Genomic DNA, 144179 nt, shown 5'->3' with positions numbered 1-144179 from the left:
GAGCCTAAGAGAGAGGAGGGGTGGCAAATTATTTCAATAAAGTCTTTGGGGCCTGGCTTTATTTCCAGCTTTGGCGTATTGTTCAGTACCGTGGAAAAGCTGCTTAGTGTATGTGTCTGAAGCCTGAACGAGATCAGCATGTTAATGTGGAAAAATGAGAACAGTGACAATGATGCTCATGATTATCATCACCATCAACAGTGTTGAATGAGTGCTTACTGCATGCAAAGCTCAGAATTTAGGCACCTGGGAAACACAGAAGAAGTAAACTAATAACAGTATTTTTAAGCACTTACTGTGTGTCAAGCACCGTAATAGACACAAGATAATCAGGGAAGACACAATCCCTGTCCCTACATGGGGTCACAGTTGTCTGCTGTGTGATCTTGGGCAAGTCACAACTTCTCTGTGCCTCAGTTCCCTCATCTGTAAGCCCTATGTGGGACAGTGACTGTATCCAACCCGATTAGCTTGTATCTACCCCAGTACTTAAAACAGTGCTTGGCATATAATAAGCACTTAACAAATATCATGATTAATTAATATTATTAAAGAGGAGGGAGAACAGGTATTTAATCCCCGCTTCACAAGTGAGGAAACTGAGGCACAGAGAAGTTAAGGTCATATGGCAAGCAAGCTGTGAAGCCAGGATGAGAACCAGATCTTCTATATCTCAGGCCTGGGCTCTTTCCATTAGGCCACGCTGCTTCTCAATGCATGATATGGTCCTTGTCCTTGAGAAACATATAACTTAATGGGGAAGACCAATGCACATAAATTGACAAACACTGAACAGTTGAAAAAAAAGTAATAATAATAATGGTATTTGTTAAGCACTACTATTTGTCGAACACTGTTCTAATAATAATAATAATAATGTTGGTATTTGTTAAGTGCTTACTATGTGCAAAGCACTGTTCTAAGCGCTGGGGTAGATACAAGGCAATCAGGTTGTCCCATGAGGGGCTCACAGTCTTCATCCCCATTTTACAGATGAGGGAACTGAGGCCCAGAGAAGTGAAGTGACTTGCCCAAAGTCACACAGGTGACAAGTGGCGGAGCTGGGATTTGAACCCAAGGCCTCTGACTCCAAAACCCGTGCTCTTTCCACTGAGCCATGCTGCTTCCCCTATTCCAGCACTGTTCTAAGTGCTGGAGTAGATGCAAGGTAATCAGATTGTCCCACGTGGGGCTCACCGTCTTAATCTCCATTTTACAGATGAGGTAACTGAGGCATAGAGAAGTTAAGTGGCTTGCCCGAAGTCACACAGCAGACAAGTAGAAGAGCCAGGATTAGCACCCATGTCTTCTGACTCTCAAGCCCGTGCTCTTTCCACAGAGCCACACTTCTTCTCTAGACAGAGTGAGCCAATGAAAAATGGGATAAAATAAATCAACACATGAATGAATAGATAACTATGAGCATGCTCATCTAGCTGAAAGGGCAGCAGGACTAGGCAGGATTAAGGGGGACACTATGAATCAAGGAAAATGCCCCATGGGCTCCTCCCTAAGGAGAGCAAGAAGTGGGCCACATCCGATCACCTTAAGCCTCCTTAGATGCTCCTTAAGAGAATTAGGTGATTCTAATCACAGAATTAGGGTCTGAACCTTCAGGAAAACCTGTTCCTTTATATACTTGCCCACAGTGAAGCAGGGTTTGAGATGCTGGGGCAATGGGGATGATTAGATTGCTAAAGAAAAGAGAGTCAAAAGACAGGAAGGTAGAAAAAGTTTAAAGAAAAGTATTCTGAAAGAAGACCATCCTCACTTCCAATACCCCTGGAACCAATGAAATGAAAATGTAAATGAACACAATTGTTAGGAAGACTTAAAATGTCAAAATCATTTTCAGAAACAATGGAGGAAAAGAGCATGCATTCTGTTTCTCTTCAACTGAAGCTCTTCTTAAAAGATATAGGAAAAATGAAGTAAAAAATCAATCTTATTTGAAAACCACATCACAATTTTTCCATTAAAAAGGGTGCTATTTACCAAAGTCACCAAATTGGCATGACTATTTCTGTTTTTGCTGTTGATGTTAATTTTCATCTCTCCCCTCAATTTCACAATATATCTCTTTTTTATCCTATAATTTTCCAGATGTGTCCTGGCCTGCCCTTTAAATAGGCCTGCTCTGCTTACCCTAGTTAAGGCATATGCCCCAATACTGATGTGTACTGTCAAAGAAAAAGGCAAGGTCTCCAAGGATCTGGCAGATTTATTTCGGCTGTCCGTCAGGCAAGCTGATGGACACAGGGGATTTCACTGTGGCAGAGGTAACAATATCAAAATGTGGGAAAAAATTAATAGACAGTAAGCTTCTTGTAGGCAGGGATCACACCTACCAACTCTATTGTATAGAAATGATAATATTGCATTATTATTAATAATAACTATGGTACTCATTATATGCTAACTACATGCAAGCTCTGGAGTAAATACAAAGTCATCAGGTTGGACACAGTCTGTACGACATGGGGTCCGCAGGCTTCATAGAAGGGAGTAGGATTTAATTCCCCTTTTACAGATGAGGTAACTGAGGCACAGAGAAATTAAGTGACTTGCCCAAGGTCACACAGCAGACACGTGGCACTGCCAGGATTATAACCCAGATCCTCTGACTCCTTAGGCCTGTGCTCTTTCCTCTAGGCCACGCTACTTCTCTAGCACTTTCCCAAGTGCTTAGTTCAGAGCACACAGTAAGTGCTCAATAAATACCGCTGATTGATTGATTAGACCTTTGGCTTGTGCCTGCTCAGTGAGGGAGAAAATATCAGATCATGGCTACCATTGCCATTTTCTACTTCCCAAGTACGAGGATATCTCTGAAAACCTTACTGAGAACTGCATGTTTAGAGGTGAGGTGATTAGGAGTGTTTGGAGGAACAGAAATTCCCCGAAACTTCCAACTCTCGGGAGAAGCAACGTGGCTCAGTGGAAATAGCCCGGGCTTTGGAGTCAGAGGTCATGGGTTCAAATCCCGGCTCTGCCAATTGTCAGCTGTGTGACTTTGGGCAAGTCACTTCACTTCTCTGTGCCTCAGTTACCTCATCTGGAAAATGGGGGTTAAGACTGTGAACCCCATGTGGGACAACTTGATCACTTTGTAACCTCCCTAGCGCTTTGAACAGTGCTTTGCACATAGTAAGCACTTAATAAATGCCATTATTAAATTAAATTAACTCTCACTATCCCTATCATTATTTAATTATCCACGAGTGAGGTCTGAAGACTGTAAGAATCACTGCAGCTCTGTGCATTGCCAAATGCTGGACTATCCAGCATCTAATATCAATCAGTGGCATTTACTGAGTGCTTATTGTATGCAGAGCACTGTACTAAGCACTTGGGCTCTTGGGAGGGTACAATACAATAGAGTTGGTAGACACGTTCCCTGGCCAAAATGAGCTTACAGTCCAAAGGCTATTCCAAACTCATTCTAATACAAGGAGAGGAAAGTGACCTTTCCAGTTGGATAGTTCTATGTTGAGTACTCAAAATAAAATAAAGATTTCAGGAGGGAGTACCTGCCAACATCCCAGCGATATTAATGTAGCAAAGAATTGCAGCTGCAAGAATCAACATGAACAGCGAATGAGCCCATTTCCTCCAAACTGCCAAGGAAGCAGCCATCAAGACCGCAGGGAGCATGGTGAAGGTCCCAAGAATGTAAGCTACTTGTGGGCAGGGAACATGCCTATCTACTTTGCTATAGTGTACCCTCTCAAGTACACAGGAGACACGCAGTAAATATGATTCACTGATAAGACTGGCTTAATAAAAATGACTACTAATTGGCATGTATCTTGCTACAAAGAAATAAGGAATCACTTACAATCTGCAGCTCCTCACCAACAAGAAATGAGTGGCAAGGACGGCATCCAGGTCAGAAAAAACAGCTTGACGAGAAGCAGCTTGGTATAGTTGACAGAATATGGGCCTGGAAATCAATAGGACCTGGGATACTTCTGTTGTGTGATCTCAGGCACGTCACAACTTATCTTTGCCTCAGTTACCTCATCTGTAAAATGGGGCTTGAGACTGTGAGCCCCATGTGGGACATGGACTGTGTCCAAAGTGATTAGCTTGTATCTACCCCAGTTCTTAGTACACTGCCTGGTACAGAGTAAGTCCTTAACCAATACCATTAAAATAAAAAAAGGAGTCTGCATGTGGAGATTTGGGGTGCCAAGACGGATATGGTTCTGCTGACCATCACCAACTAAATCAAAGAATTAGCTTTAATGGCAGTAGCATGACTAGCCCCTTCATGGCTTGCCCTGTTCAGCCTCAGAGGGTCCTGTTAGCTCCTGTGGGCAGGAATCGAATCTATGAACTCTAATACACTTTCTTAAGGGCTTAGTACAGTGCTCTGCACACAGTAAGCACTCGATAAGTACTACTGATTGATTCTGCCTTTCAACATTTCAACTTAAGTTACAGTTTTCAGGAACCAATTGGGCTGGTAATCAGAGGACAGCCTCTACAATTAGAATCATTAAAATATTAAACAACTTAGAAATCAATTGTTGATTTCAAGCATCAGACTTTCTGTTATCTCTGAGACATAGTATCATAGCGGGTCAGGGTTCATTTTTTTGCTCTGACATCAGACCCCGAAGAATTGGGGGTGTGGAATCAGGCCAAAAGAAGCAGTGTGGCTCAGTGGATGGAGCACAGGCCTAGGATTCAGAGGTTGTTCGTTCTAATCCCAACTCCGCCATTTGTCAGCTGTGTGACTTTGGACAAGTCCCTTCACTTCTCTGTGCTTCAGTTCCCTCATCTGTAAAATGGGGACTAAGACTGTGAACCCCACATGGGACAACTTGATCACTTTGTATTCTCCCCCCCCCCCCTCCCCAGCACTTAGACCGCTGCTTTGCTCATAGTAAGCACTTCACAAATACCATCATTAGTGTTATTATTAGGAGTCAAAAGATCTGGGTTCTAATCTCTGCTCTGACAATTGCTTGCTGTGTGACCTCAGACAAGTCACTTAACTTGTCTGTGCTTCAGTTTCCTCAGCTGTAAAATGGGGATTAAATACCTCTTCTCCTTCTCCTCTGGACCATGAACCCCATGCAGGACGGGAACTGTGTCCAACCTAATTAACGTGTACCTACTCCAGTGTTTGACACATAGTAAGTGCTTAACAAATAACATAAAAAGAAGAACCTGCATGGATTATAGTGCTAGTGGTTTTTCAGAGTGCCACTGACACTCTTGTCCTGGACAGTTATATCCCCATTTAGGCATTGACCGCAAAAAGTGAGCAGGCAGGAAAAAGTGGGGTACTGTATCATCTGCAAGTGGACCCATTCATTCATTCAATTCTATTTATTGAGCACTTACTGTGTGCAAAGCACTGTCCTAAGTGCTTGAGAGAGTACAATATAACAGTAAATGGACACATTCCAACCCAGAAGTCAGTTGCCTTTGTAGTCACTGCCATCATGACTCTCCACATTGGCCAGTTACTCTACAGCTGCTGAGCTTGACTACATTCCAAATGACCTAAATGGTGACTCAGTCAGAAAGCATCACCACTGATGGTATCTCCCCACGAGGCAACACTGGGAATAGAGCCTGCCATTATTATGATTATGGTACTTTGAAGTGCTTCCTATGAGTCAAGCACTGTTCTAAGTGCAGACGTAGACAAGAGATAATCAGGCCAAATACAGTCCCTGTCCCACATGGTGCTCACAGTCTAAAAGGCCCCCTGATTCCCACAGCAATGGTCTCTCCAACGGACCTATAGCAAGTCTACCAGAATGAAGAATCAAATGAACAAAAAAGGGCTTGAGTGATTTGGGATACATTTCACCAAGTGTCCTATAATTCTGCGGAAACCTTTCCAGGTGAAACGTTGGCCAGAATCAATCAACACCAAGTGCCAGGCATTGTAAGTATCTGTATCAGAGACACAAAGACTCACAGCGAAATAAAGTATGAAAAGAGTAATCCCCTCAGAAGTAGATCACTGCCTCACAAATTACCAGTTTGGAGATTCAGATAGGCTCTGAATTTGTTCATTTGTATTTATTCTTCCCTAAATGAGGACATTTGACAATGAGGATGGATTCCACAATAAAATGGGCATATGGATTGTTTACTTACTACACCACTTCATAAAAATCAGTCAATCATATTGAGAGCTTATTGTGTCCCCTAGACTGTTAGCTCACTGTGGGAAGGGAACCTGTCTTCCAACTCTTATATTGTACTCACCCAAGAGCTTAGTACAATGGACTACAGACAGTAAAAGCTCAATAAATATGATTGATTGATTGGTTAGCATCATACTAAATCCTTGGAAGAGTACAATATAACAGAGTTGGTAGATACATTCCCTGCCCACCAAAACTTACTATCTAGAGGAGTAGATAGATGTTAATATAAATAAATTATGGAGATATAAAGTGCTAGGGGCTGAGGGGAGAGGTGAATAAAGGGTGCAATTATAAGTGCAAGGGCTATGCAGAAAGAAGTGGAAGACAAGGAAATGAGGACCTAGTCTGCGAAGGCCTCTTGGAGGAAATGTGCCTTCAGTAAGGTTTTGAAGGTGAGGAGAACAGTTGTCTGTCAGACATGAAGGAAGGTGGTCCATTCATTCATTCATTCAATCGTATTTATTGAGCGCTTACTGTGTGCAGAGCACTGTACTAAGCGCTTGGGAAGTACAAGTTGGCAATATCTAGAGATGGTCCCTACCCAACAGTGGGCTCACAGTCTAGAAGGGGGAGACAGACAACAAAACGTATTGACAAAATAAAACAGAATAAATATGTACAAATAAAATAAATAGAGTAATAAATACGTACAAACATATATTCATTCATTCAATCGTATTTATTGAGCACTTACTGTGTGCAGAGCACTGGACTAAGCGCTTGGGAAGTACAAGTTGGCAACATCTAGAGACGGTTCCTACCCAACAATAGGCTCACAGTCTAGAAGGGGGAGACAGAGAACAAAACCAAACATATTAACAAAATAAAATAAATAGAATAAATATGCACAAATAAAATAGAGTAATAAAAATGTACATATGTTCATTCATTCAATCGTATTTATTGAGCGCTTACTGTGTGCAGGGCACTGTACCAAGCGCTTGGGAAATACAAGTTGGCAACATAGAGAGATGGTCCCTACCCACCAGTGGGCTCACAGTCTAGAATACATATATACAGGTGCTGTGGGGAGGGGAAGGAGGTAAGGATATGTACATATGTTTGTACGTATATATTACTCTATTTTATTTGTACATATTTATTCTATTTATTCTATTTTGTTAATATGTTTTGTTGTCCATCTCCCCCTTCTAGACTGTGAGTGCGCTGTTGGGTAGGGACCGTCTCTAGATGTTGCCAGCTTGGACCTCCCAAGCGCCCAGCACAGTGCTCTGCACACAGTAAGTGCTCGATAAATACGACTGAATGAATGAATTCATCATCATCAATCGTATTTATTGAGCGCTTACTGTGTGCAGAGCACTGTACTAAGCGCTTAGCACTGTACTAATGAATGAATTGTAACCTCCCCAGCGCTTAGAACAGTGCTTCACACATAGTAAGCGCTTGACACACACCACCGCCATTATCGCTATTCTACTAGGCCCCCAGGCCAGAAGCAGGTCATGGGTAAGAGGGTTGTGGTGAGATAGATGTCATCAGGGGACATTGAGGAGGTTGTTGTTAGAGGCATGAAGCATGAGGGCAAGGTTAAATAAATAAATAAATAAATAATGGCAATTATTAAGCGCTTACTATGTGCAAAGCACTGTTCTAAGTGCTGGGAAGGTCACAAGGTGATCAGGTTGTCCCACAGGGCGCTTACAGTCTAGGTTGTAGTAGGAAAGCAGTGAGATAAGACGAGGTGCGGGGGCGGGGGGCAAGGTGATTGAGTGCTTTAAAGTGCTATAAAAGAGAAGCAGCGTGGCCTAATGAAATAAGCATAGGTCTGGGAATCAGAGGACCTGGATTCTAGTCCCAGCTCCACCGCTTGTCTCCTGTGTGACCTGGGCAAGTCACTTATCTTTTCTGTACCTCAGATATCTCATTTGTAAAATGGGGGCTAAAACTCTGAGCCCCAGCTGGGACATGGATTGTGTCCAATCCGATTCACTGTATCTACCCCAGAGCCTACATACAGTTCATGTACACGAAAGCGCTTAACGTATATTTTAATAGGACTCTAGAAAAGGCTTGTAATTGGGAATCTCTGAGGCAGACATTCCAGGTATCATCAATGGGGTGAGGTTTTGAAGGGACAGAAAGGAAAAAAGGGAAATAGGGGAAAAGGGGAGGGAAAAGAGGAGAGAGAGAAGGAGGAAGAGATGGGAAGGGAGTGAGGGCGAGAGAAAGAACAGGAAAGGGAGAGGACAGCTAGGTACTCCCTGTTGCTTCATGCATATTTTGTCTTGTCTTATGCTGTCAATCAATCAATCAATCAATCGTATTTATTGAGCGCATACTATGTGCAGAGCACTGTACTAAGCGCTTGGGAAGTACAAATTGGCAGCATATAGAGACAGTCCCTACCCAACAGTGGGCTCACAGTCTAAAAGGGGGAGACAGAGAACAGAACCAAACATACCAACAAAATAAAATAAATAGGATAGAAATGTACAAGTAAAATAAATAAATAAATAAATGAATAGAGTAATAAATATGTACAACCATATATACATATATACAGGTGCTGTGGGGAAGGGAAGGAGGTAAGATGGGGGGATGGAGAGGGGGACGAGGGGGAGAGGAAGGAAGGGGCTCAGTCTGGGAAGGTCTCCTGGAGGAGGTGAGCTCTCAGCAGGGCCTTGAAGGGAGGAAGAGAGCTAGCTTGGCGGAGGGGCAGAGGGAGGGCATTCCAGGCCCGGGGGATGACGTGGGCCGGGGGTCGACGGCGGGACAGGCGAGAACGAGGTACAGTGAGGAGATTAGCGGTGGAGGAGCGGAGGGTGTGGGCTGGGCAGTAGAAGGAGAGAAGGGAGGTGAGGTAGGAGGGGGCGAGGTGATGGACAGCCTTGAAGCCCAGGGTGAGGAGTTTCTGCCTGATGCGCAGATTGATTGGTAGCCACTGGAGATTTTTGAGGAGGGGAGTAATATGCTCAGAGCGTTTCTGGACAAAGATAATCCGGGCAGCAGCATGAAGTATGGATTGAAGTGGAGAGAGACACGAGGATGGGAGATCAGAGAGAAGGCTGGTGCAGTAGTCCAGACGGGATAGGATGAGAGCTTGAATGAGCAGGGTAGCAGTTTGGATGGAGAGGAAAGGGCGGATCTTGGCAATGTTGCGGAGCTGAAACCGGCAGGTTTTGGTGACGGCTTGGATGTGAGGGGTGAATGAGAGAGCGGAGTCGAGGATGACACCAAGGTTGCGGGCTTGTGAGACGGGAAGGATGGTAGTGCCGTCAACAGAGATGGGAAAGTCAGGGAGAGGACAAGGTTTGGGAGGGAAGACAAGGAGTTCAGTCTTCGACATGTTGAGCTTTAGGTGGCGGGCAGACATCCAGATGGAGATGTCCTGAAGGCAGGAGGAGATACGAGCCTGGAGGGAGGGGGAGAGAGCAGGGGCAGAGATGTAGATCTGGGTGTCATCGGCGTAGAGATGATAGTTGAAGCCGTGGGAGCGGATGAGGTCACGAAGGGAGTGAGTGTAGATTGAGAACAGAAGGGGACCAAGCACTGAACCTTGGGGAACCCCCACAGTAAGGGGATGGGAGGGGGAGGAGGAGCCTGCAAAAGAGACTGAGAAAGAACGACCGGAGAGATAAGAGGAGAACCAGGAGAGGACGGAGTCTGTGAAGCCAAGGTCAGATAGCGTGTTGAGGAGAAGGGGGTGGTCCACAGTGTCAAAGGCAGCTGAGAGGTCGAGGAGGATTAGGACAGAATATGAGCCGTTGGATTTGGCAAGCAGGAGGTCATTGGTGACCTTTGAGAGGGCAGTTTCCGTGGAATGAAGGGGACGGAAGCCAGACTGGAGGGGGTCGAGGAGAGAGTTGTTGTTGAGGAATTCTAGGCAGCGCGTGTAGACAACTCGTTCAAGGAGTTTGGAAAGGGATGGTAGGAGGGATATGGGACGATAACTAGAAGATGAGGTGGGGTCAAGAGAGGGTTTTTTTTAGGATGGGAGAGACATGGGCATGTTTGAAGGCAGAGGGGAAGGAACCAGTGGAGAGTGAGCGGTTGAAGATGGAAGTTAAGGAGGGGAGAAGGGATGGAGCGAGAGATTTCATAAGATGAGAGGGAATGGGGTCAGAAGCACAGGTGGCCGGAGTAGCACTTGAGAGGAGGGAGGAGAGTTCCCTGTCGAGTCGTCTCCAACCCATAGCGACTCCATGCACACATCTCTCCCAGAACACCCCATTCTCCATCTGCAATCATTCTGGTAGTGTATCCATAGAGTTTTCTTGGTATAAATACAGAAGTGGTTTACCACTGCCTCCTTCCACATGGTAAACTTGAATCTCTGCCCTCAGCTCTCTTCCATGCTATGGCTGTCCAGCAGAGGTGAGTTTTGACTTGTGGCAGATTGCCTTCCACTTGCTAGCCACTGCCCAAGTTAGGAATGGAATGGGTATGCCTCTGCTTGATTCTCCTTCCCTCAGCCAAAGCTGGTAGAGTACTGGAAACACTTCAGGTACTATTCTAAGAAGGGCACATCTTTTAGACTGTGAGCCCACTGTTGGGTAGGGACTATCTCTATGTGTTGCCAATTTGTACTTCCCAAGCGCTTAGTACAGTGCTCTGCACATAGTAAGCGCTCAATAAATACGATTGATGATGATGATGATATACTTACTTATGCCTACATCCTTGTTCTACTACTTCCTTGAGTTGTAAATTATTTTAATGTCTGTCTCTCCCTCTACACTGTAAGGTCCTGGTGGGAAAGGATCATGTCTACCCACTCTATAATCCCGGCTCAGCCACGTATCTGCTGTGTGACCTTGAGCACTTCACTTCTCTGTGCCTCAGTTCCCTAATCTATGAAATGTGGATTGAGACTTTGAGCCCCACATGGGAACAGGGACTGTGTCCAACCCAATTTGCTTGTATCCACCCCTTCGCCTAGTACAGTGGCTGCCGCATAGTAAGTGCTTAAGAAATATCACAATTATTATCATTATTATTACCACTATTATTACTATTATTATTACTACCAGAGAAGCAGCGTGGCTCAGCGGAAAGAGCCCGGGATTTGGAGTCAGAGGCCATGGGTTCAAATTCTGGCTCCACCAATTGTCAGCTGTGTGACTTTGGGCAAGTCACTTAACTTCTCTGGGCCTCAATTACCTCATCTGTAAAATGGGGATTAAGACTGTGAGCCCCCCCCCCCCCGCCCCCGGGACAACCTGATCACCTTGTAACCTCCCCAGTGCTTAGAACAGTGCTTTGCACATAGTAAGTGCTTAATAAATACCATCATTATTATTATTATGGGCTTTGAAGTCAGAGGTCATGGGTTCCAATCCTGGCTCCACCGCTTGTCAGCTGTGTGACTTTGGGCAAGTCACTTAACTTCTCTGTGCCTCAGTTCCCTCATCTGGAAAATGGAGATTAAGACTGTTAGGCCCACATGGGACAACCTGATCACCTTGTATACCCCCAGCGCTTAGAACAGTACTTTGCACATAGTAAGCGCTTAACATATACCATCATCATTATTATTATTATTACTACTACTTTGCCAAGGACTGAGTCCAGTGTTCTGCACACCAGTTAAGTGCTCAATAAATAGGGCAGGGAACATGTATAATAATAATAATAATAATAATAATGGCATTTATTAAGCGCTTACTATGTGCATTTTCCTGGCCCAGCATCCTCGGCTGCTGCAGCTGCTGCTGTTTCTGCTGCTGTTTAGGAGGCCTTCCCAGACTGAGCCCCCTTTTTCCTCTCCTCCTCCCCATACCCCCACCCTACCTCCTTTCCCTCCCCACAGCACCTGTATATACATTTGTACAGATTTATTACTCTATTTATTTTACTTGTACATATTTACAATTCCATTTATTTTGTTAATGATGTGCATATAGCTATAATTCTATTTGTTCTGACGACTTTGACACCTGTCTACATGTTTTGTTTTGTTGTCTGTCTAGACTGTGAGCCCATTGCTGGGTAGGGACCATCTCTATACATTGCCAACATGTACTTCCCAAGTGCTTAGTACAGTGCTCTGCACACAGTAAATGCTCAATAAATACGATTGAATGAACGAATGAATGTGCAAAGCACTGTTCTAAGTGCTGGGGAGGTTACAAGGTGATCAGGCTGTCCCACGGGTGCTCACAATCTTAATGCCCATTTTACAGATGAGGTCCCTGAGGCACAGAGAAGTTAAGTGACTTGCCCAAAGTCACACAGCTGACAATTAGCTGAGCCGGGATTTGAACCTATGACCTCCGACTCCAAAGCCCGTGCTCTTTCCACTGAGCCGTGCCGCTTCTAACTCTATTGTACTCTCCCAAGCACTTAGCAGAGTACTCTTTTAGACTGTGAGCCCACTGTTGGGTAGGGACTGTCTCTATATGTTGCCAACTTGTACTTCCCAAGCGCTTAGTACAGTGCTCTGCACACAGTAAACGCTCAATAAATACGATTGATTGATTGATACTCTGTGTGACTTAGGGCAAGTCACTTAGCTTCTCTGAGTCTCACTTCCCTCATCTGTAAAATGGGAATTAAGACTGTGAGCCCCACGTGGGACAACCTGATCACCTTGTATCCCCCCAGCGCTTAGAACAGTGCTTTGCACATAGTAGGCGCTTAACAAATGCCATCATTGTCATTATTACTCTGAACACAGTAAGCACTCAATAAATAGCAGTGATTGATTGATCGCTTCCCGCAGCGTGCAGTCCAAAGGCTGTAGCCACAAGAGGGCAGCAGAGCAGCTTGGGTGGCAGCAGCAGAAACAGCAGCATTCATTCATTCATTCAATCGTATTTATTGAGCGCTTACTGTGTGCAGAGCACTGTACTAAGCGCTTGGGAAGTACAAGTCGGCAACATATAGAGACGGTCCCTACCCATCAATGGGTTCACCGTCTAGAAGGGGGAGACAGACAACGAAACAAAACATGTAGACAGGTGTCAAAGTCGTCAGAACAAATAGAATTATAGCTATAGGCACATCATTAACAAAATAAATGGAATAGTAAATATGTACAAGTACAATAGAGTAATAAATCTGTACAAATGTATATACAGGTGCTGTGGGGAGGGAAAGGAGGTAGGGCGGGGGGGATGGGGAGGAGGAGAGGAAAAAGGGGGCTCAGTCTGGGAAGGCCTCCTAAACAGTAGGAGAAACAGCAGCAGCTGCAGCAGGATGCAGGGCCAAGAAAAAGCGCAGAGGCTGGTGGGGCTACAGGATTTCACACCCGCCCCCTGACAAGGCAGCATCTCCTCCCACAACCGGTCTCTGGAGGACTAGCCAGGATGACTTTTCAGACTGTAAACTCGATGTGGGCAGGGAACTGTCTGTTTATTAATAATAATTATTATTACAGTACTTCCACAGAGAAGCAGCGTGGCTCAGTGGAAAGAGCCCAGGCTTGGGGGTCAGAGGTCATGGGTTCTAATCCCAGCTCCGCCATTTGTCAGCTGTGTGACTTTGGGCAAGTCACTTCACTTCTCTGTGCCTCATCTGGAAAATGGGGATTAAGACTGTGAGCCCCATATGGGACAACCTGATTACCTTGTATTCCCCACCTCCAGCGCTTAAAGCAGTGCTTGGCACATAGTAAGTGCTTAACAAATGCCATCATTATTATTATTACTTGTTAAGCGCTTCCTCTGTGCAAAGCACTGTTCGAAGCACTGGCGTAGATGCAAATTAATCCAGTTGGATGCAGTCCTTGTCCCAAGTGGGGTTCACAGTCTTGATCCCCATTATACAGATGAGGATACTGAGGCCCAGAGAAGTGAAATGACTTGCCCAAATTCACACGTAGACATGTGGCAGAGCAGGATTAGAACCTAGGTCCTTCGGACTCCCAGGCCTGTGCTCTATCTGCTAAGCCTCGCTGCTCTTGTTGCACTCTCCCAAGTGCTTAGTATAGTGCTCTGCACACAGTAAGTGCTCAGTAAATACGATTGGCTGACTGACTGACTGACTGACTAAGGGGGTGGAGGGTGGGGAGTCTTCACCCTCCCTACAGGGCTCTGGGACTAGGGGGTCAATGGGGCTGGCTAGCTACTGGTGCCCATCCTGCCCAAAAAGCTTTATGCCCTCTATGCCAACCCAATTGGAGCTATATTCAGCACCTATGCTCTGCTCACTATGCCTTATCACGAAAAAGGGAAGACAATCCAAAGCCCTCTTTCACTCCCTTTCATCTCAACCCTGCTCATCTAGGACATGATTCTTTTAATTTCATCAACCAGGAGACTACAGAATTATCGATGATGACACCCAAATCTACATCTCTGCTCCTGCTCTCTCTCCCTCCCTTCAGGCTCTGGTCTCCTCCTGCCTTCAGAACATCTCCACCTGGATGTCTGCCTGCCATTTAAAACTCAATATGTCCAAGACTGAACTCCTTATAATGATAATGGTGGTATTTGTTAAGCACTTACTATGTGCAATGCACTGTTCTAAGCTCTGGGGAGATACAACTCCTTATCTTCCTTCCCAAACCCTGCCCTCTCCCTGACTTTCCCGTCACTGTAGATGGCACTACCATCCTTCCCGCCTCACAAGCCTGCAACCTTGGTGTCATCCTCGACTCTGCTCTCTCGTTCACCCCACACACCCAATCTGTCACCAAAACCTGCTGGTCTCACCTCCACAAAGTCGCCAAGATCCGCCCTTTCCTCTCCATCCAAACCGCTACCTTGTTGGTTCAATCTCTCATTCTATCCCGATTGGATTACTGCATCAGCCTCCTCTCTGATCTCCCATCCTCCTGCCTCTCCCCACTTCAGTCTATACTTCACTCTGCTGCCCGGATCATCTCTGTGCAGAAACGCTCTGGACATGTTACTCCCCTCCTCAAAAATCTCCAGTGGCTGCCTGTTAACCTACGAATCAAGGAAAAACTCCTCACTCTCGGCTTCAAGGCTGTCCATCACCTTGCCCCCACCTACCTCACTTCCCTTCTCTCCTTCTACAGCCCAGCCCGCACCCTCCGCTCTTCTGCCTTTAACCTCCTCACTGTACCTCATTCTCACCGGTCCTGCCATTGACCCCCAGCCCACGACCTTCCCCTGGCCTGGAATGCCCTCCCTCCACACAGTCGCCAAGCTAGCTCTCTTCCTCCCTTCAAAGCCCTACTGAGAGCTCACCTTCTCCAGGAGGCCTTCCCAGACTGAGCCCCCTTTTTCGTCTCCTCCTCCCCATCCCCACCGCCCTACCTCCTTCCCCTCCCCACAGCACTTGCATACATATATTTGTACAGATTGATTACTCTATTTTACTTGTACGCATTTACTATTCTATTTATTTTGTTAATGACGTGCATAGAGCTTTAATTCTATTTGTTCTGACCTCTTTGACACCTGTCTGCATGTTTTGTTTTGTTGTCTGTCTCCCACTTCTAGACTGTGAACTCGTTGTTGGGTAGGGACCATCTCAATATGTTGCCGACTCATACTTCCCAAGCGCTTAGTACAGTGCTCTGCACACAGTAAGTGCTCAATAAATACGATTGAATGAATAAACAGGCAGACTGAAAATGACTAGATGTTAGTAAAGTAATAAGTGAAAGAAGAAATGCAGAGTGAATTAAATTTTGAATAAACGTATTTAACACAATCTAATTATGATGACTCCAACTGAATGGAACAGCAGTTAGAAGTCTAAAGAAGACCTCATGCTGTAACTCTCATTAGCTGGGAGGACGGCCACGTTGTTCTAAATTACCGTGCATAAGGTCAGTGAGAAAATCAGCTTTTTAGTTCCTGCTGGAATGAAAGGATGTCAAATTCCTGCTGCCTCCTAGAGACATCGCCCACATCCTGCCTCTGGCCTGGAACGCCCTCCCTCCTCATAGCTGACAGACAATGGCTCTCCCCTGCTTCAAAGCCATAATGAAAGCACATCTCCTCCAAGAGGCCTTCCCTAAGCCCCTCTTTCCTCTTTCCCCACTCCTTTCTGCATCACCCTTATTTACTCCCTTCATTCATCCCCCTCTTCCAGCCCCACGGCACCTGTGTACATATCTGTAATTTATTTATTTATATTAATATATGTCTCCCACTCTAGACTTTAAGCTCAATGTGGGCAGGGAATGTGTCTGTTCATTGTTATATTGTACTCTCCCAAGTGTTTAGTAGAGTGCTCTGCACACAGTAAGCACTCAAATATGATTGAATGAATGAAAGGACAGAGAAACAACATGGCCTGATGGAAAGAGCACAGGGCTGGGAGTCAGAGGACGTGGGTTCTAATCCTGATTTCACCATTTGCCTGCTGTGTGTACTGTGTGACCTTAGGCAAGTCACTTCACTTCTGTGGGCCTCAATTCCCTCAACTGTAAAATGGGTGATTGAGACTGTGAGTCCCATGTGGGACAGGGACTATGTCCAGCCTGATTTACTTGTATCCACCCCAGCACTTAGTACAGTGCCTGGGGCATAGTAAGTGCTTAGCAGACGCCACAATTATTTTCAGAGAAGCAGCATAGCTTAGTGGAAAGAGCACGGGCTTAGGAGTCAGAGGTTGTGGGTTCAAATTCTGCTCCGCCTGTAGTCTCCAAGCAATTAGGACAGTGCTCTTCACACGCTCAGCACTCAATACCATTGGTAAATGGATTTCCTCACCTGCAATCTATGGATTAAATACCCATTCCTCTTTCTCCTTGAAGAGTGAGCTCCTTGTAGGATAGGGACTGTGTCTGATTTGATTGTCTTTCATCTACCCCAGGGCTTAGTACAGTGCTGGGCACATAGTAAGAGCTTAACACATACCACAATTATTCACATTATTACTATGGAAGTCTCCCTTCCCATCGACTTCATATTCTTCGAGATCACCCAAGACCTCCCCCTTGCCAAAGCTAATGGGCTTTATTCTATTCTGATCCTCCTTGACTTCTTGACCATCTTCAGATGGCAGATGGCTTAGTGGAAAGAGCACAGGCTTAGGAGTCAGAGGTTGTGGATTCTAATCCTGCCTCTGCCACTTATCTGCTGTGTGACCCTGGGCAAGTCACTTAACTTCTCTGGGCCTCAGTTACCTCATCTGTAAAATGGAGATTAAGACTGTGAGCCCCCTGTGGGACAACCTGATTACCTTGTATCTACCCCAGTGCTTAGAATAATGCTTGGCACATAGTAAGTGCTTAACAAATACAAATATCATAATTAATTAGTAACTATTGAACAGTCAATTCTACAGCCTTGAGGAAATACTCACAGCAGCAAAACTCTTCTCCCAGTACCCCCCAGCTTGCCCTCTTCATTCTTCCTAGCTCACCTCTTCACTGTACTTTGTTTGCCACTCTCCCACTCCCAGTCTCTCCTCCCTGCCAGCAAATCTCTCCCACTTAAAAAAAATCCCAGACGTTACCTTCTCCAATCATTGTGAGCCCATTGTTGGGCAGGGATTTGCTCTGTTTGTTGCTGAATTGTACTTTCCAAGAACTTAGTGCAGTGTTCTGTACACAGTAAGTGCTCAAAAAATAGGATTGAATAAATACAATTCATTCCATTTATTCAATCGTATTTATTGAGTGCTTACTGTGTGCAGAGCACCCTCTGGAAATCCCATATCCTCCACAGGCCCCCAGTTAACCTCCCCTCTCCTGATAACAATAAATAATAATGATAATAATCATAACAGTAGTATTCATTAAGCACCTTACCAAGTGCTGGGGTAGATACAAGATAATCAGGTTGGATACAATCCCTATCCTACATGGGGCTCACAATCTAAGTAGAAGGGAGAACAGGTGTTGAATTCCCATTTCACAGATGAAGAAACTGAGGTACAGAGAAGTTAAGTGACTTGCCATGGGTCACACAGCAGTCAATTGGTGGAGCCGGAATTAGAATCCAGGTCCTCCAATTCCCAGGCCCATGCATTTTCCACTTGGCTACACTGATGTTGCACTCCGAGTGGCATCTACGCACCAGCTGCCCTCAGCACTGAAATATTTCATATTTATTCTTAGCATTTATGCACTTTCATTTATATAAACTTGCTTGATTCAATCTAGCCAGCGTAACCTATTAAGCTTTGCTTTTATCTTTTTGTTATCCTAGTGTTTTCTTTCATCTCTCCTTATGTATTTTTTTACTAGGTTGCGCTCCCCTCATACTTTTATACTGTGGATCCCTGAAGGATAAGGACTATATCTCATTCCTACCATTTTTTTAATGGTATCTATTAAGTGCTTACTATGTGCCAGCACTGCACTAAACTCTATGGTAGATATAAAATAATCAGGTTGAACCCAGTCCTAGACCCACATAGGGTTCACAGTCTTAATTGCCATTTTACAGATGAGGTAACTGAGAAACTGGGAAATTAAGTGACTTGCCCAAGGTCATACAACACACAAGTGGAGGAGTCAAGATTAGAACCTAGCTAATGCCAGTCTCGTCTACCCATTTCATTCCTAGCTTGGCCAGTGGCTAGTGAGTGGAAGGCAATCTGCCACAAGTCAAAACTCCCCTGTGCTGGGCAGCAGCAGCATGGAAGAGAGTCCAGGGTGGAGACTCAAGTTTCCTGCATGGAGGAGGCAACCATTTCTGTATTTTTTAACCAAGAAAACTCTATGGATACACTACCAGAATAATTACAGATGGAGAGCGGGATGTTCTGGGAGAAATGTATCCATGGTGTCGCTATGGGTCGGAAATGACTTGACGGCATAAAAAAGACAAGGCAAAACAGATTAGCCTGCAGATTAAGCCATGGACAAGAACACCTATTAGACCCCTGCTCTTTCCATTAAGCCAAGCTGATTCCCTGTGCATTCTTCCCCAGGGCTTAGTGCAGCACTCTGCACACAGTAAGCACTGAAGGAAAAAAAAAGTCATCACTAAGAAGTTCTTGAAGAAAAGAAAACCCTCTAAAAAACTAATTTGTGAAAAAAAAATGTGGGAAAATGCGAAGGAGGAAATATTTACCCAGAAATTTTTTGAGTAGAAGAAAAAAATTGTGGGGTGAGAAGGAGGAAATACTACTTACCTGTATTGATGTTTGTCTCTTCCCTTCTAGACCATGAGCCCACTGTGGGCACGGATTGTCTCTCTCTATTGCTGTATTGTACTTTCCAAATGCTTAGTACAGTGCTCTGCACACAGTAAGCAATCAATAAATTCAATTGAATGAATAAATACTATAATGACTGCTCCATTTATCCTTCCACACTGTTGCTGTCAACAACCTTTATCCTCATCTATTTGTGAATTGCTTGTAGACTATAGTCCTCCCATAAGTTTGTAGCTCCATAAGGCCAGGGATCACCTCTCTTAATTGAACTCTCCCGAGCTCTTTGTATGGCTCTTTGCCCACAATAGGCACTTGGTTGATTGACTGAGTGACAAGGGAAAATTTCCAAAAAGCCTTGAGTGATTGTGACAACTGCAGCAGTGGTATTGTTTCTAACTGAATTATTCCTTAGGAATTTGGGTTTTATTCACCTTTCTGTTCAAAATGAGGCTCATAATCAGCTGGAACTCGTGCTCCCAGGATTTGGACTGTTGAGGAAAAAACAAAATTGATTTTGGTATACCTATCGAGCTTGGTGTAAGCGCCTTTGAGACCAGGTACTGCATCTTCTATTTTATTGTACAGCTACAAGGTGGGCGTGCAATAAATAATGGTGATGGTGACAGGAAAGGGTAATAGAATATGTGCAAATTCTTCATTTGGGAAGAATTCTACTCTTGAAGCCATCCTTTCCCAGCAGCCAAAGATCCAGTTTACCTACAGTTGTGAAACCTGCCTGGCTGGTGCCGAAGAAAAGAGTCTAGAAGATTCCTCAGGGTCTCTGACCCTCCAGGGGGGTTGTGCTGCTTATGGGGAAGGGCAGGGCCAGAAATGGGGGTCCGGGGGGGGCTGCCAATTGGTTGCCCCAGGTAACCCCTCTTTTCTCCCTCCCCCCAAAATTGATTAATTGGGCTAGATTAAGAAAGAGAAGCAGCGTAGCTCAGTGGAAAGATCGTGGGCTTGGGAGCCAGAGGTCATGGGTTCTAATCCCGGCTCCCCCACATGTCTGCCGTGTGACTTTGGGCAAGTCACTTAACTTCTCTGGACCTCAGTTCCCTCATCTGTAAAATGGGGATTAAGACTGTGAGCCTCACTTGGGACCTGATCACCTTGTATCCCCCCAGCACTTAGAACAGTGCTTGCACATAGTAAGCGCTTAACAAATGCCATCATTATTATTATTATTACAATCAGAAATATACAAGTCCCCAATCTCCATTCTATTGAATTGAAAACCATCAGGGAATTTTCAGGCTGTTCCTCAGCAGACAATATTCCTGAGGACAGAGTTACTCTGAAGACGTTCCAAGATTGCAAAAGCAACAGGATTATGCCTCATAAAGGGGATGAAACTCAGCCACTTGGGGCCTTTGGTCTCTCCCCACTTCAGTCTATAATTCACTCTGCTGTCTGGATTATCCTTCTACAGAAACGCTCTGGGCATGTCACTGCCCATCTCAAAAATTTCCAGTGGTTACCTATCAACCTTCGCATGAAGAAAAAACTCCTCACTATTGGCTTCAGAGCTCTCCATCACCTTGCCCCCTCCTACCTCACCTCCCTTCTCTCCTTCTACAGCCCAGTCTACACCCTCTACTCCTCTGCCTCTAGCCTCCTCACTGTGCCTCATTCTTGCCTGTCCCACCATCGACCCCTGGCCCACGTCCTTCCCCTGGCCTGGAATGCCCTCCCTCCGCACATCTGCCAAACTAGCTCTGTTCCTCCCTTCAGAGCCCTACTGAGAGCTCACCTCCTTCAGGAAGCCTTTCCAGACTGAGCCCACCCTTTTCCTCTCCTCCTCCTCCCCTCCCCATCACCCCCCCGACCCTACCCGCTTCACCTCCCCATAGCAATTGTGTATATTTGTACATATATATTACTCTATTTTATTAATGATGTGTATATAGCTATAATTCTTTTTATTTTGATGGTATTGACACCTGTCTACTTGTTTTGTTTTCTGTCTCTCCCTTCTAGACTGTGAGCCTGTTGTTGGGTAGGGACTGTATATGTTGCCAATTTGTACTTTCCAAGCATTTAGTACAGTGCCCTGCAAGCAGTAAGTTCTCAATAAATACAATCAATCAAACAATCGTATTTATTGAGTGCTTACTATGTGCAGAGCACTGAATGAATGCTTATAGCTCACAAATCATGATAATACTTGTGGTATTTGTTAAGCACTTACTCCATGAAAAGTATTGTGGTAGAGTACATGCAGATTGCACACAGTACTTGTCCCACACTGGGCTCACAGCACAAGTGAGAGGGAAAGCAACTATTTAATCCTCATAAGCGCTTAGTATAGTGTTTTACCCACAGTAAGTGCTCAATTAATATGATTGAATTTTACATATGAGAAATCTGAGGCACAGAGAACCTAAGTGACTTGGCCCAGGTCATACAGCAGGAAAGTGGCAGATTAAAACTCATTCACTTCCATAGCTTCAACTACCACCCCTATGCCGATGATTCCCAAATCTACATCTCCAGACCTCATCTTTCTCTTTCTCTGCAGTCTTGTAATTCCTCTTGCCTTCAGGACTCCTCTTCTTTCCTGTCCTGCCAACAACTCCCACTGAACATGTTCAAAAACAGAACTCCTCATCTTCCCACCTAAACCCTGTCCACCTCCTGATTTTCCCATCATTGTAGACAGCACCACCACCCCATTGATAACCTTGATGTTATCCTAGACTCATCTTTTTCATTCAACCCACATATTCAATCTGTCACCAAATCCTGTCAGTTTAAACTTCACCAAATCCCTAAAATCTTCCCTTTCATTTCCATCCAAACAGATACCATGTTAATCCAAACACTCACTCTATTTTGCCTCTATTACTGCTACCACATTAATAGAGTCACTTATCCTATCCTGCCTTTTCATTCATTCAATCGTATTTATTGAGCACTTACTGTGTACAGAGCACTGTACTAAGTGCTTGGAAAGTACAAGTTGGCAACATATAGAGACAGTCCCTACCCAACAGTGGGCTCACAGTCTAGAAGGGGGGGGACAGACAACAAAACAAAGCATATTAACAAAATAAAATAAATAGAATAGCTATGTACAAGTTAAAGAAGTTGGAGGTGGGGCTGGGGGGGGCAGTAGATGACAACTACAAGAATCTGGAAGGGGTGGTAGAGGCAAATAATGTGGGCTTCAAAGGAAGGTAAGGAAAGGGAAGGGGGAGGAGGAATAGTGCGAAAGCGACATTGGGGGGCGAGAAGGAAACCGACACCTCCTCCTTTTCCGGTGAGTCTGGGGGAATGGGAGAAGAAGAGGCCTGCACTGCAGAGAGCAGCAGAAGAGACCGTGTCATCTGGAGACAGCCAAGTTTCAGTTAGGGCGAGAAGGAGTAGAGAGCTGGAAAGGAATAGGTCCAGAATGAAGGGGATCTTACTTAAAACGGAGCGGGGGTTCCAGAGGCCACACTTGGCAGCAGCTGTGGAGGGAGGGGAGGGAGGGGGAAGGGTGCGAGGGGTGGGGAGGGTTTGGATTGGGATGAGTTGGCCCCTGCCTGGGTGGGGAGAGTGGAAAGAGGGGTGATGATGAGAGAGGAGAACTGGGATGGGGTGGGGGTGGGGAGGAGGGGAGGGAGGGGGCTGGGAGGGAGGAGTTGAGGGTGATAACTGTATCAGCTTCCTTGCTGACTTCCCTGCCTCTTGTCTCTCCCCACTCCAGTCCACATTTCACCCTACTGTCTCGATCATTTTTCGACAAAGCTGCTCAGTCCCTATTTCCTCACTCCTCAAGAACCTCCAGCAGCTGTCCATCCTCCTCATTATCAAACAGAAACCCCTTACTATCAGTTTTAAAGCTCTCAATCGCCTTGCCCTTTCCAATCGTTCCTCTCTGATTACCTCCCTCAACCAAACCTACACACTTCTCTCCTCTAACTCCAACCTACCTCGATCTCATCTACTTCACTACTGACCCCTGTCCACATCCTGCCTCTGGCCTGGAATTCCCTCCTTCCCCCGCATATTCGACAAAGACTTCAAAGACTTAATAGCAGCACTTGATTACTCTCTATCTACCCCAGAGCTTGGTGCAGTGCTTGGCATATAGTAAGCACTTTAAAACCTATTATTATTGTTATTAACATCATTACTAGTATCAGCTTTAAATACTATTGCTTGATAGTAACCTCTAAGCACATATGAGAAGCAGTGTGGCTCAGTAGAAAGAGCTTGGGCTTTGGAGTCAGAGGTCATGGGTTCAAATCCCGATTTTGCCACTTGTCAGCTATGTGACTTTGGGCAAGTCACTTCACTTCTCTGTGCCTCAGTTCCCTCATCTGCAAAATGGGGATGAAGACTGTGAGCCCCCCGTGGGACAACCCAATCACTTTGTAACCTCCCCAGCGCTTAGAACAGTGCTTTGCACATAGGAAGTGCTTAATAAATGCCATTATTATTATTATTATCTCTGCTCAAAATATATTCATATTCCCCTTTCAGTTGTATACTCATTGTATCTTGTAGGCTCCCTGCTTTAAGTTATTTATGATAATAAACATTAATATGGTCTTATCTCTCACTAGATTGAAAAATCAAGACAAGGAATCGGTTTTTGTTCTTCCAAACATCAGGAGGCAGTGTGGCTTAGTGGAAGAGTGGCTTAGTGGAAGAGTGGTTGCCTTGGAAGGTCTTGGGTTCTAGTCCAACTCGACTCTGTGGCCTTAGGCAATTCAATTGGTCTCCCCATGCCTCAGTTTCCCCATCTGTAAAAGACCAGGAATTGTTTTTTGTTCTTCCAAACATGGGGAGGCAGTGTGGCTTAGTGGAAGAGCTGTGGCCCTGGAAGGTCTTGGGTTCTAGTCCCACCTCTACTGTGTGGACTTATGCAATTCAATTGGTCTCCCCATGCCTCAGTTTCCCCATTTGTAAAATGGGTTGGTAATACTGAACCCCACCTTGCAGGGATTTTTTGAGGGGTAAATTAAAATAGCTAATATAAGGTGCTTATAAGGGGACTACACTCTCCGGAGTGCTTAGTACAGAGCTCTGCACATGGTAAGCACTCAAATACCATTTATGATGATAATCTCCTCCATAGGCCTTCCCAATTAAGCCCTCATTTCCTCTTCTCCCACTCCCTTTGGCATCACCCTTGTACTAGTATTTGCACACTTTATGCACCCCACCCTCAGCCCCACAGAACTTTGTACATATCTGTAATTTATTTATATTAATATCTGTCTCCCCAACTAGACTGTAAACTACTCATGAACAGGGAACACATCTAATCAACTCTGCTATATTATACTCTCCCAAACTTAATGAAGTGCTCTGCTTACAGCAAGTGTTCAATAAATACAATTGATTTATTGATTGATTAGAACACAAGTTCTCTAACCCTCAGGCCCATGTTCTTTCCACTAGGCCACATTGCTTCTTCTGATTCTATCACTACCCCTATAAACTAGAAGAAGATATCATTGAGAGAAAGATCTACATATAAAAATGTATTGGAGTCATCATTCTTTATTGCCCTGTAGTTATTTCTATCTTTGGAACTGCAGCAGTATATGCTAACTAAAAGCTATTGAGGAAAGTGCACTATGATCCAGTGTTAAATACATGTATTAATCTTCTAAGTTTTATACATTCAGCCAGCACAATTCTGTTCTCTCCATAAGAATACAAAGGCTTTTCCCAGTTGTTTTAAATTCACAAAAATCTCCAAAAAGAATAGATTCTATTGAGACAAAGAAGGAGAGGACTGCATTGACAATTTTTACAATGGACAGAATTGTATTCACTTTTCTTCTCTTATTAAAGTCCTGTAAATTTCAAACCCTATTTATTGGAGATATAAGTGAATTAAATCATTTTGAAATGTGTTTATAGATTTTTAAAGTGGCACAAACATAATCTCTTATGTTACATATTGTAGTGTGGCAGCTAAGAAATCAGGAAAATTTAATTAGGCTGTAAAATTTCTCATAACACATATACAAGTCCACTGTCCTAGGGGAGCCTAACTCACATTTAGCTTGAGCCCTCCCCCAGACCTAATAACATCAATAATACTGTGTGCCAAGCACGGTACAAGCCCTGGGGTGAATATAAGACAGCCAGATGAGGCCAGTACCCAGCCAATGGCTCACAGTCTACAGGAGAGGGAAAACAGATTTAATTTCAACTTGACAGAGGAGAAAATCGAGGCCCAGAGAAGTGACTTGCACAAGGAAGCCCAGAGAAGCAGCGTGGCTCAGTGGAAAGAGCACAGGCTTTGGACTCAGAGGTCATGGGTTCAAATCCTGACTCAACCAATTGTCAGCCATGTGACTTTGGGCAAGTCACTTAACTTCTCTGTGCCTCAGTTACCTCATCTGTAAAATGGGGATTAAGACTGTGAGCCCCCCATGGGACAACCTGATCACCTTGTAACCTCCCCAGTGCTTAGAACAGTGCTTTGCGCATAGTAAGCGCTTAATAAATGCTATTAAAAAAAGCTTGCATAACAGACAGCCAAGTGGCCAAGCCTTGACTCATTCATTCATTCAATCGTATTCATTGAGTGCTTACTGTGTACAGAGCACTGTATGAAGCGCTTGGGAAATACAAGTTGGTAACATATAGAGATGGTCCCTACCAAATGGCGGGCTCACAATCTAGAAGGGGGAGACAGACAACAAAACAACACATATTAACAAAATAAAATAAATAGAATACTAAATATGTACAAGTAAAATAGAGTAACAAATCTGTACATTCATTCATTCATTCATATTTATTCAGCACTTACTGCGTGCAGAGCACTGTACTAGGCACTTGGGAAGTACAAGTTGGCAACATATAAAGACGGTCCCTACCCAATAGCAGGCTCACAGTCTAGAAGGGGGAGACAGACAACAAAACAACACATTTTAACAAAATAAATAGAATAGTAAATATGTACAAGTAAAATAAATAGAGTAATAAATCTGTACAGACATATACAGGTGCTGTGGGGAGGGGAAGGAGGTAGGGTGGGGGGATGGGGAGGAGGAGAGGAAAAAGGGGGCTCAGTCTAGGAAAAAGGGGGCTCAATCTGGGAACCCAGACTCAAACCCAGATCCCCAGACTCACAGTTTCATGCTCTTTCCACTACGCCTGGGCTACTGGCATAGGCAGAAATCCTCTGCGGCCTCACTCCCTTACAACCTGCAGTATGATGAGTCTTATTAGAATGGCTCAGGTGGCCATTCTCTGAATCCTGAATCCAGAACTGAATTGTTAGGGAATGATTTCCATTAACTGGCTATTCATCTCAGCTGGGAACCTTCCAATGACAGTTTAAACTGCCATAGGCTGGATGATTCTTCTTCAGTATCTGTTTTATTTTCCTGAGATCCATATTGATGATTTAATTATGGTATTTATTGAGTGTTTATTATGGGTGAACATACTCCTCCCAAGAAAGGAGGAGTACCTGGTGCTTTTGAGCAACAGATAGAGAAAAAGAACAAAAAATTGTGGTGGGAAAATAGAAAATATTGCCAGTCACTGCAAGCATCAGACAGGACAGCGAAACAAAGCTTAGAGCATAGTGCACAGTCCTGGGAGTCAGAAGGACCAGGGTTCTAATCTTGGCTCCACCTTGGGTGGGTTACTTCACTTCTCTGAGCCTCAGTTACCTCATCTGTAAGATGGGGATTAAGAGCGTGAGCCTCATGTGGGACAGGAACTGTGTCCAACCTGATTAGCTTGTATCTACCCCAGTGCCTAGACTAGTGCTCAGCACATAGTAAGCACTTAAGAAGTAACTTAATTATTGTTAACAAAGGACAGGGGCTGAGGATCCTACATTGGCTTTTCAGTCACACATGTACCCATAAGTGAATTTCACATTCAGTGGTGTAGCCTTGAATATAAATAATAAGAATAATAATAATAATAATAATAATAATAATAATAATTGGCATTTGTTAAGCACTTACTATGTGCAAAACACTGTTCTAAATGCTGGGGAGGTTACAAGGCGATCAGGTTGTCCCACGTGGGGCTCCCAGTCTTAATCCCCATTTTACAGATGAGGTAACTGAGGCCAAGAGAAGCTAAGTGACTTGCCCAAGATCACACAGCAGACATGTAGCGGAGTTGGGATTCGAACCCATGACCTCTGACTCCAAAGCCCAGGCTCTTTCCACTGAGCCATGCTGCTTCTCTAAAGACACACACACACACACACACACACACACACACTCCCTCGCTCTCTCTTTCTCTCCTCTCCATCTCTCTCTTTCTATGTGCCAAACACCCTGCAATGTACTGGATTAGGTACAAGATAATCAGATAAGACAGTTGATGTCTTCATGTTATCATTTGAAATTTCAAAACTCTAAAAGTGTTATGAACAAGAGCTAACAAGTTGCATTACTGGATAGAATTATCAATTATTTTCTCATATTACTACGCAATTGATCCTGCTCGCCCATTGTCCAGTTTGGGCACTGCTGCTGAATGAGTTGCTCACATCTGCTGCATCATTCATTCATTCATTCAATCATATTTATTGAGCACTTACTGTGTGCAGAGCCCTGTACTAAGCGCTTGGGAAGTACAAGTCAGCATCATATAGAGATGGTCCCTACCCAACAAAGGGCTCACAGTCTAGAAGTGGGAAATCAGCCACTGAGCTCTGCCCTTGGGAACCAGGTGGCATCTAATAATGTTATGGAACAGAGTATCTCTCTCAGCAGCAGACCCTGTTTTCAAGCAAGGAACTTGCACAATTAGAGGAGGTTTGATCTCAGGTGTAGGTTATGAAAGGAGAACTCTGTGTAATATTGTACTCTTCTGGGAGCTTAGTATAGTGCTCTGCAGACAGTAAGTGTTTAATAAATATGATTGATTGACTGAGAAATTAAAAAGGAAAATGAAAAAGTAAATAGCCCCCTCTGTCCCCTGATTATTGACAGTAATTAGCCTCTACTGTTCAGGATCAAGCCAAAGGAGGGGCATGGAGGTTGATGAAAAGTAAATGCTTGCTTGCATTTACAAGATATTAAATTAGTGGACCAACTCTCACACCATTTTATTAATATTGCCCAAGAGTTTTAGGGGTTATGTCCATGTTGGAAATGTTCCATTTGATCTCAGGGTCATTTTGGTGTGCCTCAAAAATCCTCAACTGAAGACTCTTTTATGAAACAATTTACCATTTGTTCTAGAGTACTCACAGATGGCCTTAAATTTATCCGTTTAATTTTTTTATCCTGTGACTGTTGATGCTCCGAAATATTTTCTAATCTTCTATGAGGTGGTCATGAAGTAAACGACATTGAAAGGCATACTATTCACATGCACAGATGGCTAATTTAGAAAGAGCAAGGTGTACAGAAGTAATCTCTACAAATAATTAATCAGAAGATGCCAGAAAAAGAAACCGAGCCTTCGGATTCATGTTTATGTTTTCTGAGTTTAATTTGAGTCTACTTTAACCAACTGCCTAATGTGCAATAGCACCTAAATTATATGAATCAATCATTTTCACATTGAACACTCAACAAAATGCATTTTCTAAAAGTAAGCAAAAGTACCTTCATCCATCACAATTAACTTCTGAAAATGATTAATCTCAATTAAAAATGGATTAAGAAACACTTTAATGTTCTCTCAAAAATTCCAGAATCTTCACTGCCCAGGAAAAGTGTGTTTTTAATCTCTCTCACTTTTTCTCTCTCTGTCTCTGTCTCTCTGTCTCTCTCTCTCGGACCCTCATTTCATAAAAAAAACACACAAATGTAGAAACATTAAAATTCAAGGACATATATTTTTCTCCCAAATAGCAGAGTGTTAAGTCTGGGCAAAGGTGCTAGAAAAGCTGCCTTTTTGTCAGTTCCTGAGAAGACCATTGGAGTAATCCTGTTTGCACCAAATTGTGTTCACACGCTGTACAAAACTCTGTGTCACTGGGCAGTGGACTCTGAAAAGCCTCAGAAGCCAGTTGTGATGCTCTGGTAATCATAATGGTAATAGCTACAAAGTAGTGTTTTGTCATAGTGCCATCCTTTTGAGAAATGCTCTACTGTATTTGGGAAAGGATAAATGAGATGATCACATCGACATTCAGAGACTCCTCTACGAAAACAAAATGCCCAAAAGGCATTAATAATAAATTAGTACTAATTATGGACAGATAAAAAGCATAATTCATTCCCTCCTAGTTAAGAGGGGAATGTGGCTTAAGAGCTGAAGTGGCTTCTTATGTTAAAAAGATGTTGGAATTTGCTTTATACTGTTCGTAAATCAAAATAGATCACATATACAGAGCTTTTCCTACTGGTCTATTTTATGAAATGCAGAAAAAATAGTTTAATTTCCTTCAAGTTTTAGAAATAAAAAATAATTAGCCTTTAGTTAGCTTCAGACATTTTGATATTCCAGTAATTCTTAAATGGCTTTTTTTTTAGAAGTGAACACTAAAAGGCCATTAATCCTTGACATGGGGTTCACGCTCTTGAGTAGTTGAAACAATGATATCTAAAATGAATTGAAATTTCTTATTTAGAGTTATTTCATTCTTTGTGTTATCAGAGATATAGCCTAAAGGCCTTAACTCAGATTTGTATAAATGAGCAAAAGCCATATTAACAAAACATATCCTTATGCCTCTAAATATAACAGTCATCACTGGGTGTTTGCTAGCTACCTTTTCTAACTGCCACAATCATTTTTATAATGATTTGTGCTCTCAGAATGTTGAATTTTGTAGTTTTCATCATTATGAAGGAATTTGTTTGTATTTAATGGAACATTCAGAGCTCCGCCTTCTTTTTTTATGTTCTTTTTCTATCTCGGTTTGTAGCTATTAAAGAGTTGAGCATAAGACCATTAGTGGTAGTAATAGCAGTATAATAATAATAATGGTATTTGTTAAGCACTTACTATGTGCCAAGCACTACTCTAAGCACTGGTGTAGATATAAGGTAATCAAGTTGTCCCACGGGTGGCTCACAGTCTTAATCCCCATTTTACAGATGAGGTAACTGAGACACAGAGAAGTTAAGTGACTTGCCCAAAGTCACACAGCTGAAAAGTGGCAGAGCTGGGATTAGAACCCATGACTTCTGACTCCCAAGCCCGTGCTCTTTCCACTAAGCCACACTGCTTCTCATGCATAGTATATATATACTATATATATACTCAAGTTAACTGCGCAGAAGGAGGCAATGGTAAACAACTTCCATATTTTTACCAAGAAAACTCAATGGATATACTACCAGAACGATTGCAGGTGGAGGTGGGGCATTCTGGGAGAGCTGTGTCTGTGGTGTTGCTTACGGTCAGAAATGACTCGACGGCATAAAACAAGACAAAACATGTCATAGTAGTAGTAATAGTGGTAATGTCCATCAGACAATTACTCTCCCCATTTCAAAATCTTATTGAAGACACACCTCCTCCAAGAGGCCTTCCCTGACTAAGCCTCCATTCCTCTTCTCCCACTCTCTTCTGTATCTCCCAGACTTGTTCCCTTTATTCATCATCCCCTCACCCAGCCTCACAACGCTAATGTACATATCTGTAATCAATTCATTTATATAAATGTCTGCCTCCCCGTCTAGACTGTAAGTTCACTGTGGGCAGGGAATGTCTCTTGTTTATTGTTATATGGTAATCTCCCAAGCGCTTAGTACAGTGTTCTGCACATAGTAAGTGCTCGATAAATGTGATTGACTGGCTAACTAGTAGTAGTAGTAGTAGAAATAGGTAATAATAATAATTATGGTATTTGTTAAGTGCTTACTATGTGTCAAGCACTGTTCTAAACACTGGAGTAGATACAAGGTAATCAGGGTGTCCCATGTGGGGCTCTCATCATAATCCCCATTTTAGAGAGGAGGTAACTGAGGCTCAGAGAAGTTAAGTGGCCTGCCCAAGGTGACACAGCAGACAAGTTGCAAAGCTGGGATTAGAACCCATATCCTCTGACTCCCAAGACTGGGCTCTTTCCACTAAGTCACGCTGCTTCTCTATAACAGTAATAGTAGTAGTAGTAGTAATAGTAGTGAGAAGCAACGTGGCTCAATGGAAAGAGCACGGGCTTTGGAGTCAGAGGTCATGGTTTCAAATCTCAACTCTGCCAATTGTCAGCTGTGTGACTTTGGGCAAGTCACTTAACTTCTCTGTGCCTCAGTTACCTCATCAGTAAAATGGGTATTATGACTGTGAACCCCCTGTGGGACAACCTAATCACCTCGTAACCTCTCCAGCACTTAGAACAGTGCTTTGCACATAGTAAGAACTTAATAAATGTGATTATTATTATTATTATTAATAGAAGCAGCAATAGAAGTAGTACTGACTGCAGGATTACTGAGTTCAGTGCACTTTAGTGTTTTGGCACAGTACCAAAGGAACATAAGGCATGTTCCCTGCCCACAAGAACTTATATGCTAATAGGGGAAGGCAAGCATAAAAATATTTACAAATAGTGAATTTGCAATAAATAGCCAAATGTGAAACTGAATACACATATATGTACTTGTTCTGTGGAGGGCTACAAATATATATATATGATCCTGGAGGTGGCTATTGGATTGATATATTTTAGAGTGTTGTGAACTAATTGAGAGGATTTGCTGAAAGACCTGGGATTTTAGGAGGACTTCAAAGTGGGGCAGGGCTGAGGTCTCGCAGATTTATAGAGGGAGGAGAATAGCTAGGCAAATAGAAGCTAGGTCACAAGTGGACGGGGCCAGTACAGTAAGGATGTGAACTTGGGAGGAGCAAAGCAAAACCGGCATTTTATTTTTGACCAAAGTATAAGGTGTGAAGTGTGAAATATTAAATTTGATGGCTTATTGTCACTCCTCAGTATTAAATAGGATATTAGCAATAGAGCTATTTCTATAAAATTGTCTAAGAACAGAAACTTTAGGAATGTTATGACACCAAGAGGAAGAAAAGAAAGTAGCACCAGGCAGTATGGGTAACAAAGACAATAAAAGCAGTGAGCGGTGATCTTTATCTGTGCATATTATGGAAAGGAGTAGCTTATCATTCACAATCACACCCACCGATTTAAAACCTTACAGTCAGCAAGGTCATCTTTGAAACCGAAGGACTACAATAAACATACATATTTATAGATTGTAGCGGTAGTATGTATAGATTACATATGCCATAAATATTAGTATTGTGTGCTATAAGTAATAGCATATTTGTTCTATGACTACTACTGATACAAACTTTTCCAACTCAAAACAGGCCACAAGTATCAAAGAAAAGAGAATGGACCTGTGAGACAGAGGACATGGGTTGTATTGTACTCTCCCAAGTGCTTAGATCCATGTTCTGCACAATACATACTACCGATTGACTGATGAGATTTACTGTCAGTAGCAACAAAACAACATCCTGGAAAACAAAGGACAGATATGTGTGGATATTCTCCTACAATGCACATACTACTTTCTAAGCCCTTTAAAACAGTTCTTCAGTTTACCAGCATTCTAAAGTGAAAGAAATGTGAAATTAAAGGAATTCACTTACCAAATCTATTATCTATTGTTATCCATTCACTGACTAAAGGCATTTTACTTACTAAATCCATTATCCATTTTTAAGGGCTATTACAGACTTTGCTGGTCTTAGAGTTAGATTTTTCCCATAAATACTGTCTAGCTCAGCTTTATATTGTGAATTCCATGAGATGGGGGGTGGGGGGAGGGCACACCTGTTTAATCTCACTGTATTTTTCCAAGTGCTTTGTTCAGTGCATTGCACTTTAGAGCACTTCATAAATCTTTGTGTTGCTTATGATGATGTAAGGCATGAAAAACAATTATTTTACGAATCTACCAGGGGATAGCCCAGAAAATATTCCTGCTAAAAATGCAGGCAAATGGATGTGAACTTAGACGGAGTCAGCACAGGGCTGCTGACTGAAGTTATGTGATAGCCTGCAAGGGGAACCTCTTTCAACTTCAAAAACGTTTGTCAGCAACATAAAGTTGAAGGCTGTCACTGAATTTTGCCACTTTGGCAGGATAAGTCAAATGATGCACTAGTTGACTGACAAGTAAAAATTCAGATACAAGAGGACAGTGTGCCATTTGAGCAGTGGGTCGACAGAATGTAGCCGAAATATGACAAATTCTAGACTGAATTCAGGATTTGTAGAAGAAATGTTTTAAGGTCACAATAAGCCACTACTTCAAACAATGTAGTCAGGGTCAGCTTCAGATGGAAAACACAGTAAGTCCCACCTTTACAACATCGCTAAAATGTGCCCTTTCCTCTCTATCCAAACTGCCACTACTTTAATACAATCACTCATCCTATCCCACTTAGATTACTGCATCAGCTTCCTTGCTGACTTCCACCTCCTATCTCTTCCCACTCCAGTCTATACCTCACTCCACTACCCGGATCAACTTTCTACAAGAACGTTCCAGACATGTCACCCTTCTCCTCAAAAATCTCCAGTCGTTGCCTACCATCTCCATATCAAACAAAAATTCCTCACCATTGGTTTTAAAGCATTCCATCACTTTGCCTCCTCCTGCCTCACCTCATTTCTTTCCTACAACGCAGCATGCATACTTTGCTCCTCTAGTGCTAACCTTCTCACTGTTCCCTGATCTCGCCTGTCTTGCCACCGACCCCTGGCCCATGTCTTGACTCTGGCCTGGAACACCCTGCCTCCTCAAAACCAACAGACAATTACTCTCCCCCACTTCAATAAGATGTGTCTTATTGAAGGCACATCTCCTCCAAGAGGCCTTCGCAGACTAAGTCCCACTTTTCCTCATCTCCCACTCCCTTCTGTATCACCTTGACTTGCTCCCTTTGCTCTTCCCTCCTTCCCAGCCTCACAGAAGTTACATATATATCTATAATTTTATTTATTTGCATTGATGTCTGTCTCCCCCACTCTAGACTGTGAGCTCACTGTGGGCAGGGAATGTCATTGTTTATTGTTGTACTGTACTTTCCAAAGCATTTAATAAAGTGCTCTACACACAGTAAGCATCAGTAAATACCATTCATGAAGATGATGGGTCCAGAAGAGAAGCTCTCAGATCTCCACAGCAGCAGGCACCACTGTGCCGTCCCCCATTTTTAAAGACAACTCTGATTGGAATACTGAGAATGTCTTAGTGGGGCTCAGGGAGGGCTCTTCCATGTTTTTGGCATAAACCGAGTTGGAATTCATCAGGAGCCTCAAAGCAGTATGTATTCTCCCTGTGCCAAAGAGCCCGTACAGATTTATGCTATTGATGCCTGTCTACTTGTTTTGTTTTGTTGTCTGTCTCCCCGCTTCTAGACTGTGAGCCCATTGCTGGGTAGGGATTGTCTCTATCCGTTGCCAAATTGTAATAATAATAATAATAATAATAATAATAATGGCATTTGTTAAGCACTTACTATGGGCAAAGCAATGTTCTAAGCGCCGGGGAGGATACAAGGTGATCAGGTTATCCCACGTGGGGCTCACAGTCTTAATCCCATTGTACTTTCCAAGTGCTTAGTAAGTGCTCTGAACACAGTAAGTGCTCAATAAATATGATTGAATGAATGAATGAATGAAAAGCCTGTCCCCAGCCATTGCCTGACAGCTGCTACTCCAGTAAGAAAAAAAGCTATCCAAAATAAGATGCATCTAGCATCTGTCCCCACGAGCTGGGCTTTACTGGGGCATAGAGCCCTGGCCAGGGCTGAGATATAGACACTACATGGGTTGGCTGTTCACACAGTTTTACACCCGACGGTCCAGTTTGGGGTGGTCTGTCCCCAGTTTCAGATGGTAAGCGAGGTAAGTGGTCGCCTCACAGCGGCACACAGTAGGGATGGTCGCACACCTCTTGACTTCCTCAAGATTGTTGCTGCTGCTTGGGACATCTCTGAATTGGCCCCCAGACCAGACCTTCTTGTCATGGCTACTGCACAGATGCAATATCAGAGGGGGCAGAGTCCCCCCGCTCTTCCTCCCAACCGCTGGCTCCTTTCCCCAAGGATTCTCCACTCCCCACTCCCTCCTCTAACATTCCTTCACTACCCTGAAAAATGAAAACATTTCTGCAATACTAAGTTTACTGAAGTGCTGAGAGTTTTTTTAATGGTATTTGTTAATCAATCAATCAATCAATCAATTGTATTTATTGAGCGCTTACTGTGTGCAGAGCACTGTACTAAGTGCTTGGGAAGTACAAGTTGGCAACATATAGAGGCAGTCCCTACCCAACAATGGGCTCACAGTCTAGAAGGGGGAGACAGAGAACAAAACCAAACATATTAACAAAATAAATAGAATAGATATGTACAAGTGAAATAAATAAATAAATAGAGTAATAAATATGTACAAACATATATACATATATACAGGTGCTGTGGGAAAGGGAAGGAGGTAAGACGGGGGGGATGGAGAGGGGGACGAGGGGGAGAGGAAGGAAGGGGCTCAGTCTGGGAAGGCCTCCTGGAGGAGCTGAGCTCTCAGTAGGGCCTTGAAGGGAGGAAGAGAGCTAGCTTGACGGATGGGCAGAGGGAGGGCATTCCAGGCCAGGGGGATGACTCTAAGCGCTTACTACGTGCTAGGCACTGTACTGAGCGCTGGAGGAGATACAAGATAATCAGGTTGGACACAGTCCATGTCCCACATGGGACTTACATTAATACATTTTACAGATGAGGTAACTGAGGCACAGAGAAGTGAAGTGACTGGCCCAAGGTCACACAGCAGACAAGTGGTGAAGTCAGGATTAGAACCCAGGTCCTCCTGACTCCCATGCCTGTGCTCTATCCACTAGGCTCTACTGGGATTGTCGATTTCCCCCCACCTTTGACCCTCCCCTTTATCCCCTGTCTTTACCCACCTCCCTGGGCCTCGGAGGCTGTATGCAATGTCATGAGGTCCAGAGGAGGGCAGGGGCAGCTTACAGCCAGGCAGACAGCCTCAGCGAAGCTGGGAAAGGGCAGGGAAGGGGCCCACACTTCTCCAGAAGCCTGCTTTTCCAGAACAGGATAGGGGAAGGACACTTTAAAACCAGAAATAAATAATCCAGCTTCCTGCAGACCTCTTGTTCTCCCTACTGCTATTCAAAATATTGACAATTTGGGAGAGATCAGCAATGGATCTATTGTTAACAGACAGTGAAAAGAGGGTGAAAGAAAAAGTAAAATATGTGGAATTAGCACATTCCAGAGCTCTGTTCAACATAATCTCCCAAGTGCTTAGTACAGTGCTGTGCACACAGAATGCTCTCAATATGCTCTCTGACTGACTGACTGACACTGTCAGGAAGCAAGGGACAGGGGAGTCAGGCTTCCCTGTTTTCCTGGGATAATCCAGTGAGAAAACATGGAGTTTGAAGAAAAAAGTAAACATCAAGAGAAAGGTGGCTTCTACTGCTCCCTCCCTCCTGTCATCTGGCCCTGGGGTTTAAAGAACAACAGAGTTATTTTTTTTAATAGTATTTGTTAATAAGAATAATAATTACGGTATTTGTTAAGTGCTTACTATGCTCCAAGCACTATTCTAAGTTGTTAAGCACTTACTACATACCAGGCGCTGTATTAAATGCTTGGGTAGATACAAGTTAATTAGGTTGGACACAGTCAGTGTCCCATATAGAGCTCAGTCTTAATCCCCATTTTACAGATGAGGTAACTGAAGCACAGAGAAGTTGTGATTTACCTACTGTCACACAGCAGATATTTTGTGGTGCCATGATTAGAACCCAGGTCCTTGTGACCCCCAGACCTGGGCTCTAGTCACTAGACCATGATGCTTCTCAATATCTGCAGTACTTCTTCCAAAGATCACAGGCATGAAGTGAGAAGTAAATCACCTAGCCCTAACGTGATTAATTACATTCTCTCTACTAAAATGCCCTCTATTTTTATGTCTCATTTCCCATTCAAATCAATGAAGATCTTCGATAATCACCATATTCTAGGCTCAAGTTATTTATATTTAGTGATGTTATGGCTAAAAGGCCTCCTTAGTGATACACAGATGCACTCAGAACAAAATAGTCTCCTTCCAAGGCTGCTGGTGAAATGTAACCATGGGTAGATAAGCCTGAGACTGATAGGAATGAAACTTTCCTTAAGTGGTTATTAGTGTAATATATGATTCTCCTCTGGTTGGCACATGAAATTAAGAGAAGCCTTAATATTGCTGCACTTTAACATTGATTCTTTTATAAACCAGTGAAGTATCATTTATTTACCCTAGGTCATAAGTTCTTTCTCCTCTGCTTTATGTGTGATTGACTTTGCAGCCAGTCACTGTGGTCTGAAACAAATGTGCAACTGAGTGTCACCATTCCTTTCCCCGACTTCATGACTCTCCATGGATCCCAGCATCCAAGATCAACACTTGGCCCAGTAAGACTAGTATAGTGCTCGGGTCTTCTGAGATTAGAAATGCTATATAAGTACAAAGCAAGAGTATTGTTTTATAACAAATGTTGGTAATTAATGTATAGAAAATAAATGAAAGGAAATGAAACAGAGAAGATCTTATGACTGATTCCTGAGTTACCCGGCCTACACATTTTTTTCATTAAGATTTAATGTGCTACGCTTTACTTATATCCGAACCAATTTAAAATCTAATATTGGAGACTGCAACTAACTTTTCTGCTGAAAATACTTGGGGGTCATTCCAGACAGTAACTGTAAATATTAAATACAGGTTAATGTTTTCAATGAAGAAACTAGTAAGAGGTCTTCTGCAAAGTTGATGATGCTCTAAAGATAACAACTAATATTTTACTAGACTCAAAGTGCAATGTTGTGAGATTCTTCTGCTAGCATCCGGTCACAAAAGTAAACAAATGATCATTGTCTCATAGTTACAGTCTAATCATTTCTTCATTAGGAAGCAACCGCTTAAAAAACTTGAAGAGAAAAATAAAGATAGCTTTACATTAATTGCTCTCTTTCTGCTAGGTTCATATTAAAGCCATAAAAAGACTAAATGAATCTCAAAGGAGACAGTAAAATCCAGTGCAACGTACCCTGGAGTCACAAATGGTGTGCCTTAACCTAGTTCAAATACTAACTTGCAGTCTAATATTAGGCAGTCATATATCCTTTCTGGGCCTCCATTTCCCAATTAAAAATGAGGTTATTTGTTGTGATGTATAAAACAGAATCTAGGCTATGCCCTGGCAGAAGGAACATGATATGATAATCAGGAGACCTTTGTCTTACTGCCAACTCTGTTCCTAGTCTGTTTGTGACCTTAGGCAACTCACTTTACCTCTTTGCATCTCAGTCATCTCATTGCAAAATGTGGTTAAGGTGGCTACTCTCCTTTCCTCATTGAATGTGAGCCTCCTGTAGAATCTCTCATGCTTGTCTGTTGTGTGACCTTAGGCAAGTCACTTAACTTCTCTATGCCTCAGTTACCTCATCAGTAAGATAGGGATTAAGACTGTGAGCCTCATATGGAACACGGTTTGTAGCTTGTATTTACTGCAGCATTTAGTACAGTGTCTGACACAGAGTAAATGCTTAACAAATACCACTAAAAAAGGAAGCCTTTCCCAGATTCGACACTCATCTTTGATCCTCCCTAAGGGTCCCTTTGAAACATTCCCAAATTCCCTGAGATGACATCCCTTTTCTTCTTTTATTAAATGCTCAGGGTTCCACTTTTCCCATTATCATGACCTGCTGTGCAGACCCTACTCTTTTCTGCCTCCCACCAGTGAACTCTGGTACTCTACCGCGGATACCACACAAACCCATAGAAGGATTTGAGAGCCGTATCACATATGAAATCCAGAGAGGACTCAGAACAGTCCTTAGGTGTCAGCAACAGCCACTTAGCAAAACTCCTGTGGCAGCAACAACCCCTGGGTTGCATAAATGATAACGGAGTTGCCTAGTCTAAAATGATAGGTGAGTTTCACTCTTATTCAGGGGTGACTTGCCTAGTATGAACCACACTCTCTCTGCTAAGGAGTAAGCAAGAATATAATCCTCCTTTTTTGTATGTGTTTGTTAAGTGCTTACTATGTGCCAAACACTGTCCTAAACACTTATGGGTTAGCTATAAGCTAATTAGGTTGGATACAGTCCCTGCCCCACATGGGGCTTACAGCCTTAATCCCCATTTTACAGATAAAGTAATTCAGGCATAGAGAAGTGAAGTGACTTCTGTGGGAGCAGAAGGGAGAGGGTATTTTTCATAATGCACAAAAGCTCCTCATATTCAATTATCAGAGCTATGAAGAATGTTAAGGCTCAAGAATCTGATGGCACATCAGCACTTAAAACAGTGCTTTGCACATAGTAAGCACTTAATAAATGCCATTAAAAAAATCACATGCCTATATGCAGAGCATTGTACTAAGCACTTGGGAGAGTACAATACAACAGAGTTGGTAGACACATTCGCTCTCCAAAATGAGCATATGGTCTAGAGGGAGAGACAGACATTAATGTAAATGAGTAAATTACAGATATGTACATAAGTGCTATGGGGCTGAGGGAGCAGTTAAAAAAGAGAGCAAATCAAGGTGATGCAGAAGGGAGTGGGAAAAGAGGAAAAATGAGGGCTTAATCAGGAATGGAGATGTGCCTTTAATAAGGTTTTGAAGATGGGGAGAATAATAATGATGGCATTTGTTAAGCACGTACCATGTGCCAAGCACTGTTCTAAACACAGGGAGAATAATTGTCTGCCGGATGTGAAAAGGGAGGCATTCCAGGCCAGAGGCTCAGTGTGGGTGAAGGGATACAAGAATCAATGAGTTGCATTTGTTGAGGACTTACTGTGTGCAGAATATTGTAATAAGCATTGGAGACGACAACAGAAGTGAGGTAAGGTGGAGAGAGAGAATGAGTAAGTGCCTTAAAGCCAGTGGAAAGGAGGTTCTGTTTGATAGGGAGATAGATTGTCAATCATTGGAGTCTTTAAAGGAGTGGGAAGACATGCACATATTTATTTTGTATAAGTGATCTGGGCAGCAGAGTGAAGTTTGGATTGAAGGGGGTTGAGACTGAAGGCAGGAAGGTCAACAAGGAGGCTGATGTAGTTATCACACAGGATATAAGTATTTTAACCAGTATGAATGGAGAGGAAGGGGCAGATTCTGAAGATTCTGTGAATGTTGAAACAACGGGACTCAGTAACAGATGGAATATGAATACTGAGTGAGAGAGATGAGTCAAGGATAATGCCCAGATTATGGATTCATGAGATAGAGAGGATGGTGGTGTGGTACACAATACTGTACTCTCCCAAATGCTTAGTATTGTGCTTTGCAAACAGTAAGCGTTCAATAAATGTGATTGAATGAATGAATGAATGGGAAAATTGCAAGGAGGACAGGGTTTGGAAGGGAAGATGAAGAGTCCTGTTTTGGGTATGTTAAATTGGAGGTGTTGGTGGAACATTCATTCATTCATTCATTCAATCGTATTTATTGAGTGCTTATTGTATGCAGAGCATTGTACTAAGCACTTGGGAAGTACAAGTCAGCAACATATAGAGATGGTCCCTACCCAACAACGCGCTCACAGTCTAGAAGGGGGAGACAGACAACAAAAGAAAATGTGTGGACAGGTGTCAAGTCATCAGAATAAATAGAAATCAAGTGAGATGCACATCATTAACAAAATAAATAGAATAGTAAATATGTACAAGTAAAATAAATAGAGTAATAAATCTTTACAAACATATATACTGGTGCTTTGGGAGAGGAAGGAGGTAAGGCGGGAGGGATGGGGAGAAGGAGAGGAAAAAGGGGGCTTAGTCTGGGAAGGCCTCCTGGAGGAGGTGAGCTCTCAGTAGGGCTTTGAAGGGCGGAAGAGAGCTAGCTTGGCCGATGTGTGGAGGGAGGGCATTCCAGGTTAGGGGGAGGACGTGGGCTGGGGAACATCCCAGACTGAGCCCCCCTTCTCAGACTGAGCCCCCTTCCCAGACTGAGCCCCCCTTTTCCCCTGCTCCTCCTCTCCTCCCCATTGCCCCGACTCCCTCCCCCTGCTCTACCCCACTCCCCACCCCACAGCACTTGTGTATATATGTACATATTTATTATTCTATTTATTTTATTAATGATGTGTCTATATCTATAATTCTATTTACTTATATCGATGCAATTGACTCCTGTCTACTTGTTTTGTTGTCTGTCTCCCCCCTTCTAGACTGTGAGACCTTTGTTGTGTAGGGATTATCTCTGTTGGTTGCCGAATTGTACTTTCCAAGTGCTTAGTAGAGTGCCCGGCACACAGTGAGCGCTCAATAAATGCGATTGAATGAATGAATGAACATCCAAGTACAGATATCCTGAAGCCAGGAGGAAATGGGAGACTGCAAAGAAGGGAAGAGATTGGGGCTGGAGATGTAGATTTGGGAATCATCTATGTAGAGATGATAGTTCAAGCCACGGGAGTGGTGATTTCTCCAAGGGAGTGAGGATACAAAGGGAACCAGCACTTAGCATTAAGGGATTCCCACTGAGATCTACAAGTAGAAAGTGGACATGCTGCTTTGAGAAGCAGTTAGACTATTCTTCAGCTTATTAAAGAACGATCAAAGGCCACAGTATTTCAAAGGTGATGCCATAGGGTCATCACCATCTTTAGCCCTGAATCCACGCTTCCCTCAGCCCAGCTGTGCTGAGTGGGGATGTTTAAGGGGACTGGATGACAATAGAATACCTAAAAAGGTGCTATAGGGAGCACGGAAGTGGGAAAACTGAAGGCCAAAAAGTCAGCAGAAACATTTTAAGGATAAAGGAAAATAAAACCTTCGATCATGCTGCATCTCTACTGAAAACTAGGGGTCAACTTTCATCGAAAAATCAGCATGGTAATTCATGTCCAATACTGGACATGATAAATACAGTACACTGTAGACTCTAAGCATCTTGTAGGTAGGGATGGCATCTTTCCCAATTGTTTAGGTTAAGGTTGTGCATATACAGTAAGCACTCAGTAAATACCATTGATTGACAAAGGAACACAATCTGTTCCTTCCCCTGTGTCCTTCACACTGAATCTAAAGAGGATCTTATTGTCAGAAGAAATTACTCAAATTCCTTAACAGGATTCAAACCAAACTGCTTAGTGAAAACATTCATTATGACAAAATGGAAAAGCAGCTTTGCCTAGTGGGTAGAGTATGGTCCTGGGAGTCTAAAGGAATTGGGTTCTAATACCTGCTCTGCCACTTGTCTTCTGGGTAACCTTGGGCAAGTCACTTAACTTCCCTGTGCCTCAGTTCCTTCATCTGTAAAATGGGGATTAAAACTGTGAACTCCATGTGGGCCATGGACTGAGTCTAACCTAACTTGTATCTAGCCCAATGCTTAATACAGTGCCTAGAGCATTGTAAGCACTTAACAAATACCATTAGAAAAATTGAATGAGTGGACATAGGATTATGTGTGGCGTATGTCTATACAGCATTTTCAAGAACAAAAGCTTTTTAAAAAACTGTTCCAGGAATTTCTTGTCGTTGTAGACAAGATGTTAGCCAGGGCTTTTTCAGACCAACTAGTGAATACCCTTACCAACACACAGCTAGAATCACAGTGATGCTTTAGGCTGAAAGGCAACACAGTATAACATGACCTTTGAAACAAATTAATTTCAGAAAAATAATGGGGACCAAATTAAAATCCTTAAACTGCATTCTAAGACTTTCCAAAGCAATTTGTCACCACAGGTAAATCCGGGTTCTTGGAGTTAGTAAACAAATATGGATCCCTTGAAAAGTTTATCAATATTCTAGCCACACAGAATGTTGTGTCAAAAAAGAAGGTATCCTGGTTGACCTATTCCTATGAACAATGGTGTTGAGTTGGCTCGTTCCAGGGCTACTCAACCTATTTCACACAACTGTGCTTGAGCATATAATTTGGAACACTCATTAACAACAATAATAATAATGGCATTTGTTAAGCACTTACTATGTGCAAAGCACTGTTCTAAGTGCTGGGGAGGTTACAAGGTGATCAGATTGTCCCATGTGGGGCTCACAGTCTTCATCCCCATTTTACAGGTGAGGTAACTGAGACACAGAGGAGTTAAGTGACTTGCCCAAAGTCACACAGCTGACAATTGGCAGAGCTGGGATTTGAACCCATGACCTCTGACTCCCAAGCCCGTGCTCTTTCCACTAAGCCACGCTGCTTCTCATGTAGGTCTATGTAGACGGGTCAATGAATTGTGTTTATTGGGTGCTCACTGTGTGCAGGACACTGTACTAAGCACTTGGGAGAGGACAACAAAATATAACAGGCACATTCCCTGCCCACAAGTTTACAGTCTAATAATAATAATTATAATATTTGTTAAGCACTTACTACGTACTCAACGGACAATTAACAGACTAACTCTCCTCCCCTTCAAAGCCTTATTAAAAGCCCATCTCCTCCAAGAAGCCTTCCCAGATTAAGCCCCCCGTTTCCTCATCTCCCCCTCCCTTCTGTGTTGCCCTGACTTGCTCCCCTTTCTTCATGCCCCCTCCCAACCCCACTTAAGTCCACACCTCTCATTTATTTATTTCTATTAATGTCCGTCCCCCTACTAGACTGTCAGTTCATTGTGGGCAGAGACTGTATCTACTTATTGTGGTATTGTCCTCTCCCAAGTGCTTAGCACAGTGCTCTGCACATAGTAGGCGTTCAATAAATATGATTGAATGAATGAATGAATTCAGGTACTGTACTAAGCGCTGGGGTAGATACAGGGTAATCGGGTGGGACCCTGTTCATGTCCTACATGGGGCTCATGGTCTTCATCCCCATTTTGCAGATGAGGGTACTGAGGCACGAAGAAGTGAAGAGACTCACCGAAGGTCATCCGGCAGGGGCTCAGTCTTCATTCCCATTTTCCAAATGAGGGAACTGAGGCACAGAGAAGAGAAGTGACTCACCCAAGATCATCCAGCAGACAAGTGGAGGAGTCAGGATTAGAATCCAGGTCCTCTGACACCCAGGCCTGGGCTCTACCCACTAGGCCCCACTGCTTCTCTGGTCTAGAGGGGGAGACTCTGGGCTAAGGGCTAGCAGGTGGGGTGGCCAAAGCAGTCCCCCTCCTTGGATTTAAGGAACATCCACAGGTCACCCATTCCCATGCAGGAATTCCCTGTTTACTGTTGTCCCTAAACATGATTGAAGAAATAATAATAACTGTGGTATTTGTTAAGCGCTTACTGGGTGCCAGGCACTGTACTAAGCGCTGGGGTGGACACAAGGAAATCCGGCTGTCCCATGTGGGGCTCACAGTCTTAATCCCCATTTTACAGATGAGGGAACCGAGGCCCAAAGAAGTGGCTTGCCCACAGTCACCCAGCAGACAAGTGGCAGGGCCGGGATTAGAACTCAGGACCTGTGCTTTATCCTCTAGGCCATGCTGATTATCGGGGTCACTGGCCACCTCCCTGGCTATTCCCCAGTGTCCCCTTCCCACTGCATCCCGCCACCAAAATCCCTTTCCAAACTCATGAATTGTCCCAGATTGTGAACCCCTAATTCCTACCTGGAAATTCTCTCCCAGCGTTTAGAAAAGTGTTCTGCACAGCATTTAGAAAAGTGTTCTGCACACAGAATGCACTGTGAGCCCCACGTGGGACAAAATGATGACCTTGTATCTACCCCAGCGCTTAGAACAGTGCTTGGCACATAATAAGCGGGACCGTCTCTATATGCTGCAAACTTGTACTTCCCAAGTGCTTAGTACAGTGCTCTGCACACAGTAAGCGCTCAATAAATACGATTGAATGAATGAATGAATGAACAAATACCAATATTATGGAGAAGCAGCGTGGCTCCGTGGAAAGAGCCCGGGCTTGGGAGTCAGAGGTCATGGGTTCGAATCCTGGCTCTGCCGCTCATCAGCTGTGTGACTTTGGGCAAGTCACTTCACTTCTCTGGGCCTCAGTTCCCTCATCTGGAAAATGGGGATGAAGACCATGAGCCCCCCATCGGACAACCTGATCACCTTGTATCTACCCCAGCACTTAGAACAGTGCTTCGCACATAGTAAGCGCTTAAAACAGTGCTTTGCACTTAGTAAGTGCTTAACAAATACCATCATTATTTTATTATTATTATCACTCAATTCTACGATAATCACGATGGTGATGATGGTACTCATTAAACGCTATGTGCCAAGCATTGTTCTAAACGTTGGGTTGGATACAAGTTCATCGGGGGGACACAGTCTAAGTAGGAGGGAGAAGGATTTAATCCTCATTCTACAGAGTGAACATGGGCCAGGCATTCATTCAAATGTATTTATTGATCACTTACTGTGTGCACAGCGCTGTGCTAAGCGCTTGGGAAAGCACAATACAGCAATGAGGAGAGACAATCCCTGCCCCCAGTGAGGTCAGGGCCTATTGGAAAGAGCCCGGGCTGGTGTGTCAGAGGATGTGGGTTCTAATCCCAGCTCTGCCACCTGTCTGCTGGGTGACCTTGGGTGAGTCACTTCACTTCTCTGGGTCTCACTTCCCTCCTCTGGAACATGGGGATTGTGAGCCCCATGTGGGACAAGGGACTGCGTCCAACCCAGTTTGCTTGTCCCCACCTCAGCGCTCAGCACAGCACTTAAGCTCTTAACAAGAACCATAATTACTGTTATAATTATTATTACGAGAAATTAGCAGACACATTCCCTTACCTTGACCCTACTTCAATACACAAACACTCGGCAGCTGTGTGACTTTGGGCAAGTCACTTCACTTCTCTGTGCCTCAGTTCCCTCATCTGTAAAATGGGGATGAAGACTGTGAGCCCCACGTGGGACAACCCGACTACCTTGTATCCACCCCGGCACCTAGAACAGTGCCTGGCACATAGTAAGCGCTTAACAAATACCAACATTAGTATTATTATTCTCTGGGCCTCAGTTCCCTCATCTGGAAAATAGGGAAGCTTGTGAGCCCCACATGGGACAACCTGATGAGCAAGTGCTTGACAAATCCCATTATTATTACCACTATTGTTGCCCATAATAAGCACTTAACAGATTCCGTTATTATCATTTTCAGTTGGGCCCAGTCCTTGTCCCACGTGGGGCTCATGGTCAGGAGGAAGGGAAATGACTCGACCAAGGTGACCCAGCCAAGAGCTGACTAGCCCCTGGGGCCACCAGGCCAAGGGATCCAGGGCTCCTTACCTCCAGAGGGGCAAACCAGGCTGAAGGGGCAGGCCGGGGGTCCAGGAGGAGGAGGGCCCAAGTAGAGGCCCAGGTGGCCAGGCAGGAGGCCCAGCAAGTAGCCCAAGGGCCAGGAGTTGGACAGGGGAGGTAGCCCCATCAGAGGGACCGGGGGCTCGGGCACCTGGGGCCTGGGCTGGGCCAGAATGGAGTCACTGTGGAAGGAGTTCTAACACTCGAGGGAGTGTTGGAACACACTTCTGATTGTCTGGGAAGCTCTTCGTACTCATATACAGTTGCTCTTCATACTCATAGAAGGCACACTGGTGGTGAAATTCACCTGTGGGTGCATGTGTGCATGTGTAACTTGTACTTCCCAAGCGCTTAGTACAGTGCTCTGCACACAGTAAGTGCTCAATAAATACGATTGATTGATTGATGTGTGACAAATGGCAAATGTGAGACCACCTGGTTCCCGACGTGTTGTGCACCCACAAAAGTGTGTTGTTGTGTTTGTTATTTACAGTGCCTAGTGAAGTTTTTGCTTTCACCTCCCTGTATCTTGATCTGTGAGAAACTTCTGCTTGAAGAGAGTGGCTCCTTTCTTGATCTCTGTGTGCCTTGCGATGTCTAGATGTAACAGTTGATTCCTAGTTTTCATTTGGGCTGCAGTATCATTTGAGGCTTCCTTTTATGGTACCCTTAAAATGGTTCCTCTGACCTCTTTGCCTTTGTTTTTCCAGTCTCAATTTATCACACAACAGTTGTTTGCATACCCTGAAGCAGTAGCCATTCACCTCCCAAACCCTACCCATCACAGGTGTGTTAAGGTGAGTGAAGGAGATTTTCTTCTTGCACTTCATTGGTAGTGATGGTGCCCTGCCACTCGATGTTTTCTATAGCTGTAAGTGAAGCTGATGAAACCGTCCAAGGAGTTGAATATGGAGCTTGTGTGGAGTCCAGGCCTCAAAGCCTTAGAGAAGATTGTGCTACTTTTCGCTTAGCCTATACCCCAATATCTGTTGCCGAATTGTACTTTCCAAGCGCTTAGTACAGTGCTGTGCACATGGTAAGTGCTCAATACATATGATTGAATGAATGAATGAATCCTGCTGTTGCTGCACTCTGTTAACAGTCTCACCAAAGAAGTGCTGGCCCCCTTAATTCAGTTTTCTATTTCTTTGTTTATGATTCTGTGATTGGTGACTGTGCTGCTGCAGAAACTGAAATCTGTGACAATAACTATGGTATTTGGTAAGCATCTACTATGTGTCAAGCACTGTTCCAAGGACTGGAGAAGATATGAGTTAATCAGGTCAGATTCATTCATTCATTCGTATTTATTGAGCACTTACTGTGTGCAGAGCACTGTACTAAGCGCTTGGGAAGTACACATTGGCAACATATAGAGACGGTCAGATGGAGGCACAGGAGGAACACAGTCAAAGTAGGAAGAAGAACAACTACTGGACCCCCATTTTGTAGGGGGGAAACTGAGGCACAGAGAAAAATAATAGTACTAATAATTATCATGGTATTTGTTAAGCACTTACTATGTGCCAGGCACAGTACTAAGTGCTAGGGTAGATACAAGCAAATTGGGTTGGCCTAGTCCCTGGCCCACGTGGGGCTCACAGTCTCAATCCCCATTTTGCAGATGAGGTAACTGTGGCACAGAGAAGTTAAATGACTTTCCCAGGGTCACACAGAGGGGACATGGCAGAGGTGAGAACCCAGGTCCTCTGATTCCCATGCTCTTCCATTAGGTTACACTTCTTCTCATAATAATGATAATAATAATTATCATAGTATTTGTAAAGCACTTAATATGTGCCAGGCACTGTACTAAGCACTGGGATGGATACAAGTAAATTGGGTTGGAAACCCTCCCTATCCCAGGTGGGGCTCACAATCTCAAATTCCCATTTTACAGATGAGGTAACTAAGGCCCAGAGACGTGAAATGACTTCCCAAGGTCATATAGTGGACAAGTGGCAGAGCCGGGATTAGAACCCATGTCCTTCTGACTCCAAGGCCTGTGCTCTATCCACTAGGCCATGCTGCTTCTCATGCAGCTCGGTTGACTATATGGATTTTTGGTTGAGTGAATGACTTCTCTGGCTCAATCTGATACACCATCTTGGTGTGTGTTAGACTTATCACCAATCCATAACGTTTGATTGATTCAGAAAAGTGGTTTACAGTCATTTGCATGTCTTCTTCAATGTGCGCCTTTTAGGTGCAGTCATCTGAATCAAGCAATTCTTGAATGACTCTCTCAAAGATTTTGGATGATTCACAGAGACTTTTGAGTTGGAAGATTTCCCAGGGGTGCAAAAGCATATTCTAACAACGAATAATAACTGTAGTATCCGTTAAGTGCTTCTGTGTGCCAAGCACTTAACTAAGCAGTGGGATAGATATAAGACAATCAAGTTGGTTGCAGTTCCTGTCCCATAAGGGGCTCCCAGTTTAAGCAAAAGGGAGAACAGGTATTGAATCCACCTTTGACAGATTAGGGAACAGAAGCACAAAGAAGTTAAATGACTTGCTTAAGGTCACATAGCAGGCAAGTGGTGGAACCGGGATTAGAACTCAGGTCTTCTGACCCCCAGCCCATGCTCTTTCCACTAGGTCATGCTGATTCTCAGCCCCTACATCTACATTTCCTGTTTGAACTTTCAGCATAGCTGTATAGAATAAATTGAACAGGAATGCTATGCATTCCTGAAATAGGGAAAGGATCAGAAAGGGAACATTTCAGGGCAGCTAAACTTGCTAATTCATTTCCAGAGTCCAGATCTACTGATGGCATCAAATCAAATTAAGGTCTATGAAAATCATGTAGACCTCGAACTTTTTCCTGGTCTGACGCTCCCTAGCTCAAGCCTGCCATGACGTTCTCAGATACAAGCCACATTGTAATTTATTTGCTGACATCCTCATTTATGTCAACCCAATAGCAACAGTAATAATAATAATTGCCATTATTATTAATAATAATAGTCATTAATAATAATAGTAATGGTCATTATTATTAATAATAATTGCCATTATTATGCATTCATTTGTACCCCTCCTCAGTAAATGTGTATATATGTATAATCAATTATTAAGTCAATAATTTATTGTGATTATTCAACTTGCAAATATGTTTATTGTCTGTTTTCCCCATTATAGTGGAAAGTCGTTGTAGGAGTTTCTTTTTAATGTGGAGATAAATGGGCAACTCTTGGAGGTTGTTGAGGAGTGGGGAGAAATTGAATTAATTTTTTTTTTTTAGAAAAATTATCGAAGTAGCAGAATGAAGGAAAGACTGGAGTAGTGGAAGATGGGGGCAGGGAGGTAAGAGAGGAGGCAGATAATAATAATGATGATGACATTTGGTGCTTACTATGTTTCAAGCACTGTTCTAAGTGCTGGGGTAGATACAAGGTAATAAAAATAATAATAATAATAATAATAATGGCATTTATTAAGTGCTTACTATGTGCAAAGCACTGTTCTAAGTGCTGGGGAGGTTACAAAGTGATCAGGTTGTCCCACAGGGGGCTGACAGTCTTAATTCCCATTTTTACAGATGAGATAACTGAGGTACAGACAAGTTAAGCAACTTGCCCAAAGGCACACAGCTGACAATTGGCAAAGCGGGATTTGAACCCATGACCTCTGACTCTAAAGTCCATGCTCTTTCTACTGAGCCACGCTGCTTCTCTGAGGTAATCAGGTTGTCCCACATGAGGCTCACAGTCTTCATCCCCATTTTGCAGATGAGGTAACTGAGGCATAGAGAAGGGAAGAGACTTGCCCAGAGACACACAGCTAACAAGTGGCGGAGCCAGGATTAGAACCCATGACCTCCCAAGTCTGTGCTCTTTCCACTAAGCCACACTGCTTCAGTCAAGGTGGGATAGGATAAGTGCTTGGATCAGCATTTGGATCATCGTTTGGATGGAGAGAAAAGGGCAAAATTTTGTGATGCTGTGAAGATAGAACAATCAGGACTTGGTGACAGATTCAATGTGTGGGTTGTATGAGAGGAATGATTCGAGGACAACCAAAGTTCCAGACTTGTAAGATAGGAAGGATAGTGGTATTGTCTACAGTGGTATTGTCTACAAGAGGCAGCATGGCCTATTGGATAAAGCAGGAGCCTGGGAGTCAGAAGGTCATGGATTCTAATCCCAGCTCTGCCACTTGTCTGCTGTATGACCTTAGGCAAGTCACTTCATTTCTCTATACCTCAGTCCCCTCATCTGTAAAATGGGGATTAAGACTGTGAGCCCCACCTGGGACAGGGACTGTGTCCAACCTGATTATCTTGCATCTACCCCAGCGCTTAGTACAGTGCCTGGTAGGTAGATAGTGCTTAAAAACTACCATTATTTTATTACTGTTATCATTTTTATCATTATTACAGGCAATGGGAAAGACATGGGGTGGACAAGGAGTTCTGTTTTGGACTTGTTTATCCTGAGTTGTTGGTGGGACATCCAGGTAGAGATGTCCTGAAGGCAGTAGGAAATGTGAGACAGCAGAGAAGGGGAGAGTTCATGGATGGAGATGGAGATTTGGGAATCATCCATCTAGAGATGGTAGTTGAAGCCATGGGAGCAAATGACTTCTCCAAGGATGTGGGTGTAGATGCAGCATGGCTTAGTGAAGGAGCACAGGCTTGGGAGTCAGAGGTTGTGGGTTCTAATCCCAGCTCCACAACTTGTCAGCTGTATGACTTTGGGCAAGTCACTTAACTTCTCTGTGCCTCAGTTCCCTCATCTGTAAAATGGGGATTAAGACTGTGAGCCCCACGTGGGACAACCTGATTACCATGTATCTACCCCAGTGCTTAGAACAGTGCTTGGCACATAGTAAGTGCTTAACAAATACCATCATCATTATTATTCTTATTAGATGGACAGTAGAAAGGGACCTAGAACTGAGTCTTGAGGGATGTCCCCGTCAGAGGGTGGGAGATAAAAGAGGAGCCTAAAAGCTCATTATGGGAAAGGATGTATCTGTTAACTCTGCTTTACTACACTCTCCCAAGTGCTTTGTACAGTGCACTGCATATATAAATGCTCAATAAATATCACTGTTTGATTGACTGAACCTGCAAAAGAGACTGAGAAGGAGCAGTCAGAGAGATAGGAGGAGATCAAAGAGAGGTCAATGTCAGTGAAGACAAGCCTGAATAAAGTTTCATGAAGTGGGTGGTTCACAGTGTTGAAAGCAGCTGAGTGTTCTAGGGGAATTAGGATGGAGTAGTGGCTATCTGATTTGGTGTAAAGAAGGTCACTGATAACCTCAGAGAGGGTTGTTTCCGGGGATTGAAAGGGGCGGAAACCATATTGGAGAAGATCAAGGAGAAAATTGGAGGAGAAATAGAGACAGTGGGTATAGACAACTCTCTGAAAGAGTTTGGCAGGAGGGAGGTGGGGTGATAACTGGAGAGAAACATAGGTTCAAGGGAGAGTGGTTTTTTTAGGTTAGGGGATAGAGAAGCAGCATGGCCTAGTGGAAAGAGCACAAGGCTGGTAGTTGGAGGATGTGGGTTCTGATCTCAGATCTGCAATGTGTCTGCTGAGTGACCTTGGGCAAGTCACTTTGTTTCTCTGTGCCTCAGTTTACTCATCTATAAAATAGGGATTAATCCTAGTCCTTCCTACTTAGTCTGTGAGCTCCCTGTGGACAGTTTTTTACTTTAAGTAAGTTCTCAACAAACACCAACACTTTATTATTATTTTGTTTGAAAGCAGTGGGTAAGAAGCCATTGGAAATTGAACGGTTGAAGATGGCAGTCAAGGAGGGAAAAAGGAGGGGGGGCTAGTGTTTTAATAAGGTATGAAAGAATGGGGTCAGAAGCACAAGTGAAGGTGGTAGATTTTGAGAGGAGGTGAGAGATACTGCCGGGAATATTGGGAGAGTCAAAGAACGGTGGGGGAAGGGAGACTGGAAATGAGCAGGAGACATTTTAAGGAGATTATTCCCGATGGTTTCAATTTTGTTAATAAAATATGTGTCCAGGCCATTATGGGAAAGAGATTATAGGGGTGAGGGGACAGGAAGTTTGAAGAGGAAGTTAAACGTCTGGAACAGCTGGTGAGGGTAATAGGTATGGAAGTGAATTCGGAAGAAGTATTGTTGCCAGGCAGAGAGGGCAAAATTGAAGCAGGTAAGAATGAATATAAGGTGGAGGAGGTCAGAATTTAAGGTTGAGGAGGTCTGGTTTTCCATCAACAGCTCAATTAAAGAATTGGAGGAAACGTAGTGTGGAGATGACCCAGGACTGTGGTTTAGTGGTGTTAGATCAGCTGAGGGACCAGGGAGTGAGGGAGATGAGTTGAATGGAGAGGATGATGTTGAGGGCATTAATCTGTACATCAAGAGATGGAATTTTGAGACTCAATGGGATATTTGGCTTTAAAATATTGTAGGGGGTCAAAAGGTTGGAGGCTTCTACAGGGAAACAGGACAGATTTGTGGGGGACATGGGTGTTTGGGAACAAAAGCGTGATGTATTAGGTTATGCTATGTGCTTCATGCAGAACCAGGAGGGCAGCAGAATTTCCAAAGCCAGCTGAGCCTTGATGCTGTTCCAGTTGGAGTAGAAACATTCAAGAACCAGCTGGTTGCAGTAGCCAGAGCAGTTACAGTGGTAGCAGGGACGGGGGAATAATAATAATAATAATAATGGTATTTATTAAGTGCTTACTCTGTGCCAAGCGCTGAGATAGATACAAGGTAAGCAGGTTGTCCCACGTGGGGCATCCCCGTTTTACAGATGAGGTAACTGAGGCCCAGAGAAGTTAAGTGATGTGTCTAAGGTCACACAGCAGACAATTGGGGAAGCAGGATTAGAACCCACATCCACTGATTCCGAAGCCCATGCTCTTGCCAGTAAGCCACTGCTTCAGGATAGCAACAGCAGAAGAGGGAAACTAAATTTTCCCACTTACCTTTACTCCATCCTAATCCCACTCGACTTCTCAGCTACCTTTGGTACTGTCAACAACCCCCTTCTCCTGGAAACGCTATCCAACCTCAGCTTCACTGACACTGTCCTCTCCTGGTTCTTTTCCTAACTCTCTGGCTACTCATTCTCAGTCTCTTTGATGTGCTCCTCCTCTGCCTCCCACCACATAACTGTGGGGTCCCTCAAGGTTCAGTTCTGGGTCCCCTTCTATTCTCCATCTACATCCACTTCCTTGGAGAACTCATTCACACCTATGTCTTCAACTCCCACCTCTATGTGGATGATTCCCAAATCTACATCCCCAGTTCTAATCCCTCTCACTCTCTGCAGTCTCGCATTTCCTCCTGCCTTCAAACTCAAACTTAATATATCCAAAATAGAATTCCTCATCTTCCCACCTAAACCCTGTCCTTCCTCTGACTTTCCCATCACTGTAGACAGCCCCACCATGCTTTCTTCCAAGTCTATAACCCAGGCACCATCCTAGACTCTTCTCTCTCAGTCAACCCACATATTCAATCTATCACTAAATCCTGTCGGTTCAACCTCCACAAGATTGCTAAAATCCATCCTTTCCTCTCCATCCAAACTGCTGCCATGTTATTCTAAGCATTTATCCTATCCCACCTTGATTACTATATCAGCCTCCTTGCTGACCTCCCTGCCTCCTGAATCTTCCTACTCCAGTTCATATTTCACTCTGCTGCCCTGATCATTTTTCTACCAAAATGTTCAGTCCATGTTTCCCCACTCCACAAGAACTTTCAGTGGTTGTCTATCCGCCTGTACATCAAACGGAAACTCTTTCCCATCAGCTTTAAAGAACTCAAACCCCTCGCCCCCTCCTATCTCACCTTGCTACTCTCAACTACAACGCAGCCTGCAGACTTCACCCCTTTAATTCCTACCTACTCAATATACCTCAATCCAACCAATCTCGCTTCTGATCTCTTTTCCAAGTCCTGCCTCTGGGCTCCAAAGCCCTCCCCTTCATATCCGCGAGACAATTACTCTCCCCCTCCTGTCAAAGCCTTACTGAAGGCCTCTCCTGTCAGTCAATCATATTTATTCAGCACCTACTATGTGCAGAGCACTGTACTCAGTGCTTGGGAGAGTATAATATAACAATAAACAGACACATTCCCTGCCCACAACGAGCTTACAGTCTAGCGGGGGAAGCCTTCCCTGGCTAAGCCCTCTTTTCCTTTTCATCCACTGCCTTTTGCCTTACTGCGTCAACCTGACTTGCTCCCTTTATTCACCTCCCCTCCAGCCCCACAGCACTTATGTACATATCTTTAATTTATTGATTTATATTAATGTCTGCCTCATTGTGGTTGGGAATGTCTGTTATATTGTATTCTCCCAAGTGCCCAGTACAGTGCTCTGCACACAGTAAGTGCTCAATAAATACAATTGATTGATTGCTTTTTACCACCATGGCTCCACCACCCACCCAACCAAAAGTGAGACTTTTAGGAGAGCATTTTTCAGATGGTGTAAGAGGACCCCAATAATAGTGCCCATTCTAACTAAAGAGAAGCAGATAATCACCTTATGTAACTAGGATCTGAGAATTTAAAATAAAACTTGTTACCAGGTCAAGCAAGTTCTTCTACCCATGTCTCATTTCCCACTCTCTTCTATCGAAATCTTGCCAAAAAATTATCAAATCAGACATCCTATGAGATCTTCCTTGATTAAATTCTGATACAATGTCACCTACTGCTCAAATGAATACTATCACATGAGAACAGAATTTCACCTAATTGCTTGAGGAACCCCAGCTTCTACCTGAGAACTCTGGGTTTTAGCAAGCAGAATTCTACTTTTGACTCTGTCCATATAGAAGTAGCTATAACCAAAAACAAAGCTGTCCTGAATCGATATAAAGGAACAAAACAATTCATATTACTCAAAATAAGATAAAGGAATATGTGAACTTCAAAAATGTAAATGTCATAAACAGTTTAGAGTCTTAGTATTTACTTTTTTTGCTTTGAAAAGCAATACCTAGAAATTGCATTTCTGAGGCTGCCTTGTTTAATTACCATTTTAACTTTCTTCTATAAAAGCTAAGAACTTCTTTTTCCCCTAGGGGACAGAAGTTAGAAGAGGCAAATACAATTACTGAGCCAATAATTACAGAGAAAACAGCCTAGTATGGTTTTAGAAAGCATGCAGTTGGTTAGTCTAAATTGCCGCTAATCTCCCAGGTAGCCTTTGTCCACGTGCTTAGGATGGTCAGTTGCCATGTTTGACAACAGTCCCGTTTTTCAGCTGGCCTGCCCCCCAGCTTGGTAGGGCTTTTCAGCTTTGGAACTGCACCCATTTATTTTAATTTCCAGTGAGTGCCCCTATGCAGCCGCTCCAGCTGCTGAGCACCCCAACTTGGACACGGAACCTTTCGGGGGGATGCAACGTCTCTGGGGTGATTGGCCAAGATCCGCCCTTTCCTCTCCATCCAAACCACTACCCTGCTCGTTCAAGCTCTCATCCTATCCTGTCTGGACTACTGCATCAGCCTTCTCACGGATCTCCCATCCTCGTGTCTCTCCCCACTTCAATCCATACTTCATGCTGCTGCCCGGATTGTCTTTGTCCAGAAACGCTCTGGGCATATTACTCCCCTCCTCAAAAGTCTCCAGTAGCTACCAATCAATCTGCGCATCAGACAGAAACTCCTCACCCTCGGCTTCAAGGCTCTCCATCACCTCGCCCCCTCCTACCTCACCTCCCTTCTCTCCTTCTACAGCCCAGCCCGCACCCTCCGCTCCTCTGCCACTAATCTCCTCACCGTGCCTCATTCTCGCCTGTCCCGCCATCGACCCCCGGCCCACGTCCTCCCCCGGGCCTGGAATGCCCTCCCTCTGCCCATCTGCCAAGCTAGCTCTCTTCCTCCCTTCAAGGCCCTACTGAGAGCTCACCTCCTCCAGGAGGCCTTCGCAGACTGAGCCCCTTCCTTCCTCTCCCCCTCGTTCCCCTCTCCATCCCCTCATCTTACCACCTTCCCTTCCCCACAGCACCTGTATATATGTATATATGTACATATTTATTACTCTATTTATTTTACTTGTACATATCTATTCTATTTATTTTATTTTGTTAGTATGTTTGGTTTTGTTCTTTGTCTCCCCCTTCTAGACCGTGAGCCCACTGTTGGGTAGGGACTGTCTCTATATGTTGCCAGCTTGTACTTCCCATGCACGTTGTACAGTGCTCTGCACACAGTAAGCGCTCAATAAATACGATTGATTGATTGATTGATTGATTGGAATGGTCATTTCCCCAGAGAAAGGTTCTAGGTCCAGACCGAACTGGGTGAACTGCCACAAAAATGACAATCATATAATGTCATCAAGTTAGTCTGTGGGGGGCAGACCAGCTGAAAAACACAACTGTTATCAAACATGGCAGCCGACCATCCTAAAGACGTGTACAAAGGCTACTTGGAAGATTAGTGGCATTGGTAATGTCACATGTGTTCCAGGGTCTGGTTTTCTAGAGTGTCACTGCATTCCACCCTGCTTGTGTTTCAGAAATCCTCCAAAAACCGCTAGCCAATGCAACCAGTGGCTCTAAGGAGGTGCTGGGTGCCTTTATGAATGTGCTCTGAAGAAAAAGATTGCTACCGATATTCATCAATCATAGTGTGGAGCACTAGCATGCAAATAAAGCGGTGATGTGCCCGGTTCTCATTAGAGTATAATCAGTCAGTGCAATTCTTGAAGGCCGGAATTGTGCTTACTAGTTTTGTTGTAATCAATCAATCAATCAAATTCGCTGAGTGCTTATTGTGTGCACAGCACCACAGTAGGATCTTGGGAGAGTGCAATGTAATAGAGTTAGCAGATACACTTTTATGGTATTTGTTAAGGACTTTCTATGTGTCAAACACTCTTCTGGGGTAGGTACAATTCAATTAAATCAGACACAATCCCTGCCCCGCATGGGGCTCACAGCCTAAGTAGGAGGGAGAACAGGTGTTGAAACCCCACTGCACAGTTGAGGAACCTGAGGCACAGAGAAAGCAAGTGACTCACTCAGTCACACAGTAAGCAATTGGCAGAGCCAGAGTTAGAATCCAGGTCCTCTGATTCCAAGGCCCTTGCTCTTTCCACTGGGCAAAAATGCTGCTCCGCCCAGAATAATAATAATGGTATTTGTTAAGTGCTTACTGTGTGCCAAGCACTGTTCTAAGTGCTGGGGTAGATCCCCCTTCTAGACTGTGAGCCCGCTGTTGGGTAGGGACCATCTCTATATGTCACCAACTTGTACTTCTCAAGCGCTTAGTACAGTGCTCTGCACACAGTAAGCGCTCAATAAATACGATTGAATGAATGAATGAATACAAGGTAATCAGGTTGTCCCACGTGGGGCTCACAGTCTTAATCCCCATTTTACAGATGAGGTACCTGAAGCACAGAGAAGTGAAGTGACTTACCCAAGGTCACACAGCAGACAAATGGTAGAGCTGGGATTAGAACCCATGACCCCTGACTCCCAAACCTGGGCTCTTGCCATTAGGTCATAATGCTTTCCGAATAAGCGCTCAGTACAATCAATTGATTAGTTGTTTGAAAATCTGGTGTCCAGCCTGTCTGTCCCTTGTCTGGGACAAGTAGGGCACCTCAAATCTTTAAATGTGATGTTGCACTTTAAATGTCCAACCTCCATCCACCTCAACTCCTGTGACTGAGCTGTTCAATGCAGAAATGGCACCTTGTGTTCACTGCAACCTGGGAGGGGAATTGTCAAAGTGTTGGTGGAAATTAGGGAGCATTATGGAGTAAGATAGAGCACGGGCCTAAGAGTCGGAAGGTCATGGGTTCTAATCTAGGCTCTGCCACGTGTCTGCTGTGTGACTTCGGGCAAGTCACTTCACTTCTCTGGGCCTCAGTTCCCTCATGTATAATAATAATTTGGTATTTGTTATGCTCTTACTATGCGCCAAGCACTGTTCTAAGCACTGGGGCAGATACAAAGTTATCAGGCTGTCCCACGTGGGGCTCACAGTCTCAATCCCCATTTTATAGATGAGGTAACTGAGGCACAGAGAAGTTAAGTGACTTGCCCAAAGTCACACAGCTAACAAGTGGCAGAGCTTGTCTGTCTCCCGCTCTAGACTGTAAGGTCACTGCGGGCAGGGAGTGTGTCTGTTTATTATTATATTGTACTCTCCCAGGCACTTAGTGCAGTGCTTTGCACACTGTCAGCTCTCAATATATATAATTGAATGAATGAATGAATGAATGAATGAGAGCAGTGGAAGTGGAAGGAACATTTAATAATAATAATGATATTTGTTAAGTGCTTACTATATGTTAAGCACTGTTCTAAGCACTGAGGGAGATACAAGGTAATTAGGTTGTCCCACGTGGGGCTCACAGTCCTGATCCCCATTTTCCAGATGAGGGAACTGAGGCCCAGAGAGGTTAAGTGACTTGCCCAAAGTCACACAGCTGATAAGTGGTGGAGCTGGGATTAGGACCCGTGACTTCTGGCTCCCAAGCCCACGCTCTTTCCACTGAGCTTTCCACTGCTTCTCTAAAATGGGGATGGAGACTGTGAACTCCATATGGGACAGGGACTGCGTCCAACCCAATTTGCTTGTATAATAATAATAATGGCATTTATTAAGCGCTTACTATGTGCAAAGCACTGTTCTAAGTGCTGGATCCAACCCAGCCCTCAAATACTATAATTATTATTATTATTACAGTGCTTAGAGCATAGTAAGCGCTTAAAAATACCATAAAAAAGTGAGGGTTGGGGAGTTCAAGGAAGCCACCAGGTGAAAACAAGTTTCCGCAAAATGTTTCCTTGACATTATTACACTATGCCAAGACTCCAATTTAACAAATGCCAAGTCACACATGGCTAGGTGTCTGGTATCACTGAAGGTCACCGGTGGCCACGCCTCTCGCTGTGGCCAGGGAATGTGTCCATTTATTGTTACAATATATTCTCCCACCCCTCCCAGGGTCACACCTGGAGAGTTTCCAGTACTCTACCAGTCATGACTACAGGAGGGAGAGTCAAGCAGAAGCATACCCATTCCATTCCTAGCTTGGGCAGCGGCTAGCGAGTGGGAGGCAATCTGCTACAAGTTAAAACTCACTCACTCAATCAATCAATCAATCAATCGTATTTATTGAGCGCTTACTATGTGCAGAGCACTGTACTAAGCGCTTGGGAAGTACAAACTGGCAACACATAGAGACAGTCCCTACCCAACAGTGGGCTCACAGTCTAAAAGGGGGAGACAGAGAACAGAACCAAACATACCAACAAAATAAAATAAATAGGATAGAAATGTACAAGTAAAATAAATAAATAAATAAATAAATAAATAGAGTAATAAATATGTACAACCATATATACATATATACAGGTGCTGTGGGGAAGGGAAGGAGGTAAGATGGGGGGATGGAGAGGGGGACGAGGGGGAGAGGAAGGAAGGGGCTCAGTCGTGCTGGGCAGCAGCAGCATGGGAGAGAGAGTCGAGAGCAGAGACTCGTTTCCTGTGCGAAAGGAGTAAATGGTAAACCACGTCCGTATTTTGACCAAGAAAATTCTATGGATCCACTACCAGCACGATTGCAGGTGGAAGTAGGGCGTTCTGGGAGAGATGTGTCTATGGTGTCACTATGGGTCGGACATGACTCAACAGCATAAGACAACAACAACAGTGCTCTCTCAAGTGCTTAGTACAGTGCTTTGCACATAGTAAGTGCTCAATAAATATGGCTAATTGATTGACTAGGACAATTGATGGCCCCACAGGATGTGTGTACATAGCCTTATATTTTGGTGTTCCCCTATGAGTATTTTATTTTAACATGTTTCCCCTTTTATAATGACGGCATTTATTAAGCACTTACTATGTGCAAAGCACTGTTCTAAGCGCTGGGGGGGGTTATAAGGTGATCAGGTTGTCCCATGGGGACTCACAGTTTTAATCCCCATTTCACAGAAGAGGGAACTGAGGCACAGAGAAGTTAAGTGACTTGCCCAAAGTCACACAGCTGACAATTGGCGGAGCTGGGATTTGAACCCACGACCTCTGACTCCAAAGCCCATGCTCTTTCCACTGAGCCACACTGCTTTAGACTGTAAACTCCTTGAAGGCAGGGATCATGCCTCCAAATTCCATCGCATTGTAGTCTCCCAGCCTTACACGTGGTAAGCCCTTAATTCATTCATTCAATCGCATGCATTAAGCGCTTACTGTTTGCAGAACACTGTACTAAGTGCTTAGGAAAGTACAATGCAACAATAAACCAATAAAGAGTGACAATACCTGCCCACAAGGAGCTCACAGTCTAGCAGGGTTGGGGGCTTCCTTCCCTTCTCTTGGGTTCTAATGCTGGTTCTACCACAGTGTCTGCTGTGTGATGTTGGGCAAATCAGTTCATTTCTCTGCGCCTCAGTTCCTTCATCTGTAAAATGGGTACTGTGAGTCCCATGTGGGACAGGGACTGCGTCCAACCTGATTAAATTGTACCTACCCCAGCAGTGATTTGCCTAAAGAATTAATGCCTTACCATTGCAGGAGATTTTGCATATGCCAATGAAGTTTAGAGCTACACCACTGGGAGATACTCTCTTGTCGGGGTTACCCATAATGGAGAGGTCTAAGCCAAAGTGTCAGACAAAATTGATTCATCTGTGCTGGGCAGCAGCGGCATGGGAACAAGTCAAAATAATAATAATGGCATTTATTAAGTGCTTACTATGTGCAAAGCACTGTTCTAAACGCTGGGGATGTTACAAGGTGATCAGGTTGTCCCACGCCAGGCTCACAGTCTTAATCCCCATTTTACAGATGAGGTAACTGAGGTACAGAGAAGTTAAGTGACTTGCCCAAGTCACACAGCTGACAACTGGCAGAGCCGGAATTTGAACCCATGACCTCTGACTCCAAAGCTCGGGCTCTTTCCACTGAGCCACACTGCTTCTCTAATAATAATGGCATTTTTTAAGCGCTTACTATGTGCAGAGCACTGTTCTAAGCACTGGGGGGATACAAGGTGATCAAGTTGTCCCACGTGGGGCTCACAGTCTTAATCCCCATTTTACGGATGAGGTAACTGAGCCTCAGAGAAGTTAAGTGACTTGCCCAAGGTCACACAGCAGACATGTGGCAGAGCTGGGATTTGAACCCATGACCTCTGATTCCAAAGCCCGGGCTCTTTCCACTGAGCCACACAAGTGATTAAAATGTTGATCAAAGACAACGGCAGAGACTCAAGCTTTTACTGCACAGAAGACAAAGGTAAACCACTTCCATATTTTTGCCAAGAAAACTCTATGGCTATTAATCCATAAAGTCGCTACAATTCGAAAACGACCCGACGGCATCTGAAAAAGACCCCAGTGCTTAGAACAGTGCTTGGCACACAGTAAGCACGGGAGAAGCAGCGTGGCTTAATGGAAAGAGCCCGGGTTTGGGAGTCAGAGGTCGTGAGTTCTACTCCTGGCTCTGCCACTTATCAGCTGTGTGACTTGTGGCAAGTCACTTAACTTCTCTGTGCCTAAATTACCTCATCTGTAAAATGGGGATTAAAACTGTGAGCCTCACGTGGGACAATCTGATTACCTTGTCTCTACCCCAGTGCTTAGAACAGTGCTTGGCACATAGTAAGCGCTTAACAAATACCATAATCATTATTAGTAGTAATATTATTACCATTATTATTCATTTATTATTAAATTATTAGTTACTTTCACATTTCTGGGAAGGAAATTATACAGGGTAAAATAGTTTCCTAGGATCCAAGTTCACTGGATTGTACTTCAACATCTCTCTTTAATAAGAACGCTGCCTATGCAAATCAAAACGTTGTACACCTACTGTTATTAGGCGCTTTATAGAATAGAACCGCACTTTCCTGGCAGCGGGTGGGCCTCTTAAAACGAACTGACTTGCCATCTGCTCGCGGTACATAATGGTAACTAGGGCTTATTCCCCTGCTTCTGTTTGGAAAAGTTTGCCTGAACATGTCCAGGCAATTCTGGAAGAAGGTTGTCGGTGGGGAGGAGCTAATTGCGGTCAGGGAATGTGTCTGTTTATTGTCGCACTGTGCTCTCCCAAGAGCTTAGAACAGTGCTCCGCACATGGTATGAGTAGGCAGGGAATGTGTCTGTTTATAATAATAATAATTGTGGTATTTAAGTGCTTACCGCCGAAATATACTTTCCAAGCACTTAGTACAGTGCTCTGCACGCGGGAAGCGTGCAATAAATATGAATGAATGAATGAATGAATGTGCCATGCACTGTACTAAGCGCTGGGGTAGATACAAGGCAATTAAGTTGGACACAGTCCTTGTCCCTCAGGGGGCTCACAATTTGATCCCCATTTTACAGATGAGGAAACTGGGGCGCAGAGACGTTATGTGACTTGCCCAAGGTCACACATCATACACGTGGCAGAGGTGGGATTAGAACCCACGACCTCGGACTCTTGTTGTACCGTTCTCTCCCAAGCGCTTAGTACAGTGCTCCGCACACGGTAGGAGCTCAATACGATTGGACTGCCGGAAGCTCGTTGTGGGCAGGAATGTGCCTGTTAATTGTTGCACGTTTAGCCCACGGTATGAGCTCAATCAATGCGACTTCGTGGTTGAAAGGTCGTTGTGGGCAGGGAATGTGTCTGTATACTGTTGCACCGTACTCTCCTAAGCGCTGAGCACGTGGTCGGAGCTCCATCCTTGGGATTGAACGGTCGCGGGAATGAAAGGAGAAGGGTGTTTCCCCTCGTCCCCTTCCCAGACTGTGAGCTTCTTGTGGGCAGGGAATGGGACTGGCTATTGCTGCATAGTGCACAGTGCATAGTGGGAATCAATCAATCAATCAATCGTATTTATTGAGCGCTTACTATGTGCAGAGCACTGTACTAAGCTCTTGGGAAGTACAAATTGGCAACACATAGAGACAGTCCCTACCCAACAGTGGGCTCACAGTCTAAAAGGGGGAGACAGAGAACAGAACCAAACATACCAACAAAATAAAATAAATAGGATAGAAATGTACAAGTAAAATAACTAACTAAATAAATAAATAGAGTAATAAATATGTACAACCAAGCAGCGTGGCTTAGTGAAAAGAGCCCGGGCTCGGGAGTCAGAGGATGTGGGTTCTAATCCTGCTTCCCCACTTAGCTGTGTGATCTTGGGCAAGTCACTTCACTTCTCTGGGCCTCAGTTCCCTCATCTGGAAAATGGAGATGAAGACTGAGTCCCACGTGGGACAACCTGATGACCTTGTATCTACCGCAGCACTTGGAACAGTGAATGGCACATAGTAAGCGCTTAATACCAACATTATTATTATTATTATTATTATAGTACTCTCCCAAACGCTTAGCACAGTGCTCTGCAGTCAGCGCTGAATAAAGACGATTGAATGAATGAATGAATGAAGCACTTAGTACAGTGCTGTGCAACCAGTCAGTGTTGAATGAAGATGACTGGATGAATGAATGAAGCAGTTAGTACAGTGCTCTACAGTCAGTGCTGAATAAAGACGATCAAATGAATGAAAGAAGCGCTTAGTACAGTGCTGTGCACCCAGTCAATGCTGAATAAAGACGATTAAATGAATGAATGAATGAAGCGCTTAGTACAGAGCGGCTCAGTGGAAAGAGACAGGGCTTTGGAGTCAGAGGTCACGGGTTTAAATCCCAACCCCACCACTTGTCAGCTGTGTGACTTTGGGCAAGTCACTTAACTTCTCTGGGCCTCAGTTTCCTCATCTGTAAAATGGGGATTAAGACTGTGTGCCCCCCACCTTGGGACAACCTGATCACCTCGTAACCTCCCCAGCGCTTAGAACAGTGCTTGGCACCTAATAAGCACTTAATAAATGCCAGTATCATTATTATTATGACAGTGCTGTGCACCCAATCAGCGCTGAATAAAGACGATTGAATGAATGAACAAACGAAGCGCTTAGTACAGTGATGTGCACCCAATCAGCGCTGAATAAAGACGATTGAATGAATGAAGCTCTTAGTACAGTGCTGCGCACCCAGTCAGCGCTGACTAAAGACGATTGGATGAATGAATGAATGAATGAATGAATGAACGAAGCGCTCAGTCCAGTGCTCTGCACACAGTGAGCGCTCAATATAGATGATTGAAAGAAAGGAGGAAACGGAGGCATGGGGGCGGTGGGTCGCTTTGCGTTAATTGGATATATATATGTATATATGTTTGTACATATTTATTACTCTATTTATTTTACTTGTACATTTCTATCCTACTTATTTTATTTTGTTGGTATGTTTGGTTCTGTTCTCTGTCTCCCCCTTTTAGACTGTGAGCCCACTGTTGGGTAGGGACTGTCTCTATGTGATGCCAATTTGTACTTCCCAAGCGCTTAGTACAGTGCTCTGCACATAGTAAGCGCTCAATAAATACGATTGATTGATTGATTGACTGACTGTCTCTATATGTTGCCAACTTGTACTTCCCCAAGCGCTTAGTCCAGTGCTCTGCGCACAGTAGGCGCTCAATAAATACGGATTGGATAAGGCGGGTTGGGCGAGGGCCCCGCCGCCCCCCGCGGTTGCCTAGGTAACGGTTGGGGGCGGGGCCGGTTTGGGCGCGCGGCGGAGCCGGAGCGCGCGGACCCGAGCGCCAACATTCCAAGGGGGCGGCGGCCCGTCGGGATTGGCCGCGGGGCTCCCCGCCGCACGCTCCCCATTGGCCGCGGGGCTCCCCGGCCGGACGCTCCCCATTGGCCGCGGGGCTCCCCCCGGCCGGACGCTCCCCATTGGCCGCGGGGCTCCCCGCCGGACGCTCCCCATTGGCCGGCTCCCCCCCCTCGGGGGATCCCTCCCGCCGAGGCTGCAGAAGCCTCCCGCTCTGCCATCAAGGGGAAGGGACGGACAGACAGACCGGCGCTTAGTACAGTGCTCTGCACACAGTAAGCGCTCAGCAAATACTACCGAATGAATGAATGCCCGGAGCGGACCCCGCTGCAGCCCAGGTGACTCCTTCCCCTCCCCCCCCATCCGCCCCACTACCCGATTAAAGAAAAAAAAAGAAGGTGGGGGGAGAGCCTGCCTTTGGGGGTGTGTCCCCAAGAAGCCCCGGAGAGGCGTCCAGTAAGCTCCAAGCGGGCTGCCGCCGGCCATCGGGGTTGCGACCCCCTCCAGCCAAACCCCTGCGAAGTGGAATTCCCCTCGATTATTTGCGCCAAAAGGCGGAGACGGATTTCCCAAATCTGGGAGGGAGATGGCTTTCCTCCCTCCCACCCCTTCCCCCTTTTTTTTTTTTTTACCTGTCCTATCCTACTCTGCCAAGCGCTTAGTACAGTGCTCTGCTCCCCTTAAGCGCCCAATAAATACCTCCGATCCGACATTGTCTCCTCCCCCGGCCCCGTTTCTTAGCCTGCCTTTCTTTTTGTGTATTTTAACCTGAGCCCCCCCTTTTTTTTAGATTTTTTGCATGTGAAAGTCACCCGGGCGGAGGACTCCCGCGGGCTGCATAGTTTGGGGTGGGGGGAGGAGCCGGAGCCCCCCCAAATCCTGGACTCTGCTCTCCAGGGAATAATAATAATAATAATAATGTTGGCATTTGTTAAGCGCTTACTATGTGCAAAGCCCTGTTCTAAGCGCTGGGAGGGTACAAAGTGATCAGCTTGTCCCACGTGGGGCTCCCAGTCTTAATCCCCATTTTACAGAGGAGGTAACTGAGGCCCAGAGAAGTTAAGTGACTTACCCAAGGTCACACAGCAGACATGTGGCAGAGCCGGGATTCGAACCCATGACCTCTGACTCCAAAGCCCGGGCTCTTTCCACTGAGCCACGCTGCTTCTCTGGGAAGCCCTTCTTCTTCTTGTTCTTCTTCAACCCATTTTCTTGGCAGATGGAGGTGAATTGCTTAACACTACAAGACCTGATCGGCCCTTGGCAGTCCAGGTTAGATTTCCAAGCCGAAGATGGAGAAAGTGCCCAAAAGGTAATTGTATTAAAATTCACTGGGCTCCACTTTTTGGTTTCGGATCTATTTTGAGACTATTATTGTATCGGCTGACTGTTCAGCCCCTGGCCGCTAAATCTTAGAGACATTGATCGTCTCTGTCGCCGAATTGTACTTTTCAAGCGCTTAGTACAGTGCTCTGCACACTGTAAGCGCTCAATGAATGCGATTGATTGAATGAAAACATTTTATAATCAACGGAGATGCTGACAGATTCTTATTGAGGGGGTAAGATGTAAAATAACAAAACACATTTTTGTTTTTTAAAGTAAGGAATCCAAATCCTGGTTAGTTCACCTTTTCTTTTTTCCCTACATGAACATGCCCTTTGGAAATGCAGACTGGGTTAGGGGGACAGTTTTGACCAGGAAGGTTGTGTTATATATAATGTATCTTTCTAACCCAGCCCTATTAGAGTAGTGATTTATTGAAAAATGGTATTAACCTGATGATTTCTAAGAATATAAACTTTCCGTGATCCTTATTCGGTGAGCTTCATCTTGCTTTGAATTGTGATTAATTGAATTACTGGAGACATTATAGTACCAGTTAGCTGCTCCGAAGTTCACGTATACACAATTCCTCATCAAAGAAATTGTAACAATGACTAAGGGGTGAATAAACTCGCTGTTTTGGGTAGAGGCAGAGTCTGGAGAGCCGGGTTTTAGAAATAGGCTGGAGTTCTAGTCGAGGTCGTTCATTCATTCAGTCGTATTTATTGAGTGCTTACTGTATGCCTAGGACTGTACTAAGTGCTTGTAAAGGTCCAAATACTTCCGAACTGTAGATAAGTATTTTAACTTCGTTGGGTCTCCTAGAACTACCCTTAAGGCTGGGAATAACAATGCTCCTTTGCCTTTAGTTCCAGTTTTGGTGGGAACTGGGCAACAATAGTATGCAGAGAACTTTGCAGGATAATGATAGTGGTGGCTCAATGAAGAGATAAGGATCTGAAGAATTACCAACTCAATTATATTTTCCAAGTGCTTCACAGTGAAGTTTCACATAATGGAAAGTTGTATTTTAGTGTTGTTTTCCCATGGTTTGCCTGTTTTTGTAAATAACCAGGCCACTCAGATATTTAATTCAGGCATTTTTGTCACCACAGCTGGTATCAGTTCATCAGTATAAATTGCTAAGTATTTATTGGGTGTAGAGCATTGTACTAAGTACGTGGGAGAATACAGTAAGATTAGGAGACCTGAACCCTAGTCTCATGGAGTTTGCAATCTAGTAGGGGAGACAGGCACTAAGATAAATTAGACAGAAAGGAGAAACAGAGTGCATTTAAGGTATGTACCTAAGTCCAAGAGGATTTTGTGAATAAGTGCTTAGGTTGATGTGGGACTTAGGGGATATAAAGTGAAGAGTTTAGAAATCAATTGGGGAAGGCTTGACAGAGGAGACATGATTCCAGAAGGGCTTTTGTTCAACCCATATATTCCACCTAGCTAAATCCTGTCATTTCTTCCTCCACATCATTTCCAGGATCTGTCCTTTCGCCTCCATTCAAATGGCCACATCACCAGTCCAGGCACTTGTCATATTACATCTTGACTACTGCATCAGCCTCCTCACTGGTCTTTCGGTCAGACAGTGATATTTATTGAGAGCTTACTGTGTGCAGAGCGCTTGGGAGAGTACAGCATAACAGACACATTCCCTTCCCTCAAGGAGCTTACAGTCCAGAGAGATGAACTTACATTCTGGAGGGAGTTTACAGCCTACTGTCTGCCTTCCATCTCTCCCCTCATCAGCCCACACTTCACTCTGCTGCCAGAATCCTGTTTCTAATAAGTTGTCCTGCACATGTCTTCCCACTCCTCTTCAACCTCATCAACCATCCAGTCCTTTCCACATCAGGCAGAAACTCCTGACTGTTGACTTTAGGTAGTCAGCGCTCTCCTTCCTGCTTATCCATCGCACATCACACCCCAGCTCACACTCTTTATACCTCTTATAATGATGGCATTTATTAAGCACTTACTATGTGCAACGCAGTACCTCTTCACCTAACCCACTCACCGTGCCACAGTCTCATCTCTTTAAAGCTCTTGCTCACCTCCTTCCCCCAACCTGAAACTCCCCATTGGAGCTTATGTACCTACCGTAATTACTCACATAATTGCCCCACTTTTGTTACCCAAAAAAAGGGGACTGGCTATTACCCAGGGAATTGAGTCTAGAAATAAGAGAACAGGAGAAAAAAGGAGGATGGGAGAATTAAGAGAATGGAAAAAGGGCATTTGAGACTACTGCAACCAACTTCTGCCACCCTCTCCCAGATGCTGCATACAATAGGCACTCAATGAATTACAGCCCCCAACCTGGCCCCCACAACTCTGCTCCTACACAAACCTCAGTCCACAGTGTCTGACCCTGCTCCAACCCCAGCCTGTAACCTGGGCATTCTGACCATACTTCTTACCACCCATGCTCAAGCTGCTGTCATTGTTTTACAAAATAATCTTGAATTTCTTCCTTAGAAATCGGTGGGGGAGTGGGGGGGGAGGGAGCAGTTTGGCAAGTGAATATGTTCTATTACTTTCTCCTATCTGTTGTGTCTGTCTTACCCCCACTATATGCTAAGCTTCTTGTGGGCAGGATCATGTAGTAGTAGCAGTAATTCATTCATTCATTCAATCGTATTTATTGAGCGCTTACTATGTGCAGATCACTGTACTAAGCACTTGGGAGGTACAAGTTGGCAACATATAGAGACAGTCCCTACCCAACAGCAGGCTCACAGTCTAGAAGGGGGAGACGGACAACAAAACAAAACATATAAACCAAATAGAATAAATATTCATTCATTCATTCAATCGTATTTATTGAGCGCTTACTGTGTGCAGAGCACCGTACCAAGCGCTTGGGAAGTACAAGTTGGCAACATCTGGGGACGGTCCCTACCTAACAGCGGGCTCACAGTCTAGAAGGGGGAGACGGACAACAAAACATATAAACCAAATAGAATAAATATTCATTCATTCATTCAATCGTTTTGAGCGCTTACTATGTGCAGAGCACTGTACTAAGCGCTTGGGAAGTACAAGTTGGCAACATCTAGGGACGGTCCCTACCCAACAGCGGGCTCACAGTCTAGAAGGGGGAGACGGACAACAATTGAGTGTTTACAGGGTGCAGAACACTGCATTAAGCATTGTATCTCGGTCTTCTCCATCTCACCATCGCCCACGTCCTGCCTCTGGCCTGGAACGCCCTCCCTCCTCAAATTCAAAAGACACTCTCCCTCTCTTCAAAGCCTTACTGAAGGCACATCTCCTTCAAGAGGCCCTCCCTAATGAAGTCGTCCTTTCCTCTTCTCCCACTCCCTTCTGCATCACCCTGACTTGCTCTCTGTATTCATCCCTCCTTCCAGCCCCACAGCACTAATGTACATATCTGTAATTTATTTATTTATATTAATGTTTGTTTGTCTCCCCTTCTACACTGTAAGCTTGCTGTGGGAATCTGTTTATTGGTATTTTGTACTCTCATTCATTCATTCATTCATATTTATTGAGCACTTACTGTGTGCAGAGCACTGTACTAAGCGCTTGGGAAGTACAAATCGGCAACATATAGACGTGGTCCCTACCCAACAACGGTCTCACAGTCTAGAAGGGGGAGACAGACAACAAAACAAAACAAGTGCTTAGTACAGTTCTCTGCACATAGGTGCTCAATAAATATGATTGATTAATCAGGTTGGACACTGTCTCTGACCCACATAGGGCCCACAGTCTTAATCCCCATTTTACAGATGGGAACTGAGGCCCAGAGAAATTAAGTGATTTCCCCGGAGTCACATGGCATACAAATTGTAGAGCCAGTATTGGAACCCAGGTCCTCCGACTCCTAAGCCCATACTCTTTCCACTAGGCATGCTGCTTCTCTGCAGCACAGTGTATATCCTTGACCAGCATTTGGAGATTAGCCGTGTCTGAAGAAATTGCTTGCGTTCTGGATAGGACCTGAGACTGAAAGTCAGAACCCACAAGTTCTAGTTTCCGTTTGTCAATGTGACTTTTTTCTAAATAAACGTTCAGTCCACGACTTTCCCACTCCTCAAAAATGTCTTGGGGCTGCACACCACTAACATCAAACAGAAACTCCACTCCATTGGCTTTAAGGCTGTCAATCAGCTCTCCTCCTACCTTCAGTGAATCAGTGGTATTCATTGAGCCTCATTATGTACAGAGCAGTGTACTAAGTGCTTGGGAGACTACAGTATAACCGAGTTGGTAGACACGTTCCCTGCCCACGACAAGCTTATGTAATAAGAGTTGGTAGGCACAATTACCTTGCTTATCTACAAACCAGCATGCACACTTTGCTTCTTTAATGCCAAACCTACTCACTGTTCCTTGATCTCATCTTACTCTCTTTCTTCCTCTGTCCTGGAACTCCTTCCCCCCTCATAGCCAATAGACCACCTAGCTCCCCGTTTCCAAGTCCTATACAAATCACATCTTCCCCAGTAAGCTTTCCTTGACCACAGTCTCATTTCCCCTTTTGGCCCTCCTTACTGAGTCACTTATACACTTGACTCTTTACCTTTTAAGCACTTGATATCATCCCATCTCCCAACCACAGCACTTAGAGAACAATTTTTTTTTTTTTGCTCTCCCATTTCCCCTATCTATTTTAATGTCTGTCCTCCCGTCTGGGCTGTAAGCTCCTTATGGGGAGGGATATGTCTCCTCTAGAGATATTGTTGAGAAAGATGAGAGAGTTGAAGAAAGGGTAGGAGGTGGAGAGGAGCAGGGGAGATTTTAGGGAGATCCTGCCTTTTGGTTTCAGTTTTCTCAATAAAGCACATGGTCAGGCCATTGGAGGCGGGAGGAGTGGTTTGAGAAGCAAGTTCAACATCTGAAATAAACTGGCGAGGGCAGTGGGCATGAGAGTCAATAAGGATGGGGAAATAATATTGCCAGGCAGAGGAGAGGGCAGAGCTGAAGCAGGCAAGGGTGAACTTAAAGCAGACAAGGTCAGCCTGATATTTGGATTTCTACCAGCAGCGCTCTGTTACTCAGGCACAGGAGTGAAGGAAGTGGACTGTGGAGGTGATCCAGGGCTGTGGATTAGTGGCATGAAATCGGCAAAGGGATAGGGGAGGAAGAGAGAGAGTTGAGTTCAGAGAGTGGTGCCAAGGTCATCGGTTTGGTCGTCAAGGTAAGGTAGTTTGGGTGTGGAGATTAAATGGGGCATGATGACTTGAGAAAATTGGATGGGGTCAAAAGATCGGAGTTCTCTGCGGGAGAACAGGACAGGTTGTGGGGAGGAAGTGTGTGGGAGAGAAGGCAGTGAGGAGGTTGTGGTTAGATGTGGGGGGGTGTCAGAGTTGGTGAAGGTAGAGAGTTGGTTCACACAGCTCAGTCCTTGTAACATTTTTCATCTCTACCCTCTGCCTTGAGAACTTGTTCACTGCTAAGGCTTCAAGTACCATCTCTAGGCCGATGATTCCCAAATCTAACTCTGCAGCCCTGATCTCCATTTTTCTCTGTCATCTTGCATTTCCTTGTACTTTCAGGACATCTCATTTGGATGTCTGGCTAACACTTGCAACTAAACATCCAAAACAAAGAGCCTTATATTCAGTTATCCTGGCCCCCAAGCCCATACATACTCTTGGCATTATCCTTGACTCTTCTCTCGTATTTCACCCTTACATTGAGTTGTTCACCAAATCCTGTTGGTTCTGCCTTCACAACATCAGTAAGCCAATGGTATTTATTGAGTGCTTATTGTGTGTGGAGTACTGTACTAAGTGCTTGGAAGAGTACAATACAACCGAGTTGAGAGGCATGTTCCCTGCCTATGACAAGCTTACAGTCTAGAGGGGAGACAGACATTTATATAAATAATGAATTGCAGATGTGAATAAAATTGCAGGGGGTTGAGGGTGGGGTAAATATCAAGTGCTAAAAGAGTTCATTCAAGTTCAAGTGCATAGGCGAGCTAGAAGGGAGAGGGAGTAGGGGAAATGAGAGCTAAATTGGGAAAGCCTTGGAGGAGATGTGATTTGATAAGACTGGGCTGAGTTGTGGTCTGTAATATATGGAGAGGGAGGGAGTTCCAGGTAATAATAATAATAATGATGGTATTTGTTAAGCACTTACTATGTGCGAAGCACTGTTCTAAGCATCGGTGGGGGTACAAGGTGATCAGGTTGTCCATGTGGGGCTCACAGTCTTAATCCCCATTTTACAGATGAGGTAACTGAGGCACAGAGAAGTTAAGTGACTTGCCCCAAGTCACACAGCTGACAAGTTGGCGGAGCCGTCAGAAGCGGGGACATGGGCAAGGGAACTGTGGCGAGATAGTTGAGATTGAGGTACAGAGATTAAGTTGATGTTGGAGGAGCGAAGCATGTGGACTGGGTCGTAGTAGATCAGTGAGGTGAGGTAAGAGAGAGAGAGTTGACTGAGTGCTTTAAAGTCGATCATAAGGAGTTTCTGTCTGATACTGAGGTGGAACAGCCTCCCCTGGAGGTTCCTGAGTGGGGAGATGTGGACTGAACTTAATTTAGAAAAATGATCCAGGCAGCAGAGTAAAGTATGGAATGGAGTGGAAAGAGACAGGCGGCAAGGAGGTCAGCAAGGAGGCTGATGCAGTAGTCATGGAGACAAATGATAAGTGCTTGGATCAACTTAGTAGCCATTTGGATAGAGAAGAAAAAGTAGATTTTTAGCAATTTTGGGAAGGTAGAACCAACAGGATTTTGTGACAGATCGAATATGTGGATTGAATGAAAGAGATGAGTTGAGGATAATGCCAAGATTATGGGCTGGTGAGACAGAAGGAATGGTGGTGTTGTCTACAGTGATGAGAGAGTAAGGACAAGGTGGGAGGGTAGGGATGATGAGTTCTGTTTTGGTCATTCATTCAGTCGTATTTATTGAACGCTTACTATGTGCAAAGCACTGTACTAAGTGCTTGGAAGAATACAGTGTAACGATAGACTCATTCCTTGCCCACAATGAGCTTAAATTTGAGGTGTCAATGGAATATCCACATAGAGAAGTACTGAAAGCAGGAGGTAATGTTAGCCTTCAGAGAAGGAGAGAGGTCAGGACTGGAGAGGTAGATTTGGGAATCAAAACCGTAGAGATGGTAGGTGAAGCTATAGGAGAGAATGAGTTCTCCAGGGGAGCGGGTGTAGATGGAGAAAAGAAGGGGACCCAGAACTGAGGCTTCAGGGACTCATTCATTCAATCGGATCTGAGCGCTTGGACTCCAACAGTAAGGGGGCGGGAGGCAGAAGAGGAGCCTAGGAAAGAGACTGAGAAGGTGCAGTCAGTGAGATAGGAGGAAATCCAGAAGGGGACAGCTTTAGTGAAGCCAAGGTTAGATAACGTTTCCAGGAGAAGGGGGTGGTCCACGGTGTTGAAGGTAGAGGAGAATTATGGAGTAGAGGGCCATCTGTCCTTCCTTCTTCTAACCTGTATCTCCATCTCATCTATCTCACCACAAACCCTTTGCCCACATCCTTCATCTGGCCTGGAATTCCCTCCTCCTTCAAATCCAACAGGCAATCACTATCCCCTCCTTCAAAGCTTTATTAAAAGCATGTCTCCTCCAAGAGGCCTTCCCTGACTAAGCCCTCATTTCCTCTTCTCCCACTCCCTTCTGCAATGCCATTGCGCTTGGATATCCACCCTTATTTATCCCACCCTCATAATAATAGTAACATCATAATAATAAATGTGGTATTTGTTCTTACTGTGACCAGGCACTGTACTAAGAAAATCAGGTTGGACACGGTCCCAGTACCACATGGGGCTCCCAGTTTCAATACCAGTTTTACAAATGAGACAACTGAATCCCAGAGGAACTGATGTAACTTGCCCAAGGTCACACAGCAGACATTTGGCAGAACAGGGCCTAGTATCTACAGCCCTTTTGCTTCCAGGCCTAGGTTCTATCCACTATGTCATGCTGCTTCTCATGGGCCTCAGTTACCTCATCTGCAAAACGGGGATCAAGACTGTGAGCCCCATGGGGGACAGGGATACGTTTAGCCTGCATCTACCCCAGCATTTATAGAAGTGCTTGACATAGGCCTTCTTGACGTATCCATAAATGATTTGTTTATATTAATGTCTGTCTCACCCTTATGGGCAGGGAATGGGTCTACCAACTCTTATTTGGTACTCTCCAGGTGCTTAGTACAGTGCTCTGCACACAGTATACAGACAGTAAATATGAGCTGATGCAACCATTCTCCCACGTCCACTTCTGCATCGGCCTCCATGTTGACCTACCTGTCTCCAGTTTCTCCCCACTTCAGTCCATACTTCACTCCGTTGCCCAGTTCATTTTGGGAAAAAAAAATTCTGTACAAGTTTTCCCCATTTCTCAAAAACCTCCAGTTGTTGCCCATCCCCCTTGCAGCATCATCAGTGACCTTTATTGAGAGCTTGCTATGTGCAGAGTAATAATAATAATTACGGTACTTGTTAAGCACTCATTTTGTGCTTAGCACTGCGGTAGGTACTAGTTAATCAGGTTGGACTCAGTCCCTGTCCTAAACAGGGCTCACACTCTTAGTCCCCATTTTACAGATCAGGTAACTGAGACCCAGAGAAGTTAGGCAGTTTGCCCAAGGTCACACAGCAGATGTGGTGGAGCGAGGTTTAGAACTCAGGTCCTTCTGACTCCCAGGACCATGCTCTATCCACTAAGCCACGCTACTTCTCAGTACTATAATAAGCACTTGGGAGAATTCAGTGCAACAGAGTTGGCAGACATTTTCCCCTCCCACAATAAGCTTACCAGTCTAGAGGGGGAGACAGACATTAATGAAAATAAACAGTATATAATATATAATTTACAGGTACGAACCTAGGTGTTGTGTGAGGGTGGGGCAAATATCAAGTTTCCAAAGGTCACAGATGCAATTACCAACAGAAGCTTCTTAACATCAACTTTTAGGCACGCAACCAGCTCTCCTGTACCTGTTGTACCTCAGTGATCAACTACAACCAAACCTGCACACTTGCTTCTCTAGCACCTACCTACTCACTCACTCCGTCTTTCTCTCTCTCCCAACCCCTTGCTCAGATCCTCCCTTTAGAACTCCCTTTCCTTTTATATCTGACAGATCACCACTCCCCATCTTCAAAGCCCTACTAAAATCATATCTTCGCCAAACGGCCTTCCCCAACTAACCTCTTTTCCCCACCCTGTTCTCCTTTTTTTCTGCATTGTCTTTGCACGTGGGTCTGTACCTCTAAAGTACTTCCTTCTACAGCCCAGCCCGCACCCTCCGCTCCTCTGCCACTAATCTCCTCATCGTGCCTCATTCTCGCCCGTCCCGCCGTCGACCCCCGGCCCACGTCCTCCGCCTGGCCTGGAATGCCCTCCCTCCGCACATCCACCGAGCTAGCTCTCTTCCTCCCTTCAAAGCCCTACTGAGAGCTCACCTCCTCCAGGAGGCCTTCCCAGACTGAGCCCCCTCTTTCCTCTCTGCCTCCTCCCCCTCCCCCTCCCCATCCCCCCGCCTTACCTCCTTCCCCTCCCCACAGCACCTGTATATATGTTTGTACATATTTATTACTCTATTTATTTTACTTGTACATATTTATTCTATTTTATTTTGTTAATATGTTTTTAATATGTTAATGTGTTTTGTTGTCTGTCTCCCCCCTCTAGACTGTGAGCCCACTGTTGGGTAGGGACTGTCTCTGTATGTTGCCAACTTGTACTTCCCAAGCAGTTAGTACAGTGCTCTGCACACAGTAAGCACTCAATAAATACGATTGAATGAATGAGTGAATGAACTTCAATACATATCCCACCTCAACCTCACAGGACTTATGTTCATACCTCTATACTCTGACCCTCTCCCTATGTAATTTATTTTAAAGCCTCTTCCCCCACTAAATTGTAAATTCCTTTTGGGCAGAGTTCATGTCTTTTATATATGTCATGTTTTTTATATTATACTCTCCCATGTGCTTAGTATGGCATTCTTCACACAGAATGGATTCTCCTTACTTCAGTTTCCTCACCTTTAAATTAGAGGTTAATACTAGTTCTCATTTGGGACAGGGACTGTATGACCTGATTATCTTGTATTTACACTCGCTTAGGACGATTCTTGGCACAAGTATCACAGTTACTATCCTCTGGGACATAATCTCAACCTCTTCCTTCGTAAAGTGTACCTAAGGAGAGAGAGCTCTGCAACTGACCCCTCTTTGCAGACAAGATCACAAGAGGAAAGAGCCTGGGCTCAGAAGTCAGAGGACCTGGGTTCTAATCCCAACCCTGCCACTTGCCTGCTCTGTGACCTTGGGCAAGTCACTTGACCTCTCTCCGCCTCATCTGTAAAATGGGAATTCAGTTCCTTTTCTCTTTAGACTGGGAGCCCCGTGTGGGTAGGACATGGACTTTTTCTGACCTGCTTATCTTGATTCTGCTCCAGTGCTTAGTGCAGTGCTTGGCACATAGTAAGTGCTCAGCAAATATGTTATTATTAATTATTGTTATTAGCAGCCAGTGCATACTCCTGGGTGAGGGAAAAGGTGTGGTTAGGAAATGGTTTCCCCCAAAAATGGTGGGAGCAAGGGAGCCCAATAAAATGCTGGGAACCCAATAAAGTGTGTGGGGGTGTGTGTCTATGTGTGTTAAACAGTGATGCTGTGGGGGCCCATTGCTCTCCAGGAGAGGCCAGTGTCTCGATCCATCACCCAGCACGGCCCAAGAACTGGTATTGTTGGTTCCTCTTGGACAGACGTCTCCCAAAAGAGAGAGGCAGCAGAGGCATCAAGAGTAATCAGGCCTACCCACTGAGGAAGAGGAGGCAGCAGCATTTCTGGACACTTGGGTTCCAACCCCAGCTCTACCACTTGTCTGCTGTGTGACCCTTGGGCAAGTCACTTCACTTTTCTGTGTCCCAGTTCCCCGTAAACTGGGGGTGAAGACTGTGAGCCCCATGTGGGACGGGGACTGTGTCCAACCCGATTACCTTGAATCTACTCCAGCCCTTAGAATGGTGCCTGACATATAGTAAGCACTTCACAGATACCATTAAAGAAAATTGAGTCAATCAATCAATAACTGACATTTATTAAGTGCTTACACTGTGCAGAGCATTCTGCTAAAGCACTTGGTGGAGCCAAATAGAGTAAGAAGACATAATCCCTGCCCTCATGGAACTTTTGACCCAAGGCGGGAGATAGACATTAAAATATAAGGAAGTTTGTCCGACAGCCTGCAAATAATGCCGCATGGCTTTGGAGGAAGCAGAATGTGCGCATGGTACGTTTCCTTTATGGGGTGTTCGCTAGAATGCAACCTTCACAGTAAAGAAGCAGTGTAGCCTAATGGAAAGAGCATGAGCCCGGGAGTCAGAAGACCTGGGTTGCAATTCCAGCTCTGTCACTTGTCTGCTGTGTGAAGTCAGTCAAATCACTTGACTTCTCTATGCCTGTTACATCATCTGTAAAATGGGGATAAAGACGCTGAGCCCTAAGTGGGACAGGGACTGTATCCAACACGATTATCTTGTATCAACCATGGTGCTTAGTACGGTGCCTGGCAAACAGTAAGTGCTTAACAAATGCCGTAAAATAAAATAAAAAAACAGGGACTCTGCCTTGATTCTTTGTATCTACTTAGTACAGTGCTTGGCATGTATTAAGCGCCCCCCAAAATACCATAATTATTATTATGATTATTATAGTTACAGGGGGATGTAGAATACAAGGTCTCATGCATAGGCAGGAGAGAATAAAACAACAAAGGACCTCGTTTTGCTTTGGGATAATCACCAAACGTCTGCAGAGGCTCCGCAATTTATGTAAATGATGAAATCATGAAATCATGAAATCTCTATCATTTTAAGTGGGGAGCTGCAGCTGTTTCCAGCTTTCCTCACCCATCAAATATATTAGTCAATCGATTGATGGTATTTATGGAATGCTTACTGTGTGTGCAGAGCACTGTACTAAGTGCTTGGAAGAGTATAATATAGTTGGTAGACATGGTCCTTGCCCACAAGGAGCTGGCAACACAGAAAATGGTATCCTCATTAAGTGAACCCTTCAATCTCACTGGATAAATGCTTCAGCTAAAAAAAAAACAAAAACCTTGCTTTTACAAGATGCAATTGTAGGAAACAAATTTAATCAATCCATGGTATTTGTTGAGCAATTACTGTGTGCAGAGCACTGTACTAAGCACTTGGGAAAGCACAAGAGATTTGCTAGATGCAGTCCCTGCCTACGAGGACCTTATGGAATACAAGGAGAGACAGATGTTAGACTAGAGTTGGAGGAAATAGTGGAATATTAATAGAGAATAGTAGAATAAATAAAGAGGCAGGCGAGTTTTAACTTTGAATCGCTATCTTTTTCTCTGGTATCGGCATCTCTCACTGACCTCAAAACGGTCCTCCCTCTCCACTGGACACAGTAGTAAGGGCCAACTGACCTATTTGAAGGTAATTCTTCATATTCAACTCTCTTTGGGGCCTGAACCTGGATGGGAATAAATCCATTCCCAAATCCCAGGCTCTGGGTCCAGGAGACTGTTCCCCATCACTAGATTAGCATATTTGTGGTTGGTACCCACTAGTGAGGCCTGAGTCCACCCCAAGGCCCACTGAGATCAGCGGATCCACCTCATCATTGGAAAGTTTCATCCTTTTCTGCCCACCCAGCCCTGTGTCCTCAATCTGCCACTAGCCCGTGTGACTCCACTTCTCCAATTTACATTTCCCTTTCCGACTCTTGCCTTTTCCCACCTCGGGTTTCCTTTTTAAAAAACTGGTTGTCTTTGTACCGACCACCTCTGACAGTGAATATGGTTTCTCACTGGAATGCCAGCAGCGAGCAGACCTAAGGGAATTCACATCGGGACAGGGGAGAGAAAGGTAGCGGTGACAGCCACAATGGTGAGCGGCCTTTCTGGGGTGCAGGGAGGTTAATACACCCTTCCGGAACATTTTCAGACATTCCAGAGCCCAATTCCAGCCATTTCCTGCTTACTCGCATTTCTCCTGTGACATGGGACTTGCATTACAGATTTGCTGTGTAGTCCACACCTCACAGCATGCACACAACTGTTTCTCTTATCATCATCCTAGTATTACCATCATTGTATATAAATGCTTACTGTGTGCCACGAGAATCAGGCCAGACACAGTCCATGTCCTACATGGAGTTCATAATCTAATAGGAGGGAAAACATGGCAGATGTCCTTTGTAGGAAAAACGTTCTCTGCCAACACTATTCTATCCAAGATGCATAGTAAAAACTCACTATCAGAACTCTTTGTATGCCTGGGAATTTTGAGGTTGTGTATGACATGAGTGTTTGAAGTTGCATCTGGGAGTGTAGAGGTTGTGTATTTAAGTGTACATGGGAAGGGGTGAGAGGTATACATGCAGAAATATGAGTTGGTGAGTGGATATCAATTGGTTTTTGTTCAGTTTTAATGTATGGATGTTTATGTGGGGTGTATGTGTGTGTGCGTGCACACATGGATGCATGTATAAGTGAAGGCAAGGGGTTTAAGCTTTAAGTGGAATTTTGGTCCACTTTCCAGAGTCCCATTCCCCAAATTCCTTCATCCATCTGCCCCACCATTGCTCTTGTCTCAGCCTCTCTTCCATCCTCTAGTTCTCTGCCCTTCTCTCTTCCCCATCCCAAGTCCTCGCTTCTTCTGCCCAATTCCCAATTTCCTGCTCTTCCATTTTTCTGGCCCCACAAATAAACTCCAGAAATGTTTTTTAGGAGTACTATTGCCCCTTATCTCTCCCCACGCCTACTCTAATCTAGCAGATATTGGTGTTTGAAATGGCTAGAGAGGATTCTGAGCAGAAGGGATATTTGCAGGAAAACACCTTTTGACCCTATAATTATTGTACATAGCTTTTTTAAAAAAACCTGTAGAAGAGGACAGACATTAAAATAAATTACAGATAGGGGAAGAAATAGAGCATAATATTGAAAAGTGCTGTGGGGGGTCAAAATGCTTAGAGCCAAGTTACACAGGTGATGCAAAGGAGAGGGGAAAAAGAGGAAATGAGGGCTTAAACAGTGAAAGCCTCTCAGCTGTTATTTTTGGAGGGTTTTGGAGGTGGGGGTTGTGGTGGACTGTCAGATGTGAAGTTGGGAGGGAATTCCAGGCCCGAGGGAGGACATGGGCAAGAAGTTGGCATCGAGATGGACAAAATCTAGGTACAGCGAGTAGGTTGGCATTAGAGGATTGGAGTTTGTGGTTTGGGTCATAGTAAGGAGATAAGCAAGATAAGGTAGTGGGGAGCAAGGTGATTGAGTGCCTTAACACCAAGGATAAAGAAATGCAGAGGTGGATGGGAATGGGAGGTTATTGAAGAGTGGAGAGATTTAGTAGGAATGGCTTTTCAGAAAGGTGATCCAGCCATCAGAATGAAGTGTGTACTGGAGAGGGAGGAGACCAGTGCTGTAGTCAAGATGAGAAATAAGTGTTTGGATCAGCATGGCAGAAGTTTGAGTGGAGGGGAGAGGAAAAGTTCCAGAGATGGTAGAACAGGGTTTTGTGACAGATTGAGTGTGTGGGTGGAAGGAGAGACATTACTCTCCGTCTGCCATCTCAATTTCCTCTCCTCCGATTCTCTCCTTGACCCCCTCCAATCTGGCGTCTGTCCCCTTCACTTAACAGAAACCACCCTCGCAAAGGTCACCATTGATCTCCTCGCCAAATTCAACAGCCTCTACTCCATCCTAATCCTCCTCGATATCTCAGCTGCCTTAGACAGTGTCGACCACCCCCTTCTCTGGAAACATTATCCAACCTTGGCTGAACTGACACTGCCCTCTCTTGGGTCTCCTCCTATCGCTCTGGTTACTCCTCCTCTGCCTTCCACCCCCTAACTGTGGGGGTCCGTCAAGGTTCAGTTCTGGGCCCCCTTCTATTCTCCACCGACACCCACTCCCTTGGAGAATTCATTCACTCTTAAGGCTTCAACTCCCACCTCTAGGTGGATGATTCCCAAATCTACATCCGCAGCTCTGATCTCTCTCCCTCTCTGCAGTCTCACATTTCCTCCTGCCTCCAGGACGTCTCTATCCTACCATCACCTCAAATTTAACATGTCAGAAACAGAACCCCCTGTTTTCCCACCCAAACCCTGTCCTTCCCCGACTTTCCCTGTAGACAGCACTACTAGTCTTTCTGTCTCACAAGCCCCTAACTGGCATTATCATAGACTTCACTCTTTCACTCAGCCCACGTATTCAGTCTATCACTAAATCGTGTCAGTTCAGCCGCTGGATCACTAAAATCCATCGTTTTCTCTCCTTCCAAATTTTTTCCACGTTCATCCAAGCACTCATCCTATACCACCTTGATTACTTTATCAGTCTCCTTGCTGCCCTCCCCACCTCCTGTCTCTCCCCGCTCCAGTCCATACTTCACTCTGCTGCCTGGATCATTTTTCTATAAAAACGTTCAGGTCATGTTACCCGACTCCTCAAGAACCTCCAGTTGTTGCCCAACCATTTCCACATCAAACAGAAATTCCTTACCTTCAGCTTTAAAGCACTCAATCACCTTCCCCCCCTCCTACCTCACCTCGCTACTCTCCCACTACAACCCAGCCTGCACACTTCACTCTTCTAATGCCAACCTACTCACTCTATTTCAAACTCATCTATCTCACCGCCGACCTTTTGCCCGTGTCCTGCCTTGGGTCTGGAATGCCCTCCCTCCTCATATCTGACAGACAATGACTCTACCCCACCTTCAAAGACTTATTGAAGGCACATCTCCAATAGGCCTTCCCCGATTAAGCCTTCCTTTCCTCTTCTCCCACTCTCTTCTGCATCATCCTGACTTGCTCCTTTATTCATTCCAGCCCCCCAGCACTTAAGTACATATGTTATTCATTTATTTATATTAATGTTTGCCTCCCCCTCTAGACTGTAAGTTCATTGTGGGGAGGGAGTCTGTTCATTGTTATAGTGTACTCTCTCAAGCACTTAGTACAGTGCTTTGCACACAGTAAGCGCTCAGTACAATTGAATGAATGAATATAAATGTATTCCCCTAAGAATGGGTGGGGTGTGTGTATGTATTCCCCTAAAAACTTCTTGAAGGGAACTGATCTGTTTCGGAATGCCCCAATGTGTTATTCTCAGAATCATGATTGAAAGTGCCTGGGGTGGAATTGTGCTTTTGAAAGCCATTTGGGAATTTTCTCTTCCTTGACTTATGCTGATCAGTCAGAAAATGTGAGAGCCCTGTACAGGATAAGCCATATGCAGCTCTGGTTGTCAGACAGAGAAAGGCCTTTGTTTTGAATAAGGTGCTGTCACCTGATGTGTGAAGGCTGTCATTATAGTTTGTGACTCCAAGTAAGATTGGGTGCCTGTGGGGATAAGTGCAGTTCCAGTATGAAGAAACCTGTAGGAAGATGAAATGAAGTTTAAAATTGTCTTTCTTTATGGAGGTTTGCTTCACCAGGTTTGGAATGGCATAGCTGGTGAGTGAAGCTGTGAAAAATGGAGTAAAAGCGATATCCCTTTCTTACCTGTATTTATAAACCCTTACTATCGGGTTTCTGTGGAGAAATGTGAATTGCTTGAGGTGTTTTTTTGGAGACTTTAGCTGAGTAATGCTGGCTGGGGAGCTTTGTCATTTGCTGCTGCTAGCCCCCTCCCCCGCAGGTGACTCACATTCCCCCCAGGGTCAGACCAAGGCAGGAAGGAGAGGCTGCATGATGATCATTCAGTCCATGGCATTTATTGAGTGTTTACTATGAGCAGAGCACGGTACTCAGCCCTTGGAGAGTAAAGTGTAATAGACTTGGTAGGTGTGATCCCTGCCCACAAGGAGCTTATAGTCTAGAGGAACAGTTTTCAGTGGTGGGTGGCTAACAGCAAGGGAGAATGGGAGGAAAAGAGGCAATCAAGAAATACAAACCAGGTAACACTTGATTATAAGCACCTTCCACTAGATCGTAAACTGTATTGTACTTTCCCAAGCACTTCTTACAGTGACCTGCACACAGGAAGTGCTCATTGAATACCACTGATCGATTGATTCCCTAGACCATTTATGTCATCAGTAGTCATTACAACCTCAGTATAACAATTATTAACGGTGATGATGTTCGTTAAGTGTTCATTAAGTGTTTATCTGGTGCCAAGCAGAGCATTAAGGACTGGAGTCTGTCTTGTCTTATGCTCTGTCTTGAGTGGTCATCTCCGACATAGCGATGCCATGGACACATCTGTCCCAGAACCCCCCACTTCCACTTGCAATCGTTCTGATAATGTATCCATAGAGTTTTCTGAGTAAAAATACTGAAGTGGTTTGCCATTGCCTCCTTCTACGCAGTAAACTTAAGTCTCCACCCTCAACTCTCTCCCATACTGCTGTTGCCCAGCACAGGTGAGTTTTGACTTGTAGCAGATTGCCTTCCACTCACTAGTCACTGGCCAAACAAGGAATGGAATGGGTATGCCCCTGCTTGACTCTTCCTACCCTAGTCGAGACTGGTAGAGCACTGAAAACTCTGCAGGTGTGACCCTGAGAGGGGCAAGCACTGGAGTAGATTCAAGATAATAGGATTGGACAGAGTCCCTACCCCACCCAGGGCTCACAATACCAGTGGTAGGGAGAAGAGATTAAAAGCACATGTGTAACAGGGGAGACTTGAGAACGGAACGTGTTATCGCTTCCAAGGCGCTGAGTGCGTCTCTGTTTCCCTTAGCTGTAGGGTAAGGACTTGGGTGGTCTCCAAACTTTGTATCTCAGGTCCCAGTCAGGTGGTGAGACCAGGAGGAATCCACTGGGGAAGGAAACTTCTGGAAGTGTTATCGACAGTGACGGGCAGCTGTTCTTGGCAGCCGAGGCCAAGGGTTTCAGATAATGTCTGGGCAGCCATCACGAAGGGAAGCAGTTTGGAAGGAACGCCCTCGGTCTCTCAGGCTCCAGCAGCCAAGGAGAGCGAGGAAGAGGAGCCAGACCCCAAGAGCTTCCTCCATCTCTTCACTGGCAGGGTTGAAGTGACATGGCCAACTGGATAGAGCGTGGGCCTAGCAGTCAGAAGGATCTGGGTTCTAATACCAGCTCTACCACTTGTCTGCTGTTAGACTTTAGGCAACTCCCTTCACTTCTCTGGGCCTCAGTTACCTCAGCTGCCCCATGAGAGTACAGGGACTTTGTCCACCATGATCTGCTTGTATCCACCCCAGTGCTTAATAGAGTGTCAGGCACGTGGTAAGAGCTTAACAAATGCTACAGTTATTATTAATTATTATTATTACCTTGGTTAGAGCCTCTGACAGAACCAAGTTGGGTTGTGTTCCACCTATCTGGGGGGATTTGGGCAGCAGTATTCCCGGTAACTCCCTTGGATCCCAGGATTCCAAGCCTCAATATGGGCCCTAGTAGAACCAGCATGGAATTGGGCCAGGAAGATTCAGCTTACACAAGGCTTGCCTTTTGTCATGGGGACTGAAACCATTTGACCCGATTTGGGGATTCACATTTGGAGACTTTCAGTCTTACTTCTCCTAGGGAGCCCCCGGGGAGTAGCTTTTTCATAGAGGAATGATAAAATGTCACAACTTGGTGTGACGAGACGATAGCCACTATTAGTAGAAGGGAAACGGGTCCCTTCTCCTCATTTCCTTACTGTCATCAGCCGAGGGCAGTGTGTTTGAATTGTTGTTCATCTCCTTGACAGACTTCAGTCGTACCACAAAGTTGCTGGCTTGAGAGAGTGAACATGTGGCCGTTGGAAAAGTGTAGTTATCACTTTGAATTTGCACTTTCAGAATGATTTAGCCCATGCAATTGACTAGATATGAGTTTGAGTTGAAGTGAGTGGAAAATTTAAAAGTCTGGCAGGTTGGGGTTTCTTTGACTGGCAGAAACCTATTTTCGCATGCTTGTGTTCAAGGGGAAAACCAGGATCCTTACTTGTACAAACAAGTTTTTTGTGTGGTTTTTTGTGTTTTGTTTTTTTTTTTTACTTTCTCTTTCGGGGTTTTTGTTTTCTGCTCTGGTCTGTGGGCCTATTCTTACTTCGGGGGTCACTTTCTCTAGATGATTCACATTCCTTGGCTAAAGGGTTTGACTTGAAATTTGGTAGTTCACTGGCAAGTCCTTGTGAATAGTGTTTGTTTAATGTGTGTCTATGCCCTGAGCAATCCTGAGAACCGTTGCCAACAACCTGGCTGTATTGTTCCAGAGGAGTTACAGAGTTACCCTAACACCAACCTTACGGAATATTTTCAAAAACCCTTAGGCCTTTCAAATTGTACTTGCATTTCTACCATGATCACAGCTCACAACACCGTATGCCCTTCTCCCACTCCACGTACAATTAGGCTAAGAGAACATCCAAGCCTACAATTTAGTTTCCCCCCCAGACACAAACAGCTCTGAAAACCAAGCAGAAGAAATAAAATGGAGGGGCAGACTCCCTAGAATTTCCCATTCAATTCCCTGCTTGATTCCTATTTGGGCCCATCTCCGAATCAATCAACGATATTTAATGAGCACTTACTGAGCACGCTACTAAGTGCAAAAGTACAATTCTGTTGAGTTGGTAGATGAAATTTTTTTTTTTGCCTTTTTCTTATGGTGTATGGATCTGTGCTCAGTTTCATTACAGAATTCATGACTTTATCAATCTCCTCCATCTCATGACTTGACCTGTCTCATTATCGTCTCCCAACAATCTCTTTCCGCTTAGGAAAACATATATGTGGAACGAACCAGAACAGTTCCGAAGACCCCAATGAAAAGCGAGCCGATCGATCTGTCAAAGCAGAGGAACTGCACCCCAGAAAGAAATCCAATTACGCCGGTGAAACTTGTGGACCGATCCCAGGCTGAGCCATGGACCCCAACGGCTAACTTGAAAATGCTCATTAGTGCTGCTAGCCCAGACATGAGAGACCGCGAAAAGAAGAAAGAGCTGTTCAGGCCAATTGAAAACAAGAATGCGGCCTTCTCTGAGTCTCAGCAGGTAAATGGTTTGAGAGTGTTAAGAAGCTTAAGGTTTTTCATTAACTTGTCCCTTAGACTAGGTCACAGCAGGTAGAGTTTTTAAGTTACCTATCTGTAGTCAGCTTGTCTGTAATATTAAACAGTGGAACCTCAAATCCAGCACCCTTGAGACCCGACAAGACTTGAAAAATCTGGATTTTTGAAGCAAGGAAACCGTGTAGCCTATTATTCAGCTAATTACAGGACAGTTTTCTGTAGGTCACAAGTTATGCCAAGTATTTTTCAATACTGAAGCTGTCCTTTTGGTACTTACATGCCCCGGAAACCCAAATGGAATCTTTAATGTTGAATTTTTTTTTATGCATTCATTACCCTCACGCCTATTCTTGGCAGTTAGCAATTTCTGAAAAAATATTTGCATCTTATAATTACATTTTAGTGATTGTAAAAATTCTCTAGTCCATCAGTTGCACTGTTGAGGATAAAGTGAGATCATTGATATGAAAGTTATTATTTTTTTTTGGTTAAAGACTTAGTATGTGGTAGTCACTGTACTAAGCGCTGGGGTAGATACTACATAATCAGGTTGTCGTTCCCACCTTCACAACATAGCTAAAATCCACCCTTTCCTCTCCATCCAAACTGCCTCCACATTAATACAATCACTTATCCTATTCCACCTGGATTACTGCATCAGCCTCCTTGCTGACCTCCCAGCCACCTGTCTCTCCCCGCTCCATTTCGTACTTCACTCTGCTACCCAACTTGTTCTTCTACAGAAACATTCAGGACATGTCACCCCACTCTTCAGAAAACTCCAGTGGTTGCCCATCCATCTCTGTATCAAACAAAAACTCCTCACCATTGGCCTTAAAACATTCCACCACCTTGCCCTCCCTTACCTCACGTCATTATTCTCCTTCTACAATACAGCCCACACACTTCACTCCTCTAATGTTAACCTTCTCATTGTGCCTCCATTTCTCCGCCGACCCCTAGCCCCACAGCCTGCCTGTAACGCCAGATCCGACCAGCAGTTACTCTCCCCTGCTTTAAAGCTTTATTGAAGGCACATCTCCTCCAAGAGGTCTTCCCAGACTAAGCCCCCCTTTCCTCTTCTCCCACTCCCTTCTAAGTTGCCCTGACTTGCTCCCTTTGTTCTTCCCCCCTCCCAACCCCACAGCACTTACGTACATATCTGTGATTTATTTATTTGCATTGATGTCTGCCTCCCCCCATCTAGACTAAGCTCACTATGGACAGGAATGTGTCTGTTTATTGTTGTACTGTCCCAAGCGCTTAGTACAGTGCTCTGCACACAATAAATATGCAATAAATATGATTAAATGAATGAATGGGGCCCACTGGAGGAATAAGTGATATACAAGTTGAAGCTATAACTATTATTAATAATAATAATAATAATAATAACACATTGCTACAAACTAGAGTGAAGCATCAAGAGCAGCATTGCAGCCATTGAACAATATCTTTGCCATTTTCATCTAGCCCCTTGGGCTCACAGGGCCTCCATACCTCTGGCAAGGAGTGAATCACAAAACATAGTAGTAATAATCTTAGTATTTCAAAAAGCCCTAGCTATACACAGAGCACTGTATTACATGCTGGAAAACAATAGCCAGGTGGGAATTAGACACAGTCCCTGTCCTTCTTGGGAATCTCTTAAGCACAGTAGAGATCAAAGACATGAGTCCTGCCGTCTAGGAGCTTACAGTCTACCAGGTGTTTCATTCACAGTTATTTGCATAGTACTGGACAGGATGTGGTTTTTCTGCTTTAAGGCTGCGGAAGTGTGTATATTTGCCGTGTACTGTTAAGTTTAAGTCCGTACCTACTGCATGTGTCCGGCCTCCAGTTTGACTCCTTCCCCCAACTTTCTGTCGTCTCATCTTCAGATGAGTGCACTGTGAGGAAGATAATGTGAAAATAGCCCGTTGCCTTGGCTTTGTACATTTGCTCAGCAGTGAAGTGGGCAGATTTGTAGACAGAAACTTCCCCATTATCTGAATTGCCAGAAAGTGTTTTGCCCACTACTGCGTTGAAGCTTGAATTCATGGAGCCAGCCTTGAGAATTATCACTGAAATGGGCAGGCAGTGTGAAATGTTTTTGTTGTACAGATCAGCCTTGGGCCTGAAAATAGATTCCCCATCACTTATTGTTTGCCAGCAATTGATTGCATTTTTCCATCAATTTGTAATAATAATTTTAGTGCCTGTTAAGCACTTACTAAGGGCCAAGCATTGTATTAAGCACTGGGTAAACAAGATAATCCAGTAGGACCCATCCCTATCTCACACAAGACTCACAGTCTAAATAGGAGGGAGAACAGGTATTAATACACACTTTACAGATGAGGAAGTTGAGGCACAGAGAAGTTGAGAAGCTTGCCCAGAGTTACACAGCATGCAAGTGGCAGAGCCAAGATTAGAACCCAGGTCCTCTGATTCCCAGATCCATGTTCTTTCTACTAGACCACGCTGCTTCTGTTTTGTGGTTCTTTGTAGCTATAAATTGCTCTGTTTCACTTTGAATCATTCATCTCTGCCACAATGTGCACATCTCCATTTTGAGCTTTCTTTGTAATTCAACTTTTTTTCCAGTCTGGAAACGTACTTATATTGCTAATTCACAAAGTGGACTGTGTTGGTTTCTTCGAACTCATTTCAGAGTAGAATTTTAGTAAAGAGAAGCAGTGTCACCTAGTGGATAGAGCATGGGGCTGGGAGTCAGCAGAACCTGGGTTCTATTCCCAGTTCTGCCACTTGTCTGCTGTGTGACCTGGGCAGGTCACTTCAGTTCTCTGGGCCTCAGTTTCCTCATCTGTAAAATGGGGATTAAGACTGTGAGCCCCCTGTGGGACTGGGACTGTGTCCAACCTGGCAAACTTGTATCTGTCCCAGCGCTTAGTAGTCTATATATAGTTGTAGCAGTACCACCTTCATTTAAATTTAAAATATTTAATTTCAATTTAGATGAACCATTTCCTTACCCCAGCAATTCATAAAATAAAACGTGTGATACGTTTTTGAGAATTCTGTATCTTTGCAAGCTGTATTACATGGATAATTAAAGTAGCACCTTTCACGGTGAGTACATCTTTCTTCACACTAGAATGGTGTGGTTATTCATCCCAGTCCTATTTCTCCAATAGAAACAGAAAGGATTTTTTAAGAAAGAATGTGATGGTTGTCCCCATTTTCTGTTTATTTCTATATGGTATTTGCTATACACTTACTATGTGCCAGGCACTGTACTAAGTGCTGCGGTAGATACAAGCTAATCAGATTGGACACATTTTACAAATCAGGTAATTGAGGCACAGAGAAATTAAGTGACTTGCCCAAGGTCACACAGCAGGCGAGTGGCAGAGCCGGCATTAAAGCCCAGGTCCTCTGACTCCCAAGTCTGTGCTCTTTCCACTTGGCCTAAACTGCTTCTCAAATATCTAGCATCATGGTCATGACCACGAAAGATCACTTAATGCCCCCAAAATGTAGCCAGCTGCATGTGAGTCTGTCTTAAATAACTAAATATGAAATCAGTGGCATTTGCTGAAAGTTTGCTGTGTGCAGAGCATTAAACTATGCACTTAGGGGAGTTTAATACAATAGCTTGTAGTAGACTCTATCCCTTCCTTAAGGAGTTTACAGGCTAGTGTGTAGATTCAAGAATAACAGCTTTCCTGAATTGAGTTTGGGTTTTTTTGCAATTGATGAGAAACCATTTTCTGATTCATTAGTCGTCAACATGTCCAAGACTGAACTCCTTATCTTCCCTCCCAAACCCTGCCCTCTCCCTGACTTTACCATCACTGTTGATGGCACTACCATCCTTCCTGTCTCACAAGCCCACAACCTTGGTGTCATCCTCAACTCTGCTCTCTTGTTCACCCCTCTCATCAGATTCGTCACCAAAACCTGCCGGTCTCACCTCCGCAACATCGCCAAGATCCGCCCTTTCCTCTCCATCCAAACTGCTACCCTGCTCGTTCAATCTCTCATCCTGTCCCGACTGGATTGCTGCATCAGCCTCCTCTCTGATCTCCCATCCTCCTGTCTCTCCCCACTTCAATCTATTCTTCATGCTGCTGCCCAGATCGTCTTTGTGCAGCAACGCTCTGGGCATGTTACTCCCCTCCTCAGAAATCTCCAGTGGCTACCGATCAACCTATGCATCAGGCAAAAACTCCTCACTCTCGACTTCAAGGCTCTCCATCACCTCGCCCCCGCCTACCTCACCTCCCTTCTTTCCTTCTTACAGCCCAGCCCGCACCCTCCGCTCCTCTGCCACTAACCTCCTCACTGTGCCTCGTTCTCACCTGTCCCGCCGTCAACCCCCAGGCCACGTCCTCCCCCTGGCCTGGAATGCCCTCCCTCCGCACATCCACCAAGCTAGCTCTCTTCCTCCCTTCAAAGCCCTACTCAGAGCTCACCTCCTCCAGGAGGCCTTCCCAGACTGAGCCCCCTCCTTCTTTTCCCCCTCCTCCCCCTCCCCATCCCCCGCTGTACCTCCTTCCCCTCCCCACAGCACCTGTATATATGTACATATGTTTGTACATATTTACATATTACATATTTACATATTACTCCCCTCCTCGAAAATCTCCAGTGGCTACCAATCAATCTGCGCATCAGGCAGAAACTCCTCACCCTCGGCTTCAAGGCTGTCCATCACCTCGCCCCCTCCTACCTCACCTCCCTTCTCTCCTTCTCCAGCCCAGCCTGCACCCTCCGCTCATCTGCCGCTAATCTCCTCACTGCCTCGTTCTCGCCTGTCCCGCCATCGGCCCCTGGCCCATGTCATCCCCCGGGCCTGGAATGCCCTCCCTCTGCCCATCCGCCAAGCTATCTCTCTTCCTCCCTTCAAGGCCCTACTGAGAGCTCACCTCCTCCAGGAGGCCTTCCCAGACTGAGCCCCTTCCTTCCTCTCCCCCTCGTCCCCCTCTCCATCCCTCCCATCTTACCTCCTTCCCTTCCCCACAGCACCTGTATATATGTATATATGTTTGTACATATTTATTACTCTATTTATTTATTTATTTTACGTGTACATATCCTATTTATTTTATTTTGTTAGTATGTTTGGTTTTGTTCTCTGTCTCCCCCTTCTAAACTGTGAGCCCACTGTTGGGTAGGGACTGTCTCTATATGTTGCCAACTTGTACTTCCCAAGCGCTTAGTACAGTGCTTTGCACACAGTAAGTGCTCAATAAATACGATTGATTGATTGATTGATTATTACTCTATTTATTTTACTTGTGCATATTTATTCTATTTATTTTATTTTGTTAATATGTTTTGTTTTGTTGTCTGTCTCCCCCTTCTAGACTGTGAGCCCGCTGTTGGGTAGGGACCGTCTCTATATATTGCCAACTTGTACTTCCCAAGCACTTAGTACAGTGCTCTGCACACAGTCAGCACTCAATAAATATGATTGAATGAATGAATGAATATTTATAGTCTGAAGGATTTTTAAATCCTGTAGTTCTAGCCATTGGAAAGCCAAGTGCCTCTAAAAAATGTTATCTCAGTAATACTGTTTTGTTTCCACTTCCCTGTTGTACGCCAGCTGTACATTATTTGAGGTCCGAGGGGCTAGAATAGCGGATGGATTAAATCTCCAGGTAATCTGAAAACTACAACTGTGTCACCCTCAACTACCAAACCTTTAACCTCAGCTACTAGCAAGTAATAAAAGCATAGTTGCATTTCCTTTCCTTCCCCTGCTTGCTGAAGACGGTGTTAATTATCAGTGAAATGAGAAGCAGCATGGCTCAGTGGAAAGAGCCCGGGCTTTGGAGTCAGAGGTCATGGGTTCAAATCCCGGCTCCGCCAATTGTCAGCTGTGTGACTTTGGGCAAAGTCACTTCACTTCTCTGTGCCTCAGTTCCCTCAACTGTAAAATGGGGATTAAGACTGAGCCCCACGTGGGACAACCTGATCACCTTGTATCCCCCCAGCGCTTAGAACAGTGCTTTGCACATAGTAAGTGCTTAACAAATACCATCATCATCATTATTATTATTATTATATAACTCAAAGACCTGGCACAGAAAGAAGAGGGGGTTTGGTTAATCCACCTAGGACCACAGGTTCTAAGCCAGGGATACATATAGCCCTGGGCACGGCAGAGGATCAGTAAAAGGATAGAGCAATTAAGGCAACAGTTCAGGAGCTTTTGAGGGTGTTGACCTTACTTAACTCTCAAGAGGCAAGAAGAAGAAGGAGGAGGAGGAGGAAGAGGCCAGCAAAAGATGGAGTAGCAGCAGCTGGAGTGAAGGAGAAGAAAAACTTGTGTGGCTACCGCTGGGGCTAAACAGGGTTTGTACCTCTGCTGGGAACATAAAAAGAAGCAACCGCAGAGGCTGAAACTCCAGGAGAGTAGGAAATTGTGGCAGCTGCGGACTTTTTTTTTTTTTTAACCTAGTCAGCTGCTGCTGCTCTGATTTGGCTCCTTTGATGATTCCTTTCTGAGAGGGTGATGGTGGGGGCTTCCCCAGCGTCACCACAGAGACATCATTTCTAAACAGGCCTGAAAATCTCTCGTCTGGATGATCAAACACACAGTTGATAATAAAAGCACAGTGAAATACTTTGCTAATGTTTCTATTTCAATGGGATATTATTAGCTATTATATTCCCAGAGTTAACTTCCTTCCTGGGTTTAGGCATATTTAAAAATCTCTTTTAAAAATAACTCCTTTTTTTTCCCCTCTTTGTGTCTCCAATACAGCTTGACATTGAAGGGGATGGAACTGCAGATGAATTTGAAAAGCAGAGGCCAAGCCGGAAGCAAAAGAGTTTAGGACTTCTATGTCAAAAGTTCCTAGCTCGCTACCCAAGTTACCCCTTGTCAACCGAAAAGACTACTATTTCCCTGGATGAAGTTGCTACTAGTCTTGGTATGTATGCTGTTAATGCACAATACAGAACCAGGCTCCCTAGAGAAAATAAAGGCAGGCTATTCATTCATTCACTCATTCATTCATATTTATTGAGCGCTTACTGTGTGCTGAGCACTGTACTAAGTGCTTATTCAAATTGAAGCCTAGCCAAAGATTACAAACACTGCACAGATTACAAGGGGAAATTTGTTTCGGAATACAAAAAGCCCTGTGTAAATATTTTAGCCTTTTTGATTGAAGAGAAAACTAACAGGAATGAAGAAATTGGTGTGGTCAGGGACAGACCAGGGGAAGCCTGAAAGTTTGTTTTACACTGCTTTGTTAACAATTTACTTCCTATAGTTAATGCAGCTTCTAACATCTAGGAAAGTTATCAAGCATAATTACGTTGTCTAGAAAAAAGATCAGAAGTGTTTTCACCGCAAGTGTAACAACTGATTTACAATATCCACAGTAAAACATCTATTATTTCAAACGAGAAGAATGATTGCTTCCAAGTGAATCCTGTTTTTTTTTTCCCTTGGCTTTTTACGAACCCACAACTGTATTTTTGTTATTTTATAAGCAGAAGTTTGAATTCAGATAGTGTCTGTTTGAACACCTTGGTGTCTGTATTAAGTATACAAACTGAGGAGAGAAGGGAAAATCCTGAAAAAACAGAACTAAAGTAAATTATATGTAGGGGTCAATTTGCTAATGTGTATTTATAACCCTCTGTCTGGAAATTTGTGAGACGTATCAGGGCAGGTTCTGACAAGGTTCTGCACATTGAGAGGGTTTAATCAAATCTCTGAGGGTGGGGATGAGAGAAACAGTGGTTATGCTGAAGAAATAGGGTTAGGAAACAACTAATTTTAGGATTATAGGAAAATTAAATGTACTTGAAAAATAGGCTGCAGAAGCCTTGCAGATAAATTCAGATTGCCAAAAATGTTTGAGCAGTAATGGCAATAGGCAGTATTAGATTGAAGAAGTACCCCACCAGTGCTTTGGGCTGATCTTTAATTTTCCATTAAATTTTGGCAATGAATAACTGGATTTCTTTTAGGCCATTGCTTATTTTAACAGCCTGTGTATTGTAAATGAGTGGCTTGTTTGTAGACTCTAATTGCAGACAGGAAGGTGTGTGACAACTGGGCATTAAGATGGTTGCCATTACTGGATCAAGCCAGCGGTCCATTTCTCTCAGTATTTGGTCTCTGACAGTTGCACGAAGATACTTGGTGGACACAGATTGCCATCCTCAACTTTTTCCTTCTGGATTCCTAGCTTTCCCTCTGGTACCCTCCCCTAGGAATTGTCCAAACCCTCTTCCATCTTCTGATATTTTCTCCTCACGCAGTCCTGTGCTCACCACCTGCTGGGCTTTGAAGCTGCCATTTTTTAATCTCAGTGGGTCCCCTCTTGTTCTGGTGTTTTGGAATTTGGCATACACTTCTGTGTTCACATCTGTCCACACTCTTCATGATTTTGTATTCTTTAGTCACATCTCCTCTCAGCCCGTGATGTTCCAGAGAAGAGTGGGGATAAGCCTTTTTAATTAATCCTCATAAGAACGTTTTCCTTTCCCCTGATCGTCTTGATTGCCCTTCTCCGAACTGGCTCCAGCTCTAGAATGTCCCCGTTAAAGTAACACAACCAGAACTTCATCCATTATTCCATATGGGAGATTATTATAATAATAATTGTGGTATTTTAGCATTTTCTATGTGGCAGGCACTCTACTAAGCGCTGGGATGGCTACAGACAAGTCAGCATGGGGCTCACAGTCTTAATCCCAATTTTACAGATGAGGTAAATGAGGCCCAGAGAAGTGAAGTGACTTGCCCAGGGTTACATAGCCAACAAGTGGTGCAGCTGGGACTAGAACCCAGGTCCTTCTGACTCCCAGGCCTGTGCTGTACCCATTAGACTACACTGCTTTGCTATAGCTTTATTCATTCAATCGTATTTATTGAGCGCTTACTGTGTGCAGAGCACTGTACTAAGCACTTGGGAAGTACAAGTTGGCAACATGCAGAGATGGTCCCTACCCAACAGCGGGCTCACAGGCTAGAAGGGGGGAGACAGACAACAAAACAAAACATATTAACAAAATAAAATAAATAGAATAGTTAAATATGTACAAGTAAAATAAATAGATTAATAAATATGTACGAACATATATACAGGTGCTGTGGGGAGGGGAAGGAGGTAGGGCGGGGAGGAGGGGGAGAGGAAGAAGGGGGGCTCAGTTTGGGAAGGCCTCCTAGGTATCAGTCTCATTTTTGTTGACCAAAAACTTATGGCTTTGTAATGTTAAATGCACAAGTTTTATTTTTTTTAAAGCATATGATGACGATGATGGCATTTGTTAAGCACTATGTACAAATCACTGTTCTAAGTGTTGGGGGAGATACAAGGTCATCAGGTTATCCCACAGGGGGCTCAGTCTTCATCCCCATTTTACAGATGAGGTAACTGAGGGCCAGAGAAGTTAAGTGACTTGCCCAGTAACACAGCTGACAGTTGGAGGAGCCGGGATTTGAACCCATGCCCTCTGACTCCAAAGCTCGTGCTCTTTCCGCTGAGCCATACTAACCAAAGGTGTAAAAAGGCCATTTTATACAGCCGAGTGTTTCCATTTGACTGCAGGAAGAGCTATGCATACAGGGCCCAACTGTCCATGTGGTATAGTGGATACAGCATGGGCTTAGGAGCCAGGAGGACCTGAGTTCTAATCCCGACTCTGCCACCTGCCTGCTCTGTGACCCTGAGCAAGTCAACTTCTCTGTGCTTCAGTTACCTCACGCGCCTCACCTGTAAAATGGGATCAAGACTCGGAGCCCCATGTGGGACAGGGACTGTGTCCAACCTGATTAGCTTGTATCTATCCCGGCACTTACTACAGCTTTAGCTATATAGTTATAGTTTTATGTAGTGGCAAAACTATTTATTGAGTACTTGCTGCGTGCAGACCATGGTACTAAACACTTGGGGGAATACAGGAGGGTAAGTAGACCTGGTCCCTGCCTAGAAGGAACTTACAATCTAGTGGGGGAAATAGACATTAAAATAAATTACTGGTAAGAGAGAAAACTAACAACAAGGATATGTGCATAAGTTTCATTCTGTATCATTTTCCTAATGATGCCTAGATTTTTGTTTGTTTAGGAAGCAGCTTAGTGAAGGGGAAAGAGCATGGGCCTGGGAATCAGATGCCCTGGATTTTAACTCTGGCTCTGCCACTGACCTGCTCTGTGTCCTTGAGTAAGTCACTTAACTTGTCTATGCCTCAGTTCCCTCATCTGTAAAATGGGTATTAAGTACCTAGTCTCTCCTCTACTCGGACTGTGAGCCCTATGTGAAACCTAATTTATCTTGTATCTACCCCAGTGCTTGACATATAAGTTTTTAATTGTTATTTTCCTTGGCCTTCTTGTTTGCTGCTGCACTCAGATCGAGGGACCCACTGTTGGGTAGGGACTGTCTCTATATGTTGCCAATTTGTACTTCCCAAGCGCTTAGTACAGTGCTCTGCACACAGTAAGCGCTCAATAAATACGATTGATGATGAGGGACGTTAAACAAAAGTAACCAATGACTCCAATGTTTTGATCAATCCAGACATATTTATCGAGTGCTTACTCGTGTGAGAAGCACTAGAAGAATACACTATCAGAGTTGGTAGACGTGTCTCCTGCTCACAAGGAGCCGAATTTGTGACCAAGATATCATGAACTTCCTATTCGCTTGTAAGCTCATTTTTTTTTTTACATCTATTGTTTGTACCCAAGCCGCTACCACGGGGTTGACACACTTACGGGGCTGAAGAAATGCTATTCATGATAATAGTTCATTGTGCAGCTGTAATTTGGATTATTTCTCTGTAGTTTCATGCAATACCTTGTACAGGAATACCCCACAATACAGTATGGTTGTGTTCTTTGATAACAGTAAAAATAATAGTAATAATAATAATGCTATTTGTTAAGTGCTTACAATGTGCCAGACATTGTATTAAGTTCTGGGGTGGATACAAGCAAAGTGTCCTACCAAGAACAGCTGTATCAGGGTTACTTTTTCCTGTAGATTTACCTGTTGTAAATTAAGATCTGTTATAATAATAATAATGTTGGCATTTATTAAGCGCTTACTATGTGCAAAGCACTGTTCTAAGCACTGGGGGGATACAAGGTGATGAGGTTGTCCCACGTGGGGCTCACAGTCTTCATCCCCATTTGACAGATGAGGGAACTGAGGCCCAGAGAAGTGAAGTGACTTTCCCAAAGTCACACAGCTGACAAGTGGCAGAGCCGGGATTTGAACCCATGCCCTCTGACTCCAAAGCCCGGGCTCTTTTCCACTGAGCCACGCTGTTCCAGAACCTCTGGAAAATATGCAATTCCTTTATGAACTCTGTACTGTAAAAACCACTAAAATCTTCATATGGCTTAGAAAGAAATCCAAAGCATAATGCTGCAACACTGATATTAAATTTTCTATTACAAAGTCTAAAAAGAAGTCCCCTCAAAAAGATTAAAGGGGTAAAAAAAGTGCCCAGCCCTAAGATGAGCCGGCTACCCAATAGCTCCCTGACCCTCCCTGTGCTTCCTGGCAAAGAACACCCTTGGCAAGCTTCAAAACCAGATGAGTGGGACTGCCATCCTCCTCCTCTGCACCTCAGCCTCCCCAATTCCCCAGCATTTTTCAGTCCGTCAGCGCCCCTTCGCTGAGCAACCTGTTTTTTGATTGAACTGAGGTGTGTGGTACAGTTGCATCTGTTTGTTTGTTCTTCCTCTCACCTATAATTCCAACCAGAGCGGTGGCTGTACCCACTTCGCAGCTTGCCATTCTCTGATTTCAGCCCGGCCACTGCCAGGGCTAGGGGGACTGTGACAAGTGGGCACAGGAAGTGACCGAGACAGCGGCCCCCTCCCAAGAGGTTTGCCGGTCTCCTAGCCCACCCCAATCTGGGGTGGAGTGATGGATCTGCCAGTCAGCCAACGGGACGCAGCGGGGTGGAGCGCAAGGGTTGGTGATAGCAGCTGCCAATAGAGTTAGAATTAAAGAAGGAAGCACTACTCAACTCTACTACACCACATAGACTAACACCACAGGGCCTTGGGGAGGGAGCAGTAAAGCAGCCTGGAACAGGGAAGGGTGAGGTGGAGTGAGGGAAAGAAGGGCCTGAGTGGGAATTAAATTTGCCGCAATTCGGCATAGAACGTACATATATTGCAGTATGTCAACAAGAAGTATACCAGAGAAGGCATGGTATTCCTCTTGTTGCCATATGTATTGTGGGGTGCTTGGCACATGGGATATACTTACATTTGCTCTCACTGAAACTCTTCTACCGTTTTACAGGCCACTTGAACAGCTTCATAAGCTTGGCCTGCAGTTTGTTCTCATTTTTCTGGCTTAGTGGCCACTGGCCAACTTGAAGGTTTCACTGCCCACTCCCTCTTCTAAATGAGTTATGAAGATACCAAAGAAAACTTTTCCAGAACTAAATAGTGAAGGATCCACTGTTTTCACTATTTTCCATCCTGCAAAGTGGCTGCTATTTGATGTCCTAACCTGTAACCATTTTTAATGTCTTCCAATCCCAGGTTTACATGTTCTTTTAAAGCCTTTGTTATGAAACTTTGTCAAAGCCCCCTAAAGAAATCTAAATATATCATGTACACCCTCTTTAATCAAGTTTGTTGACTCCCTTTAAAGAACTACAGCTGATTAGTGAGGCAAAATTTCCTTTTATAGAAATATTACTAACCCCAACAGATCGAGTTTTTCCAAGTGCTCCTTGATCTTGAACTTAATTCCAGATCCTGCTAATCTGCTAGATATTGGTGAGACTTTGTTTTCTAGTTTCCAGGATGACCCCAGGAACCCTCATGGACAAAAGTTCCATTTACAATCTGTGTCTCAGAACAGTGACCGTTTGTAACAACAGGTCGTTCATTTGCCAGGAGTTCTGCAACTTTCCCTCCAAGTTCTTCAAGTTTGCACTTGGCGATTCTTTTTTACTTGATTCTTCAGTTAGATTTAATTTATGCATTAGGCCCCTTGTGGGGTCATCACAATTTCATCCAGTCCTTTGACTTGTTTTCTACAAAACACCATTTGGACTTGCGACATACTCCCTCATGAAAGTCCAATTAGAACAACATTATTTTTAACGCAACATCTACTCTTGTCAAGCGTTCCTCTGGCCAATTTCCCACTCTGGATATGCACCCCTATGATTTAAGGGCGATATTCTTGCAGAACAGTTGTAATAGTTACCTTTGATATGTGTACACAAGCATTTATTCTGATGCTGTGCTGCCCTGTATCCAAACAGACTTGGGTCATTGGAATAACCTTCCTTGACTCCCCAGTAGCATTCTGGCCCTGCTGTTGGTCTAGGGGAAAGAGCAGACCAGTGCTCAGGAACTCAGGAGACCTGAGTTCCAGTCCTGGTTCTGTCTAGGTGGGTTAGGCCATCAGCGGTAAAGATATCTGACTGAAGAATCACCTTTGGCAACCTCTAGGTTGATAGGCACTGCCAGAATCCCTACATCATCATCATCATCATCATTCGTATTTATTGAGCGCTTACTGTGTGCAGAGCACTGTACTAAGCGCTTGGGAAGTACAAGTTGGCAACATATAGAGACAGTCCCTACCCAACAGTGGGCTACAGAATCGCTGGTCATTGTGAGCAGCCAAGACCTCCAGGGCTACCAATGCAACTACTTTAATAATGATGGCATTTATTAAGTGTTTCTGGGTTGTGGTGCTACGGCCCAGAGTTAATGATAATAATAATAATACCATTTATTAAGCACTGTTCTAAGCGCTGGGAAAGTTACAAGGTGATGAGGTTGTCCCACGAGGGGTTCACAGTCTTAATCCCCATTTTACAGATGAGGGAACTGAGGCCTAGAGAAGTTATGTGACTTGCCCAAAGTCACACAGCTGACAGGTGGCGGAGCTGGGATTTGAACCCATGACCTCTGACTCCAAAGCCCGTGTTCTTTCCACTGAGCTACGCTGGAGTTGACCCTGTGCTGCAGTCACTTGGGCCACGAATGGGTCCTTGTGTGTGAAAACAGCCTGTTTGCACATATTGCACCGCAGATTGCACCTCTGTATGCCTTCGCATTTGTTGCAACCGACAGAGATGATGGACACTCCATAAAGCACTAGAGCTATAATCAATTCCTCTGAGGAATCTCCATCCTGAAACCTCAGGACTGAGGATCCACCGTCATTCTCAACATGCGAATGCATCATTATTAGCACCGTTATCCCATCCAAAATGCCTCGCGAGCACACAAATTTTGGCAGAATTGAGTATATTTGAGATTCTTTTATTAATAGCTTTGGTGCTTTCTAGTTGTTTTTAATTTCCCTTGACTGCCTAATTTGTGCTGGCAGCTGATGTGCCACTTTTTAAAAAGATGACAATGTCCTTCTGGTGACCTGGCAGCTAGCCTTTCAGGGTTTCTGTTTAATTACCTGTTTTTTCCCGTCCCTCTAAAATGATGGTTTTTAACAACTTCTGGCTTCTGAATCATTTTTTTCTTAGCTACCCTTTTCAACGTCTTCCTCACTGAGCTTCTCCTGGTTTTTTTTTTTCAGTTTCCCCTTCAAAAATTAAAAATCCTTAAACTGGGGTTGTTGTTTTCTTGCCTCCTCTTTCTTCCTTGCCCCATCCCCCAACTCCCCATCAAGAACATTAAATTTTATCACGTTTGAAAACTACTGCAGGGTGCCTTCTGCTCTTGCCCAGACCCCTCCTAGATCAAGGCTCATCAGGAGATCCTCACATCATCTTCATTGCTCAGAATTAAATCCAGTATATCATCTTGCCTTGCTGACTTTACAACTAGCTATTTCATAGGTATTTATTTTATTCATAAGCCTTACTTACTGTGCTTCTCTTCCTGATGAGTTTTTTCAGCCTATTTATGTGATAATTGAAGTTTCCCACCTTTACTCCCTGCCCTGGCTTAAGGCTGACCCAAGCCCATCTGATATTTCCTAATCCATTTTCTCATTCTGGCTAACACTCTTACTTTGATGTTTTCTGTTTAAATTTGGGATTTTATGAATCCCTTTTGTCTAGAAATAATTTTGTGTTGTCCCTCACATTTTGAGGACACACCTCCAGCATCATCATCATCATCAGGCATATTTATTGAGCACTCATTGTGTGCCGAACACTGTACTAAGCACTTGCACTGTACTAAGCATCGTGTCCATCCCAGTCTTTCCTAGAGAGAGAAGGCAAGATGTGGACTTTAGCTTTCCTCTTTCTTTTTTTTTTTTTCTTGGCCAGTTTCACAGCTATAGGTCTCAGGCTTACTGCCTTTCCCCACTGTTTCATGTGAAACTGCTCTACCACCTGTGGGATATTTGGTAGCAGCAGCCCACTTCTCTTTTGGTTCTGATAGAGCCCTCCCCTCCTAAACACATTCCACCTGCCCCAGAAGACCTCCACTTCCTAATATAGCCAATAAAACCCTCCTCTCTGCACCATGCACTGATCTCTCCCTGAGTCTGCAGCCCCATGTGTGGCAGTCAATCAATGAATGACATTTATTGAGCGCTTACTGTGTGCAGAGCAGGGTACTAAACTTTTAGTACAGTAGAATTGGTAGGCATGGTTCCTGCTTTTGAACTTGCAATCTGCACGGGAAGATGGACTACAGACAGAAGAAGGAACAGAGAATTAGGATGTAAACCTGTGCTGAAGGTGGGGAAAGTGGTAAAGGACATAGGGGATAAAAACCCGAGTGTGTAGGGGATGCAGAAGGGAGGCAGACTCTGGGGCCGGGGGGATGAGAGATCAGTGAGGGAAGGCCCCATGGAAAAGATATAATTTTAGTAGGGTTTTGAAGATGGGGAGAGTAGTGGTTTTCTGGCACAGACAGCATTCCAGAAGATTCTCCCAAGGAAGTACTGGACTTAACCAAATTTGGCCTCCAGGATTTTCCTGCTGTTATCACCTGTGTCCCAATGGCATCAACATATACATCAAACACTGACTTCTCCCTCCAACAGTCAACCTGGGCAAGATGAGAAGCAGTGTGGCATAATGGATAGAGCGCGGGCCTAGGAGTCAAAAGGTAATGGGTTTTAATCTCAGCTCTGCCACTTGTCTATGTGATCTTGGGCAAGTCACTTAACTTCACTGTGCCACTGTTACTTCATCTGTAAGTTCTGTCAGCATTTCTTCTTCTCCTGCCTTGCAGGCTATACTTGACCTCTCAGGTGGTTCTTTAGCCGGCCTAGAGCTAGCAAGGAGAAGCAGATTTCAGGGCTAACCTGGTGACAGAAGAGCCTGGAGTTAAAGATTAAGTCCAGAGAGAGAATGGGGACTTTGGGCAGAAGAAGAACGTAAAGCCAGTGAAGTGAGCAATGGAGCAAGTGAGAACCTGACAACTAGGAGATCTTTGCGTGGAATCATCCTGAGCCACACTGGTGGGGAACTGGTGGATCCCACAGGTGAAGGAAGGGTAGAACCAGCCAGAAAACAGGCCCAAGATAGGGGAAAATCAGTACGGCCAAAATGTCAACGTGCAGCATTTGGTTTCCGAGTGGGTGAAACAAGAATCAGGAAGCAAAAGTCAGAAATGATTGACAAGCAGAAATTAGTCCAAATGCTGGATTTGGGAGAACTTCAATGGCCCTGACCCTGAAGGCAGGGCCTGGATCCTGGACCTAGTGAGAGTGTAGAGTGAGAGGCAGCATGGCATGATGGATACAGCACAGACCTGAGAGTCAAAAGGTCACAGGTCTAATCCTGGCTCTGCCGCTCCTTTGCTGTGTGACCTTGGGCAAGTCACTTCTCTGTGCCTCAGTTACTTCATCTGTAAAATGGGGATGAGACTGTGAGCCCAACGTGGGACAGGGACGGTGTCCAATCCGATCCGTTACAGTGCCTGGCACAAAGTAAGCGCTTTACAAATACCACAGTTGTTATAATTTCATCAATCTGCAGAATGGAATATTACAACAGCCCAGCAGAAGGGACTGATCAAATGCTGGGGTGACCGCAGCACTGTCAGGACAGGCAAGCAGAGACAAATGGCCCATAGAGGACAGTAATCTTGGGCTCACTCCTGGCTGGCTCCTTCCTGACCCATTTACCAGCTTTCCCCAGTGTTCCCTTGCCTGCCTGAAACCCAGCCCTACTGTCACTGGAGGTGAATGACTAGAAACTCCCTGGGCTCCTGTGGCAGTTTGATAACCAACCAACATCCTGGCTGCATTAATATAGTAGATCCGGGACTGAAAACAGCATGGGCACTGGTGAAGGAGGAAAGGAAGATTTGAAGATAAGGAGATAAACACAGACATTATAAATAAGTCTGACAGTCAGCAAAAGCAACTGTCCAGCCATGGAATATATCAATCAATCAATCAATCGTATTTATTGAGCGCTTACTATGTGCAGAGCACTGTACTAAGCGCTTGGGAAGTACAAATTGGCATCACATAGAGACAGTCCCTACCCAACAGTGGGCTCACAGTCTAAAAGGGGGAGACAGAGAACAGAACCAAACATACCAACAAAATAAAATAAGTAGGATAGAAATGTACAAGTAAAATAAATAAATAAATAAATAAATAAATAGAGTAATAAATATGTACAACCATATATACATATATACAGGTGCTGTGGGGAAGGGAAGGAGGTAAGACGGGGGGATGGAGAGGGGGACGAGGGGGAGAGGAAAGAAGGGGCTCAGTCTGGGAAGGCCTCCTGGAGGAGGTGAGCTCTCAGCAGGGCCTTGAAGGGAGGAAGAGAGCTAGCTTGGCGGATGGGCAGAGGGAGGGCATTCCAGGCCCGGGGGATGACCCCCGTGGGCCGGGGGTCGATGGCGGGACAGGCGAGAGCGAGGTACAGTGAGGAGATTAGTGGTGGAGGAGCGGAGGGTGCGGGCTGGGCAGTAGAAGGAGAGAAGGGAGGTGAGGTAGGAGGGGGCGAGGTGATGGAGAGCCTTGAAGCCCAGGGTGAGGAGTTTCTGCCTGATGCGCAGATTGATCGGTAGCCATTGGAGGTTTTTGAGGAGGGGAGTAATATGTCCAGAGCGTTTCTGGACAAAGATAATCCGGGCAGCAGCATGAAGTATGGATTGAAGTGGAGAGAGACACGAGGATGGGAGATCAGAGAGAAGGCTAGTGCAGTAGTCCAGACGGGATAGGATGAGAGCTTGAATGAGCAGGGTAGCAGTTTGGATGGAGAGGAAAGGGTGGATCTTGGCAATGTTGCGGAGCTGAGACCGGCAGGTTTTGGTGACGGCTTGGATGTGAGGGGTGAATGAGAGAGCAGAGTCGAGGATGACACCAAGGTTGCGGGCTTGTGAGACGGGAAGGATGGTAGTGCCGTCAACAGAGATGGGAAAGTCAGGGAGAGGACAAGGTTTGGGAGGGAAGACAAGGAGCTCAGTCTTCGACATGTTGAGCTTTAGGTGGCGGGCGGACATCCAGATGGAGATGTCCTGAAGGCAGGAGGAGATGCGAGCCTGGAGGGAGGGGGAGAGAGCAGGGGCAGAGATGTAGATCTGGGTGTCATCAGCGTAGAGATGATAGTTGAAGCCGTGGGAGCGAATGAGGTCACCAAGGGAGTGAGTGTAGATTGAGAACAGAAGGGGACCAAGCACTGAACCTTGGGGAACCCCCACAGTAAGAGGATGGGAGGGGGAGGAGGAGCCTGCAAAAGAGACTGAGAAAGAACGACCGGAGAGATAAGAGGAGAACCAGGAGAGGACGGAGTCTGTGAAGCCAAGGTCAGATAACGTGTGGAGGAGAAGGGGGTGGTCCACAGTGTCAGAGTGTTTTGATCAGTGGCTAATAGGACAATAGTATTCTCTATCCCCGTGATGGCAGAACTAATGGTGTAAAAGAGAAGCAGTCTGGCCTGGTAGAAATAGGGTATTGTTGGGTAGGGACCATCTCTGTATGCTGCCGACTTGTACTTCCCTAGCGCTTAGTATAGTGCTCTACACACAGTAAGCGCTTAATAAATACGATTGAATGAATGAATCTCAGCCATTTTATATATAGATGGTATTTGTTAAGTGGTTACTATGTGCTTGGCACTGTACTAAGTGCTGGGGTAGAGAAGCAGCGTGGCTCAGTGGAAAGAGCTTGGGCTTTGGAGTCAGAGGTCATGGGTTCAAATTCCGGCTCCGCCAGTTGTCAGCTGTGTGACTTTGAGCAAGTCACTTCACTTCTCTGTCCCTCAGTTACCTCATCTGTAAAATGGGGATTAAGACTGTGAGCCCCCCGTGGGACAACCTGATCACCTTGTAGCCTCCCCAGCGCTTAGAACAGTGCTTTGCATATAGTAAGTGCTTAATAAATGCCGTTATTATTATTATTATACAAGCTTATCATTTTGGACACAGTCCCTTCCCCCCTGGGACTCACAGTCGTAATCCCTATTTTACAGATGAGGTAACTGAGGCACAGAGAAGTGACTTGCCCAAGGTCACACAGCAGAGGAGTGGCAGAGCCTGGATTAGAGCTCAGGTACTCTGTGCTCTATCCACTAGGTCACTTGTCTGCCATGTGACCTTGGGCAAGTCACTTTGCCTCAGTTACCTCACCTGTAAAATGGGGATTAAGTCTTCCTGTGTCCATTTTATACTGTGAGCCCCATGTGGGACAGGGTCTGTGTCCAACCTGATAAACTTGTATATCTATCCCAGTGCTTAAAACAGTGCTTGACACATAGTAAGGGTTAAATGAATACCATAAAAAACCAAGTACCAAAGTATTTCAATAGCTAAATTCAACAGGATGCAGGGAAGCAACATGGCCTAGTGGAGAGAGTGCAGAACTGGGAGTCAAAAGACCTGGGTTCTAATCCCACCGCCACCACTTGCCTGCTATGTGACTTTGGGCAAGTTATTTAACTTCTCTGTGCCTCAGTTCCGTCAGCTGTAAAATAAGAACCTGGTCTCCCTCCTTTTAGACTGGGAGCCTCCCATTGGGCAGCCTCATGTGTCTTAATCTGACTTGATTCTATCTGTCCCAGCGTTTAATACAGCATTCAACACACAGTAAGTGCTTAACAAATGCTACTGTTGTTATAATTATTATTATGTCAAAGGATAAAGTAGATTGAATACTCAGGGGAATTTGGATAGTAGAATTCCCCTTGGAGTGGATCATGGAAGTATTCCCTAAGGCAAATGATATAAACTTGAGCTATCCCTGCCTTCGAAACGGGCTCCTGAACAGCCAAGTGAATGAGCAGGTAAAATAAACCTCTTTGCTTTCATCATCACTACATATTGTCAAGTAGTGAGAATCTTGGTTTAGTTTTCCCCCAGTAGGTGGAAACCTTGATGGAAAATGCAAAGGAGGAAAATGCAAAGGAGGAAATAAAAAGTTGTAATTGAGCTTCGGGCCCCCTTAAGGGAATTACTGTGAGTTTTCTAACGGGGCAAGTTGCCGTCCAGGGGTAGTCTAATCAGAATCTAGTGTGCACTTGGATCTTTTCAGAGTTCTTTAGAAAAAAAGAAAATCCAAATAAATGCCACCCAAAAAAACTCAACAGCATTATACGAACATTGTCTTAAAGTGACAAAAAAAGTGTAATATTCTCCATCAAGTAGTATCCAATAACAGGTGGTTTATTAGCTGTGCAGTAAGGAAAGCTTGCACTATAGTAGTCAACCATTCCATTGCCACCGGTGTGCAATAGTAACGGTAATCATAGTGGTGGGATTTATTAAATCCCTCCTGCTGACTTCTGACATAGCTATTCCTACAGGAGATCAAAATTGGGACCACTTAGCTGTATAATCCCAAACTAGGACCAAAAATTAGCCACCTGTCTAGATTGTAAATTCCCTGTGAATGGAGAATCTTGTCTAGTACTACTGTTGTATTCTCCCAAATGCTTAGTAAAGTGCTCTGTGTACAGTAAGTGATCAATAAATGGCATCGATTGATTAAGTAAATAAGGCTACTGAAGGAAGATTTGGGATTAAGAACTCCAACCAGGCCCCCTTGAGGGTTTTGAAAGGGCCCCAACAACTGTGGTTAAACCTCCTAAACAAGGCAGTACTGATGTCGGGATTTAGTCAGTAACATAAATTGGAAAGAATCACAATAGGAAATGAAAAGGCTGAAGTTCACATAGTAATATTTAAAGCCACTGAGGTTCAAGACTTCCAGGACTAAGATGATGATCTGATTAAGAGAAGCCAGACAACATGTGTTTCAGAATTGGAACTACCTTGAGTTTACAGGGGAAAATGGCTGGAAATTGGCTTTAATCTAAAATAACCCCCCAAGAAAACTCACCCTAGATTCCCTTTTACTTCAGGTAGAGCTAGAGAGAAACACTTAACCACATGGCAGTCTCTCCTGCTGGATCTCAGAGAAGCAGACAGACAAGGCCTAAACTAACTGCCCGCCTTCTACTAGTTTCACCCTCAATAAAACTCAACAGTAGGGCTGCCTCACTATTAATAACTGAGCCAGCCTCCTACCAGTAATTCATTGAGAGCTTACAGAGCAGAACACTGTAGTAAAAGCTTGAGAGTACAGGAACAATAGAGTTGATAGATATAATCCCTGCCCTCAAGTACCTTAAAATCTAGTAGAGAAGGCAGGTGTTAAATTACAGATAGAGGAAGCAGGAGAGTGTAAGGGCTTATATACATATATGTTGTAGGACCAGGGCATAGTGGACAGAGCACTGTCCTGGGAGTCTGAAGGCCATGGGTTCTAATCCTGCCCCCGCCACTTGTCTGCTCTGTGGCCTTGGGCAAATCACCTCACTTCTGTGTGCCTCAGTAACCTCATCTGTAAAATGGGGATTAAGGCTGTGACCCTGAAATGAGACAGGGACTGTGTCCAACCCGATTTTCTTGTATCCACCCCAGCGCTTAGTACAATGCCTGGCACATAGTAAGCACTTAACAAATGCCATAATTATTATTATTATTATTATTATTATTAAAGTGTGTAGGGGGTACAGACCCTAGTGCATAGGCAATGCAAAAGAGAGTGAGAAAGAAGTAGAAAAGAGGGAGGTTAACCAGGGAAGGCTTCTTGGAGAAAGTATGATTTTTGTAGGGCTATGAAGGTGGGGCAAGTGTAAGTTGGATATGAATGGGAACGAAATTCTAGGCAGGAGAGAGGATGTGAGCAAGGGGCCAGTAATGAGAGAGATGAGATTAGGGTTCAACCTACAGTAAGTAGGTAAGTGCTAGAGGATCAAAATGTGCAGATTGGGTTGAGTAGGAAATGAGAGTGTTTTAAGTGTGGAGAGCAGGAGGGTGAGTGTTTTGGTTCGAAAGTGGATGGACAACCATTGGAGGCTTTTGAGGAGTGGGGAGATATGTACTGGATGCTTTTTCAGAAAAACGATCCAGGCAGCAGAGTGAAGTATGGACTAGAGAGGGGAAGGACGAGATACCATGTTTGCCCCTTGAGGTTGTAGAGCAGGCTTCCTTCCCTGAAGTTCTCCTCCCAAGCCTCTTTAGGGCTTAAAGCGTCCAGCTAAAGCTGTAACCTTGCCTTCTAACACCAACACAGTACAACCAAGTGCCTGGCAGAGTCCAACTGACGCAAAACACTCATTCCCTGCCTGCGGGGAGCTTACATTCCAAACAGGAAGACAGGCATGTGAAATATTTACAAATAGTGGGAGTGATAAGAAGGAAAAAGTTTAAATGGAGACACGAACAAATATTCTAGGCTCAAAAATCAGAACCAAATGAACAATTGAAAATGATTCAACTTGCACATGACTACATATGTGATATAGAGTATACATATGTGTATAGGTGCTAGTACTGAAAGTGTCCTGGCACAGCTGTTCCGGCCTGACAGTAGGTTGCCACGGTACTGGTGGTCCTTTCAGCCATGTGGACCAGCATTCACAGGTGGCCTGGGAAAGTGAGGGGCTCCATCATCCGGCCCCACCCCTAGCCCTTGCTATCTCTTGGCTGCCAGGAGCAAATCCTCCACCTGCCCCTTTTTTAATAATCAATAATAATTGTATTCATTAAGCACTTGCTATATGTGTGTCAAGCACTTTTTTTAAGTACTGGTGTAGATAAATAGTCAAGTCCCACAAAGGGTTCCCAAAGTAAGTAGGAGGAAAAACTGGTATTGAATCCCCATTTTGCAGATGAGAGAACTGAGGGCTAAAGTTAAGTGACTTAGTAATAATAATTATGGTACTTGTTAAACGCTTACTATGGGCCAAGCACTATTCTAAGCCCTGGGGTAGATACAGGTTAATCAAGTTGAATACAGTCTCTGTCCCTCATGGGACTCACACTCTTAATCTCCATTTTATAGATGAGGTAACTGAGCCCCAGAGAAGTTAAATGACTTGCTCTAGGTCACACAGCAGACCTGTGGCGGAGTCGGGACCAGAACCCAGGTCCTCCAACTTCCAGGCCCACGCTCTTTCCACTAGGCCTCTCTGCTTCCTCACTTCCTTACTGAGAGGTCCCACATTGCAGCCTTTTGAACTTGGCCATGGAGAGGTGGTTGTTGACTTTGGAATGAGCAGTCTCAGTGGATTGAGAGAGTGAAAGCTGGACTCTAATGGGTCTTGATGACAGCTGATAGAACGGAGGCGCAGCTTCCAAGGAACGTGGCCTGCTGTGGAATCCATGTCAGGTCAGACGGGAGGCAAGGGGAAGGAGCTGCCCGAGCGAGAGGTTGAAGACGGTGGAAAAGGAAGGCAGGAACGAGTGTTCTTTTTAAAAAGGTGAGGGGATAGGGCCAGTGACAGAGTGGGTAGGCACATTCCCCACCAACAACGGTGTGAAAATCACCACATGTGCTGTTTGTGCAGTCCTGGCTTTAAAAAAAAGCTAAATGAGGGGCATAGCGTTTTTTTTACACTCATCTTGGTTAGCATTGCAAGGCACTGAACTGGGTGTCTGGGGAAATGTAATTCCTCCCTTTGAGTCAACAGTTCAAAGTGATCAGATAGGCTAGTAAAAGATGTAATAAAGAATTGCTTTCACAATTAATTACATACAGTGAACAGGGAGCCAGCAGAGTTCTAGGTTTAAGCTTCAAAGATAAAGTGCATTGCAGCTAGACTTGCACTAAATTTAGAGTGGAAAATGTCTTAAATTTCACTCGGATGCTTGGGAGGTGTGTAGTGGGTGGGGAGAAATGTGATATAGCCTTTGGGATAAGAGGAGGGAGATACAGGTAACATATGTCATTCTGCCTTCTATTGCCTTGGGTGTCTTCTCTGTAAAATGGGAAACATAAAATCCTTCCATTTGGTAAACTTCAATGACACTGCCTGTTATGTTGTAGGTGTGACCCTTTCCCCAAAAAAGCAGGAGACAGTGGGGTTCACAGTGCAATTCCCCAAGCTCCTTTGATGCTGCTTCTGGGAGCTGCAGGAATCTTCTTGCCACCCAGACAAGCTTCTAACCTTCTCTCTGCTCATGCACCCCAGGCTAGCAGAAGCAGAGGGAGACTGCAGGCTTACCAGGCACTTCACAGACCCTGGTCTCCTTTCTAACCAGTGCAGGAAGTAAAGATGGATTTTTCAAGGACTTGTGTCCAAAGGGTATATCGGGGCAAATGGGCAAGTGCCCCAGTGGGGTTGGCAACTAAAGGGTACAGTTGCTGGTTTTACCCCACAGCTTTGGGGGCAGCTGCCAATAGTCTGCTCTGCCCTTTGGCACTAGATCCAGGATGGTGGAGTCCCTTCTTGCCCCCATTAGTAGGAGTCAGAGGACCTGGGTGCCCTGCCACTTGCCAGGTGTTGTGACTTTGAGGCAAGTTCTCTGTGCCTCATTTATCTCATCTATCAAATAGAGATTAAGACCATCAGGTCCTTATGGGAAAGGGACTGTGCCCCACATGATTATCATGTGTCTAGCCCAGGGCTTAGTGCAGTGCCTGGAACATAGTAAGCACTTAATGAATTATTATTATCAAGTGCCATCAAGTCATTTCCGATTCATAGCGACTCTATGGAGTGTTCTCTCCAGAAGTCCTGTCTTCTGCCGTAATCCATAACCTTGCGAACGGTTCTTCTGTTATTATTACAGTCTCTATCCATCTAGCTACTGGTCTGCCTCTTCCACATTTTCCCTGGACTTTTCCTAGGATTAGTGACTTCTCCTGAGAATTAGTCCTCCTGATTTTGTGTCCAAAATATTCTAATCTAAATCGAGTCACTTGGCCTTCCGAAGACCAGTTTGGTTTAATTTTCTCCAAAAGCCATTTGTTTGTTTTTTGGGCAGTCCATGATATCTGCAAAAACCTCCTCAAAAGAATTGATGCTCTTTCTATCCTGTTTTTTAACTGAGGCACAGAGAAGTGAGGTGACTTGCCCAAGGTCACACAGCAGACGAGTGGCGGAGCCAGGATGTGAACCCAGGTCCCTCTGGCTTCCAGGCCTGTGCTCTATCCACTAAGCCATGCTGTGATGACGATGATGGTGCTCTGCACCTGCATCTTTTTAAGTTGCCATTGAACAAGAGAGCACAGGGTGGTGGGCTGTCACCCCTGGATCTTGAGGTCTCCAACTTACTGCTGCCACCCAAGCAGACACAAGTGGACGGGGAAGAGCAGCAGGTGAAACTGAGGTAGAGGCCCTTGGAGCTCCAGGAGTTGGGCGGTGCCTGATGATGGGGGCTGGCCACCCGCCGTGGGTTGGGATGCCAGAGGCCCTAACACATTGCCAGCTTTGCCGAGTGACACTTTGTCCTCCACTCTTTTATTCTGAAAATAGGTGTCGAACGGAGGCGCATCTACGACATTGTGAACGTCCTGGAGTCCCTGCACCTTGTTAGCCGTGTGGCCAAGAACCAGTACGGCTGGCACGGGCGGCATAGCCTGCGCCGGACGCTGAAGGGTCTCCGGAGGCTGGGCAAGGAGCAGAAGTATGAGGAGCAGATGGCCCTTCTTCAGCAGAAAGAGCTGGTTCTGGTGGACTACAAATTTGGAGAACAGAAAAAGGAGGTCTTTGCTGATGCCCAAGACTCAACGTTACTGGAGTTTTCAGATGCCTATTGTTCCTCGTGTGAGTTTGCTGACCTCTAAAGAGCTTCCCTGCAGACGGAGAACGTGTTGGATGGGTTCCCAGAGATCTGGATGATCCCAGCACTCTCGCTATCCCTCTCTGTGCTCTAATTCTGATCCAGTGGAGGTCATTTAGCCCTTAGTGCTAAATCTAGATGTCTACATCAGATTTTCCACCTGAACAGAAAGAGCTCTTGGCATTTTTTTCTGGAGTTGGAGCTTTGGAACTGTCAAAGAAACATTGTGGTCCGTGAAAAAAATTTGTTGTTCTTGACAGCGCTCAGATGTTTTATATTGGCCTGAGATTGTGGGACCTGTCAATTTTGGGACCTTTAAGAAAAAAATCTAGTCATCTTGCATCTGGTTTTCAAGAAGTCCATGACCCACAAATTTGTGTTGCATTTGCTGAGGCCACACCTCCTGTCTCTCTCAACCCCTATGTAATGAAAATAATAATAATGAGTCATATTTGTAAAGTGCTTACTATTTGTTAATCCCTGTACTAAGTGCTGGGGCTCAAAGTTAAAGGAGGAGGGAGAACAGGTCTCAATCAATCAGTGGTATTTATTGAGTGCTTACTATGTGCAAAGCACTGTACTAAGCACTTAGAAGAGTACAATACAACAGAATTAGAGGGTGTGTTCCCTGCCCATAACGAGCCTAGAGTCTAGAGGTATTGAGGAAACCAAGGCATGGAGAAGTTAATTGATTTATCCAAGGACCCTTAAAAAGCAAGTAACACAACTGGGATTAGAACCCAGGTCTCACAACTCCTAAATCCGTGCTTTTTCCATTAGGCCATGCTTCTTCTGCTCCCTGGGTTAATTAGGGCAAGAGAGTCAGTCTTCTAAATACTTGTGACTGTCATGTCTTGGCTTCCACCAAACATGAAACCAAATAAGGAGGAAAAAGAAAGGCTTAATGCAGAGAATTTTGACCTCTTCCAAACCCCATACGTGATGTTCATTAGCATCCCTGCCTGCTTACTTTTAAGAGCAGGGTACAACCCTCTCCTGATTAGTGAGTGGCAGGCTAGGCAGTCATCTGTGTTGGGTAATTTAACTGCAGCCTTACCCAGGAGGAAGTGTAGGAAGGGATAACCACTTGTGGTCACTTTGTGAGCCACATGTTGGTAATTTCGTCCATATACCCTCCACCTGCCTTTTGAAAATGATTTAATTTTGATCACCTGCTTTCTACTGTTGGGAAAATATTCATTGATCCCCCAGAGGGAAATGCTCTTGCTTAACACCAATTTCAGTGGGATGTGTTGCATGCATCAGCACTTGCATTCTCTTTCTCTTGCAGGCTCCGCAAACAGCCGCAAAGACAAGTCCCTGCGTATTATGAGCCAAAAGTTCGTCATGCTGTTCCTCGTCTCCAAGACTAAGATTGTGACTCTCGATGTAGCAGCCAAAATTCTGATAGAAGAGAGCCAAGATGCAGCAGATCATAGCAAGTTTAAAAGTATGAAATGTTAAGAATTACAGTAAGCCTGCTTTAGTAAGAATGGTGATGATGGTATGTGCCAAGCACTGTTCTAAGCGCTGGGGTAGATACAAGGTAATCGGGTTGTCCCATGTGGGGCTCACAGTCTTAATCCCCATTTTACAGATGAGGTAACTGAGGCACAGAGAAGTTAAGTGAATTGCCCAAAGTCACACAGCTGATAAGTGGCGAAGCCAGGATTATAAATCTCACGATCTTTGACTCCCAAGCCCATGCTTTTTCCACTAAGCCCTGCTGCTTAGTGAGAAGAGGAGTGACTTTGAATTGTGTTAACATTTCCTCTCTGACTTTACAAGAACATGGGGCTCCTTCTTAGGCAAAGCTTTTTGATGTAACTTGTAGTGAGTTAGACATACCCTGTCTACTGACATTCTGCTATTGCCTACTGAGGTATGAAAATGTTTTTGGTTTTGTTCTTTAAACATAGACCGTAGTCCGGTACACCAGTTTGTAGCCCGTAACAATCAATCAACTAATGGTATTTATTTAGTATTTTCTGTGCGCAGAACACTAGACTAAGTAAGAGCATGGGAAAGTACAATACAATAGAGCCATTAGACTCGAGCCGTGCCCACAGGGAACTCACATTCCACAGGGGGAGACTAACATCAATAAACTGTGGAGAGAAGAAACAGTAGAGTAAAAGGACAGATACCAAAGTGCTGTGGGGCTGGAGTGAGCACCAAGGGGCTTAGCTGATGCACAGTTAAATGCACAATCAACACAGTGAGGGTACAGGAGGACTTATTAGGGAAGCCCTTCCAGAAGAGACATGACTCCAGGGGGGCTTTGAAGGTGGGGAGGGGGTGGACCAGTGGATTCCAAAGGGGAGGGAACGCCAATCTTGAGGGAAGGATGTGTGCAACGTCAGTGATGAGATAGGTGAGATTGAAGTACGGAGAGAGTAGGTTGGCATTAGAGGAACAAAGGATATGGATTGAATTCCAGTAGAAGATCAGACAGGTAAGGTAGGAAGGAGAGATGATTGAGCGTCCCAAAGCCGACGGGAAGGAGCCTCCACACTTGATGCTGTGTCAGATTGGCAAATGCTAGAGGCCGTTGAGGAGGGAGAAATAAAGCACACTGACCACTGGATAGACTAGAGGGAGGTCACTGAACACACAGGTGCAAGAAACCAGAATCTAACAATCAATAGCGTTTGATATTTACTGAGCGCTTACAATGTACAGATCACTATATTAAACTCCTGATTGAGTTAGTCAGCCAGTCAGTCGTATTTATTGAGCATTTCCTATGTACTACACGTTCCCTGCCCACAATGAGTTTACAGTCTTGAGAGGGATATAGACATTAATATAAATAAAGAAATTACAGATGTGGACATAAGTGCTCTGGGGCTGGGAAGGGGGATGAATAAAGGAAGCAAGTCAGTGTGACTCAGAAGGGAGTGGGAGAAGAGGAAGGGAGGCCTCTTGGAGGAGTTATGCCTTCAGTAAGACTTTGAAGGTGGGGGAGAATCATTGTCTATCAGATATGAGGAGGGAGGGCGTTCCAGGGCAGAGGCAGGACTTGGACAAAAGGTCAGCGGCGAGATAGACAAGATTAAGGTACAGTGAGAGGGTTAGCAGTAGAAGAGCAAAGTGGGCAAGCTAAATTGTAGCAGGAGAGCAGTGAGGTGAGGTAGGAAGGGGCAAGGTGATTGAGTGCTTTAAAGCCAATGGTGAGTTTCTGTTTGATGTGGAGTACAAACAGAATTGTTAAACACATTCCCTGTCCTCAAGGAACTTAAAGTTTAGAACAGGAGACAGACATGAAAATAAATTACAGATATATGTGTAAATGCCAGGAGCTAAGGATGAGGTGAATATCAAGTGCTTAAAGGGTGCAGATCCAATCCATTGGCAGTGAATTGTTTGGGGAATGGAGCAGATCCCAATATAGTGCCAATCTGAGTCTGTGGCCAGGTTCCAGGCTGCAGTGTCTCAATTTATCAATCAATCAAGCAGTAGTATCTACTGTGTGCAGAACACTGTCCTAAGTTGGTAGTCACATTTGCTACCTTCAACAGGCTTACGGTCGGGTGGGGGAAACAGACATTCATATAAATAAATATGGATATGTACAGAAGTGTTGTGCAGCTGAGCATGAGGTGAATAAAGGATGCAAGTCCAAGTGCAAGGGTGATGGAGAAGGGAGTAGGAGAAGGGGAAATGAGGGCTGAGTCAGGCAACGTCTATTGGAGAAGTTGTGTCTCTAATAAGGCTTTGAAGGTGGGAAGAGTGATCGTCTGTTGGCTATGAAGAGAAGGGTCATTCCAGGCCAAAGACAGGACAAGGGCAAAAGGTCAGCAGTGAGATAGATAAGATTGAGGTACAGTGAGTAGGTTGTCATTGGAGGAGTAAAGTGTACGGGCTGGGTTGTAATGGGAAATTGGGGAGGTAAGCTATGAGGAGGCAAGGTGATTGAGTGCTTTAGAGCCTATGGTAAGGAGTTTGATACAGAAGCATATGGACAATCACTGGAGGCTCTTGAGTGGGGAAACATTGACTGAACGGTTTTGTAGCAGAATGATCTGGGCAGCAAAGTGAAGTATGGACTGGATTGGGGAGAGAAAGGAGGCAGGGAGGTTAGCTAGAAGGTTGATGCTGTAATCAAGGCAGGATAGGATAAAAGCTTGGAGTAACATGGAAGCAGTTTGGATGGAAAGGAAAGGGTGAATTTTAGCAACGTAGTGAAGGTTGAACTGACAGGATTTGGTGGTAGATTGAATATGTGCATTGAATGAAAGAAATGAGTCGAGGACAATGCCAAGGTTATGGGCTTGTGAGACAGGAAGAATGGTGGTTCTGTCTACAAAGATGGGAAAGTCAAGGGGAGGACAGTGTTTCAGGGGGAAGATGAGGAGTTTTGTTTTGGACATGTTTGAGGTGTCAGCGGAACATCCATGGAGAGATGTCCAGAAAGTAGGAGGAAATACAAAACTGCGGAGAAGGGAAGAGATCAGGGCTGGAGATGTAGATTTGGGAATCATCATTAAATCCATAGGAGTGAATGAGTTCTCCAGGAGAATGGGTGTACATGGAGTATAGAAGCGGACCCAGTACAGTTAGGGGTTGGGAGGCAGAGGAGGAGCCCGCAAAAGAGGCTCAGAATGAGTGAAGCCAAGTTTGGATCATGTTTCCAGGAGAAGGGGGTGGTCAGTAGTGTTTAAAGACAGCCGAGAGATCAAGGAGGATGAGGATGGATTTGAGGCCATTGGATTTGGCAAGAAGGAGCTAGATCATTTGGTGACTTCTGAGAGGGGAGTTTCGGTGGAATGCGGGGGAAGAAGCCAGATTATAGGAAACCAAGGAGAGAGTCAAAGGTGGGGAAGTGTGTCACGTCACCATTTGGCCACCACCAGCCCATCTGCTCCTGCAGCCAGGTTGTAGGGGCTCTTCAAGAGAAATACATCCTTTACGCTATTCGCCTTTACCTTCACCCCTTGATATTGGGCTGCCTACAAATGACTTTATCATTTGAATGGGCTGCCCCTTAACAGCTTGGTGTTCCACTATCCCCCTACCCCCCATCCTCCTTAAGGTTGATTTTGACTTCGGCCTCCTTTCCCCCAACCTTGGGAGCTTTCCTCTCCATCCCGTGATGGCTGAAGGAGGTGGCTAGAAGCCTGTCTGTCAAAGCCATCTGCTCACAACGGCACTAGCCCAGGGATCCCTTACCTGGAGTGGACCCCAAGGAGTAATATCTGTTTAGGTTAGTGTTGTATCAATAACTACGGTATTTGTTAAGCACTCACTATGAGCTAGGCACCATACTAAGCGCTACGGTGGATACAAGCAAATCGCATTGGACACAGTAGCTGTCCCACATGGGGCTCACAGTCTTAATCCCCATTTTACAGATGAGGTAACTGAGGCACAGAGAAGTGAAGGCCAAGGCCACACAGCAGACAAGTGGTGGAGCCAAGATCAGAACCCATGACCTTCTGAATTCCAGGCCCTCTATCCACTACACCATTGTATTGACGATGCTCAGTATAAAAGTCAACCTATTTTGTGTCAGTGGATTACAGCATGAAAATATTTTGTCTTTTAGCAAAGGTACGAAGACTGTATGATATAGCTAATGTTCTGACCAGCCTGACGCTAATAAAGAAAGTGCACGTAACGGAAGAGCGTGGCAGGAAACCAGCATTCAAATGGATTGGACCTGTAGACCTCGGCACAGATGATGGTAATGTGTGTTGGGAGAGGGACTGTAAGGCAATATTATGTATAATTTTCATTGCTTCACATTTCATAACTTGAGAAGCGTGGTCACACAAAACTGCACAGAGGGTATCAAAAATAGAAAATTTAGTAGTCTCACCATTTTAGATTTTTCCAACCATATCTTCATGCCAATCAGTCACTCAATAGTATTTATTGAGTGCTTACTATGTGCAGTGTACTGTACTAAGCTCTTGGGAGAATACAATATAACAGAATTATCAGACACATTCTCTGCCTATAATGACTTGACAGTCGAAAGGGGGAAAATGATCAGACCTGTGTGTTTTCTGAGTTGTTTTTCTATTAGCAGAAGGAAGTGTGTTGAGCTCAATTCTCCCACTAGAAAGTTATTCACATTCAACTCATTTGAAAAACAGTTTAAAAGTTAATCTTGGGCATAAAAGTGATTTTTATATAACATCTTTAGCCCTCATAAGCCCTTGAGTGCTTAAGGTAAACAAACTAATTACTTGCCAACATTTCATGTGATATAAAGTAACCAACTACCTAAATTTTTGTGAAAACTAAAATTGACAAAAAAATGACAAATAATGGCCTAGTGTTAAATGGGTTTTTCTAACCTTTTAACAAAGGAAACAAATACAATACCTTGACAAAATGAATTAATAGGCACTAACTTATGTCACCAATGCTACTTTGGAAATATCCAGATATGTCTGTGCTGTCTAGAAGATATCTAAAAAAGGACTTTCATGTCCAATTTGCTTATATTGTATCAACCCCAGCACTTAGTACAGTTCTGGGCACATTACTAAGTAAAAATTGCCACAGTGCTAATAATTATTGCTATTGTCATTTAAAAGATGCTTTTCCATTTTTGTTGCCTAATAATGAAAACTGATATACTACTTCCTAGTTAAAACTTGCAGTAAAGAGAATTCTCTCAACGCCTACCCCTGCTCCTCAGTTCTGTGGAAAGAGAAGCACTTTAATGCTAACTTTTACTGAAGTTCAGGTCCCTGTACACATACATTTGATTTTTTATCTCCCATTCAATACATCAGGTGCTTAAGCCAGGCTTTTGCCTAATGTCTTTCTAGATGATAAATAAGATTTTTCTCGAAATATCGAAAACTTGCAGTCTGAGGAAAGCCTGCAGCCTAAAAATGTTTATCTCAATTAAAGTCTTGACATTAAGATTTAATACTCAATGGAGTGGCTTATGTTCTTTCCTGTGCAACCAAAATGCTTTTACTGCATTTTAAAATCCTGTAGCAAACAACTTCAGAATTATCATTTGTGAAAATGCTGACACAGAAAAAGTCAAACATTACATTAATATTAAAAATTATCACTAGGTAGATCTTCCCTGATTTTAAAGTTCTTATAAAGAAAGGTAATTGAATGTTAGGAAATCATTGGAGATCCATGAACTCTTTTGGGATACTGAAGATCATTTTGCAAATCTTTTCCAGTGCATTAAAAGGCAGTTGAGAATCTTTTTGTGCCCAAGAGAACTGCCCCTTTTCTGAAAAGCTGGTGATTGGCCAAGCCCACTAAAGCTCTTCAAGTCTTTTTTTTAATCATATCTGTTTAGTACTACGTGCCACGCACTATTCTAAGCACTTGGGTAGGTACAAGGTAATCAGGTTGAACAAAGTCCATGTCCCATATAGGGATCACAATCTTATTCCCCATTTTACTGATGAAGTTACTGAGGCACAGAGAAGTGAAGCACTTGCCCAAGGTCACACAGCAGACAAATGGGAGAGACAGAATTAGAACCCAGGTCCTTCTGACTCCTAGGCCCGTGATTAAACCTCTAGATTACTCTAACTTTTAATGACCTTAATAAGATCTTAGTAGTGGTTGGTTCTGTGTGTGTTCTGACCAGGTTTGTATAGTTTCGAGACTTCTAGGGAAGGAAGAAAGCATGGGAGAAATGGGTAGATTTGTTAGGGTGAATGTACAATGAATTCGTTTTCATTCTGTATCTGCACTTAGTGCTGCCACACTGTGAACATGGTTTGTTAGTACCAGTCATTTGGCTGCTGCCACCTGGACTGGAGAGAACAGATGGGGTAGAAGATAACAATAATAATAATAATAATGATGGTATTTGTTAAGCACTTACTATTTGCCAGGCACCATACTAAGCCCTGCGAGGGATACAAGCGAATCAAGTTGGACATACTCCCTGTCCCATGTGGGGTTCACAGTCTCAATCCCCATTTTACAGATGAAGTACCTGAGGCACAGAGAAGCGAAGTGACTTGCCCAGGGTCAGACAACAGACAATTGGCAGAGCCCGAATTAGAACCCCTGACCTTCTGACTCCCAGGCCGGTGCTCTATCCACTATGCCATGCTGCTTCTGAGGGATAGGTATCATCCCCTGCCCCTCCACACCCAGCCCAGGTCACTCTGGGATGGGGCGATCACTTTACCCCTGCAGATCCAACGGGACACCTTGTCCCAGTAGCCAATAGGCTGGCAGTAATGGATGACTTATCCAGTGGTAAGGTGACCCTAGGGTAGCCACAGCTGTGAACCTCCCAATCAATCCATCAATGGTATTTACTGAATGCTTACTATGTGCAGAGCACAGTGCTAAGGAAATAGGAAGGTACAATATAATTTTGTTGGTCAACATGATCGCTGCCCACGGAAAGCTTATGGTATGAAAGAATGAGTAGATCTCCCTGACAGGGACAAGTCTATTCCTTTTGGATGATCACTTTTGTGGTGGCACACTCATGTGGCCTTGAAGAAAAGCCCAACAGAATTTCAGATACTTTCCAGTTCAACCCGTTAGTGTCACTCAACCTCTACACATTTGTTCAGCCTGCCCCTTTATTGTTCTGAATCGTTCTTTTTTCGTACCAGCTGCCATGTACATGCAGCCATGTACTGGCTGCACCTTGCACAGGCCAGAATAAAATAACCAAGTTTCCGAGATGCTGTAATTCCTAAAATACCCCGCCTATTGACTATGGCCCCACATTTAGCATTCCTGCAAATAAACATTGGCTTTACTTTGTTTGGGGTCGATGCTGGGTCCGGGCAAACCAGAGGTTCGTAGCCCCGAACAGGAAGGGGTTATCAAGAGCAGAACCAAACCATGGAGTGGGTAGTTTAAGGGGTGGATGTACTGGAATAGCGGAAGCGTCTGGCTCTCTATAAACCCAGCCTGCCAGCCAGAAATGTCGGCTGCCCCATCAGGACAGAAAAGATGTAGCCGGCCCGCTTCCACTTGCAGGAAGGGAGGGGACGTGGAGAGGCTCCCCAAAGCCCTCCAGCTTCATCCATCCCTAAATCCAGTTTCACCGAAGATGCTTTCGCCTACTGTGAAGATGGCAGAGTAATAATAATTGTGGTATTTTTTCAAAACTTACTATGCTCCAAGCACTGTACTAAATGCTGGGGTAGATACAAAGGCATCAGGTCGAACACAGTCCCGTTCCACTGGCAAAAGGGAACAGATATTTAATCCCCATCTTTACAGTTGAGAAAACAGGCACAGAAGTGAAGTGATTTGCACAAGATCACACAACAGACTGTGACAGAGCGCCGACTCGTAGGCCTGTGCACTTTCCCTTTGGCCATTATGCTTCTCTGAGTACAGTGCCTGGCACTAAACTCTGGAGTAGATAAGCATTTAGTACAGTGCTCTGCACACAATGAATGCTCAGTAAATACAATTGAATGAATACAAGTCAATCAGGTTGGACACAGTCCCACATGGAAGTTAAACTCCTCATCCCCGTTTTACAGATGAGGTAACTGAGATCCAGAAAAGTGAAGTGACTTGCCCAAGGTCACACAGCAGCTCGAGCCAGGATTAGAACCCTTGACGTCCTGACTCCTGGGCCCATACTGTATCTACTAGGCCATGCTGTTTCTCTACTGATTACTATTCTGGTTTCTTTAGCCCTTCAGTGCTCAGAACAACATCTGAAGTTGCAGTCTTCATAATATGCCTCTGCAAACTTCTGCATTTTTTCAGATGACCAGCTCCTGGACCTTCCAACATCTGCTTTACCCAAACTGAAGAGCGAACTGTGTCCACAGGACCTGACGTGTGCAAAACAGAGACTTGCCCGGCATTCCTCTTTTAATGCTGTTCAGGCTTCGGAAGGGATCAAGAGGAAAGCAAGCTCTGAGCCCAGCAGCCCTCACAGAGAGGAGAAGCGAGGTATCCATCTGCCGAAGAGACAAACCCCTTGTTGTCAACAGTGCAGCGGTCTAGAAATCTCGCAAGGGGCCCTAACAATAGGCTAACCCTGTTATCTATTCAGCATTTATTATGCTTTACCCCCCAAAAAACCTTTATTTTGAAATTGTAACTTCAGCGAGAGTTTATTTTAAAAAATCTAGCCTACCAATATTTCCCACTTAATTTTAAGATCGAGTGCAAAGTAAATGGATCCAATTAATGTTTTGGACATCTCTATTTGTGCTTATTGATCTTTCATCCTGATTTGTAGGTTCAGAAGAATTCTGCTCGAAAATTGCAAATTTTTCAGCAGCCTGCAGACAGAAGATCAAGCAATGTCCAGAGTATGTAGCCTCAAATCTAAACTTATTTTCTATCATTTATGTTCCTGAGTATAAATCTCTGCTTATTATTAATGTGTTTGAAGAGGTTCCATTGTAGGGGAAAAGTTTGGCAGCTAACACATTCTCATTCTGCGGTGGCATGAGGATAATTTAATTAACCTCACTGTGGGAAACCTGGTATGGTATGACAGAGCCCTCCTAAAATACTGCATCCTCCAAGAAGACATACTCGATTAAGTCCTATCAACCCAATAACATTTAAGTTTTCATGCCTAATCTCAGCACTAATGCATATGTGTTTACCTATACATTCAATGATTTATTCAGCTATTCCTTAATAATAATCATTATTAGGGTACTTGTTAAGCTCTTGCTCTGTGCCAAGCACTGTTCTAAGCACTGGAGTGGATGCAAGTTTATCAGGTGGGACCCAGTCCCTGTCCCACATGGGGCTCACACTCTTAATTCCAGTTGTAGAGATGAGGTAACCGAGGCCCAGAGAAGTTCAGTGACTTGCCCATAGTCACACAGCAGACATGTGGAGGAGGTGGGATTAGAATCCAGGTCCTTCTGATTCCCAGGCCCGTGTTCAAGCCACTAAACCACACTGCTTCTCAGTAATCGATGCTACTTATCACTAAGCCACAGTGATAAGTAGCTTCCTGACACACTCATGCTACTCTACCTACTATAACTGCATTCTTCCTCCTGCTCCATAACTTCTGTTTCTGGTGTTCACAAATGCTTAATACAGTGCTGTACACAGAGTAGGCACTCAACAAATACCATTGATGGTTGGTTAATTGATTGGATAAGAGCTTTCACCAAACAACAGCAATGTGACCGTGGACACGTTGAGTCACCTTTCTCAACTGCTTCCTCAGGAAAACATGATAAAAACCTTTCCACCTTCTCCTTAAATTGAGTTGGGGGAGGGAATTTCCCCATTGGCTGAGGATGCTTATGGATAAATAAGTATCCAGTTGAAAAATGAATTCCCCCATCCGCCAGTGTCTTGATGCTAAAACATTTTCATGCTCATTTTCAAGAGCAGATAGTGGCTTTGTCAGTTTATGTGGAATGTATGAAATCCATCTTGTTTTATGGCCTAGGGCAAAGAGCCTGGGCCTCGGCATCAGAGGACCTGGATTTTAATCCCTGTTCTGCCACTTGCTTGCTGTGTGGCCTTGGGTAAATCACATAATTTCTCTGTGTCTCAGTTTCCTCAGCTGAAAAGGAGAGATACCTGTTCTCTCTCCTGCTTAGATTGTGAGCCCTATGTGTGTCTGACCTGGTTAAAATGTATCTACCACTGCTCTTAGAACAGTGCTTGACAAAAAGTGCTAAACAAATACTATTATTATTATTATTATTATTATCATCATTATCACTATAATTATCATTTCCCCTGTTGGTCTAGAAGTTGGTGCCTTCTAACTCTGGTACTCACTCATGTGCTTAGCACAGTATTCTTCACACACAATGGGCCCTCAATGAATGTTATCAATCACCGATCAACTGATTGATCAATCCACCCATTGATCTAGGTGTGACTGCAGAGGCAGTGTTTTGGAAACCGAGACTGCTTTTTGAGGGCTGTGAGTTTGTATTTCCTAATTGATCAGCTTCCTGATGGTGAGCTGTTGCACTATAGTAGATGACATCCACAAATCAATTTGAATGGAAAGTTAAAAGCTAAAACGTTATGTTTCAGCTTAGACTGGCTAATATGCCTTATTTGCTTTCATTTTCTGAGTGTCTGTCATTTAGAAATAGCAGGCCTAGATGGTGGAAGACCGTCTTGGGTTAGCCCTACTACAACCCAGCACAGGGCTAGGGAGAGGAATAAAGATTGGAAATGCACTCTGTCAGTCAGGGAGCTGGGCTGATATCAGAGCTCCCTTAGCAGGTTAATAATACTAATGATGGTATTTGTTAAGTGCTTACTATGTACCAGGCACTGCACTGAGCACAGGGGTGGATACAAGCAAATCAAGTAGGACGCAGTCCCTGTCCCATATGGGGCTCACAGGTTCAATCTCCATTTTACAGATGAGGTAACTGAGGCAGAGAGAATTGAAGTGATTTGCCCACGGTCACACAGTAGACAAGTGATGGAATGGGGATTAGAACGCATGACCTTCTGATTCCCCGGCCTGTGCTCTATCCACTACGCCGTGCTGCATGGGTTCAAATGATGCCCATGGATCATGCCTGCAAAACTGTCTTTCTCGTGGACTAGACTGGTCCATTGCAGACAAGTAAAAAAATGGACACTCCTACAAAAAAATCCATTAAAAGAATATTTTGCCCCATTTAGTGTCAACTACTTTACTTCCCTTGAGCTTCAGGGAAGATAAGATGTTTATTTTCTAAGGGCCCAGAAGATGTTAATATTTTCATATCATATATAATTTATTTCAAGCATAATTTTGTTGTTCTCTAACCATTTCAATCACAATAAGACAGATACTTGGGATTTGCTTTACTCTCCCCACCTTCAAAGCCTTATTGAGGACACATCTCCTCCAAGAGGCCTTCCCTGACTAAGCCCCCCTTTCCTCTTCTCCCACTCCGTTCTGCCTCACTCTGACTTGCTCCCTTTGTTTATTCCCCTTTCCAGCCCCAAAGTACTTATGTATATATCTGTAATTTATTTATTTATATTAGTGCCTGTCTCCCCTCCTCTAGACTGTAAGCTCATCGTGGGAAGGGAATATATCTGTTTATTATTGTACTCTCCCAAGCACTTAGTACAGTGCTCTGCACACAGTAAACACTCAATAAATCCAATTGAATGAGTTAATGAAAGAATGAACTAAACTCAATTCTCACTGGGCTGGAAGTGATTACCAGTAAGTAGCTATGGCAAAAAAAAAAAAAAAAGAAAGAATTGAGCGTACCATTTTTAATGAATTGCATTTATTTGAACTTAGGTACATGTAACTAATAGTGTATTAATTGCTTTCCTTTTCTTTGTGTTTTAGGAGTGAAAGTTCAGTCACTGAAAAACTGACTCCAAGAAACATGGACCCTATTCCTTTGTTCCCTATTCTCCCCCTGGACTCAGAACTTTGCCTTAACTCTTTACCCCATCAGGTGTTTTCGGTTGCCCAATCAGACCTGCCCCAGGTCTCTCTGTCGAACAGTCTGAACGGGCACATAGCTGTCCTGCCATCATCGGCGGCATCCGGACTCGAGACTGCAAAACCTGCTCTGCTCAACAATCAGCCTTTTGTTTATGTCCCCTCCGCTTCCCTCTTTATGCTGTATGGAAGCCTCCCAGAGAGCCTCTCGCCACTCACCGCCGGCGCAGAACGAGGCGGTAGATATTCAGACCCTGAGACAGAGGCCACGGACCCGCCACCCACTTCCCCCACGAGCCCTCCGATACGTAGCTGCCGTGCCTGTGTGTCTCTGGAAGCCAACGAGCCAGCCACCAAAAGGCAGACCGATGAGCTGGAGGATGGTCCCCTCTCCCTGGTGCTGCCCAAGGTAAGGCCAAGGGAGCAGACACCTCTATCTACATCTCGTGCATGTCTAGACGGTTCATCCTAGCCACCGAAGGCTTGACAGTCATTGTTCGGTCAGTCATTCAGTTCATTCAGAGACAGACATCAATACAAATAAATAAATCACAGATATGTGCATAAGTGCTTTGGAGCTGGGCCTGGAGGGGAAGAACAAAGGGAGCAAGTCAAGGCAACGCATAAGGGAGTGGGAGAAGAGGAAAGGGGGGCTAGTCTGGGAAGGCCTCTTGGAGTAGATATGCCTTCAATAAGGCTTTGAAGAGAGGGGGAATAATTGTCTGTCCGATTTGAGGAGGGAGGGCATTCCAGGCCAGAGGCAAGAAATGCACCAAGGGGTGGTGGCGAGACAGTGAGACCGAGGCACAGTAAGAATGTTAGCACTAGAGGAGCAAAGTGTGCAGGCTGGGTTTCAGAAGGAGAATAGCGAGGTGAGGTAGGAGGGGGCAAGGTGGTAGAGTGCTTTAAAGCCAAAGGTGAGGAGTTTTTGTTTGATGGGTTAGAAGCAGCGTAGCTCAGTGGAAAGAGCACGGGCTTTGGAGCCAGAGGTCATGGGTTCGAATCCCGGCTCCGCCACTTGTCAGCTATGTGACTTTGGGCAAGTCACTTAACTTCTCTGTGCCTCAGTTCCCTCATCTGTAAAATGGGGATTAAGACTGTGAGCCCCCTGGGGGACAACCTGATTGCCTTGTAACCTCCCCAGTGCTTAGAACAGTGCTTTGCACATAGTAAGCGCTTAATAAATGCTATCATTATTATTATTATTATGTGGAGGTGGACGGGCAAACACTGGAGTTTTTTGAGGAGCGGGATGACATGTCCTGAACGTTTTGGTAGAAAAATGATTTGGGCAGCAGAGTGAAGTATGAACTGGAGTGGGGAGAGACAGGAGGCTGGGAGGTCAGCAAGGAGGCCGATGCAGTAATCTGGGCAGGAGATACAATCAACATGGTATAAACATGGATCATCTCCAATCCCTCCCTGTGCCCTATTTTTTAAGTGCTTAGTCTGTGCCAGGCACTGAACTAAGCACTGGGATAGATACAAGCTAATCAAGTTGAATACAGTACATATCCTGCATGGGGCACACAGTCTTTGTCCCCATTTTCCAGAGGAGGTAACTGAGACACAGAGAAGATAAACGAGTAATCCAAGGTCACACAGCAGACAAGCGGCAGAGTCAGGATTAGAACCCAGGTCCTTCCAACTCCCAGACCCACAATCTATCCATTAGGCCACACTGCTTCTCATGGACTTCCTCCCCAATCTTGCCCTCTGATTGGCTGGACTAAGTATTTACACTTAAAGGGGCCCCATGGAATGACACTCCTGGCTTCCTTCTCCTCCCCCTACCCAATGTGGAGGCAGTGGAATAGGCCATCACAGGTATCCACAGTTAGGGAGCAGGGGGAGGCAGGGGAATAGCAGATAAAAGAGACAGGGTGTGAGCAGCAGGAGAGGAAGGAAATCCAGGAGAGGATTGAGTCAGAGAAACCATGATTAGATAGTGTTTGCAGGAGAAAGGGGAGGTCTGCAAGGTTAAAGCCTTCTCCTATGCTGTTTTTCAAAAAGCACTACATAGAACTGCCAGTTCCTGATATGTTTTATCTTTTAAATGTTTGTCTGTGCACGTGGAACTGTTCACTTTAGGCACTTCATATTCACCCCACCCTCAGCCACACAACACTTATTTACCTATCCATAATTTATTTACATTTCTGTCTGTCTCCCCCTCTAGGTCACAATCTCCTTGTGGGCAGGGAACTTATCTACCAATTCTGGTATCCAGTACTCTCCCAAGCACTTAGTACAGAGCCCTGCACCCAGTTAGCACTTAACAAATACCATTAACTGATTAAGAGATGGTTGAGAATAAATTGATTTTATTTTTAGTTTGTATGTAATTCTGTTTTTGTTTTGGTTCAGAAGCCCCCTCCCAAGAAACTCGGTAGCACGTATTCAGTACCACTAGAAAATGCTTGTCTTGGCCTAGAATCTTCCCCTACTGATGAGATTTCAGAAAAGGCTGCAGTCACATACTCAGATATTCACGAACCGGGAAATCCGTCAAGAAGCATAGAAGACCATGGAAATTCCACAGAGGAGCAAGGAAACCTTCACCTGAAAAATCCATCTCTCCCACAGTATCTGTTTGTGCAGTCTGCAGTTGGTAAGGCATTAACTGAGCCTAGAGCCCCATGTATCTGGTGTTTATATGATGTGCTTGAAGATTTTTTAAATTAAATATGTGTAAGGGTAGTGGTCACACTGTACATAAATTGTTTAGCTTCTTTATGCAATGGGGTTATTAATGCTTTGTATTTGGGGGAGGATGGTGGGAAAATCACTTTTGAGTTTCTTACAGAAAACGCACTATGAATATTCAAGGAGTTGTTAAGTGCTTTGTTGAGTTGCCTTAACTTGTGTTTTCACTGTACGTTCCGACCCCAGCACAGTCCAGGAAATAGAAAACGCTCAACCGACAGGCAGGCACTTTTGTGCATGAAAACGTGGAATCAACAAAGTGAGCACTGCAGCACCCATTTCTCTAATATAAGGTTCTGTAAGACAGCAAGCCCTGTATTATACAGAAACCAGGTGTGCTTATATTACTTGCAGTTCAATTTGTAAGCAAGCCAGCAGGGAAATGAGCTTGAACGCTTTATGATGGGGTCTTGATATGAAGTCCCAAAAATCCTTAATTAATTCTCTTTTGCTGCTTCTGTTTGGGTTTTAGGGCTAAATGGTCTTAATTTCCTGCTTTCGACAAATCAGACCCCTGCTACTGTTGGTCCGTCTATGAGCCAGTTGACCTCCTTAAACGTCCCTTGCATGGTGGTGCCCTCTACAGCCCTGGCACCCTTCCCTGTGATCTATTCTCCCGCCATCACAAGCGCTCTTCCTTCTGCTGGTGGCCTTCCTAATCCCGGATCCTTGAATTTTGGTATGCCTGGTCTGGCACCCACGGCTCACGTTCTCATTGGCAACACAGCCGTGGTGAACCCCAAAGCGGCCCAACTCCCGCCTGCTGAGCCCCAGCCTCGCGCTCAATCTCCAGTCCACCTGAGCCCGGTGTTGACAAGATCTCGTAATCCTGTGAAACCAGATTCTCCCATTTGCTTGGGACAGCCGGTCACGATTGTGAAATTCCCACAGGTGAGTCCTGTAATTTCTTTGAATCTGAATTATGAGGAAGCCAGGGAGGGCTGAGGGGGGGCCACCAAATTCTGAGATGGGATGACAAAAGAGCAGAGTCATCCAGTCCTAGAATACTATTGGAATGGGGCTATGCTAGTAATGTGCCTTGCGGCAAATTGGCTAGCACATTGGGCTACTCAGTGCTGTGCCAATCCAACCTTTGCCTGACTTCGGGCATGTAGTGGTTGGGTTTGATAAGACTTGTAAAGCCCTCCTTCTGAGTTGGATAAGTGGAAAGCCTCCAGTCAAGAGGCAAAGTTGCAAAATAATGATGATAATAATAATAATTATGCTATTTGTTAAGCACTTAACATGTGCCAGGCACTGAATTAAGCACTGTGGTGGTTACAAGCAAATCGGGTTGGACACAAGTCCCTGTCTCGCACAGGGCTCACAGACTTCATCCCCATTTTACAGATGAGGTAACTGAAGCACAGAGAAGCAAAGTGACTTACCCAAGGCCACACAGCAGACAAGTGGAGGTGCTGGGTTTAGAATTCATGACCTTCTGACTTCTAGGCCCAAGATCAGTAGAAACTAGTTCGAACTTTTGTCCTCTTAATGATCACCAACTACTCCTCATCTGCAGTTTGGGGGGACTGCTTTCTTTACCAGAGAGCAGCGTTATGCAGTGGCCAAAAATATTCTTTCACAGATTACTTTGATGCCTTGAAGTTTGTTCTCTTATCAAGGAGCGTCAAACACAGGCCCGAGAAACAGGGCCCCTGTGGGAACTGCGGTCAAGTCACTTCTCTGTGCCTCAGTTTCCTCATCTTGTAAAATGGGGATTAGAATCCTGTTCTCCCCCTCCTTAGACCATGAGCCCCATGTGGGATAGGGACAGTGTCTGCTTAATGGGAAGCAGCATGGTGTAGTGAATAGACCGGTTGTGGGTTCTAATCCTGTCTCCGCCACTTGTCTGCCATGTGACCTTCGGCAAGTCACTTTGCTTCTCTCTGCCTCGGTTTCCTCATCTGTAAAATGGGGTTTGAGACTCTGAGCCCCACGTGGGACAAGGACTGCATCCAGCCTGATTTGCTTGCATCCACCCCAGTGCTTAGTACAGTGTCTGGCACACAGTAAGTGTTTAACAAATACTAGAATTATTGTTATTATTTACCCCAGTGCTTACTACAGTGCATAATGCAGCACTTAGGACAATATCTAATCAGAACTTAATTACAGAATTATCATCAATATTATGATTTTTGTGGTATTTGTTAAGGTGCTTACTATGTGCCAGGCACTGTACTAAGCCCTGGGGTAGATATAAGATAGCCAGGTTGGACATAGTCCCTGTCTTACAATAGGGCTCCTAGTCTTAATCTGCATTTTATAGCAAGGTAACAAAGGCATAGAAAAGTGAAGTGACTAGCCCAAGGTCACACAACAGACCAGTGATGGTGATGGATTAGAACCCAGACCCATGGTCTTTCCACTAGATAATTGTTAATGTTATTATTAGTGAAATCTCGTTATTGAGGCTTTGGTAATAATAGTAATAATAATAATAATAATGATGATGGCATTTGTTAAGCGCTTACTAGGTGCAAGGCACTGTTCTAAGCACTGGGGAGGATACAAAGTGATCAAGTTGTCCCACGTGGGGCTCACAGTCTTAAACTGGTAAATTGGCAGGGCTAAGAAAAGTGCTTCCGATGCGTTGAGGCCAGCACACGTGCCGTTGTTGCTTTCACCTCACCTCAGTTGTTTTCCCTTTCTAAATAGTCACCAGCCCCATTGACACCCGAGAGTGTTCGGCCCAGACAGCACGAGGCATTTTTCAAAACCCCTGGCAGCCTCGGAAGTCCTGCCACCGCCTGGAGGAAAACTGAAGGCAGCCAGATCAGAAACACCAGCTCTGCCCAGAGAAGGCTGGAAATCTCCAGTGGGGCCACTGATTAACTCTGCTAGCCCACGTAAGGAGGAGGAGAGCGGTCGTGGGACTTTCAAACTGGTTCTAGAAGACGGGCCTTGGCCTAATGAAATGAATACTATGAAATGTCAACTCGCAGCACATAACCTTCCTCTTGTTTTTTCTCCCTTTCCTCTACTGTTCACTTTTTCTCCTCATCAATCACCAACACCACCACCCCCAACCCCACCCTGCTTTGTGACTCACTATTAATTGTTTATCCAATCCCAGTTTGGTTTCAAACCCTGTGCACAGTGCAACAGAAAAAGCATTAACTTGCCTTTGTGGTTTCCACTTGAAAAATGCCTTCTTGCTATAGGGAGACAGGGATAAGACTACTGGAGTCTTGTGGTTTTAAAAAGGTGAGCTATCCAGCACTTAACTAGGGTAAAAATTCCATGCTTTACATACATTCTGCTGAGTCTGAGTAAATCTGTGGCAGTCTAATTTCCTTTCTGTAGTTCCCCATGGCAATGCTTTCTTGGCTTCAGGAGGTCAAAGTCAGCTTCGGTGATGCAATCTATTCTATTATTTATTTTGTTCCTGGAAGGGATTTAGAGCAAAAAGTTTACAACTACAGAATAACAGATTTTCTCAGGGTATGACTACTTGAATGTTTTTTTCCTAGAATTTGCCCTGCACTTACTCTACAAATTCCTGGTACATGGGGATAAAAGTCTACCTGTGAAAAATTATTCAGACCAAAACAACTGTGAAGAGTACCATAGAATCAGTTCTCCCTCAGTGTGTGTTTTCGCTACATTTTGGGTAGGATGCCATTGGAGAATTAGAAAGTGGCCTTACTGGTAAAGCACATCTATCTGGATAGAACACAGTGTGATGTCAGCAAGAACGAGGTCAGGGCATAAGTATTTAAGGTGCCTTTTGGCCTTATGTTGCGGCTCGTCAAGAATGTAGCCTCGGAGTTAGTAAGGAACTGACTGTACTCTTAGGATTAATGGGCTGCACTAATGTGAGGGGGGTGGGGGGGGGGGCACAGAGAGAAAGCTGGTTCCCAAATATCAAAGTGAAAATAATCTAAGTTACTGAATTTGAAAAAAGTTCCATGTTCCTTTTCCCTCAGCACTGGGTATTGTTCTGCGGTGGTAAGCTGTGAGAAATAATTGATTGTGCAAAGCCCTTGTACACTCCCTATTTCAGTGAAGTATGTGCAGACCGTCCTTGAATTCACAGCCTAATTCGTTCTTGAAAACATTGTCTTAAATTGAGATGTAAGTCAGAGCTAATTTTCCATAGGAACAATGGTTATAAAGTGGGACCTGGTTTCCAAATCAAGGTCAAATACACTGTTTTTACCAAAATTACCCAGAATTGTGAACTCAATCGATTATAGGCAACTGATCTAAGTACATTAATGAATTTGTGTTGATCAGAGAGGTTCCACAATAAAGGTAGCCACTTGGCCCTGGCTACCCGCATTGGTGACTGTGGAGTGATCAGTTAACCCTCTCCTTCCACCCCGGCTCTCAGTCAATGGTATTTATTGAGCACTTACTACTTAGCCTTTCCTTCCTCATTACAGCTTTCAAACTTGTTTCCCCATTTCATATAGCACCCTTGCGTGTTTGCCCACCTTCTATCATTGAATCAACTGATCAATCAGGGGTATTTATTTAACTTTCACTGTGTGCAGAGCACTATTCTAAGTGCTTGGGGGAGGAAGATAGAATAAGTAGACATGATCCTTCCCTTGCTGGGGAGAGAGAGATTGAAATAAAATACGGATAGGGGAAACAACAAAGTATAAAGGTGCATACTTAAGTGCTATGAGAATTGGGGGCAAAAAGAGTAAATTGATTAGGAGATAAGGGCCCAAGTGTGCAGTGATGCAGAAGAGAGAGAAAACAGGGTGGGGAGATGAAAATTGAAGCAGCATGGCCATAGTGCATAGAACATGGGCCTGGGAATCAGAAGGACCTGGGTTCTAATCCTGCCTCCACCACTTGACTGCAATGTGACTTTGGGCAAGTCACTTAATTTTTCTGTGCCTCAGTTACCTCATCTGTAAAATGCAGATTAAGACTGTGAGCCCCATGTAGGACATGGACCGTATCCAACCCGATTAGCCTGCATCTACCCCAGCGCTTAATCCAGTGCCTGGCACATAGTAAGCACTTATCATAAAAAAGGAAGGTTAAATCAGGGAAGGCCTCCTGGAGGAGATGCAGTTTTGGTAGGGCTGCCTTTAACTCTCCCCGATCCTGTAGTTCCCCCCATGGTGTCCCATCTTCTCCACAACCCAGTACCCCTTGGGGAATTTTTTTTTTTTCTGAAACTTGTTTCATATCCCTGGATGCAGCCTCCTCTCAGATTCCCACGAGTGGGAAAGACCAGCAGTCTCCTCCCAAGCCTCCTCCTAACCAACCAGTTCAACCAAGACCAAGCCCTGTAGCCAGGGGGATGCCACAGCTGAGAAAAAAAATACAGGATCATGCTGTAAATGTTAAAAAAAAAATAATTCAAAGAGCAGCACCATGCAGAGGGATGTACCAAAGTCAAAGGGAAGTGGTGAAACAATCTAAGAGGAAGCCTGCTCAGAGACAGATGAGGTAGAGTAGGAGATGCCAGGGGTGCATGGGAAAGGGGTAAGGCTACCTGTTCACTAATGAGAACCAACACTTCCATCTTCTCTCCGATGAAGCCCTACAGCTAGGTGGAAGTTGGAGTAAGTGCCTTAAAAGAGCCTAGTGTTATAAAGCCAAAATCACTGTGGCGTATTACTGAATCGGTATAAATCTGGAAGCATTGCAATTGTCATTTATCATAACTCAGAATGCTGTAAGATGAGGACTACCTGTAGAAGGTTAACTGGAGCAGAGCATTTAGGATAGGAATATTACAGCTGGACTGAATGAATTAGGAAAGTGGTTAAATCAGGATGTTGATTGCATTGGGTTCGGTTGGTAAGTAGAAAATTCATTGATGTGGGTTTTTCTCCCAAAGTTACAGGTGCAGAAAATGAGCACTTGGTGTTTCACATTCAGAAATGCTCAAAGAGGGGTGGCAGATCTCTAGGGAAGATGACAGACAGTGAATAAAATTAGTCAATGCAGTTATGGGATGTTTTATCACAAATCTAACAGAATGCAGTTGTACCATCTCTGTGTCAAACCACATTATTTATGTGTTTTATGAAATAGATGGGTAACTTCAATCCTTTTTCTAACCAAATAAGTCCCCTTAGCTACCAATGTCTAGGACAGCATCACTGTGATGCAGGAGGCCAGGAAAAATATGGGGTGGAGGGGCAGAAGAGGTAGAGGAAGTGGGTATGATTCTTGAAAAATGTTGGTTGTGATCACGGCACAGTGTCACTTTTAATAGTCTTTTCTTTCCTCTTTGCAGAACCTCAGTGTTTACTGTCCTCTTACATCTTAAGAATTTAGACACTGCATATTTTTCACCACCCCCATGGACAGATAGCAGAATCTTCTGTTCTTAAAGTGAAAAAGCTCTGGGTAGCCAACTGATATTTTAGTCACATCTCTGCTCATTAGAGGAAATTTTATACTTTTTAAGAATTGCTATAGGTTTAAGCATTAAACCTAGGGTTGGGGTGCTCACAGTGAGATATAAAGAAAGGAATTATGTATTAAGTGAAATGCTTGACAGAGTAGAGTGCCTTAACATATATACCTATGGAATATACATATGCATATATGTGTGTATATATATATATGTATATATATATATATATATATAAGATCTTATCCACAACTTCTGAAAAGACTAATTAATGACAGATACAACCTAGAGTATTGTTTGCAACACTGTTGCTGGTGGAAATCTTAGGTAATGTGTAGGGGTATCTTGGAGTGAGCTAGTGTATAACACTGGTTTTCTTAAACGTATCATGCAGTTCTCCTGTAACATGATGCGGGTTGTGTTTTTGTCAGACACCCTGTTAAGGAAAACTTACTTGTACTCTGCACCATGTCCACAATGTGTTATATCCAATCAGGCTTGTTCTGGCAGGCAGACCTTAATTAATTCCCTCAGTAACATTCTACAGAAAATGTGCTATGGTAAAACAGTGTATCGTCCAATCAGAACATTAGGCAGACTCACAAAGCAATTTATAATCATTTGACTGTCGTCTTGTGCATATGTCTCTAGAGGATAAGTTTTCAAAGGCCTGTGAAGGTGACTGTGGCCTGGTGAGTTGGAAGTGTATTTTTCTCATATCATCTTCCAGAGAGCAGCGTAGGTTCAACAGACTTGCGCTAACCACATAGTTTATTCTAGTAAAAGGAAAATAGCCGTCCCTAAGGACATTCTGAGAAAATAAGGAAGGCTGGAAGGCTGTCTACAGAAAACAAATTTACCAAGCATATTTGATTCAAAGCTTTCTTCTGAACACTACACTTTGAAAAGATTTCATGACTGCTTTTTTTCCTGCATACATCCTTTTTTAAATATTTCTTAAAAGCCAAACAAAAAGCCAAGCCAATCAGGCAGCAAAAACATTGCTAGGTTCCAGTAATTGTGGAGGAGAGATATCATCCTGAACTAATTAAAACGGGTTCCCTTTCCAAAATCAAAAGAAATTGGGTGGAATTAGCAAGTCTTGTGAGATTTCTAGTATGTGCTTTGTACATAGGCTTATTTCACCTTCAAAACTTGTAATGAAATTGTCATCTTTACCTTACTGTGAAAGGTTTTCCATTCTAGATGAGAACCTCCAACTTAGATTGAGACCCATGTGCGACAGAATCTATGTCCAACCTGATGATGATGTATCCACCCAGTGCTCACTACAGTGACAGGCTCGCTTAAAGCACCATTAAAAAAAAAAAAAACAAAAAAAACCCCTCTTACCTTTTCTCCCCTGTCCTCATTGAAAAACCTGCCTCTGGCTAGCCCATTGGTTTTCTATTTTGCCCTATTTCCCATCTTTCTTTTGACTGTCATCAGCATGTGATCTGTGCCCACTGGCCATGGAGAGGCATTCAGGGAGATGCAGAGCCTCCCCTGAGAGGAGTTAGTGAGGGATCGGTAGCCAACTGCAACAGCCTTGAGGTCTCAGGAGCTGTGGGGTGCTAGAGCGGCCCATGTACCGGATTACTGAGTGGTTAGAACAGAGGCAGATAATAGTTTGGAGAAGGGAGGCAACTGAGTCAGAGAGCCAGCTGTCCATCACTTGGGCCAAAGAAGTATTTGTCCATCTGAAAGGTCCCAGCTGGGGCACTGGGAATGTTTTACTCCTGCTGAAGGCAGTGGGTTGGGACTTGATCAGGTCCCCGAGAGCTCACTGGTTTAAATAAAAATAACGGGTGGCGGGATTGGCAGGAAACAGGAGAGGGAGGGGGAAGAAAAAGCTGCTCAGAACAGGGAGGGAGCAGGAACAGAGCACCGTGGGAGAGGGGGGTTAAGGAGAGTATTGATTGACCATAATTTCAAAAGCAGGGCTTAGGAATCCTGTGGTACATCAGCAATTAGTGTATGATATATCTAGATTTCATGTACTGTGGGGTGGACGTGTCCAGGGGGATACCTGAATAAGGTAACTATGGCATCGTTCCACAAAAGGAGCTAACATTGAGCCTGGGAGAGAATAGAAGCCTTAACTACTGCCTTTGATTTCGGACCATCCTTAATGGCAAAGGAGCAAACGGCAATCCAGACTATCGCTGTTGAGTGGAAAAGCACCAGCCATATTGCTAGGAAAATGCAAGTTTTGTATTTGCACTGATGAAGAAGGTGCAGGGTTTGTGAAACCCTTACATTCTGGTACAAGTGTTGCGGGGTATAACTTATATACTTGAATCTTCCACGTTTACATTTCTCAAACTCCTTTATGAAAAAGGTGCTATTTCTGTATTTAAGAAGCTGTATTTTTAATGTAAAGCTGCTTCCTGTTTATATTATTGCACTGCTAGGTTTATTTAGGGGTATTAATTTTATTGGTGCTTATAACTTTTTTCTGTTTTTTAGTCTTGAATTCTCTCTTTTTCCTATTAGCTATGTTCTCTGTAGCTCTCTGCATATAACTTTTACTACACACAGATTTTTTGTTCTTTTTGAAAAATGTTAAACTTTTTAAAACAGTAAAATAAAATTTCAGTTTTGTGGGTGAATTTATCTTCACATCTGTTTTTCCCACCCAGGTTGAGGCATTATTTAGTGGAGAATGTTTTGGTTTTGAGCCCAAAACCTGATAGGTTCAAACTGAAGGGTAGCAGAGCTTGTGCTGGGCAAATAAAACCAATATTTTGATGTCATTGTCCTGGAACCTACCCCAACTCACAGAGAATTGGGGGCATTTCACCCCAACCTTGCTTCCACCCTGTCCCTTGAGGTGGAGAGAGGGAGTCTACAGGGCAGTCCCCAGCATCCCAAATGGCTGCTGATTGGGGGGTAAAACCAAAGATCTCCAATCTCTCCCTAAGCAGAAGACAGTAATTGGACAGTCTTCTGTATTCATTCAATCGCATCTATTGAGCGCTTACAGTGTGCAAAGCCTTTGCCAATTAGAACCACATAATGCAATCTTACATCAAAAATGTCCTGTCTGAAGAGCCTCAACCTAATGCTTTTCAACCTCTCAATAATGAATTGGAACAGAAAGGGCTGGCATTCATGCCTCCTAACCTTAGCTAGCTAATACACCAGTGCCCACGCTTTTTTATTCTCAAACAGGTGGAATTTAACTTTTTTTCCCCAAATCTAAAGGTAGGATTGCCCTAAACAGGTAGGCAGTGACTCATTCATTAGGTTGTCAGTATTGTCACAGATGTGCATCCTTCATGGTGTATCTCTTTTTTAACTTCTGGCACACCATTACTCAACATTGAAAACCCGAACTGAGATGAAAGCTAAGCTAGAATGGATTGAAAAAATTACTTTTGAAAATTGATGTCTGCAAATCGATAAACCTATGACATGCAAACTAAGAAACTTCAGGAATTGGTGGGTGTTTTTGCAGAACCAGTAGCTGCTGTTACTTTGATAACCCATGGTGGAAGACAGAAAAAGTCCTTCATGGTGTAAACATGGCAAATAATCCCATCTTCAAAAGTAGTAACAATAATAATTATTAAGGTATTTGTTAAGCGCTTACTATGTGTCAGGCACTATACTAAGCCCTGGGGTGGATACAAGCAAATCGGGTTGGACACAGTCCCTGTCCCAAGTGGGGCTCACAGTCTCGATCCCCATTTTACAGTTGAGGTAACAGGCTCAGAGAAGTTAAGTGACTTGCCCAAGGCCACACAGCATACAAGTGAGGAGCCTGGATTAGAATCCATGACCTAATAACTCCCAGGCCCCCGTTCTGTCCACTAACATGGCCTAAAGGCAAGAGCACAGACCTGATAATCAGGGAACCTGGGTTCTATGCCATCTTTGCCATGTGCCTGCTTTGTGACCTTGGGAAAGTCATTTACCTCAGTTACCTCATCTGTAAATGGAAATTCAATCAATCCTATTTATTGAGTGCTTAATGTAAGCAAGGCACTGTAATAAGCACTTGGGAGAGTACAACGTGGCGATATGACAGACATTCCCAGCCCACAACGAGCTTACAGTCTATAGGGGGAGACAGACATTAATATAAATAAATTATGGATATCCATTCATTCAATCATTTATTGAGTGCTTACTGTGGGCACAGCACTGTAAGCGCTTAGCTTTTCTATCATTTCCCAAAATAAACAGATACATTCCCTGCACACAAAGATCTTACAATCTAGGTTGGGGGAGACAGATAATATAAATAAATAAATTACAGATAGGTACATAAGTCCTGTGGGACTGGATTGGGGGATGAATAAAGGGAGCAAGTCAGGAGGAAGCAGAAGGGAGTGGGAGAAGAGGGAAGGGGGTCTTAGGGAAGGCCTCTTGGAGATGTGCTCTCAGTAAGGCTTTGAAGGGGTTGCGGGGAGAGTAATTGTCAGATTTGAGGAGGGAGGGCATTCCAGGACAAAGGCAAGATGTGGGTGAGGAATCTCTGGTGAGATAGACGAGATCGAGGCATAGTGAAAAAGTTAGCATTAGAGGAGAGAAGTGTGCTGCTGGGTTGTAGGAGGAGAGTGATGAGGTGAGGTACGTGGGGGCAAGGTGATTGAGTGCTTTAAAGCCAAAGGTGAGGAGTTTTTGTTTGCTGCGGAGTTGGATGAGTAACCCCTGGGGTTTCTTAACGAGGGGGATCAAACAATCACTCTTCCTGTGTGCAGAGCACTACACTAAGTACTTGGAAGAGTACATTTATAGCAGAGTTGATAGACATTTTCCCTGCCCATAATGGGTTTATAATCCAGAGGGTTGTAGACTGTACTCTATGTAGAAGGGAATTGTTATTTATCACTCTCACAGATAGAAGTCTCACTGTTAGTACCTTCACTTTCAATCCTAAAGAATGTATTCACGTACATGCACAATTAAATCTATATTTGCATGCCCACAATGCACACGGGCTAGATGAAAGACAGCTCCAACAGCGTAGAAGCTGACATTCTAAGTTAATGAGACATTAAACTTACTCTGAATGGTTTTTCCTTCTCTCCATTTCTGTTGGAGAGTAGCAACTTCTAATTTTAAATTCAAGCCGAACTCTCTTCACCCCAGCATCCTCATAAGAATGTTAACAGACCAGTCCCTAACATTCCCACCTTGTAATCTCTATGTGGGGGAATCCTAGCCAGGACTGCCAGCCTCAGACTCTCCACAAATCCCCCCTTAAAAGCCAACTCTCTTTATGCGTGTTCTCTGTCCCCCAACCGCACTGTGAATATCTTCCTCTGCCTTTTGTTACCTTCCTCTGCTCCTTGCTGGGCTCCATCCTCGACAAGAGAGGCTGGGCCAGTTTCCCCTTCTCCACTTCCACTTCACTCCCTCCATTCTTCTTGATTTCTTTCTCCTCCTTCTCCAACTGCCCCTCCTGCCACTAACTGACTCCAGGCTCTCAATGGTGGGGAAACAGGATGAGACTCTACCAGTCATTTCCTCTTTGCCAGAATCCAAAATGCTGCTGCTGCTTCTCTCAGCTCTGCTTCTTCCATCAGATGCCCCCATTCTCTCCTCTCCTTCCAATTCCTTTTTATTTTTAAGGAACTTATTCAAAACCATCTCTTGGCTGAGTATTTCCTTCCTGTCTATATTCAACTCCAGGTACTGTCATCATGATCATCATCATTATTATTATGATCACGACCATCATTATCACATCATCATCATTATTATCATGACCATGATGACTGTCATGATCATCATCATCATCATTATTTCATCATCAACATTATTAGCATCTACATAGTGCAAAACACTAAGTGGAAGAATACAATAGGAGCAAGTCACATGACCACTGCCCCACAGGCTTTTCCAGAGTGGACCATCAAAAATAACTGAGCAATAAAAGGAGGGGGAGGAAAAACCTAGATGTAGAAGGAAATAAATCAATCATATTTATTGAGCTTTTATAATGTACAGAGCACTGTACTAAGTGCTTGGAAGAGTACATCAGAATTAGCAGTCACGTTCCATGCCCATAATGAATTTACAGTCTAGAGGGGGAGACAGGCATTAATATGAATAATTTATAATCTATAATTTAAAGATACGTATATAAGTGCTGTGGGATTGGGGGTGGGATGAATATAAAATGTCCAAAGATCACAAATCCAAGTGTTTAGATGACACAGAAGGGGGAGAGAGCCAGGAAAAAGAAGGCTTAATGGGGGAAGGCCTCTTGGAAGAGATGTGACCTCAATACTGCTTTGAAAATGGAGAAAGTGGTGGTCTGGCATTAAACAGACAAGGAGGGAGTCTCAGGCTAGGGGGAGGATGTGGGAAAGCGGTCAGAGGCAAGACCAAGAGTCTTGTTGAAGGTGTTTTCAGAAGCCTCTGATTGGAGGAAGCTGTGGAGAAGGAGTTCTGGCTGAGGGAATAGTGGGAGTGTCTGTGACCACTCTCTCTCCCCAATCCCCCTGTTCTCCCCTCTCCCCCATCTCTTGCTCCAAATGACCTGGTCATGTATTTTTCTGAGAAAATTGAAACCATCACACATGATCTTCCTAAAACCTCCACTGCCTCTCCCCAGTGCCTCCCTCCTCCTGCCCCTTCTTTGACTTTCCCACCTTTCCCATCACTACCTCAAGAAGAGATCTGTCCACTCTTCTCAAAATCTACTCTCTCCATCAGAACCACTGACCTCATCCCTTCACACCTTATAAAAGCACTTGCCGCTTCCCTTCTTCCCACCCTGACTGCCATATTCAACTGTTCACTTTCCAGTGTCTTTTTCCCCACTATTTTCAAACATGCTCATATCTCCCCCATCCTAAAAAACCCTCCCTTGACCCATGACCCTCGAGCTATCACCTCATCTCCTTCCTACCATTCCTCTCCACACTCCTTGAGTGAGCCGGCTACACCTGCTACCTCCACTTCCTTTCCTCCAATTCTCTCCTTGACCCTCTCCAATCTGGCTTCTGCCCCCGTCAACAAAACTGCCCTCTCAAAGGTCACCAATGATCTCCTTCTTGTCAAATCTAATGACCTCTACTCCATCCTATTTCTCCTCGACCTCAGCTGCCTTCAACACAGTCAACCACCCCCTTCTCCTGGAAACCTTATCCAACCTCTTCTCTACTAATACTGTGCACACCTGGGTCTCCTCCTAGCTCTCTGCTACTCATTCTCAGTCCCTTTCACATGCTCCTCCTCTGCCTCTCACCCCATAACTGTGGGAGTCCCTCAGGGCTCAGTTCTGGGTTCCCTTCTATTCTCCATCTACACACACTCCTTTGGAGAACTAAATCACTTGCCCCCATGGCTTCAACTACCATCTCTATATGAATGATTCTCAAATCTATATCTCCTACCCTTATCTCTCTCTTTTTCTGATATCTCAAATTTCCTCCTGCCTTCAGGACATCGCTACTTGATTGTCCCACCTACACCTCAAACTTATCATGTCCAAAACAAAACTCCTCTTCTTCCCAACCAAACCCTGTCCACTCCCTGTCTTCCCTAGCAGTGTAGACAGCACCACCATCCTCCCTATTTCACAAGCCTGTAAACTTGGCATTATCCTCAACTTAACTCTTTCATTCAACTCACATACTCAAACTGTCACCAAATCCTGTCAGTTCTACCCTCACAACATTGCTAAAAATCGATCCTTTACTCTCATCCAAACTGCTACCACATTAACCCAAGCTCTTATCCTATTCTGTCCTCCCATTGTCCCCCTGATTTTCCCATCACTGTAGACAGTACTACCATCCTTCCTGTCTCACAAGCCTATAACCTTGGCACTATCCTTGACTCCTCTCTCATTCAACCCATCATGGAATCCTATCATTCAATCGTATCAGTTCCAACCTCACAACATAGCTAAAATCCACCATTTCCACTCCATCCAAACTACTATCGCGTTAATACAGTCGCTTATCCTAACCCTCCTGGATTACTGTATCAGCCTCTCCGCTGACTTCCCAGCTTCCTGTCTCTCCCCACTCCATACCATACTTCACTCTGTTGCCCAGATCATTTTTCTACAAAACGATCAGGACTTGTTCCTCCACTCCTCAAAAAACTCAAGTGGTTGCCCATCCACCTCAATATCAAACAAAAACTCTTCACCATTGGCTTTAAAGCTCTCAATCACCCTACCCCCTCACTACCTCACTTCGCTACTCTCCTCCTACAACCCAAGGCCTCGCTAAACTTCTCACTATATCTAGATCTCCTCTATCTTGTCTCTGTCTCACCCACATCATTTCTCTGGCCTGGAATGCCCTCCCTCCTCAAAGCCAACAGGCAATTATTCTCCCCACCCCCTTCAAAGCCTTAATGAAGGCACATCTCCAAGAGATCTTCTCTGACTAAGCTCTCCTTTCCTCTTCTTCCATTCCTTTCTGCAATGCTCTGACTTGCAGTCCTTATTTATCCCCCACCCAATCCCACAGCATTTATGAACATATCTGTAATTTATTGATTGATATTAATATCTGTCTCCCCCTCTAGACTGTAAGCTCGTTGTGGGCAGGGAATGTGTCTGTTTCATTGTTGTACTCTCCAAGTGCTTAATACAGTGCTCAGCACAGAGTAAGTGCTCAATAAATATGATTCAAGAAAAACACAGGAAAGGTGGGTGGGGAGAGGAGCTTTGTGGACTCTCCTGGAAAGTGGCAGAGGCACTCTGAGTCCGGCTAAGTTGGGGAGAAGCCATCTCTTGATGCAGAAAGACTTCTGTATAGCGAAATCACCTGGGCATCCTTCTCCCCAACCAACTAAAGTGATTGAAGTGGGATTTCTCCAATCCACGACACAGATCCCTTCCTCTAACAGCAATGATTAAATATGTTCTCTCATTCTCTACTAGGGGGCAGTAGCGTCACCATGACATGAAGAGTCGAAAATCAGAGTTTTTCCCAAATATTCCTGCTCGTCATCTGTAAAGAGACCTATTAAGCGGGGAACTTTACCGCTGCATTATGTAAGAAAATACAGTTGTCTAAGCCGTTGATCACTGCTGAATTTTGACAATATGAAAGTTGGTGTATTTCAAAACGAAATATGAGGAAGTAGGCCAGATCAATCTAGCTTCCCTCTCATCTACCCTAGTTAAAATTTGACTTTTTTTTCCGGTCCCCCTCATTCTTAAGCCCACATTTTAGTTGCTAGATAACTACAATGATATTGTTGTCCATAACCACTAGCCATTAACTGCTCCATTTCCTTCCCAAGCGCTTAGTACAGTGCTCTGCACATAGTAAGCGCTCAATAAATACGATTGATTGATTGATTCTATGCTGATGACACCCAGATCTACATCTCTGCCCCTGCTCTCTCCCCCTCTCTCCAGGCTCGACATTTCTATCCTACTTATTTTATTTTGTTGGTATGTTTGGTTCTGTTCTCTGTCTCCCCCTTTTAGACTGTGAGCCCACTGTTGGGTAGGGACTGTCTCTATGTGATGCCAATTTGTACTTCCCAAGCGCTTAGTACAGTGCTCTGCACATAGTAAGCGCTCAATAAATACGATTGATTGATTGATTTAATCAGAACATGGCAGCCCCCCAAATCTCTCTCAGGAAGAGATGATTGGGTGGTATACAACCTTTCTCTACATCACTTTATGTCCTCCTGGGAAAATATAGATACAAGATGTCTAGAAATGCCATTGACTGAACTAAGCTACCTTTAATGTT

The 144179-nt window shown here is 44.4% G+C and overlaps 1 protein-coding gene and 1 non-coding gene across 3 annotated transcripts; both read left to right on the top strand.

Moving 5' to 3' along the window:
* Positions 1-59184: 59184 nt before the first annotated feature.
* On the top strand, positions 59185-59322 carry LOC119937411. The gene has a single exon (XR_005454081.1). It is a non-coding gene; the product is annotated as a small nucleolar RNA SNORA7 (small nucleolar RNA).
* Positions 59323-65120: 5798 nt separating this feature from the next.
* Positions 65121-143425, top strand: E2F7 (E2F transcription factor 7). Of its 2 annotated transcripts, XM_038756596.1 has the most exons (14): positions 65121-65208; positions 66090-66182; positions 85907-86182; positions 92918-93086; positions 111814-112104; positions 113412-113570; positions 117669-117806; positions 121811-121999; positions 122292-122364; positions 125352-125859; positions 127818-128061; positions 128629-129047; positions 130818-131008; positions 143351-143425. In XM_038756596.1, exons 1-13 carry the CDS (start codon positions 65179-65181, stop codon positions 130992-130994), a joined length of 2766 nt encoding a protein of 921 aa, XP_038612524.1. In that variant the 5' UTR covers positions 65121-65178; the 3' UTR covers positions 130995-131008; positions 143351-143425. The 2 variants fall into 2 exon arrangements, with proteins under 2 accessions (XP_038612524.1, XP_038612523.1); XM_038756595.1 differs by lacking the exon at positions 143351-143425 and having other exon boundaries at positions 130818-131940.
* Positions 143426-144179: the final 754 nt, after the last annotated feature.

The sequence above is a fragment of the Tachyglossus aculeatus genome, chromosome 14, assembly GCF_015852505.1.
Source record: "Tachyglossus aculeatus isolate mTacAcu1 chromosome 14, mTacAcu1.pri, whole genome shotgun sequence".
NCBI lineage: Eukaryota > Metazoa > Chordata > Mammalia > Monotremata > Tachyglossidae > Tachyglossus > Tachyglossus aculeatus.
Note: the sequence above shows the minus strand (reverse complement) of the source record. Positions and strands in the feature narration are given on the sequence as shown.

Bases quoted from the DNA above. Each gene is read 5' to 3' on its own strand.
- E2F7 (XM_038756596.1), top strand. From the start codon at position 65,179: ATGCCCGGAGCGGACCCCGCTGCAGCCCAG. The intron at 112,105-113,411 runs GTGAGTTTGCTG...TTTCTCTTGCAG, and splicing joins AGATGCCTATTGTTCCTCGT to GCTCCGCAAACAGCCGCAAA. The intron at 113,571-117,668 runs GTATGAAATGTT...TTTGTCTTTTAG, and splicing joins AGATCATAGCAAGTTTAAAA to CAAAGGTACGAAGACTGTAT.